General features: G+C 36.5%; 14 protein-coding genes, 2 long non-coding RNA genes and 1 other non-coding gene across 30 annotated transcripts; 11 read left to right on the top strand and 6 right to left on the bottom strand.

Annotated features, from left to right (window-relative positions):
- Positions 1–206: 206 nt before the first annotated feature.
- LOC119996257 (heparanase-like protein 3) lies at positions 207–3,469 on the top strand. The gene is made up of 9 exons (XM_038842824.1): positions 207–691; positions 1,198–1,234; positions 1,332–1,515; positions 1,592–1,740; positions 1,888–2,118; positions 2,218–2,407; positions 2,507–2,632; positions 2,785–2,884; positions 2,976–3,469. Exons 1-9 carry the CDS (start codon positions 434–436, stop codon positions 3,333–3,335), a joined length of 1,635 nt encoding a protein of 544 aa, XP_038698752.1. The 5' UTR covers positions 207–433; the 3' UTR covers positions 3,336–3,469.
- A 443-nt stretch (positions 3,470–3,912) lies between these two features.
- On the bottom strand, positions 3,913–11,144 carry LOC119996066 (probable anion transporter 6, chloroplastic). 2 transcript variants are annotated; one of them, XM_038842570.1, is made up of 15 exons: positions 10,759–11,144; positions 10,350–10,495; positions 9,732–9,831; positions 9,350–9,402; positions 8,611–8,685; positions 8,030–8,110; positions 7,797–7,858; positions 7,387–7,454; positions 6,117–6,232; positions 5,711–5,747; positions 5,536–5,631; positions 5,068–5,209; positions 4,904–4,956; positions 4,487–4,573; positions 3,913–4,387 (listed from the first exon to the last, which is right to left on the bottom strand). In XM_038842570.1, exons 1-15 carry the CDS (start codon positions 11,131–11,133, stop codon positions 4,286–4,288), a joined length of 1,593 nt encoding a protein of 530 aa, XP_038698498.1. In that variant the 5' UTR covers positions 11,134–11,144; the 3' UTR covers positions 3,913–4,285. The 2 variants fall into 2 exon arrangements, with proteins under 2 accessions (XP_038698498.1, XP_038698499.1); XM_038842571.1 differs by lacking the exon at positions 7,797–7,858 and having other exon boundaries at positions 8,030–8,118.
- Positions 11,145–11,761: 617 nt separating this feature from the next.
- LOC119996419 (receptor-like protein 15) lies at positions 11,762–16,135 on the bottom strand. Of its 3 annotated transcripts, none has more exons than XM_038843046.1 (6): positions 15,768–16,135; positions 15,474–15,632; positions 15,054–15,389; positions 14,823–14,969; positions 14,140–14,698; positions 11,762–14,042 (listed from the first exon to the last, which is right to left on the bottom strand). In XM_038843046.1, exons 5-6 carry the CDS (start codon positions 14,300–14,302, stop codon positions 11,890–11,892), a joined length of 2,316 nt encoding a protein of 771 aa, XP_038698974.1. In that variant the 5' UTR covers positions 14,303–14,698; positions 14,823–14,969; positions 15,054–15,389; positions 15,474–15,632; positions 15,768–16,135; the 3' UTR covers positions 11,762–11,889. The 3 variants fall into 3 exon arrangements, with proteins under 3 accessions (XP_038698974.1, XP_038698972.1, XP_038698973.1); XM_038843044.1 differs by having other exon boundaries at positions 15,474–15,688; XM_038843045.1 differs by lacking the exon at positions 15,474–15,632.
- LOC119997039 (receptor-like protein 14) lies at positions 14,374–16,083 on the bottom strand. The gene is made up of 7 exons (XM_038843811.1): positions 15,768–16,083; positions 15,474–15,632; positions 15,234–15,389; positions 15,054–15,128; positions 14,823–14,969; positions 14,624–14,698; positions 14,374–14,540 (listed from the first exon to the last, which is right to left on the bottom strand). Exons 1-7 carry the CDS (start codon positions 16,081–16,083, stop codon positions 14,374–14,376), a joined length of 1,095 nt encoding a protein of 364 aa, XP_038699739.1.
- A 5,461-nt stretch (positions 16,136–21,596) lies between the features above and the next one.
- On the bottom strand, positions 21,597–26,611 carry LOC119997292 (pyrophosphate-energized vacuolar membrane proton pump-like). The gene is made up of 8 exons (XM_038844201.1): positions 26,186–26,611; positions 24,294–24,868; positions 23,731–24,110; positions 23,546–23,632; positions 23,128–23,458; positions 22,546–22,956; positions 22,292–22,351; positions 21,597–22,178 (listed from the first exon to the last, which is right to left on the bottom strand). The coding sequence occupies exons 1-8, from the start codon at positions 26,427–26,429 to the stop codon at positions 21,972–21,974; spliced, it is 2,295 nt and encodes a 764-aa protein (XP_038700129.1). The 5' UTR covers positions 26,430–26,611; the 3' UTR covers positions 21,597–21,971.
- A 2,660-nt stretch (positions 26,612–29,271) lies between these two features.
- Positions 29,272–32,441, top strand: LOC119996191. Its single transcript, XM_038842733.1, has 4 exons — positions 29,272–29,552; positions 30,864–30,907; positions 31,123–31,405; positions 31,827–32,441. The coding sequence occupies exons 1-4, from the start codon at positions 29,480–29,482 to the stop codon at positions 32,147–32,149; spliced, it is 723 nt and encodes a 240-aa protein (XP_038698661.1). The 5' UTR covers positions 29,272–29,479; the 3' UTR covers positions 32,150–32,441.
- A 782-nt stretch (positions 32,442–33,223) lies between these two features.
- LOC119997505 lies at positions 33,224–38,842 on the bottom strand. Its single transcript, XM_038844578.1, has 3 exons — positions 38,717–38,842; positions 36,042–36,400; positions 33,224–35,777 (listed from the first exon to the last, which is right to left on the bottom strand). The coding sequence occupies exons 2-3, from the start codon at positions 36,386–36,388 to the stop codon at positions 33,458–33,460; spliced, it is 2,667 nt and encodes an 888-aa protein (XP_038700506.1). The 5' UTR covers positions 36,389–36,400; positions 38,717–38,842; the 3' UTR covers positions 33,224–33,457.
- Positions 38,843–38,928: 86 nt separating this feature from the next.
- TRNAR-UCG lies at positions 38,929–39,002 on the top strand. Its single transcript has one exon. It is a non-coding gene; the product is annotated as a tRNA-Arg (tRNA).
- Positions 39,003–44,087: 5,085 nt separating this feature from the next.
- LOC119997838 (monogalactosyldiacylglycerol synthase 2, chloroplastic) lies at positions 44,088–47,343 on the top strand. The gene is made up of 8 exons (XM_038845041.1): positions 44,088–44,658; positions 44,956–45,128; positions 45,457–45,618; positions 45,724–45,865; positions 45,972–46,196; positions 46,352–46,414; positions 46,584–46,658; positions 46,750–47,343. Exons 1-8 carry the CDS (start codon positions 44,344–44,346, stop codon positions 47,008–47,010), a joined length of 1,416 nt encoding a protein of 471 aa, XP_038700969.1. The 5' UTR covers positions 44,088–44,343; the 3' UTR covers positions 47,011–47,343.
- Positions 47,344–49,241: 1,898 nt separating this feature from the next.
- On the top strand, positions 49,242–53,402 carry LOC119997283 (ubiquitin C-terminal hydrolase 22-like). The gene is made up of 3 exons (XM_038844188.1): positions 49,242–50,306; positions 50,604–50,728; positions 52,031–53,402. The coding sequence occupies exons 1-3, from the start codon at positions 49,399–49,401 to the stop codon at positions 52,798–52,800; spliced, it is 1,803 nt and encodes a 600-aa protein (XP_038700116.1). The 5' UTR covers positions 49,242–49,398; the 3' UTR covers positions 52,801–53,402.
- A 1,246-nt stretch (positions 53,403–54,648) lies between these two features.
- On the top strand, positions 54,649–59,638 carry LOC119996476 (bifunctional purple acid phosphatase 26). Its single transcript, XM_038843118.1, has 10 exons — positions 54,649–54,910; positions 55,572–55,756; positions 56,058–56,258; positions 56,425–56,536; positions 56,731–56,957; positions 57,621–57,759; positions 58,250–58,470; positions 58,553–58,674; positions 58,829–58,990; positions 59,253–59,638. Exons 2-10 carry the CDS (start codon positions 55,580–55,582, stop codon positions 59,326–59,328), a joined length of 1,437 nt encoding a protein of 478 aa, XP_038699046.1. The 5' UTR covers positions 54,649–54,910; positions 55,572–55,579; the 3' UTR covers positions 59,329–59,638.
- Positions 59,639–59,807: 169 nt separating this feature from the next.
- LOC119996475 (synaptotagmin-5) lies at positions 59,808–66,408 on the bottom strand. Its single transcript, XM_038843117.1, has 13 exons — positions 66,175–66,408; positions 65,985–66,089; positions 65,829–65,879; positions 65,610–65,730; positions 65,077–65,198; positions 63,904–64,005; positions 63,122–63,196; positions 62,417–62,496; positions 62,161–62,311; positions 61,852–62,082; positions 60,826–61,122; positions 60,495–60,608; positions 59,808–60,260 (listed from the first exon to the last, which is right to left on the bottom strand). Exons 1-13 carry the CDS (start codon positions 66,277–66,279, stop codon positions 60,114–60,116), a joined length of 1,701 nt encoding a protein of 566 aa, XP_038699045.1. The 5' UTR covers positions 66,280–66,408; the 3' UTR covers positions 59,808–60,113.
- Positions 66,409–71,121: 4,713 nt separating this feature from the next.
- On the top strand, positions 71,122–79,645 carry LOC119996477. Of its 9 annotated transcripts, none has more exons than XR_005467865.1 (8): positions 71,122–71,168; positions 71,205–71,282; positions 71,373–72,846; positions 73,047–73,134; positions 73,591–73,858; positions 74,608–74,658; positions 76,428–76,518; positions 79,418–79,645. It is a non-coding gene; the product is annotated as an uncharacterized LOC119996477 (long non-coding RNA). The 9 variants fall into 9 exon arrangements; XR_005467870.1 differs by having other exon boundaries at positions 73,591–73,768; positions 74,547–74,658; XR_005467866.1 differs by lacking the exon at positions 79,418–79,645 and adding an exon at positions 76,616–76,795.
- Positions 79,646–80,338: 693 nt separating this feature from the next.
- On the top strand, positions 80,339–86,093 carry LOC119996607. Of its 2 annotated transcripts, none has more exons than XR_005467887.1 (3): positions 80,339–80,444; positions 80,550–80,636; positions 85,634–86,093. It is a non-coding gene; the product is annotated as an uncharacterized LOC119996607 (long non-coding RNA). The 2 variants fall into 2 exon arrangements; XR_005467886.1 differs by lacking the exon at positions 85,634–86,093 and adding an exon at positions 85,500–85,627.
- A 5,477-nt stretch (positions 86,094–91,570) lies between these two features.
- On the top strand, positions 91,571–96,308 carry LOC119997534 (putative chloride channel-like protein CLC-g). Its single transcript, XM_038844631.1, has 8 exons — positions 91,571–91,887; positions 91,992–92,192; positions 92,280–92,457; positions 93,036–93,298; positions 93,781–94,050; positions 94,147–94,769; positions 94,808–95,313; positions 95,945–96,308. Exons 1-8 carry the CDS (start codon positions 91,745–91,747, stop codon positions 96,077–96,079), a joined length of 2,319 nt encoding a protein of 772 aa, XP_038700559.1. The 5' UTR covers positions 91,571–91,744; the 3' UTR covers positions 96,080–96,308.
- Positions 96,309–101,781: 5,473 nt separating this feature from the next.
- LOC119997875 (probable sucrose-phosphate synthase 1) lies at positions 101,782–108,650 on the top strand. The gene is made up of 13 exons (XM_038845104.1): positions 101,782–102,107; positions 102,263–102,352; positions 103,194–103,435; positions 103,644–103,707; positions 103,827–104,525; positions 104,949–105,065; positions 105,177–105,308; positions 105,397–105,573; positions 106,083–106,136; positions 106,291–106,353; positions 106,470–107,408; positions 107,592–107,719; positions 108,018–108,650. The coding sequence occupies exons 1-13, from the start codon at positions 101,925–101,927 to the stop codon at positions 108,295–108,297; spliced, it is 3,168 nt and encodes a 1,055-aa protein (XP_038701032.1). The 5' UTR covers positions 101,782–101,924; the 3' UTR covers positions 108,298–108,650.
- A 2,765-nt stretch (positions 108,651–111,415) lies between these two features.
- LOC119997379 (putative clathrin assembly protein At5g35200) lies at positions 111,416–117,381 on the top strand. 2 transcript variants are annotated; one of them, XM_038844345.1, is made up of 15 exons: positions 111,416–111,587; positions 112,245–112,367; positions 112,455–112,524; positions 112,638–112,735; positions 113,489–113,630; positions 113,780–113,880; positions 114,477–114,560; positions 114,732–114,782; positions 114,907–114,972; positions 115,056–115,121; positions 115,224–115,304; positions 115,416–115,493; positions 116,048–116,206; positions 116,280–116,468; positions 116,569–117,381. In XM_038844345.1, the coding sequence occupies exons 2-15, from the start codon at positions 112,269–112,271 to the stop codon at positions 116,941–116,943; spliced, it is 1,659 nt and encodes a 552-aa protein (XP_038700273.1). In that variant the 5' UTR covers positions 111,416–111,587; positions 112,245–112,268; the 3' UTR covers positions 116,944–117,381. The 2 variants fall into 2 exon arrangements, with proteins under 2 accessions (XP_038700273.1, XP_038700272.1); XM_038844344.1 differs by lacking the exon at positions 111,416–111,587 and adding an exon at positions 111,594–111,790.
- Positions 117,382–121,054: the final 3,673 nt, after the last annotated feature.

Here is a 121,054-nt window from a genome sequence, read left to right on the forward strand (position 1 = left end):
TGTTATTATAATCCAAAATTTGTGTTCGGGTCGGGTTAATGTGATCCGGGTCAAGTGGTTTGCTCTAGATATTATACACATTGAAAAACAAGAAAAATGGCTTCTTGTTTCTTTGCTTGCCATTTCCATGAAGCAAAGCTCTGAGCTTTATGGCCCCCACCCTTCAACAAACTCACCATTATTTCTAAACTGCAAAAGCCCCATTTGCACCAAAAAGTAATAAGCTTTTTTGTTTATGTTTAATCCATTTATTTATCATATTAATGCATAAAAAACCAATTTTTTTAATAAAAAATTCCTTCCTTTTTTCTTTCTTCGAAGTATGCCCGGCTTGTAGCCTTCAAGTGGCAAACTTGTAGTAACACCACCATCTCTTCACTTTTCTTGCGGTTCCTTCCCCATTTATAAAGGAACCCAGATCTTGGCTTTGTGAATGAGTTCAAAGATGGGTTCTGGGGTTTGTGTAATGGGTTTATGCTTCTGGGTTTATATATTCTGCTGCAGCTTCATTTCTGTGAATGCAAACAGTCTGGTTGGAGATGCAAATGTTGAAGGGACTGTTTTCATAGATGGGAATAAAGCCATTGGGAAGATTGATGACGATTTTGTTTGTGCTACCTTAGATTGGTGGCCTCCTGAGAAATGTGACTACGGGACTTGCAGTTGGGGCCTGGCTTCTCTGTTCAATCTGGTATAAATCTTTCCTCTGAAGTTGCCATACTGCAGTAGTCTCCTATTATGTAAGAATGGGTGCTAGAGTGTTAGTTAATTCCAAATGCGTCAAAAAATCTTTTGGTTATTTGTGAGGTTCTTTGTTTTCTTTTTTGGTTCTTGATTGTTAGCAGTTTAATTTGGGGAAACTAATTAATTGCTTTTACATTTTCGAGTTTAAATCTGGAAAGTTTTCTGATGGGATTTAGTGATATTTTCTTGGAATTTATTTATGTCATTCACTCTTTCATATATAAAGTTTGTCAAGTCTTCAAGCAGTATTTGAAAGTTCTTGTGAATTTCTAAGTCTGAAGTTATCTGCGCAATGTCTGAAAGTCTTTGACTTTGTGGTATCTTAGTGGTTAATTTACAAATATTGAGAGAGAAAAAAAGGAGCTGAAATGTGTTGTTATGCTACATAGAATGAAATTAATCTTTCCAACAGGTACTCATTCCAAAATTTGATTGTATCATGCTCTGGTGCAGGACCTTAACAACAATATCTTTCTAAATGCTGTAAAAGGTATGAGCACTTTCCCTTGTTTTATGTAATCCGTGAAAAATGCTGATCGGAATTCGCTGTGGGAATCTAAATGTATATACTTTCAATGATGTTGCAGCTTTTGCTCCCTTGAAGATTAGACTGGGTGGCTCTTTGCAAGATAAGGTCATATATGGCACTGAAGACGATAAGGAACCTTGTGTTCCATTTGTTCATAACACCTCAGAGATGTTTGGTTTCACTCAGGGATGCTTACCCATGCCCAGATGGGATGAACTCAATGCCTTTTTCAAGAAAGCTGGGTAACAATATCTTGCTTCTTTTCTGGTGTCTTCAAATATTGCTTGAACTGCTAATGATTCAGTTAGTTCTTCTCAGGGCCAAGATTATTTTTGGACTCAATGCTCTTACTGGACGGTCCATACACTCTGATGGTTCCGCTGTAGGACCTTGGGACTACAGAAATGCCGAATCTTTAATTCGTTATACTGTCAAAAAGAACTATACTATCCATGGTTGGGAGCTTGGTGAGATTTCTTTTCTGTTGGTAGTTCTGTTTGATTCACAACAGCAACTAAAGGGAAAATGAAGAGAAGAAACCTATATTACTATCTTTGCTAATATGCCAGATGTTAATGTATGGACTGACAACTAGCTTTCTTGTTTCTATTCAGGGAATGAATTATGTGGAAGTGGAGTCGGGACAAGAGTTGCAGCAAATCAGTATGCACTTGACACTATTTCGCTGCAAAACATAGTACACGCTATTTACAACGCAATTGAGCCGAAGCCTCTAATCATAGCACCTGGAGGTTTCTTTGATGCAAATTGGTTCAAAGAATTCTTAGATAAAACAGGCAATTCATTAGATGTTGCCACACATCATATATACAATCTTGGGCCAGGTACGTTTGATTGAACAAATGGATATCATATATGGAGCTTCTTTAATCCTTGGTCATGGAGAGTAGTGGTTAAATATCAGGGTTTTGTTTTTTGTGCAGGGGTTGACCAGCACCTCGTTGAAAAGATCCTTGATCCATCCTATCTTGACGGCGAGGCTACTACTTTCAGTGACCTAAAAAATACCCTCAGGAGTTCTCCAACTTCTGCCGTCGCCTGGGTTGGTGAAGCTGGAGGAGCTTACAACAGTGGTCATAACCTTGTTACAAATGCTTTTGTGTTTAGTTTCTGGTCAGTTAATCATGAATTCATGATTTTCTGCACATATTGTTGTTGGAATCTTGGTTGACTTATTGGTGATTGATTGCTGTCTTGATAATTTTGGTTCAGGTATTTGGATCAGCTCGCGATGTCTTCTGTCTATGACACAAAAACATACTGCAGACAATCATTGATAGGTGGAAATTATGGTTTGCTCAATACTACCACTTTTGTGCCAAATCCAGACTACTACAGGTAAAATGACAATGAGGGTTTGCTTATTTTTTTAACTAAGATTTGAGTATGAAAAGAAAATACAATGTTGTTTGTTCCGGAAAGTCTTGTCTTTCTCGTTGTCTCTTCGAAGGGTTCTAACAAACCTTATTTTTCCTCTATCTGTATTGCAGTGCTCTTCTTTGGCACAGATTAATGGGAAGAAATGTGTTGTCGACAAGTTTTTCCGGGACTAAGAAAATACGTGCTTACGTTCATTGTGCAAAGCAATCTGTAAGCAGTTATTCTGTTAATCCTATCTAAACAGTTTTCAGGCCTGGTTCTATCTTTTTTGATGTTCTGACAAAAATTCATCATCTTGCAGAAAGGAATTACATTGCTCCTAATTAACCTCGACAACAGCACGACTGTTCAGGCAGAAGTAGCCTATAACAGCACCAGATCGTTGCGACATAAACACAAGCATCATCATAAAACAAAGCTCATTAGGCTGCCTAGCGGTCTTGCAGAAGGCAGCATGAGAGAGGAATACCATTTGACAGCAAAAGATGGAAATTTACACAGTCAAACCATGCTACTAAATGGAAACATTTTAACTGTAAATTCTTCTGGAGACATACCTAGATTAGAGCCTCTATACGTAAATTCTTCGAAACCAATATTCGTTCGCCCTTTCTCTATTGTATTTGCTGTTATACCAATTGTTTTCCCTGCTTGCGGATAGAGAGAGCAGTACATGGAACTCAAAATTTGGTTCCATTTAGTGATTGACCAAATAAGAGATAGAATGCAAAGTAAATATTGGATTGTTTTTCTTTCTTGTTTCTCTTGTTGAAGAACACAATGAATTCTCTTTCATTTTTTAATGTAATACCACAAACCTTCATAATTAATTAGTTACATTCCATTTTGTTCCCATTGCAAGCATGGTGAAGATAGTTATGATTCTCTTGTCAATAACCTAGTTGGTTAGTTTTCTCTCTGAACTTAGAAGGTACGGTGTCCAATGTCGGTAGTTTGAACCAACTAGTTGAGATATTTTCTTGTGATGTCCAAGTTTTGTGGGCTCGTTCCACTTTTGGGTTCTTCCCCAATGGGTTTCGACCCAATTTTATCTATTGTCAACGTGGTGCATGTTATTCTTAACAAAAAAAACGAAATAAAATTGAAGATAGTTATGATCCACCAATGGACAAGAATAAAACACAAATTCTCTTTGCCTATCATTGCAATAAATAACAACTTGTGGTAGATATGATGAAAACATTTCTAAGCAGACCACAACCACCAACAAACGATAATAACCCAAAAAGTTGGTAAGATGTTCATAACAAATATCTTGACTTCTAAGAACATGCTGTTGAATGTGGCCCACCATATGATATAACCTATGAACCAGATTGGATACATCATTAGGTGGCCAACCAAACTACCTTGTCAAAATACAGAACTGTAATGTGTATTTCACTAAATTACATTTGCACCCATTACATGACTTTCTTCCATTCTTTTTGTTCTTTCATATAGATATACAAGTAAACAAACAAATTAGAGGTGGAGGAGGTCAATTCCAAACTAGCCTGGTGGATGGAAGTCAAATTAGTGTACATGTAATGCTATAGTCCTCAGTTTTGATGCTTCATGGAATGGAAACAATCCGAAGCAGCGAAACCATCACTCTGTCTGCGAAAAGGTCTGAGGCTTGCTGCTGGCAAACATCAGCCAAACTATTGTGCCAGTCAAGTAGAAAAATATTGATGGTGCAAATAGAGATATCTGCATGATACCAATGCATATTAGAGATGAAACATCAAGGAGAAAGAGCGAGCCAAGATTTCTTAGGTAGATCAAACTTAAGTAAAGGAATTAACTTACGCTCCATGAATGAGTTGAATCAAGAAGATAACCAGTAAGGGCGACACCTACAATTCCAGGTACAGCCCCAACAGTGTTCGTAATTCCCTGGATCAATAGATTTTCAGAAGACAAGTTCTCAGTTTAATATAAATAAAGCAAGGGAAATCCCCAAATAAGGTTGAAAGCTTTTTCTGCCACTGGAAATACGGCTCAATTTATAGAGAGGAAAAAGGGCAATGCAATGCTTCATGAACCATGCACATGGATGCTTAAACATATACCTAAGCTAAAGCATCAGGTAGCAGGAACCTATTTTTACTCGACTGGAAAATGATAGAGCTAAGGAGCTCAGACAAAGTTCAACCAGTATCAGATCCCAGATAGAAACTTCCATCACATGTTATGGAAGGTTACTACGTTCACAAAATTACATACCAAGAGTATACTTGCATATTTGGGTGAAATATCTTGATGTGTACAGTAAAGTCCTGAAGAAAAAAGAAAACGAAAATATCAAATTAGTAGCCCATAATTAACTGAAGCAGTGGAAGACAGTTATCATCCATTATGTCCTTAACACTATCAAAAATATTAAGTACCTGATAAGGCAAAGCTTGAGAGGGCTAAGCCACCAGTGAGAATTCCCACAACCTCCCAAGGCGGCAATCCTAGATCCACAGAGGACAAGGTCATGCAAAATGCAGGAGACAAAAATCCTACTGCTTGGCAAAGCTTCCGCACCTATACATGCAAAATTGAAGTAATTACGAATATTAAAAGTTTCAAAACAAAGTTCAAAAATAAGAATAACTTACACATTGAAAGTCAACGCATTATAAAGAAAAAAGAGTCTTAAGTGACAACAAAATGATGACAGTTATACGCTCCAATAAAATTAAAAAGTTTTATATGAAGTGACAAGTTTTTGAAATAATTCAGCAGCATCATATAAATGTATTAGAACCTGAATAACGAAAAAAATATTTTTTCTGGCTGTAAAACCCACTTCAGCAGTGCAATAGTTTTTCTGGCTGTGATTCTTTTATCAACGAGTGTTATCTCCATACCTTAGTGGTTTCAACTCCACTAGAAATTAAATAGTCTGCAAACTGTGCAGCAATGCTAGTCACCAATATCGAAGCCAATGGTGGAAGGATGGAAACCTGAAATGGTCAATGTATCCCAGATAAGAATACACTTTTTGAATTGAAAAAGATCAATAAATAATTAAGTAGGGCTTACCCATGCAGCTTCCGTCAAATTCAGGTTCAGCTCCTCACTGCACATGTAAATAAAGCTTAAACTTGTTCAGGCACTAAAGTAAAAAGCACGTGAGATGAAGATGTACATGCTGCAAGCAGGTAGTTTTGAAAACAACAACTTGTGAGTTAAACACAGAAAGTTTGACCAAGAATTATCGCAAGAAAATGTATCATTCCAAAAGATTGATAATCTCAATTCCTTGAAACTACCCACCTTGTAATATATGACACATTCTAAATGTGACAGTGAAGAACTGCATTCTTTTGTATTCAAAAAAGAAGTGCATATTTTCAAACAAAAAAATCTAAGATACTATAGCGTGAAAGTGCCAATTCTGACGTGACATGCTGGTAGAAAACTTAATATGGTCCAGTTCCAAAGATACCTAAAATAAGTAGGAAGCCAAGACAAGCAAGTGTAGTGGCCCCAACTTCCACAAAAATGAGCATATATCATTGCCCATACAGCTTCACTCCGGAAAAAAGCTCTCCATGGTACATCCTATCATGAGACAGCAAGTACACTGAAAGTGATTAAAAATATTAATTATAAGTCGGTCATGCATAAATTATGATAAGTAGCATTGTGAAGGAAAATTCCAGCACGCTGGTGATCACACTTTTCTGACCATTTTGTTGCAAGCATTCAATTACTCATGATCAAAGAATTCACTAAGGCTTGTGACAAGGTCACATAATCAAGATGATTTTAAGCAAAGGACTAAGTCCTAACACTTGACAAGGGCTACAATTCAACTTCAATATCCTTGGGCAATTCATTAGTCATCATATAAATTATCAGAAGATATAAAATGTGTCCTAAATCAGTTAACCAACTTGGTTATGGAAGTCTGCATGAATGCAATGTGTCTCACTTATGAAGTCAAGGTCTAAGTCAACCAAACTCAGCAGTTATACTAATTTTAAGCTGAATCAGCAGTCTTAGTTATTTTAAGCTCTACAATCAGTGGTCTAGTTTAGTCAAGGAAATAACAGTGAAATTAACTAGGCAGTGAGTGAGAGCTAGATGAAATTCAAGAAAACTATGATATGAAAATCAGCTAAGACTATTGGAGAGGTAGACGACTCACAGAGTCACAGTTACATCCAAGGCTATGTAGAAGCATTATAAGTTCACATCTTTAATCAGCTTGTCTTGCTTGCCTTCACATGTGCCACTATGCCTATATATTCGGAAAAATGGAATCTGAATGAAAATTTTCCATAAATCTAAGATGTTCATGCATGACAATATATACCATTAAGGCTCCATCTTAATTTTCTAAACTAGGAAAATAGAAAATTCATGGCTTAAAGGTGGGATGTCAGCCAAGATGTGGCTTTTTATGCACGGCATTCAAAGACCAGGCTGCCATAATGCTCAGGCTTGTCATGGGAAATTATGCTAATGGATATCAAAACTTAAATAAACAAAAATTCAAACTGAATTTCCCAATGCAGCGACTTATGTAGCCGGATAAGGGATAACTCCAAAATTTGTAACTTATAAGCACACACCAACACTTCGAAATTTCTAAAACCTTAGCTAAGAAGAAATGGACTCTATTATCTCCCCAAAACAATTTCAAACAATTTTGAATCCCAAATAACACTGGAAGAGAAAAAAGAAAAAGAATGAAAGAAAAAGCACCATACCTTCAATGACCAAACCAACTCCTCCACAGAAGTCTTCCAAGGTTTGTTCATATTGATAGTCTGCGACTCTGTCACAGAAATTGAGAAAAACTTCATCTATGAGCATGATTGTAAAGAATATCTCAAGGAGAAAAAATAGTTTATTTACGATTACTGTTGAAGCATATCAATACACAAAATGGTTTGCAGTTCTGAAAATGGAGTATCAAATCAACTTGAAGTGGTTCACTACTTCACTGGTAAGCACTGTAACAATGACACCATGGGTGGCAGTGAGATCAAGTACGCTCAGAATACTTCCAAGTTCCAACGCATTATCATATGTATTCCCATAAATATTACAAATTAAAGCATTCATAACTATGCTTGTTGGAAATTTCAATAGAGATGAATAGGGATTCGGTGCTCACGTGAAATTTGTTCAGCAGGATAAGAATCTTCAATTTCTTTAAAATACTGAAACCCCAAAAACCTTCAAAATGATTTGGTCATGAAATGAGTTTAACACGAAAAATCAGTAAAAAAATTCTTCCTAGCAATTCAACAAAACTGACAAGAAAATAGTTTAACAAGGATGCAACTGATAGCTATCTTTCATATACAATAGGAACTAATTTCTAAGACTATAGTGATATCGACTTACCAGCCAACGCCCAGCAAACCAAATATGTAGAATACAGATTCCCAACCAAAAGTTTGAATAAGGGGAGGAGCCAGAAGAAGCCTGCAACACTGAACAAAATTAGAAATGCCTACCACGCTTTAGTATAACCCAAGAAAACTCTGCACGAGAAAAGAAAAAAAAACTGCAAATAATCAATGCTTCTTTGTTTGTAGGGTATTAAGTTTGTAATAGGAACCTCAAATAACTTGGTACTTTCAGAAGGTACCTTAAGTGCAATTATGACTAATATATATCTGACGTTCTGGTCAGAGAAAATGCAGAGGATATGAAGTATAAAAGGCTCTAAGGAAGACTAGCAAATTTTAATGGTTTAAGAGGGAGAATTCATGATGATAACAACAATTAACTACTCATTTGCTTTCATATACTTAAGTGACAATATATCTAATCATTTTACTAACTCGTCTATAGGTCGTATAAGTTATAACTCAATGGTTGGGTGTTCAAGATGGTCAAACTTGAGATAGTAGACTTGGAAGAATCAGATAAAGAAACAAGCAACTACATTAACAGTTATACCACAATAAAAAGAAACATACCCAGCAACGCTTCCTACACTCAGCCCACCAAAAACAAATGCTACAGCCCTTGATCGCTCTGCCAGAGGTATGGATCTGTGAAGTTTTGACAAATAATTCTATTCATCAGGATGTTTTCCTTTCATCAAGCAATCTGTATTATAGAACCATGTTATATTGGTTGCCAAAATGAAAACATGACATAGATCAGCTAACAAGATTGAAACAGACTGAAGAAAAGAGAACCGAGAAGGAATGTTCTACCAAACAGCAATAAGTTAATAGTATATAACATTCACACACACACACACACACACACATATATCAGTGAAAGACGTATGTAGTATAAAAAAGACAAGAGAAAGAGCAAAAGTGATATTATGAGTTTACCATCAATGATACTTTAGAATCAAGTAACTCAAATTAATATGTCGAAACTTGCTTTAATTTTTAGTTCTATGCATAATTTAGCCTTTAAAAGTTGTGAAAATAGCAAGATAAACAATAAAATGAAGACATATACAATACAGTTATGTTCCATAAAAAAAAAGAATATTTGATTAGAGACACGTGCCATCATCAGAGCATTGGAAATTCAGTGTGTCAACCTTGCATGGAATAGTTTATATCATCCATGATGATACCACCAATAGAAAGTATAAGGCTTGGCCAAATATGGCAATTACAAAAAAAAAAAAAAAAACACACACATTATGACATGACATTTTTGTTCCTACTACTCTTTAAATAACGAACATACTTGGCAATAAGGTCAGTAGCAGCTGACGGGGAAACGCCTTCTCCAATTCCAACCTAGAATCAAACAGATAAGAAAATGCCCAGTAAATCAAGGGAGTTTGATAAAGATTCCATTTCAATATACTCAACACAGAAAAATTCTTGCATGACATTCATACATGATACAACTCACACACACAATGTAGACTTGTGCTTACATGCAAGCACATACAGCCACCAATCTAGATAGAGTCCAATTAGGAAGCACACAAAAAAAACATTAAAAAAAACTAGTAACAAACTCAAACTCTGTCTTCTTTTTCTCTATCACATGTTTATGCCTCAGAATTCAGAAAACACATCAATCAAAAATTTGGAAAGGAGTTTGAGGAAGATTTATGTACCAAAATCCTTGACAAGACTAGTCCAGGCATAAATCCAGCAACAGAAGGAAGCAGTGCTGTAGCAATAGACCAAATCAATACCCCAATTTCAAGAACTTTTCTGTACCAGCAAGAAAATAACAGTCAACATCTTCATAAAATTACACAATCTTAGAAACCAGGGTACTGTAGTCAACTAAGTTCTGAATATCATGACTGTTATTGAACAAAATATTACCTTTGCAAGGCTCTTCCAATTTCATGTTGAGTTGAAATGTTTTCAAAAGTCAGATATCATATAAAAAGAAACATCTTTGCACACTCCAATAAACTGCTATCATGGGCAAGGATCAACGGCCGTATGAAATTGGCAGTAGCAAAAGGGTTTTATGCTTCATGATAAAGTTCAAAGAATTTTTTTTTTCAAGTTACAGAATTAAATGCAATTTGGCCATAATTTTTTCTTTCTTTTATTTCAGCTGGATTAAATAAAATTGATTGCAGAAAATTAGCTGCCGATTCCCTTAACAATTGTAAGAGCAGTTCTTTTTTTTTTTTTTTTTTTTGAGCAACAAATAAAAACCGCAGCTTATGAGTTAGCCACAACAAACATGACTTGGGTCATTGATTGACACACACCTCCCACCAAATATCTTGGCTAGCCAACCCCCAGGCAACTGACTCAGTGCATATCCCCAAAAGAATGATGCTTGCACCAATCCAGCCACAGACGGACTCCACCCAAACTGGTGCGACATTGGAATTATAGCTATACTCAAATTCACCTGCCAAACGTGATAAATTAAATTAAATGAACTGAATTCAAATACAGAGATTAAGGAAAAACAGATAAAACTGCCATCTTCACTCCATATACCCTTAACATTTGATGAATGTGCATAATTTTTATTTAATTTCACGCCAAACAAGAATAATCATCAATGTAATTAATCTATAATAATTAATCAACGAACACAGAAGCTTCATCAAAAGCAAACTCATATTTCCCAGAGATTAAATGTGAGTAGAAAAGCATCAGAGCAAGTACCTTGTCCATGTTACATATAACAAAAGCCAGCGAAGTAGTGCCGATGAGTTTGTATCTCTGAGGAACATTCTTCCACGGAGGCCAATTCAAATCAAAACCCACTTCTCCAGACCCGCCCTCCGACCCCAAACGACCGGAGTTCGAACCCAATTCGTCTAAGTCATCTACATCCAATCCAGTGAGTGACCCCGGAACCGTTTCATTCTTCTTGAGAATCTCCTTCTCTCTGATATTGCAAAGAACTCTGACTCTCAATCGATTTCTATAGGAAAACAAATGTAAGTTCCGGTGCCTAGGAGCGAGAGAAGTGTGGTTAAAAACGTTGTCTGTGGGTAGACAAAAGCTATCTGCTCTTACAGCGAAAACCTTCGCCATTATTATTATTTTTTAATTTCCTTGCGGGGTTCAAAAGCTAAGAGCCAAAGACATTGTCGTGTGAGCGTGGTGGCTTAAATGAGTGAACAGAGGAGCGAGTTTGAGAGGACTCGAAGATGCCAACGGGGGACTGGGTTTGTGGATCCGATTCAATTAGAATCTTCGAATATTTTGGGAGTCTAGGATTTGTTTTTAGTATTTTAATTAATTATAATACAGAGCTTTAACAATTGACCAGGTCGCAGGTTCGAAACCTGCATGGGCCAAGTTTTTATTCGTTTTCATTTTGTGGGCTTCTTGTGGCCCAAATTAATGGTTTTTGGGCTTTTACGTTATCTGAATATCATGGGCCAGGTTTGCTAACATCATGGCCCACGTTTTCTGGGTTTTCATGGTTTGCTTGCTATGAATATTTAAGAGAGATTGTGGAGAATTGACCAAGTCTAATGAGTGATGGAGTGTTCAAGAGAGTTCCAGTTCACAGGGTTGTGACAAACACATAGAAACTGAGAATTTCCATGGCGATGTTTAACAAGGCTGATATGGGAAAAGAGATTGGACCGGTGGAACAACAATCCAAGATTATATAGAAATGTGAAAAAATATGTTGTCATCAACCATGGATGCTTTCATTATTTGCATAATATGACCAAACTGAGTACTGAGATAACATCCATTACAAACTCAAATATGACAAAGTTACATACAAAAAACCACCAATCTAAGGTATAAGACCATATTCAGAACTTGTACCACTTATTGGAACTTATCCACCACAAAATAGTAACAAGTGTTGAAACATACTTCAATGTTGTAAAACCATGCATGTCGCCAATATGAGTTTATGTACAACACTAATGCTAAACTAAACAGTACCACAATGTAAGTCACCAAAAAAGTCACCCAGAAAAACGTCATGTTCATGAAACCGTCATCCTCGCTTTCTTCTTTGAAGGGATGTGTAGGTAGTGATGCAAAATGAGTCTCCTCGCAACTGTTGTTCAATGGAGATCCACAGAGAAGAGGATTTCCTTCATAACAACTATCATTGAATGTCCCAAATTGAGCTTTGAAATCCGGAAGCGGGCCTGATAAATTATTATGTGCTACACTAAACACTGCCAAAGTGTTTACCTCGATCAATTGAGAGGGAATTTGACCATTCAAGTTGTTATAGGAAAGATCCAAACTTTCTAATTGCTTTAGCTTTGAAAATGATGAAGGGATTAAACCACTCAAACTGTTATTAGATAAATTTAAGGCTCTGAGATTACTCAAATCTCCAAATTGAGAGGGAATTTCTCCAGAGAATCGGTTGCAAGAGAGATCGATTGCATATATGTGATCAAGAATATATCCTGTGTAATTAAGGGAGTTCCACTTTGATGTAAACTTGACCACTCCTTTATATATGGACGTCAAGAAAAGGTCGGCGTGGCCCCACTTTTCCAAATAGTTGCTGGCCGTAGCTCCCCATGGAGGTTGTAACAGATGGAATCCCATGGTAAAGGGGAAATGACTTAGGCAGGGAGGCAAGCTTCCAGAAAGGCTATTTGAAGAGAGATCGAATATGTGCAATTGACTCAAGTTGCATAAATGAATAGGAATATCACCTTGGAATTGATTTCCTCGCAAAATAAGAATCCCCAAGTTTGAGAGGTTTCCGATCCAGTTTGGTATTGTGCCACTGAAATTGTTTTCTCCAAGATCCAAAGTAACCAAATAGGTCATATTAACAAACGACTCTGTCATTGGCCCTCTCAATTTATTTCTTCTCAAAAAGAAATGCTGTAGATTTCTCAATTCACTGAAACAAGATGGTATAGACCCAGATAAATTATTTTCAGAAAGATCCAAGAATTGAAGGTAATAGGGCTTGCAGAATTCTGATGGAATAGGACCCTTGAATTGATTATCGGACAGCAAAACTGCCACCAAATTTGACATATTCCCCATCCATCTTGGAAGATTGCCTGATAGAGAATTATGACTCATATCCAATACTTCCAAACCATTTAATGTTGAGAGATCAGGTATCTCTCCAACAAAGTTGTTGCCATCCAATTGTAAAAATGAAAGCATAGACAGGTGAAAAATGGTAGGAATGCGCCCAGTCAAGTTGTTGTTTGAAAGCTTCAAGAGCCTCATCCAAGCCTTGGCAAATTGATGCTCTTCTAATTCACCAGAAAATTGATTGTTTGAGAGGTCCAAAAATGCTAAAAACTTTAGCTCACCCAAACTTGCAGGGAGGGTACCTTGAAAATAATTTTTCGATAGATTTAAGCTCCGTAGATTTGGAAAAATAAGAGATATATTTGACGGAATGTGACCTCTTAACTTGTTGTGGGATAAATCAATCACAGACATGTTTGGATTGGGATGTGATGGTAATTGAAAAGGGCCCACAAATGAGTTATCCACCAAGTAAATAATTTCTAATCTTGTGTTGTTCTCAAACAACCAATTGGGGAATGCTCCACCAAACGTTCCTCTAGATAGGTGAAGATATCTCAACTCGAATTGGTGGTATAGGAAGTTGAGAAAATTTGAGTTAGAATTTTTCATTATAAAATTTGACACACTCAATGCTTCTAGCTGGAATTTAGGTGTCCAAGATTGAAAAGCAGCTTCATCAATAAACTTGTTGCCATTATCAACCAGGAAAGCTTTTAGACTTGAGTGGTTTGCAAATAACTTGAGGGATACTTGAAAGTGATTATATTTAAGGCAGAGAAATTCAATAGACTTGAGGTTGGGTATGGGAGTGGAACCAATATTTCCTGTGAATTGGTTGTGAGAGATATCCAAAATACGAATAGATGACAGGTTTCCCAAACAAAGCGGTAGTGTCCCTTCAAGTTCATTGTCACTAAGATCAAGCTCCTCCAAGTTTTTTAAGTCACACCAGCCTGCAATTGAATCATCATTTGATAACCATCATGATTTGATAAATAAATTTCATTCTCGTTGTTGATAAATATATATAGTTGATGAGAGATTTTTTACCTCGATCGGGTAAGGTGCCTGTGAGGCCACAACTACTCACACGGAGAACTTTGAGAGAAGTGAAAGATGCAACATGATTTTGTAGAAAATCATTGTGGAGGCTAGAAGAGTCTAGAAACAATTCTTTCAGAGAACTCAAATTAAACAACTCTGCAATAGGCATGTTAATTCAATTACTAGACATCCACAAGCATTTCATAGAAAAGGCTACATCAGAAATCCTATCTATATTATTTACATTTTCATACCTTGAAATGGATTTGTTTCATTCAAAATATTTCCTTCGAGATAAATCGTCTTGAGAGTTGATAGTGCCCCTAATGATTTTAGCACAAGGCCTTTACCATTGGTTTGGAGATATGCAAGACCAAGCACCTTTAATTTGTTCAAGGTTATTTTGTCTGCAATTCAAAAATGAAATTTCCACAAATATAAAATGAATAGAAGATATAATCGAATTCAAGATCACATCCATATAAATCACCTTCAGGCCCCACAATCTCTTCAATGTTGTTGCCGCTTAGTTGTAGTTCCTCCAAGTTTCTCAAACCAGACAACTCTGAATGGGTTTTAAAAATAATAAAGCAATTGAATCAATATATATGGAATAAAAGGAGCTTTAATTTATTAAAAACAAATATGGATTCATAAATGCATGTCTTCCATAAGTTTTTTTAATTTACCTTTAAGGTGTATTGATCCTCTCAGTTGATTGTAAGATAAATTTAGAGACTTCAGATGTGGAAGTCCATTAAGAGAAGCAAAAACATGTGCACTTAAATTGTTACCCCTCAAATCAAGGAACTCCCAATCAAAAACCTCCAGATCACCTGCAAAAGTTTCATTTGTTCTAGAATTGGGTTGTAAATCAAAATGCATGTAATTAATCTCATTGTTAACGATCATGTTGATACCTTTGAAGGATCTGAAGCCTGTAATCTCATTGTAAGACATGTCCAAGTTCTCCAAGTTGACCAGATTTTTAAAATCTGCTCAAAAAAAGTAATTGATTCAAGTACTACATTCGGAGATAATAAGTCAAAAAGCCTCAACTAATTAATTGCTTATTCACAAATGAATACATACATTCATACCTTGCATATTAATTGTTCCACTTAGTTGGTTTCCCCAAAGATATAAATCTTTTAAAGAAGAAAGACCATGTAAGGATGACAAGATGCTGTTGTTGAATTTGTTCCAGCTCAAATCAAGATGTTCTAAATTGCTCAACCGCCATAGACTTTCAAAACCTGTCATATAATTTTTAAATACATTGAATTTGAATATTATAGTAGATATATTTTAAGCAACTCCATCAATATACTCTAGCATACCTCTGGTATCTAAGGTTGTTCCCATTTCATTTTCATATAGATAAAGAGTCTTAAGAGAAGAAAAACCACTTAGAGATGGTATAATGTTGTCAGAGAATTTATTCCCACCTAAGTGAAGGACCTCCAATTTCCTCAACCTCGACCACAATATTTCAAACCCTGCAAATAAGTCCAATAGTGGTCTAGATAACTTTATTTGGAACCCATACATACACCTACAGAGCAAGGTATATTAACTATTTTATAATAAAAATTATTATCTAATTCAATGAATGTGGAAAATAATTGTGGAACCTTGGTTCTCTGCACAACCAACTAACTGATTCCTTGTCAAGTCGAGACTTGTGAGTTGCTCAAAAGGAGAAAGATAAGAGGCGTTGAGATACCACAAATTCGTCTCTGTTGCTCCAGCATAAAGATGGAGCTTGGTTATTCTACCAGTAGTAGCACTACACTCCACCATTTTCCACTCACAACAGTTTGAACTAGTCTCCTCAACCTTCATGGGCCAGTCAAGATACTTGAAGAATGGTTTGAGTTGTAAGAGACTCTCCCTGTCTTGGTCCACACACCCATGACTCCATCCCAACCCATTTAGCAGAACCAACATAATTACCACCACTTTTGTCCAACATTTTATGTGTTCCATATTTGTGTATAGAATTGCTTCTACATGGTTCTATACATACATATATATATGCTTCTTTACCTGCTACAACTTGAAGGTTTTGGGCAAATCTTGACTTGGGGTCAACCAAAACATCAATTGAAAGTCTATTTTAGCCCAACCCCTAATTTCAAATTCATTTAATGTAGTGATGACAATGAAGTTACCAACAGTGACAATTATCATAATGTTTTAAATTCAAATTTTGAAAAGCAAATCAATTAGTTAATCATCATCGTAGTATACACGTCATGAATTTACTTGCCCTTGATAACAACTTGCACGGTTTGGGCACGTCTTGACTTAAGGTCAACCAAATGGGGATAAGTATGAGAATATATATTCAGATCCGAAAATAATCATAAGGTGCCAATAGTTGGTATTTCAACTACCCCAACTGCTGAGTTGGACGCACAAGATCCAAATGAATAAGTAGACTCTACATGTCCCTCACGATAATCATGAAATCATTTGCGTACAACTCAATAACTGGGATGCCAACCATTGAAATCTATATCATAACTGTTTTAGTTCCATTAAATATTGATTAATCAAAGGCAAAACCTCTCTATATTATAAAGAGAGTTTGGTTACTTTGCTTTGGGTGTAAATTATATTACTTTCCTTGTGAAAACAGCACAGTTACCAACTACCATCATCATCATTGTTGACATGAACCCCTTGGGAGGGAAAATTTTGCTGCCAATTATAGTCTTCTTTGTAAGTCTTAACCACCAGCCAGTTAAGTAATGGAAAAACCAATTAGTCCAATATCATCATAGTAATAATCACGCTATGCATTTACTTGCTCTTCCTATCATTTCAATTTTTAGACTTCGGTTAAATATTGATTTGGGAACAAATAAGTATCAATTAATCTATTATTATCATCGTAATAAGTACGTCATGCATTTACTTGATTTTGGTCGTCCTATAATTTTGCTTTTACTTAGTGTAATGGGTCTAAATCTCATTTATATTTCCCTAGACCTCTTGTATACAGACAAAAACTGAATAATTCATAAATCCTATAGGATTTAATGCGTGAAAAATTGTAAACAAGACAACTTCAGGGGGGAAAAACCCCTATTATATTATTTCAACTTTGATTAACAATCCTCACAAGTATTTCTCTGTGTCATTATTAATAAGAGAATTACAAACACTTTATCAAACATTTCATATGTTCCATATTTGTTTGTATTTGTATAGAATTGGTTTTACATGGATTTATATAAACAGATGTTAGAATATCAGGCTTCTTAAACAAGTCATGCATTTATATGGTCTTGGTCTTCTTATCCTTTACCAGCTAGTAAGTCGCATGCTTTGGGCACGTCTTAATTTCCTTGTTAAAAAAGAAAGTAATAGCGTGTTGAATACAATAATTGGACTCAAAATTCCACAGCCAACAAGTCCATTTTTATTAATTGAGTGAGGGTCCACAAAGAAAGGAATTGCTCTCTAAATAAGGTCCCAAATTGATTTTCCACAGGAACTCTACTTGATAAATTATTTTCTGCCACAAGAAAAACTGCCAAAGTGTACAACTCAGTCAACTGAGAGGGCATTTGCACCATTCAAATCGTCTTGTGATATATTGTGCCAGAAAAAAAAAAGGACACTATTGTTCGAGTTTGGGTTGGAAATTTCATCGTACAGTTTCTGAAGTCAGTGGAAATTTCACCAATGAATCGGTTGCAAGAGAGACCAATCTCATATATGCTATCGTACAATGGAAAAGGGATGACCAAGATCTGAAAAGGAGACATACTCGAACCAATATGTATAATTGTATCAAAAGCACAACTGGGAATATTGCCATGGAAATTTATTGGAAAAAGAAAATTAAGATGAATAGTTAGACTCGAGGAAAAAAGAAGAAAAGCACAACTGGGAATATTGCCATGCATTTACTTGGTATTGCTTTGTTAGAGTTTTTGTTACCTCCAGATCCAGAATGCCCAAACCAATGCAATTAATACAAGTTGAAGGTTACTGCTCTTTTACCTTCTTAAACCTGCCATTCATTTACTAGCAATTATCTACCGGCTAACAAATTACGTACAACTTATTTTGAGTCAATTCTCATATATATATTGGTCGATAGAATAAAAAAGTAATATAGCGTGTTGAATACAATGATTGGTCATAAAATCCACATCCCACAGAGGTCCTTTTTTTTTTCACTTGAAAGTCTAAATAAATATTAGGTTTGGGTAAGGCGAGGTCATGTAGGGACGGAGATAGATTTTCTTTGGGACTCCTTATTGCTTGTCTACTGAAATTGCCAAAAACTTTAGTGCTAAACCTAGAGATTTTCGAAATAGGAAAGAAGGTCGATTTACGCTTTAATTTAGTTGAATTATATCCAAAACCAATTATTTTATGGGTTTCCTTTTTTTCTTATTTTGTAAATTAAAGAATATTGTTGTGATTCCATCAAAGGAGATCAAGCAAAAACACAAAACAATTGCAACAACAAATTAATAAAGGATAGGAAAGAAGAACGACACCAAAATTTACCCCAACTCAATATATAATCATTTTCACTATAATCTTTGCAAGAGATTACAATATATATATTTCTCGACATGGCTCAACTTGAAGGTTTTGGACAAAATTGGGTCAACCAAAACATAAATTAAAAGTCTATTTTGGCCAACGCCTAATTTCAAATTCATTTAATGTATTGTTGAAAATGAAGTTACTGACACTGACAATTATCATAATGTTTTAAATTCAAATTTTGAAACAAAAATGAATTAGTCCATTATCATCAACATAATAACCACATCATGCATTTACATGCTCTTGATATTGGTCTCACTATCATCTATAACTTATAGGTTTTGGGCAATTCTTGACTTCAAACAAACAGATATCAATTAGCCCATTATCATCATCGTAGTAAACACTCCCTACATTCACTTGGTCTTCGACTTTTTCTTTCTATCATTTACAACTTCTAGATTTTGGGCAAGTCTTGATTTGAGAAGAAACAAGTATCAATTACTCCATCGTAGTAACCATGCCATGCATTTACATGGTGTTGGTCTTGGTATTCCTATCACTTATAACTTTTAGGCTTTAGACAAGCCTTGACTTGGGACAAATAAGTATCAGTTAGTCCATTATCATCATCATCGTAGTAAACACGTCATGCATTCACTTGGTCTTACTATCATTTATTACTTCTAGGCTTTGGGAAACTCTTGAATTGTGAACAAACAGGTATCAATTAGCTCACTATAATCATCATAGTAAACATGCCATGCATTCACTTAGTCTTGGTCCTTGTCTTCCTATCATTTACAACTTCTAGACTTTTGAAAAGTCTTGACTTGAGAGCTAACAAATATCAGTTAATCCATCGTAGTAAACACGCCATGCATTTACTTGGTTTTCGTCTTGGTGTTCCTATGACTTACAACTTTCAGACTTGGGCAAGCCTTGAGTTGGGACAAATAAGTATCAGTTAATTCATTATTATCATCATCGTAGTAAACACGTCATGCATATACTTGCTCTTTATCTTGGTCTTCTTATCATTTATAACTTCTAGGCTTTGGGTAATTCTTGAATTGGGAACAAACATGTATCAATTAGTCCATCGTAGTAACCACGTCATGCATTTACTTGGTCTTGGTCTTGGTGTTGCTATCACTCATAACTTTTAGGCTTTGGGCAAGCCCTGAGTTGGGACAAAAATGTATCAATTAGTCTATCGTAGTAACCACGCCATTTAGGCTTTGGGCAAGCCCTGAGTTGGGACAAACAAATATCAATTAGTCCATCGTAGTAACCACGCCATGCATCACTTAGTCTTGGTCTTTGCCTTCCTATCATTTTCAACTTCTAGACTTTCGAAAAGTCTTGACTTGAGAACAAGCAAGTATCAATTAATCCATCGTAGTAACCACGCCATGCATTTACTTGGTCTTGGTCTTGGTCTTGGTCTTGGTGTTCCTATCACTTACAACTTTTAGGTTTTGGGCAAGCCTTGAGTTGGGACACACAAGTATCAATTCGTCCATCGTAGTAACCACGTCATGTATTCACTTAGTCTTGGTCTTGGTATTTCTATCACTTACAACTTTCAAGCTTTGGGCAAGTCTTGAGTTGGGACAAATAAGTATCAATTAGTCAATTATCATTATTATCGTAATAAACACGCCATGCTTTTGCTTGGTCTTTATCTTGGTCTTACTATCATTTATAACTTCTAGGCCTTGGAAATTCTTGAATTGGGAACAAATAGTTGTCAATTAGTCCATTATCATCATCCTAGTAAACACGTCACGCATTCACTTAGTCTTGGTCTTTGTCTTCATATCATTTACAACTTCTATACATTGGGCAAATCTTGACTTGAGAATAAACTAATATCAATTAGTCCTTCTTAGTAACCACGCCATGCATTTTCTTGATCTCGATCTTGGTATTCATATCACCTACAACTTTCAGGCTTTGGGCAAGCCTTGAGCTGGGACAAATAAGTTTCAATTAGTCCATTATCATCATCATCGTAATAAACACGTCATGCATTCACTTAGTCTTGGTCTTTGTCTTCATATCATTTATACCTTCTAGACTTTGGACAAGTCTTGACTTGAGAACAAACAAGTATCAATTAGTCCATCCTAATCACCATGCCATGTCATGCATTTATTGTTCTTGGTGTTGGTGTTCCCATCACTTACAACTTTCAAGCTTTGGGCAAGCCTTGAGTTGGGACAAATAAGTATCAATTTGTCCATTATCATCATCATCGTAATAAACACGCCATTCATTTACTAGGTGTTTGTGCTCCTATCACTTACAACTTCTAAGCTTTGGACAAGTCTTGACTTGAGAACAAATAAACTTCAATTAGTCTGTTATCATCATCGTAATAAGCACTCCATACATTTACTTGGTCTTCCTATAATTTACAAACTCCATAGTTTGAACAAGTCTTAACTTGGGAACAAACATTTTCGCCCTCATTTGGTGTAATAGTTGGTTGTCGACTAGTGTACTGAGGCAGCAAATGGAGATACCTATGAGAATATTCAAGTCCATCAAATATAAGTTAATCAAAGCAAAAACTCACTAAATTATCTACTCTTGGCCACGGACCCACACGTATTTGTTTTTCATCAACCATCATCGTTGGTTCTTAAGTCTAGAAAAAACATCTTTATGTTATCAAGAGTTGGGCATTTGTTTATAAAACGCTCGATTGGCAGCCAATCAAATATGAGATATTAGTCTTGACATCATCACCATTGGTATCCTTTCATACTTGATATGCACCCACATCTGCAACAACGGAATCACGTACCCGCCCAAATATTAGAGAGCAAACAATAGCAGTTGTAAAAACTGTGGATGGAAATCACCATAATAATGCTTGTTTAACTCCCCTATGAAATTCAATCAAAAGAACCTATCCGCCAACAAGAAATGATAGGTGACCATCCAAAAAAACCTTGCAAGTTGTTCAATATAATCTTGGTAAAAAACAGAAACAATCAATCTTGGCCAATTAGGTAAGAACCCAGAGATAACAGCAGAACAAAAAGAGAAGGAATGTAAGGGATTCAGAAATTAATTGCTCTACCAATACCCAGAAAAACAGGGATAACAATGAGTTACTAACTCTTCCTAACACTGATCATTATCGTCCTCGTCCTCGTGGCCAACCCCTTGGGAGGGAAAATTTGCTGCCAATTAAGAGTCAACCATGCACTACAAACTACATAATAATTTTTAGCATGTGGAGGGAAGAACAAAGATCCAGCAGAGAGTGACCAGTAGACTGTCTATCCCACATTTGATTCAATGGTTTATAATAACTTGAAGAGGAGGCCACCATGCGTAGCGAAAAATGGTGCAAACACAAGTGATTCAACCGCCATTAGCTTGATGAGGATGTTGAGTGAAGGTCCAGATGTGTCCTTCAAAGGGTCTCCAACGGTGTCTCCAATAACAGCTGCCTTGTGTGGATCTGATCCTTTGGGACCGAGGGTTCGCGCATGCTCAGAAGCACCAGCCTAGATCACATTAAAGAATCCAGACTTAAGCCATAGTCTAAACTCTAAACAATAATTTTTGAAGATGCAAATTATGAATAGAATGTTGATATATAGTCCAATAAAATGCATACCTCAATGTACTTCTTGGCATTGTCCCAAGCACCGCCAGTGTTGGAAGCAGAGATGGCAATCTACAATGAAGTCCAACGAAAAACATGAGTTCAGACCCTAATAAATTTAAAGAATATATATATGTGTGTTATAAATTCCTCGACTATAATATCGCCATAGCACTATAGAAGCACGAAGTGCCCACTACTCTAAAGTTAAATGACATTCGGGTGGTGTGTTATTAAACGGACTTGATTAACAGTATCATCATTACCTGTACACCAGACACGAGAGATCCAGCAAGAACACCAGCCAGAGTTTCTACACCGAAAAGGATCCCAACAATGAGTGGGGTGAGCATAACAAGGGCACCAGGTGGGATCATCTCCTTGATAGAAGCATCAGTGGAGATCTTAACACAGGTAGCATAGTCGGGCTTCGCAGTTCCCTCCATAAGACCAGGGATGGTGTTGAATTGCCTACGGACTTCCTCAACCATCTTCAGAGCTGCACTTCCCACACTCTTCATTGTCATGGCAGAGAACCAGTAAGGAAGCATAGCACCGACAATCAAACCAATAAAAACCTTTGGAGAGAGCACATCAACTGTCGTGATAGATGCACGGCTCACAAAGGCACCAAACAGAGCCAAGGACACCAGAGCAGCAGAACCAATAGCAAAACCCTAGAAAAGATGTCAAAACAAATTATTAGAGAAGCTAAGGTCAGTAAAAGTCACATGTAGGCATGACAATTTCTGGTAAACTATTTATATATTTTGTAAAGTACTTAAATAAACATGATGTATCTTAGGCTAAGGCAAAAAGATGGAAACCAAACAAGCAAATAAACCAACCTTTCCAATAGCAGCAGTTGTGTTTCCAGCGGCATCAAGGGCATCGGTTCTCTCCCGGATTCTATGACTCATGCCTGCCATCTCAGCAATGCCTCCAGCATTATCACTGATGGGACCATATGCATCAATAGCCAACCCAGTGGCAATGGTGCTCAGCATTCCAAGGGCAGCAACCGAAACACCATACATGGCAGCAAAGCTAACACTAACAAATATGCTAACTGCAATAGCAAATATAGGAATAATGACAGATTTGTATCCCAATGCTAGCCCAAATATGACATTAGTAGCCGCTCCAGTTCGGCAGGAATCAGCAACATCTTGCACAGGACTGCAAATCAATATTAATAGTCAAACAACAATGATTAGAGGGGAAAAAAGAAACCAAGGAAACAAGTGAGCTATGGGAACCAGTTACCTGTATGCATTGCTTGTATAATACTCAGTAACAAATCCAATAATGAGTCCAGCCCAAAGACCAACAGCGACACATAAGAAGAGTTGCCTGCCAACAAAATTTAACAATTCCACCCCAACTCAGAAAAGTTTGAAACAAGTTTAATTACAATGTGTTCTTCAACCAAGAAGCAACATAAAGTTTACCAGTTCTTCACTACTTTTTGGGTTCCAAAGTTGAAGATGGTGAATGAAGATGGAACAGATATCCATGTAACAATTCCAACTGCAACAGTCATCAGAACTGTTGAAATAATGAGCTGGTTTTTCAATGCTGGTTCAATCTCATTAACAGCTTTGACCTCGAAGAAATCCGTTGCAAACAAGGTTGTTATCAAACAAACAACAATACCAACTGAGCTGATGATTAGAGGATACAACATTGCAGTCAAATCATGATTAATCCCAAATGAGGAGATGGAAGCAACGACTAGGGCAGCGCATGATGACTCGGCATAAGAGCCAAAGAGATCAGAACCCATCCCAGCTATATCCCCAACATTATCACCAACATTGTCTGCAATCACCTGGAATCAAGGAACAAGAAAAAATATTATCAGTCAGAGATTTATTTTGATTTTATTGGAATAGAAAACTACAAAGAGTCTAAACTAATGGCCAGAGCAACAAAGCTTCAAATAATTAAGCCAGAGATCAAGAAGAGACGGGTTCTATCTCTTGAGAGTCAAGAGAGGAAGATATTTCCTTACAGCTGGATTTCTTGGGTCATCCTCAGGAATGTTCCTTTCAACCTTGCCTACAAGATCAGCACCAACATCAGCAGCTTTTGTGTAGATACCTCCACCGACCCTGCCGAAGAGAGCCATGGAGGAACCCCCAAGACCATAACCAGTTATAGCCTCAAAAAGGCCTTCCCAGTCATCACCATAGTACAGCTTGAAGAGGTTAATGATAATGTAAAGTACCAAAAGTCCACTTGCTGCAAGGAGAAAACCCATGACAGCGCCAGACCTAAACGCAACAATAAAGGCCTTCCCAACCCCTTTTCTTGCCTCCAAGGTGGTTCTAGCATTTGCATATGTGGCAATTTTCATCCCTAGGAAGCCAGAAACCACTGAAGTGAAAGCTCCAAGCAGGAACGATACCGTGCTGAAGGCAGCAGTGGCAAGAGCTGGCTTGCACATTGATTGTGGGTCATATGTGCAAGGCTGGCTCTTTGTGCTGAACCCATTAACTGAGCCAAGGAAAACGAAAATCAAGATTGCAAAAGCAACCATGAAAATCCCGACATACTGATATTCCGTAAAAAGGAACGAGGTTGCCCCTGTAAAATTTACACACCCAAATTAATGAAACCAGCAACAAAGTGGACAAAAGAAAATAATGGCACATACGAAAGTGATAACAACATTCAGAAAAGGACAATACCGAGGATAGGTTGTAACAACTATAATTACTATTACCAAAACAACAGGACAACAAGGACCAATGCATGTCTGTTCTACATCTTACATCATACACAAATTATATATGGCCCGTATTTGATCACATCCTAAACTAGTTCTAATAATGTTATAATATTGCTAGATAGAACTTCTAGCAAAACAAAACAGCGAAACATTTTCAAAGAGCTCTAACAATGCATAATATTCCATATAAAAATATTCAACCTAAACAATTCTCGGTCAAAAACCATATTGATGACGGTTACGATAACAGACCCAGAGTTCCAGACACAATTGCCTTATGTCTCATATTTAATGACTTCAAACAATTGGAACTTGAAATTCAGACCAACAGCAAGTAAGTCCTACAAAGCTTTGTATAATTTTAAATATCAAATAAGGGGGAATATTCGTTAAATAATGTAATGCTAAAGCATCTTATTTTTTCAGCCAACAATACTTCTAGAATAAATCATTTGAGAGTAAGAATATTCCTGATACTGTAAAGCGTAAGCTTGTGCGACCCAAGGGAATATCAAGTGAGCAATTTCACATGACCTGAAAATAGTATATATTGCCTAAGGAGAAATCTATTTATCCTCAGACCTGAACATTAAGATTATATAACAAATTGACCAAAGTTTCAATCTTTCCTCTGTCCACGCAAAAAACTTATAAAGTTAAAAAATTATTCAACAAGAAACAGAGCTATGGCATAGATCTCAATAATATTGCCAACATGTAAACAAGCATGTCATGATAACAATATAAATCCACGGCGAGGACAAAACATTGTGATTTAATATTAGTGGGCCCGATTCCTGAATTAGCCACAAGCTTCCATCAGAAGTAAAAATAATGAAAAACCAGCTGCACACACGCTCAAATAAGTTTCAGGTTCAAAATCCACTTAAAACTTCGAAGAAACTAAGATTCAAATTGAAAAAACAACCTTTAGTTCTCACTTGCAAAACCCCAATCAGATTTCCATGCTCAGAATACAAAAACCTCTTCAACTATCGATTACAATTCACAACAAAATACTAGAAAAACGCACTCACACATTCACCTTAATATCCATAAAGACCGCGCCTTTATCAATCAAAACACAGACAATTCAGCAAACATCTAGCAGAAGCAGCTATTTAATCTACACAAAACCCAAACAGGCTATATAACCACACGCATATTCTTACCTTCAGAGATTGCAGTCTGGATTTCAGCGCATTTGAGTACGACGTTATGGTCATTGAGTCCTTCTTCCTCCTCGATTAAGCAATCAGAGTACCCATTCTTCCCTCTACCATTCGAGCCTCTTCCCGGTGAGAGCTTAACGCGAGAGACAATAACCCACTGAACTAACGCGAAGGCTATGCCTATAACGGCACACACCGGAATCAAGATCTCGGAAGCAAGATCTGGCATGATCCCCGAACCCATAACTTAAAACACAAGAACCAAATCAACGAAAGTGTGGGAGAGATGGTTATGGAGGCGAAGGAAGTAAGCTGACGATGTGGAGCAGTTTATATACAAATGAGGAGGTGGGCGTGTGGTATTGGAGATGATAAGAGGGAGTGTATCAGTGCCAGATCTGTGTGTTGGTTTGGTTGATTGGAATATGTCCAATGATGCTTTCTTTTATTACATATTTACATAAGAAAAAATTATACAGTAACAGTAAATACACCAATTTATAATTCACCAAAAATATTTTTCATATTTATCGACGAAGTGGTCACTCGATTGACAATCAATGAATTAAACATGTTTACCCAATATTCGATTCCAATGAAAAACATATTTCTCATTAATACTTCAAAAAAAATTCATATTTTTATCTTTTATTTTGGATAATTGGGAATTTGTCATTTCAATTTATCCTTTGAGTTGGATAATTGTTAAGACAATCTTAATTAGAGTGTATAAAAACCTTTTTTATGTTTTTTATACTTTTAGGATTAGGGTTATGGCCATATATGAACTTAATTTACATTTTTTTTCACTTTTAACAAATGATACATAAATGGGTCTTAATATTTGTATTATAACATTTTTCTATATAGACACTCTCAGGGAGATGTAAAATTTGTCATGCTCTTTTACTAAGATTTAATTCTCTCTGAAGACGTGAGCTCACACATAAATTTTTCATGGATTTATTTAAGGCAGAATCGGGATTATAAGGTTCCCCAATAGGGGGGGCAAACCCCGTTCATACTTTAAACTTGCGTGTTTGCAAGTTATTTGTGTTGGTATGATGGATCTACTGAGTGCAAATCAGGAGGATAATAATTGGGAAAAAAAACTTGTATTGTGGTAGCAAAAAACATTAGACATGTCCATTTGATGACTTTGGGTATAACAAACAAATGGCATAATTTATATAAATTTCTCATTGACAATTTTTTTGTATAAGCAAATTGCATCATTTTTTTTTTTTGTGCTTTATGTGGTGATGACACTTAACAATGTAAAGATAAGCACATAGTTGTTACTTTGTTTATATTGACTGTAAATATAAAATGGAAAAAAATAGTAAATAAAGGTAATTGTTTAAATGTGGAATATGCTTTGTTTTTCTATAATAATTAAAGATAGTTTTCCTTAATGTGGTAATAGCATAACTACCCACAAAGAAAACAATTTAATATTTTCTAATTATATTAACCAGGGAAAATCACCCAAAATTTGGAAATATTTATAGCAGGAGACAATTTTTTTCTCAGCCAAGGAAATTTCAGGCAGAAAAGAAAAGAAGGTAAAAAACGACGTCGTTGTCACTAACAACCTTAGGGATCTTGTCAACAAACAAAAACACAAGGTTAGGCTCTCTTTTTCCTAAACATGAGAATTCCAAAACTCTTTTATTTATTTATTTTAAATTTTGGTTTCTATTTTCTAAAAATAATTTGATTAGAGAGAGAGCATATTAGACGCCATTTCTCTTTATTTATTTATTTTTTTTACTTTTTAAAATGATTTTTGATTGATGGAATTTCACTTTCAATTGGATACATGATAATTGATATTCACATAAATAATATATTCCATAGGAAGATCAAGACCGTCCACCAAGATTCTACAATAGCCAATCATCCGACAGCACAACAAAATGGACCCACAAGTGGAATCTAATACCCTTCTATGGAACCACAGGATTGGACACAATTTGTTCCTATTGAGTATGGTTAGGGTTGAAAATTGGGTTATAAACCAAAATATATATTTGTATTTATTTTCCTTAACTACCCAATATAATTTAGTTCCTAGGGCGCTATTGGGTTAGATTAGGGCAATAACTATGTTTTTAAGAGCCATAAACTCAATTTTAGTTATTTGATGTTGAATTTTTTAGTGTGATGCAATTGAAATGTATTTGAGAGATTATTAGGAATTTTTGTGTCACGCAAAAAACATAACGATTTTATGGATTCAAATCCTGAGATCTTAGAGTTGAAAAATTGTGTTGCCATTACAGCATGATCCTCATAACGATTTTAGTTCCTAGGGTGCTATTGGTGGTTGGACTAATTTGAATCTGCTGAAGTCTCTTTGAATATGTTGAGGTGACTTGTTTAATAGAAAACGTGAGTCATAGATAGTCACGATTTTGTTCTTTGGAGACCTCTCTGATGCTCAAGCTAGTTCATGATGTTTACAGTAAGGAAGTACTTGGTGCTTGAAACTCTCTCTCAAATTTAGCAATTAGGAGTGGAGGGCTAAAAATTCATAGCTCAAGATCGTTTATCTGGATCTTAGTCCTCTTTTATATGAGTTGGAGAGTTCTAATTTTGATAAGATTAGATTTTATTCCTTTTGTGAATTTTTTTTTGAGAAAATAGAATATTCATTTAATAATAGAAGAACTGCAACAATCCCTCCTAACAAGGGAAATAACATCGTGTAGACAATCCATTAGCCACATATAACACCCGCTAACACGCTGAATCATTCATGCAAGAGAATAGGCCACAACATTGTTAGTGTGAAGGACATATTGACATCCAATAACACCAAGTCTTCCTATAATGGATTTGGCTTCCTTGACAAAATTTCCCATTCTATATCTAAATAGTCATCAGAATATCAGATTCCTTCTGTGAATTTTAAATGAAATCAATAATGAAAAAAAAAATTTATTTGATTTGAAATTGTATTATAGAGCTTATCATAGTCGGGCTTGGTCCGGGCCCATAAAAAAATCGGGCCAGAACTCAGCCCAAATCCATACAGGAGTAAAAAACGCTCGTGTCCTTTGCCTTCTCTTTCGCACGTTTTTTCTTCTCCTTCATCAATGACATCCAAAACTCCTCTCTCTTTCGTTCACTCACTCTCTCTCTATCTCGCAAAGCCACAGACATAGTCCCTCTCTCTCTCTCTATAAGCCCAAAACTAAAATCCTAGAATTGGAATCGGCCACTTCTTGGATTCTTAGCCGTTGAAAAGCCACATAAAGCGTCCCGTAAAGATAATAATTTTACTTAATTATGGGGAAGAGAAAGCGAAGTAATGATCGGACCAACCACAACCTGACCTTCCGCGAACCTCCTTCTGCTTCTGGTACATTTTTTAAAATTTTAATCTTTTGAGCTTCCATTCTTGATTCTGTTCGGATTTCTCTGGCAATTTGAGAAATTGAAAGATCATTGTTTGAAATGGATAAAGAGGGGAATTGAGGGTTCTTGGATTATTAGGTTAGGGGGAGAATGACTGAGAAAAAAATTTACTTGGATACTTGGGTTTGATCCATTTCTTTTGTTTGCTTCAGGGTTTGGTTAATTGAGGTTTGTCTTTTCTCTTTTCAATTTTCAATCTTTCTTTCCTCTGGATTATGGAATTTTTAGGGTTTTACAGTCTTTGATTGCAATTACAATCTTGGGTTGTCTCTGCTTATGGGCCTTCGTTTATGTCTCTCTGTGTGTAATACCCGTGCCTTGATTGAACTTGATCGAGATGGATATTGTTCATCGATAATGGGTGCATAACAGCTTGATATATCTCAGAAGGGAAACTCTTATTGTCAAATGAAATGGCTGTGTTAATTTTTGTAGTGAGCGGGATGTGTATATGGTGCCATTTTTCTTTAAAACTGATTGGAGCGGTGACTGGTCATATTTATGAGATCAACATAACTGGGCTTATAAGATGTAATTCTCCTTCTCACATAAGAAGTATGGAGCTGGGACTTTTGGAAAACCATGGTTGCTCCATTGAAACTTGGCATTAACCAGGGAACAGATTTTTGTACTAGAAAAACCTTCTAGATCTGATCCTCTCCTGTGGTTGGAGCTTTTAGCACTGAGACACACTCTTATTTTGGATAATGTGGTGAGGGCTGAGGAGCTGGCTTCAGTCTCCACTTGTTTTAAATATATTAGGAGTATTTAGGGCTCACCTGTTCTAAGTGCTTGAAAATTTTAACTTCCTCTGGTAATAATTCTCATTTGTTCCCTATGCATACATGTTGGTTAGTTAAGGTGGTTTTATGTGCCGGAGCTGGTCTTTTTCTATTTGAATGTGCTTGTTAAAATGCAAGTGAGGTTTAGAATAATAATCTTTTGGCTGTGCATGAGTGTCAATAATGTGGTTTTAGGCTGTGCGGATTGTCAATAAGGATCTTTTGGCTGTGTCTTGGTGGGTCTTGTCATAATTGATAGAAAAATGTTTAGGATATTGATATGAGGAATCTGAGCTTCTTTGTGATTATATCCAGTTAAAAAGGAAACTAGCTTTCGTTACCATCTCTCTCTCTCTCACGTGCTCGCGCGGACACACATGCACCCTTGTATGTGTAATGTGTCAGTGTGTGCACTGCTGATTTAAGTCATTGAAATGTGAATAATAATTATGATTTGTTTTAACATTTTGCAGACAACATGCCTTGCTCTTCTGGAACTCATTTTTTATACAAGGAGGTTAGATATTCTTTTCCTTCTGAAGTAGTTCATCTTCGGTTTTTCGCACTTTTGTATAATAAGCCAAACATCCCTCTGGTTGATGCGGAGGCTAAATCCTAGACAAGATTTACATCTCTATGAATGGAATTGCTTGAACTCTGGATCTTATAATTTTATTCTTCTCCTTGGCAATGTGCGGACTATAATTGTTGATGTTATCTTTGTCGCTGCAGAAACCTGCACATTTAGTCCAGTCTAGTGGGCTGATGCTGCCTTCACGTGGCTCAGATATTGCAGATGCTTCTGCAAAGCCACTGAACATTCATTCGTCTGTATCAAATCATCATCACAATCTTGGTCGTTCAATATTCCTGAAACGTTCACGTCACCACTATGGCCATCAATACTCTAGGCGTAACACATCAACATCACATGTCAAGGTTTCCCCTTTTCGGGATGAGAGGCTTTCCTTCAAGTTCATTAATCAATGCAACCCTGAGTCAAGCTGCCATACAGGTGACAACATAGATTGTTTCTTTTATTATTAATGGCCTAGTCTGTAAAGTTTCTTATATGGAAGGTCAGACAATGAATTATGTTTTATGATATGTGACATCATCAAAGCCTTTTCCCAAATAGTTCAGAAAAAAATCAATTTGAATTGACTGTGTGGTTATGTGGATTATCTTTTGCCAATGATGTATATGACAATTTGACGCTCAATGAAATTGTAAATGCGTAATATGGACATATCGAGTTCTGCATGATGCATACATATGTGTGATAATTTCCAAGAAATTGATCCTTGTGAAAGCAAATTAAGATATAAGGAGGGACTTGACATTTCTATATTTGTTCTCTTTTTTTCTTCTTCGCTTTGGGGTGCTTGCTTTTCTCTCATATTCCGTTATATTGTTTTGTTATCTCTATATTCCAGACAAGAGGGATAAAGCATTTAGCAGTCAAGAGAGAATTAGGTCCAGCTCCTTGGTAATGGATTCCATCTCATCAGATATCGTGAAGATGGTATGCGGGATCTGTCAGAAGCTGCTGAGAAGAAAACCCTATTTTCTCGGGGATGGAATGTCTTCTGGCGAAAACTCTGTTGTGGCAGTTTTAATCTGTGGCCATGTTTTTCATGCCGACTGTTTGGAGGCAAGAACGGGCCTTGAGGATAGACGTGACCCCGCCTGCCCATTGTGCTTGGGCTTAGAACTCACGGAGGTTGATGCGCCAAGTGGTCAGGAACTACCTGTATAGAAATGGCCCCAACTGCTCAGGAAGTGCATGTATAGATGGTGACTTTACATATCATGCTAATAAAATCTAGAACAGACGGGACATACTTAGATGGATATCTAGGTTGTTTGTTACTTTGTTTAGATTTGAGCATATGTTAATGCAGCTTATAAATTTGACTCAGCCTCCTACTGAGACTCCGGCTGCCGTTTTGAATGCCGAGGAGTTGGAAACTTGATGTATTCAGCTTATATATTTTTTGCTAGTCATATTGTAGAAAGCACTATGCATATGAAAGTGACTATTATGCTGATTCCTTTGTGTTATGCTCTGATTTGCATCCATAGCGGGACTGATCGATGCAATAGCTCATACCTGCAGAGGGCTAGCTAGTTTCGAATGTAACCAAATTTCATGCATTACTAGTTGGGCAGGGGGCTCTCGACCTACCTAATCACGTTAAAGAAAAAAAAAAAGGTGACATACATGGGACGGGTGGATTAGCCCTATACCGCCCATCAATGGGATCCTGAGTTCGATTTGTAAGGTTGAATTTACTATGTATCGAATGGTGCTACCAAGAACCAACAATGACTAGAGGTGGTGTGATAGTCGTGAGAGTCCTAGACACCAGGGTGCCAAGACGAATGGATCTCTCACAGTCAAGTCAGTCACGTACTGGACATGCAGAGAACAAAGGAGACATGGAAATAGAGTGGGAAGAGATCACTTGACCATTGTACTGAGGCGGCGTAGAGTGTTCCGAAGAGCGTAACGTTGAGTGCTTCGGGAGTGCCTCTGTATTGGTTGGTGATAGTCCGGTGGTGGACTTAGATTGAGGATGGAGATTGAGGAGTGTGCGAGAGAACTTGGAGGCTGGAGCTTCTCAAAGCGAGGGTGTGAACCTCATCAGGCAATGTATTTGAGCTGTGGCCTGTGGGTCGTTGAGTTGGTTTACATAGAGCCGTTTAGCTGGATTTGAACCGTGGGTCGTGGGCCTGTTAAGCTGAGCTTAGGAGCTCCAAAAGCTGCTAGCCTGCTACATAGTTATCAGATTGGAGAATCCATTTGATAGAAGATATCCTTCTTGAATCATATTATCAACTCCAACTTTCTTGTGTTAGTCATATAACAAATTAACGTCTATAAGACCAAGAACCATGTCAGAAAATCCAACTACCAAACATGAGTTCAACAGGAGGGAAACCTCGAGATAAAAAGAAAAAAAAAAGTAAAATACTAAGCTTAGTCGCAAATTCTCTAGAACTTCCAACATGAATCCTGAATTATCATGAGAACTGTACAGTGCTAAAAGCATAAAAGAAAATTCTAAAAAACTTCCTTGCATGTAGCCTTATTGTGCCCTTCTCCCTGGCACTTGGAGCAAGAAACTGTTCTTTTGGCTGCTCCCGGCGTTTTACTCTGTCTCTTATTTTCATGGCTTGGTGGCCGAGGGGTCGAAGGAGGAAATACCTGACCACCCTCTGAGGCTGTCTTTTCTTCACTTGAAGAATCAAAAGCGGCTAAAACAGCATTTATGGACTCTGAATATGTCACACGGAAGCTATCAACAGTGAAGTATCGTGAACAATAGTCGTATGTGCACTTACCTGTAGAATTAAAGGCGGCGATAGCATGGCAGCAAGGTAGGCCAGTTACTTTCCATCTCAGACAACTACATTCCCACTTCCCAATATCCACAACATTAATAGAATCATCATGAATCTCAAAGAGAGTACTGGACGAGACAAATACTTTCAAATCACGAGCTTTGAAAACTTCTTCTTGTAATTTTTCTTCCTTCAATGGAGTAAGTTTTGTAGACCATCCACTTGAATCCATTCGACGAGTATTAATCAACTCCATCATCTTACATCCAAGCACTTCTAGCTTCCGTAATATGGGTAGATCCTTCGCTTCCTCTATCCAGTTAAAATACGACTCTGTAACATCTACTAAAACCTGATTATAGTACTCCCCCTTAAATAATGCATTTGTCCAGTACTCTGGCTCAATTTGCATAACCCAATCATAAGCCTTTGGAGAAACCCGCTCAATTTGCTTAGTAGAAATTTTAAAGCCATCAAGTCGGACAGCATGCGCAGCCGCCAAAAAATTCCCAATCAAAGAACCTTTCCCATCTCCATGGAATGGGCCCCTCAAGTTTTTCCTGAAGTTTTCCAAGAGATGGTACATTGAGTACCCATGGTGAGCATCATCAAATACTTCAAGCACAGATTTCATGAGTCCCTTCTCTTTGTCAGAAACAAAAGTTATGGATCGTGTAGTAGTCACTGCAGATCTCAACTGCTCCAAAAACCAATGCCAATTATCGTCATTCTCAATATCCACCATAGCAAATGCAACTGGGAAAGTGTTGTCATTCCCATCTAATGCAGTAGCAGTCAACAACATCTCATGATATTTTGATTTCAGAGAAACAGAGTCAAGATATAAAAGTGGCCGACAACCATGTTGAAATCCATGTTTCGAGGCATGAAAGGACAGAAAAAGTCGCTGGAATTTACCATCACTTATGCAGAGCTTCACCGAACTACCAGGATTTGCCTCCAAAATCTTTCCACAAAACCAAGGCAACTGATTATATGCCTCCTTGCGTGGACCCTGAAGTTGCTTTCGGGCATCTTCAATTCCACGCCATACTTGTGTATAATTCAGCTCGATCCCAAAATCTTTAGAAATGCCAGTGGTAATTTCCTTCGGCTTGAGATGTGGATTTTCATGTAACCTTTCTTTTATAATATTGACCAGCCAATTTTTCGAAGGATGAGCACCCTTCCAAGATTCACCCGCACATGTATGTGATTCATTCATCTTCTTTATCCTAAATACCTGAGCAGAGGGGACCCAAGATGCATGAATCCTCCAAGAACAATTTTCATCTATACATCTGCCGCTTGCACGGTTAGTGTCATTCTTTTTTAACCTGTACACAAAACGATGTGCAATCGCATATTTCTGCAGCGCATCACGAAATTCTTTCACACTTTTGAAATCCTGACCTACACCAGTGATGCCATCTTTCCACGAAGCAACCACTTTTTCCATTGGAGCATCATGAGAATCGGAGATGTTATGGGAATAATTAGGGTTATCTATCCAGGGTAAAGCATTTGGTAGCTGCTCCATGTCAGCAGCTGTTGTGGCAGCATTGGAATTCTTATTGTTTTTCTCATGCAATGAATTTTTTCTCGTGTCCTCCATATTATCAGCCAGAGTAACAATTGTAGGACCATTGGGACCAACTTTCCAGGATGCAGTCCGTCTTCGCTTCTTAACTGTATCAGCTGGTGTAGCACTCATGTCCATCACAATTGTGCTGTTGTTAGGTGCACTGGCAGGTTTAGTTGGAGTAAGACAAGCAGCGGCACCATTATCATCAGTAGCAGTATTGGCAGGAGAAAGTTCCGAGGCAAAGACCATCCTGGAAGGGCTTTGTATGGTTGGACTAATAGCCATCACAGAAACAGTAGGTGCCAATGTTGGAACAGCGGCAGGGGCAACAGCAGCACCAGAAGCAGAAACTGCCTGCATAGTAGCATTAATAGATGTAGCAGTTGCAACAACTCCAGCAGCTGGAGATCCAGAAGTAGCAGTCACAGTTTCAGCCAGTTTTATCCCACATGCTCTGCAAAGTTGTTACTCATGTGAATCAGTGGAAATATAAAATGTGGGATCCGCACATTCACTGCCATATGCAATAACTATTTGTGGCTATCCCTACAATCACCAGCATGTTGCAATTACTATTGCAACTAAAATATTTCTAAAGCTTTTAGCAAAAATTGGTTAAGCAAGGGGCTTCCGTAAGTGGAGTCGGAGATTCCATTAAGGTTAGGCACATGCCATTAGAAATGTAAAGCACCAAAAATAAGGAATATATTATATATACCTGCTACGATGCAAATTTAAAGCTTCCCGATCAAAACCTTCCTTCCCCGTAACAAAAATATCAGCTGTCACAGAGTCCGCATGGATTTCACACATTATTTTGAGATCTCTGTCATTAGATAAAGTGATGAGGGTTCTCCGGTTTCCTGGAATAAAATATTTGAGGGACAGAGATTTATACTCCAAGTTCACCATTTCAGCAAGTTTCAACTTAAGATCATCAAAAACGGTGTCATGATTGATGTTTATGGCATGAGCCTCTCCTCCCTTATATGACAAAGATCCATCATCTTTTGCCAAGAATTCACCACCAGACTGGCAGATTAATATTAATTTACCCCCTGCCATTTCCAATTACTCCTGCATTTCAAATAAACAAATGAAAAAAGGATAAATTTCACAAGAATTCAACTTATATGTATAAATTTCCAGTAAACAGAGTTACAGTAAAACGTTGCACTTACCTAATTTAAAAGAGACAGTTGTTCAATAAAATTTAATTCATAATCGAGAAAAAATGCAGAGGCCGGCAATAGCCATTACAGTGTAAGGGCGTTAAAAAGGCAAGACTAATCAATTATTGTCGGGTGGGAAAGATGTCCCACAGAATTGAACGTGTGAAATGACTTGTAAAACCAGTTTCAGCACAACATATACATAAGCTCACTGTTCACCTAACATTTTTTTTTGAATGGCCAAAAGTTATTAGAGCTTGCCTAAGACATCTGAAATTATCAATTAATTAATGCACCCGAAAATTTATTAGAGCTTCAGTATACTCCTATCTATGCGCCCACAACGAAGGAATGAAATCACTTGGCTTCCACAGGAAAGGAGAGCAAAAAACAAAATATCAATATCAATACCTAAAACACAGAGGACTCATAATGAGAGATACAAATGTGAGCAAAGAAAAAATATCACAAAAAAAAGGGTATGATACAATATCACAAAAAAAAGGGTATGATACAATCAAGATAAAGACAAAAAACTATTGTGTGCTCGAGAAGAGTATTTCAGAAAACATGATCATTCCATTCTCTTTTTAGGTCTAAGCCCTCCATTACTCTTGTTATAGAAGTCTTAAACAAAGTAATAACTAAGATGGCACATAGAGGTCAAAATGTTGAAGCCCAGAGAGGGCTCAAACAATCTCAATGTTTCCCATAGGACATAAATGGAATGCAAGGTTGTTGCAATGCATTTTTTGATCCATGTGCAGCATCGTTTCCCAAAACCCGCACATTCAATTAAGTGAAGAAGCAATTTCAAATTTACAGCATAGGAAACAACATCCTTATTTCCATGTCCAATTTGCAAACAACATCCTTATTTCCTTTTTACCACTATTTCATTTGCAATAAGTGCAGTATCAAGGATCTGTGTCCCATGCATACAAATTTTCTGAAATGGCTCCAACACCTCTTGATTTTAGTCTAGAGCCAATTACCTAACACTATGGAAAGTTCTTTTTTGTTCAAAAGCAAGAGAAATTTCAGTCAGGGGCACCAAGAGAATGCAACCCAGAGAATCCCCACTTTTTTATTTATTATCTTGATCAACAAGAATCCCATAAATTTTGGGCTACCTAATTCCAGAGATTAAAGTGACATTAAGGTGATGGAGGTAGCATTAGCTGGGTTGAGAAATTCTCCAATAAGATAAAAAATCATTGATCGATTAAAAAGTCTCCTCGATGATTTCCCTATGATTTTTTAAAGAACTGCACTCACTTTACATTTGTGAAACCAAATTTCCTTCTCCGAGAAGGAATTCTCAAGAATCTCAACATAATGGCCCACTCCATCCCCGTCGTCACCAAATAAATGCCAACAATGTGAGGTCTCCAAATGTGTTTCTTCAGAGAGATTCTTGTAGTATTTACAAATTCCTTTTCAATATTTTTAGATCAACAATGAGATTAAGATCAACTTCAATCTTCCTAACGTAGTTGTACCTACATGCATGATATCCATTCTACAAAAAAAAAAAAAAAAAAAAACTCATATTTTTAAACGATTCGGTCATTTAAAGAGCTCTCAGTCTTTGCCTTCGATCAACTTTCCCCCACATCTTACTTTCAAACACTTAAATCCCATAACAAAATCATAGAAGAAAATCAAGATTTCAAATGATAAATACTCAACTCAACATCATGGAACCTACAATTGAAAGACACAACTTATGGGGAATAGCAGAGCTCCCCAAATTCTCTAATTTGGTTGTGATATATCATATAATGCCTCCTTTATTAATCAAAACACATGTGTTCATTGTTTTCAAGGGCCACATCAATAACAACGCCATTACCAATCAAAATGACCGCACACAGTCAGTCTTAGACTTTATACTCAGTGCACCAACACAATGAGCCAAAAAGAATTGTACTTTCCAGCTGGTCAAAGTTATGTAGCAGAGTAAAGTCAACCAAACCAAATCTTACAGACCAAAACCAATTAACAACATCCAGCAATCTACAGTTCAAAATATAATTCGGATTACAACCTAAATCACGCTGTTTAAATTATTACGAACAATTTTCGACTGATGAACGAATAAGAGAAAATTTCGATGACGATTGGTACACGAAAGCGTCCTATTCAAGTGACTATACAGATAAAGAGAAGCCAAAATATCAGTTTGTAGTCGAGAAAAGTAGAAAACAGAGTGGCTTACCAGGAGTGGAGGTGCAGGGATTTGAGGATGACGGAAACCCTAGATTTTGGGGCTTCGTAGAATTTGATGGAATTGAGTGAAAGACAAAAGGGTGTGTTGGAAAATAAAATATCGAAGATGGGCCAGATTAGGAAATATAGAAGACCAATTGCTAGTCCTATCCCTAAGAATATACCAATATTAATAATTGCAACGCAAAATCCATCCATCTAGACCGCATAGCGCAGTGGATTAGCGCGTTTGACTTCGGATCAAAAGGTCGTGGGTTCGACTCCCACTGTGGTCGTATTTTTTTATTCATTAACCCAAAGTAATGGGCTGGGTTGAATATAGTGCCCCAAATAAATGGGCTTGGCTTTGATATAATAGCCCATGCTCCTCCAAAACCTTCTCAACCCAACTAAATAGTAAATGGTACTCCGCCCATGTTGTTTATTTTTCCCATTATGTTTTTGCTAAGCTTTGCAATAATTTTTTTTTTTTCTAGAAAATAAACATTATATTCAATGAATTACATGTCCTAGTTCAGATGAAATCCATGGAAAGATTGACAGACCAAGGCTGAAAAGAATCAAGCCAATAACAGAAACAGATATACAAAACAAAACAAGGCTTTTTATAAATCCAAGACCAGCCATTCACGCAGAACGCTGGAGGACTGCCAACCCAGTGAGAGGAAGATCTGCGGAGGGCATGCTTCGCCAGAACATGTGCACATTGATTCAAACAACGACTCACATGATAAACGGACCACCCCTCGTAACCTTGTGCAGATTTGCAGTACATGATTGCGCTTCTATATGTATATATATACATACACGGGTGTCCGTATTTTTGCCTAAGTCAACTTATGACTTAGGCCGGGGTCCCACAAATGTGGGTTACAAAGCGTCGTAAGTTACGGACGTGCATATAAGAGCAAAACCATATGTATATTTATTATTTATTTATTCAATCAAAGAAGTTTTTCTTTTAGATATGATTTTCTTTTATGTACTATGATAATTTAGAAGTGATAGAGATTATAATAAATGGGATCTCAATCATCTCAGTGATTGATATGTCACTTTTTAATTTAATCATCAATTTTTACGGACCCCTACACTTACGTAAATGATTGGAATTTCATTTACTTACGTTTTAAACATTTTTTGATGATAATTATCCAACCCTCCAATCTCCATCACCCCGTCACCTAACTAAATACTAATCATCACAAGTCACAACTTTTTTCTATGTACTATGACAATTATTATTTAGCTCTGGACCCTCCAATACCCAAATGATGACTATTTTTCTTTTTTTTGTTTGTGCCATAATTACCCAAAAAAGTTTATATGTTGTCTATTCTTCCATTATGTTTTTGGTAATTTTTTTTGTGACATGCGTGTAGATGAAATATACATATATACTATTATGGAGTAATATGAACCCAAAGTGTGTATAAATGGACCATCCTTTTGTCATCCATGAACTACACGTGAACTTGATATAGGCTAGGGTTGAGTATTCCATATATTTCAAAAGGACTTTTGAATCAAATTGGGGAAAATATTTCTTTATATATATATATACACATAAATTTTCCGCAGTTAAAGTGTGAACTTAAAATGTAAAAAGTACGAGTTTCATTTTGATAAACTACGAAACTCAAGAGAAAAGAAACCATAAGTTCCAAGTTTTGTTTAACACCCCTCTCAAACTATTATGTGGTAGCACAAAAAACCCGTATGAGTTAACTAAGGAAAACATAAATAGTCATAACAATCTTTACAATTATGAGAAACTAGGTTAACTCTAATGAATTTGAGGTGTTTGAGTATAGACACTAGTGTATATAATTACTTAATAGCATATATAGATAGTCGAATTTACGTTTGATGATGTCTCGATGGACGCTACCATCAACTTACAAAGATTAGAGAGAAGGTGATTGTTGTGAAAGTTCTTAACACCGGTGTGATGCCTAACCGATAAATCTATGACAATCAAGTCAACAATGTAGTTGAGAATCTAGAGCGAGAGTTAGAATTTAAGAGAGAGATATAACTCTAAAGTAAAAAAAAAGTACTTCCTCCATGGGAACCCCTCAAAGTGGATCTCAAAAGGCCCACATAATGATGCGTGCTATGTCAGAGGCACGTGCGATGTTGCAAGCCATATTAGAAGAAAGTTAGATATTGTGACTCGATGTTAGGGACAAGACGAGTGGGTAGTTTGAGCCCATGTCAAGAATAAGATGGGTGAGAAGCTTGAGGTACTTTTTGTCATCTCAATTGGGATATCAGGTGACAACTTGAGGTCCTTTTTGGACCCGTAAGGCCCACTGAGGCTTGTGAACCTGTATGTACTTTGGTTTTAGAGCCACTGGGTTGTACCCATGCCACGAGCCGTGGTTGCTTGCCGTTGAGTCCATGAACCAGTTTGCCTAAGTCGTGGGCATGTTAGGCTTACAATTAGTGATGGACATGTTAAGATGATGTTTAGGCCGTGGGTCTGTTTATATTTTTAAGCCAAATACCTATTTAATCCCGAGTCATCTAGGCCGTGGGCTTGTAGATACTTAGTTGCGAGCCTATTAAGCTTATGTTTGCTTGGGTCATGGGCCGTCTAGGCTGACTCTAAACTGGTACCCATTTTGACCCCTTATAGTATATGATTACTAGGGTGCAACTTATTTTATATAAACATTAGATAAATTGTAAGATACTATCAATATACATAATGTGTGGGGTTTGATCCTTAATTGTGAGTTTACGTCACAATAAACTCAACCACCAACTTGACCATCCTCGTAATTACTCAATTTTAACTCACAAATGTAAAAGAAAATTTAATTAATTAAAATTGCTAATGTACGTGTAGGGCACCAATTGTGGGTTGTCCACACGCTAGCATTGCCCCTTTTAGTAAGTCAGCCACAGGCTGGACTTGATTATTCTGCCAGCTCAACTTGCAATAAAACGTCCAATCACCTCCAAAACAAAAGGTCCCACTATTTTATAGTATTTTCATATATTCGTTAATTAAATTGCGATATTGCATACATGCCCTTGTACTCCTCTATTAATTTCGCTTAAAGCCATGTCAAAGTCGTCGTCGTCTTCTTCTTCTGGTCATTTTCATGGCACTCCTTCCTAATAAGGCCATTACTTACACGATAACTTGATTGTTGGTCATGGTCATTGACTGAGTTACATAACTTTACCTTGTAGTTTGATCATGATAATGATAACTTTATAGTTGGCATTATATAAATTTCAAAATAAATTCAAGTTTGACATTTCTTCCCAAAAATAAAGTTTTGATTAGCCTGTGAACTAAAAATTTAGAACGAAATTAAGAAATATATAATAATTGCAGGACGAAATAAATAATTTTCGGTACAAAATTTCGATCATGGTGGACATAAACATTATTGTTTTCGGATCTTTTAATCTCACCATTGATTCTGATCAACTATTGAGATTAGACAACATTTTCACTTCTCTCCTACCCGTCTCTCTCCCCTTCTTGTCTTTCTCTGTCTTCGTTTTTGGCAGCTTCTCCGACCGGCCAAGAGGTGGGTTAGGTCGAGCACACCTCGAGAAACACTTCGGTGTTGGTTACCAGTGGCAACGGCTTAGGTGGCCGGATTGAGGTCGTTCTTCCTCGCATTGGTCGGCACCTTTTGAGCTTGATTCTGGTTGAAATACGAAATATCAGTTGTCAAGGCTTATAGGGTTTTGTCGAAAACTATGGCCGACCAAAACAAGAGAGACAGGAATGAGAGAAAACAATGTCGTATGTGTGATCCGTAAATATTTTCCTATATGGTCGTGCATATAGGAGGAAAACTATCTCTACCTATATATATATATGAAAAATTAGGGGAAATGACAATATGGTAGTTATATATTCAAGCAATGACAAAGTGGGAAAAACATTATAAAAAAATACATTTGTATTAGATTGACAAAAATACCCTAAAGATATCTCTAAAATCCATCTAGAGTCACACACGTGATGTCATTATTCTTCCTCCTCCTTTTTTTTCTCTCTCTCTTCTTCTTCCTTCATGTCGACCACCGGAAATTGATCGTCCGGTCATCGTTTTCGAAGAACAAACTACAGAAATAAAGCTCTAGGTTAGCTAGATCAAAGTCTAATCATCACTGGCCATCAATTATCACTTGATTCGTCAAAAAAGCTTCTTGAAATCACGATCACCATTTGAAAAAGAGTTAGATCTTGCTAATATGGACAACTCCGATGACCATCAACTCCACGGATCAAGGCGCACCACCTTTGAGGTTTTATTGCTTTTTCAAACTCTTTTTTTCCTTCTGAAATTGGATCTGAATCTGCAGATAATATATCTGTTTCAGATATGTTATTATATGTTATCTGTTTTGAACTTCAAACAGATAACATTTCATTAAAGACAAATAACATTTCAATAAGACAGATAACATTATGACATATATCAAATTAATCGAAACAGATAACATATCATCTGCATTTTGCAATAGGAATCAGAACAAAAAAAAATACTAAAAATCACCATAGAAACTTTCGATTGATGACAGATCAAAGGAAAACTATAAGTCCTGTGATAAGTATGATTAGATCTAGAAATTCAAACACTGAGAATTCCCAAAATCAACAAGATCGCAAGGTGAATCATTATAGAAATTCAAAATTGATGCAAGATTCATATTAAAAAATCAATTTCACTAAGAAAATTGGAAAGGAAAATATTCCCTGTAGCTATAGTAGTGAAAAAGGAGCTTTCGTAAGTGAGAGAGAAATTTTTATAAACTTTATGATTAATTTTTAAAATTTAAATAATTAAACTGAGGTTATTTTAGGCATTTAAAAAAATTAGGATACAAGTTTGTCCTTTTTAGAATATTAGTTTAAAGTACATGGACTTTATAGAATAAGACTTTTAAAGAATGTCCCTATTGAAACAAAGCTCTCTCATGAAGGACTTATATTTAATTTTTCCATATATATATATATGTAAATTAAACTTAGGGGATTTAATTGTAGCTTGGGCAAGCCTTGCCATTTAAGTTCCCTAACTAAATTAACTGACATCACCGCCTAGTCGCCTACATTCTTGTCTTTGACACTTTTTTCAGTTTTTTTCCATCCCGAAGTACTTATTAGCAATTATGTATTCTCGTGTTGCCAACGCTGGCAAATAACATGAAAATAAAGGAAACAAATTTAAAAACCCGAAATTGACAGCAACAGAGACACAGCCAATCGTGGGATTCACACATTTCACTGTTGTCGAAGACATCGTTAGTGGGAAGATTCGGATCTTTCTCTCCGAACATTCCAAACTAAAATGCGGATCTGACGGCTTTAAAATCATTCGCAACGCCCCAATAACAAACAACCCCCCTCTCAATCTTCTTATACCATAACATTGCCAACTCCGAACCTCTCAGAGACCTCAGACACACAACCAACGACCACCCAGAAGTTTCCCTCAACCTGTCTCCTTCTCTTCCTCTGCCGGAAAACCAATTTTCCGGTGGTGGGTAGGGAATTTGACGGCAAATTCCATCTGGGTTTTCTTACTTTTTTGATTCTGTTGTTGGTACATCTGTTATTGGGTTTCTTGTTTTACAAGGATGGTGATGAAAGTTGCGACTCCAAGAAGGACAGCGTCTCTAACAGAGAAGGTGTTGCAGAGAGTGTATGGGAATTTCAATAACATCAATAGTAATCATCATCATGGGAATCACCAATTGATGCACAGAAGGTGTTTGATTGAAAGCGAGGATTTTGATTATGAGGAGGACGATGGGAATATGGAGTTGATGCAGATTGGTGCTGAGAGGACCAAGAATGTCTTGATATTGATGAGTGATACGGGTGGTGGTCACCGTGCCTCCGCCGAAGCCATCCGTGACGCGTTCAAGTTGGAGTTTGGGGATGAATACAGGGTAAGGATTTCATTTTTCTGCTTTTGTGGGTTTCTCAATTCATTTTTTTGTTTTTGTTTTGTGTTTGGGTTTCAATGATTTTGGATCTCTCTGTTTTTTTCAAGTTTATGAAACATCCATAATCTCTAGAATCTGGTACTCTTCTTGGATTTATTTGTTTTTCTCTTCAATCTCTCCTTTTCCAACTTAAGCAAATATTTCCATAAGAAGAAATCCTTTCAACATGAATCATACTGTATGATGATGGAAGGGATTGATTATTGTGGTTCTCAAGGATGGATCTTCTGATTGTTTCAGATATTTGTTAAGGATGTTTGGAAGGAGTACACAGGCTGGCCTTTGAACAATATGGAAAGGAGTTACAAGTTCATGGTTAAACATGTCCAGCTATGGAAAGTAGCGTTTCACGGTACCTCCCCAAGATGGATTCATAGCTGCTATTTAGCCGCCATTGCTGCCTATTATGCCAAGTAAATAACTTTCACCATCTTTACCTTTTTTTCCCCATTTTCACTTTTATTGCTGGCATGAATAATATATGTCTGAAGTGGGTTTCTAAAATAATCTATCAACTTCTTATTCTATGCCTTGATTCTTTGGTTGGGCCACGTGAATGTAATTTAATTTGAATTGAATATTGCTGATTATGATGTATTACGATTCTTAATTTACTTCCGTTGATGCGTACACGTTACAATTCAAGAAACTTTGAATCATCTCTGTTGCTAAAAGCTTGATTATTAGATTAATACCATGTCTATAGTGCTTGTAATTATAATTAAGATTTTCAATTTGAAGAGAGGTGGAGGCTGGTCTAATGGAGTACAAGCCAGACATTATCATCAGTGTCCATCCTTTGATGCAACATATTCCTTTATGGGTTCTTAAGTGGCAAGGTCTTCAAAAGAAAGTGATATTTGTTACAGTCATTACAGACCTTAATACCTGCCATCCGACATGGTCAGTTGATTAAAATCTTTTCGAGTTTTATGTGTTGTTTATTCTTTTAGTAAAGAAGCTGACATAGTGACATATATATATTGTTGGATAAAACTGTATATCCAGGTTCCATCCTGGGGTTAACAGATGCTACTGCCCGTCAAATGAAGTAGCCAAAAGGGCTTTAGAAGATGGCTTAGAAGAGTCTCAAATTCAGGTTTTCGGTTTACCTATTCGACCTACTTTTGCTCGTGCAGTTCTTTCCAAGGTAAAGTAATTGTGTGACCAGACACAAATACCCATTCAAGACTAGTCCAATGATATGAAGGAATTGTCATTTCAGTGTGCTTATTTTCTTTCTTTTTCGTTTTCAGGACCTGTTGAGGGAAGAGCTTGAAATGGATCCTAACTTACCTGCAGTTTTACTAATGGGAGGAGGTGAAGGCATGGGCCCTGTCAAGAAAACTGCAAGGGCTCTTGGAGAATCATTATTCAATAAAGAATTTGGGAAACCAATCGGGCAATTAGTTATCATATGTGGCCGCAACAAGGCCCTTTTGTCCTCACTGGAATCCGAGGAATGGAAGATCCCAGTTAAGGTAATTGATTTTGCAGCAGAATTCAATAAGAGACGCCAACGTTGCATCAGATATACGATGAATGATTTTGCACTGTAAATAAAAGATTTGGGTCAATGTCATCAATGATGATTATTCACTGACATGAATCTTTGTTTTTTCTTTACTAACTATAGGTTAGAGGATTCGAAACCCAGATGGAGAAATGGATGGGAGCTTGTGACTGTATCATTACTAAAGTAAGTTTTTTCATCCTTATATTTGAACTTTGCCCCTTAATAATGTTGCTTCCTCGCAACAACTCTGCATCAGAATTTCAAATGCGGAAACAATCTCTTCCCAGAATGCGCATGAACTTATTGTTTTTTTCATGGCCTGGAAATTTAAGCTACTTTCTCGAATTCACAGGCTGGTCCTGGTACAATAGCAGAGGCATTGATCAGAGGGCTTCCAATCATTCTCAATGACTACATTCCTGGACAAGTGAGTTTGTTTCCATTTTGTTTATGATAATGCAGTAATGCACTTTCCTTATACCGAAGTTCGCTGACGGAAAGCTTTTGGCTTATTCCAGGAGAAGGGCAATGTGCCTTATGTGGTGGACAATGGTGCTGGTGTATTCACCAGAAGTCCTAAAGAGACGGCAAGAATTGTCACGGAATGGTTCAGCACCAAAACAGACGAGCTTAAGAGATTATCAGAGAATGCACGTAAACTGGCACAGCCGGAAGCCGTGTTCAACATTGTAAAGGACATCAATGAGCTTGCTAGCCAACGTGGTCCGCTAGCTAATGTCCCTTACGTATTGACTTCCTCATTCACAAGCCTAATATAATCTTCATAGCTATCTCGAATTTGAAAAGTCGAAAAAAAAAGAGGTTAGGATGCTTGTACAGCTAGCTCTATTATCATCATTCTTTGCTTCTAAAAGGCTTTGGTCCCCATAGCAGTAGTTAAAGTTCTGCTAAATAAGCACTGATGTTTGGAAGGGTTGTGTTCATTTTTCTTCTGGTTGGGCGGTATTTTAGGGTCAAGTTAGTATTGTGTTGTATGTAAGATGTCATTGTTGGAAAAATAAAATATATCCATATGGGCTTAGTTGCTCTCAAGTGAAGAAACTAAACCTTACAAGGCTTGAGAAATGTCAAAAAATTAAGCTTTATAAGCAGATAAGGCTATTGACTTCTCTCTTGGTACTCATTTATAATCTGAAAAGCCATTGTCAATAGTTATCTGTTATTTCTGCTTGAATCTGGCAAACCTGCTCAGGTCATAATCTTATCTTGGAGGTGATCTAGGAGATCACGAAACTGTATTTGGGAGGAATGGTAGTTACTGTTTTTATAGGTAGGAATGGTAGTTACTCAATTGTTGACTTAAAACATGGTCAATATTCATAACAGAGAACTGTCAGGATTAAGAAATACCCTGATAGGTTGTGACTGGAATTTCTCCAAGACTTTTCAATCCAAATTGGTGTGTGAACAAATAACTTTGTAGAGAGAGAATAAGAATCTAGACTGTTTATGATCTGATATATATATAGATAAACAGCTGTTACAAGCTAGATAATGGAGAGAGAATCCAGACATGAACCTATAAAAGCTAAAAGGCTTTTCTGGGTATATATACATATATAATAAAATACAGGTTAGCAAGGGCAGCAAGCCAGACTGTTGATGAATGATGAATCAACAGAGATTAGTGGTGTAATGTTGGAACAAGCTGGGAAGGCAAGTGGCAGTGCAAAAGATCCAAATGAGTCTCTTTCAGTCCTTCTTTAACAACAGATAGTCAAGCAGCACTTCATTAATTAATGAACAAATATAGTGCCAAAAATCTAAACTATCAGCCAAGTGGTTTTATGGTATCCATCTGTGTCTTACACATGTATGTATGTGATCTGTCAATGAGAAACTGTCTCCCCAAATACTAGAGATCAAAAGAGAAGAGACAAACAAAGACATCCTGGTGTTCTCCAATAAGATTGGAGTATGACAGGGTATCCTCAGAAGTAATGTAATAAATTAATAATGTCAATTGGGCCTTAGAGCATTATGGGCTAAGATTGGGTTTTGAATTTCCCAGTTGATGAACGGAGTAGGCCCAAGATCGAACGATGAGAAACAGAGGACAAGTCGTCTCGCTCGAGCAGCAAGAGCAAGGAAATGCTCCTTCTCCTCCAAGAGTAGTTACTCACCAAAATTAACGTAGAGGCCATCGCCCTTTCAACTTTTGACTTCCAATTTCATTGATCTGGTTCGATGATTTTTTCCTGGGAATGTCATGTGATGACCAGATAGGATGTTGTATCATGCTGTTCTTCCTCCGTCAAAATAGAGAGTAGCACAATTTACCAATTTATCTTGTGTAGGGGATCATGTTAAATAAAGTAGCTCATGTTAGAAGAAATTACTTTACATTTGAGAAGTCTAGAAAAAAAAAAGTTGGGGGAGAGGAGAGCGTATGATACCGTATTAATGATAGTGTTGGCTACGTTTAGTATGGAGATATAATTTATATATTTGAGTAACTGTTAACATAAATATATATAATTTTAATTCATAACCATCTACATTGCGTTTTCTTAAAAGAGTTTATCATGTTAATAAGTTCGTAATTAAGCGTGATTTTGCGAGAGCACTATTGAAATGGATGACTTCTTGAGAATGTAAAATCATGCGGGTTCGATATATCCATGGAAACCAGACAACCTAAATCAGACAATATTATTATTGTGTATGAGCTGAAAATTCTAATAATACCTAAATAACCGTCTATAAAAGGAAAAACCCTAACTCAATTGTGTGATTGATTTTGTGTGGACGTAAACACTCTTGTCGAATCAAGTAAATCTCGTGGTTGTTTTTCTCTTTATTTTCGATTGCTTTCATTATTTTGCTCTATTATATGTTGTCTGTGTGTCTAATCATGATGTTCTTGGTGATGATTTTTTCATTTTCTAAATAATCCTTTTTCTTTTTCTTTTTGGATAAAAACTCATTTTCGTAATTTCCATTATAGTATCTACAAAGACTTACCAAGTCGTCGAAGATATCTACGCGCCATAATACCAGATTATTCTCGTAAGTCGTAACACTCCCCATAGTCACTGACTCCCATACTTTCAATCTCAGCCGTTGATTCCCCCGATCATCTATGATCCTTGTGTTATTCAAATCTAGGGTTTCTACCATCGGCCACCGCCATTCACTTCCCCTCCATGTCATCAGCGGAGATCAGTCACCGAATCAACGGCCAGATTTCACCGTCGAACTGTCCCCACTTGACCGATTTCCGCTCCTGCCATGGATCCAAGCCTTTCCGTGCCCTCCAGGATTGCCTCCGCATCAAGCCACCTGGAGGCCGCGCATCGATCCGCCGGGACCCTGCCGAGGTCCCACGGTGCGCCACATGCGGTGATTGCTCCGCGTCCCGTCTCTATGCTTGCTTGGCGTGCGCCCTCGTTTCCTGCCACGTGGAGTCCGGATCCTCCCACGCTACCGCCCATGCCTCATCCATGCCTCCGGGACATGAGATTGCCGTCGACGTGGATCGCGCTGAGCTCTTTTGCTGCGCGTGCTGCGACCAGGTCTATGACCGTGATTTCGATGCCGCTGTGGTACTGGCGCAGACATCGTCCTTTACCACTCTCACTTCCAATACAGCAGTAATCGATTTAAAGCCGGAAAATTTGCGCAAGCGTCGTCGTGTGGACTACCGCCCCTGGTCACCAGACATGCGCGAGCAATATTTGATCGGGAACGGCTCCATTCCGTTATCCGCTTGTAGCAACAACAGAGGGAAGTGTTTGGATTTGGATCTGCCGTGGGGATTGCGGGGATTGAACAATTTGGGAAACACATGTTTTATGAACTCAGTGTTGCAGGCATTTCTGCACACACCTCCGCTTAGAAACTATTTCTTGAGCGATCGGCACAATTGGTTTCATTGCCAGCAGAAGAACGGCTCTAGCAATCATAATATTGACTCTGGTGGTAAGATAAATGTGGGGGAAAGTAATGGCAGTAGGGCCGCTAGTATCTGTTTGGCTTGTGATATGGATGCGATGTTCTCAGCTGTGTATTCGGGGGATCGGACTCCTTATAGTCCTGCAAAGTTCTTGTACAGGTTTGGTTTGATGTCAAGAGTGTATATAATTTTTAGTCAAGTTATACTGTAATGCCTTGGGGTATTGGAGAGCATTAAGATTTATAAGCCTATAAAGAATAGCAGATGAGTTTTCTGTACAGTATAGGGCTAATGTCTATCTCATGCCAGTGAATGTGATATTGTAATTTATCCTGTCCTTTTTATTAGGGAGTCTCTTGAGAATTTGGTTAATGGGTATTCCATGGTGTTCTGTCTTTGAGTAGATAAAGTTGTTTGCAGTTTCTTGAACTTGTGATTGTTGTGGTTTTGTTGCAGTTGGTGGCAACATGCAGCTAACTTGGCGAGCTATGAACAGCAGGATGCACATGAATTTTTCATTTCAATTCTTGATGGGATCCATGAAAAAGTAGACAAGAATCGGAGCAAGCCCCACAATCAATGTACAATTTCTCCATTGTCGAAAATACTACTTGTGTGATTTTATCCCCTTGTCCACTCCAGTTTTATGATTTCATCACTTGAATGAATCTTGTTTGACTATCTAATATTATAAGGGACCAATCCATTTGCCTGGCATATTGAGTAATGATATTTATTTAACGGTAGCTGACAGCATATGCGACTGAATGTAGCTAATTGTCAGCTCAGCTCAGTGTCAATTGTTTGAATAGTATTCAATGTGTTGCGCATCCTAGGATGTGATCAATGATAGTCATAACAGTACTTTGTTAACCAAGAATGAGAACTCTTATATGGGTGGCGATAGTATCCTGTAATTCAAGTAAAATTAAGTTACCAGAGAGATGAGTAAACTGGCTATCAGTGTGAAAACTGCAAGATGATACTTAGAGATCTCTTATGGAGCAGCTATACTCAACCTCAACCTGCGGGCTTGATTGTGTTGTTTGCTTCGCTCCAGCAAGTCAGCTTTCCCTTAGCCAATTTTGGTTTCACCGTAGCCCATAGGGTTATGTCACCTGTCATAATTCTTAGTTTTCCTCCTTTGCTGATCCTTGGGTCTTATCTTGCCACAAAGCTTATCCCAATCCCTGAGAAGAGAAGGATGGCTGCCTTAGGCTCACAGCCAGCACAAAATTGTTTGTCAGTCATTTGAAACCATTGATTCTCATCCTGTTTTCTCCATTGAAGTTTTCTTTGGTAGCATTATTTTTTGTGATATAATTAAATATTCTTTGAATTCAATAAAGGCACTGCCTGCCAGTTGGCTTTTTCGGAAAGTCAAAGAACATTGCCATGTAAAATCATTTGTTTAGCTTTATGGTTTTTAGTTTCTGGACTGTGATGATTTTCTTACTAAAACTGGATTTGAAACTGGTGAATTTCAATTACAGCTACTAGTAAGTTGGTATAGATACAAGTCCAACCATTACTTTTATTGGATGCAGAAAGAAGTTCAGTATGAATCTTTAGTTCTTCTCAGGCAAGTTTAGTGTGTTCAGAAGTGAATTATGCTGAATTTTCAAGTGTTCTTTTGCCTGTCCATACACTTGGATTGCAGGACTTGTATTTTTTATCCTTCATGTCTGCAACAGTTTGATCTGATTTTTCATAGGACATTAGGAGATAGGCTGCCTCATCTTTCATTTTTTGATCATCTGACTATTCTGAATTGGCAGAAAGTTTATACTTTAAATTATCATGGAAGAAAAGTTTTTGTAATTGGCTTTAGCGGTATGCTTTATCATATTGAATATTAAGAGTTGATTCTTTTGTTACCGCAGGCAATGGAGACTGTTGTATTGCTCACAGAGTATTTTCTGGGATTTTGCGATCTGATGTCATGTGTATGGTTTGTGGTTTCACATCCACAACATATGACCCTTGTGTGGATATTTCGCTTGGCTTGGAACCCAGCCAAGGTTCTGCAAAGCTATTGTCTGTGAAGGCCTTTAATTCTCTCAATAGTGAGGCTGATTGCATGAATTCCAGCCATAGCTGTGGAGTATCTACTCTGACGGGGTGTTTGGAACGATTTACAAGGCCTGAAAAATTGGGCTCTGACCAGAAATTCTTTTGCCAAAAGTGTCAGGTAAGGCAGGAGTCTCTCAAGCAGATGTCAATAAGAAAGCTTCCGTTGGTTTCTTGCTTCCACATCAAAAGATTTGAGCATTCTTCGATTAGAAAGATGTCGAGGAAGGTGGACCGATACCTGCAGTTTCCATTTTCACTGAACATGGCACCTTATCTTTCGTCTTCAATATTGAGAAGTCGATTTGGCAACAGAATTTTCCCTTTCGACGGGGACGAGCCTGATATGGCCAATGAAATATCGGCAGAGTTTGAGTTGTTTGCTGTTGTCACGCACACAGGAAAACTTGATGCCGGTCATTATGTGACTTATCTGCGATTAAGTAATCAGTGGTACAAGTGTGACGATGCCTGGATTACTCAAGTCAACGAAAACATCGTCAGGGCTGCACAAGGATACATGATGTTTTATGTGCAGAAGATGTTTTATTACAAGGTGAGTGAGAAACAGGATGTTCTGTAATATGTGGAGTGAAGCGATGAACTACTGGTTATATCAAGCAAACATGTGGGCTGGAGATGAAGAATCGGACAGTTACATCAATCTTCCAGGAAAGATGCTGGACCAAGTATTGGAAGTCATGGTTGGATTGGATTGCGTGTAGACGCAGTGCCATGGCTAGTTTTGTATACCTTGAAAACAAGTCTCTCATGCAATCACTAAAGAGCAAGTACTCCGCTTGTCGTAATTCGAAATACATGGTTGGACCATAAAACTGAGCCTGAATTTTTTTTGAGGCACTCCCAACATTCAGGAACATTGATTTGATAAAGGTATGATTCCTTGGAAAGAAAAAAAGTTGATTTAAATGTTACCAGATTCTGCTTATTGAAGTGTTGTTGGGTTGTCATAGCTTCCCCTCAGTAGTTGTGACTCCATGTTTCATGTTGTTGAAGGTTTTGATGTTCTTGAAGGTTTTGTGTTTGTGGCTTGGGCCTATCATACAAGAGGTCAGTATCTTCAATATGGTTTCTGACTGTCCATTTGGATTCAGCTATGGTTGATTATCAGGGCATTTTGAGTTCAAGTGATTATATGTGTGGCATGAAGCTCAATTGCTTGCTTGTTTGGTGTGGTTCTGGGATCCAAATTGCTTGTTAAATTCCTTTACAAAAAAAAAACAAAAAGAATTTCTCAAAAAAAAAATAAATTGAAGAAGGAACAAGGACTTGTTAAACGGTACCGTTTGACAGAAAAAGCTCATTCCTGATTGATGATTTTAAAATTGTCTTACTCGACGATCCACGACGAGTAATTCTCCACTTCTATTTTAATTCTGAATTTAACCACTAATCAAGCACCACGTGGAATTACATAATGCCAGGTACGCTAGTCTCGTACACGTGATTTTTTCCACTCATACGGTATTACGGTGTCGAGTGTGTTCTTTTCTTGTGTCTTCAGATATAATGATCTTCTTCCTCCTCAGCCTAATCTTTGCATTTCCTCTCGATTTCTCCGAATACCGGACACTGATTGTACGGGTCATCATTTTCACACCTTTTTGTTCCTTTTCGAATTCGGATTTTGATTGTGTTTTCGTCGGATTCGAGGGTTTTATGTGACGTCGTTGATTTTCAGCGTTGTTTCTCTCTTCAGAGGTTGGTCTCAGCTTGAGAAGGTTTGGTTCTGTGGCTAAGTCAGCTTGAAAAGATTTGAAAGCTGAATTTCTTGAAGCAGGTAGGTGTTACTGCTGATACATTTGTAAATGATATTTCGTCGTCAATTCTTTGTTAGTGGCACTTAGTGCTATCAGCGTAATTAGTGGACATACCTATGCAATTGCAAGCTCTGAAAATTGACAGAAATGATTATAAACAAGTCTGGAGATGGCCGTTTTGAATTTTGTTGTTCAAACTGATGACCGTTTTACGACACTTTTTGGCCGCAATGATTGATTGGCATGCAATGATGGAGTATTGTGTTCAACATCCTTTCACAACTCATTCAAAATATAAAGAGCGCCAACATTAAATTTTCCAAAGGTGTGAGACAAGAGTTCGGAGATTTTTTTGTCAAAGACTCAGGGTAGATTCAAAGGGTTTTTGTCTTGAAGAGGTTCTCACGACGAAGAAGAAAAAAAAAAAAAAAAGCGTCAAGATTGGTATAATGGATTTGTATTGCTGCATATTTGGTGGTCTCCTGGCAAGCCTGCTCAATGAATCAAGAGCCCATAACTACTGGGCCTAATTACTATCCATATTCTTGAACCTTAATGGGTCTACAAGAATCTCAAAAGGAGATCTCGATTAAAAGCTTGAAGCCCATAATATTGTCATAAAACTGCCATCAACATTTGTCAGCATCCCATGACAGGCACGTGGTCCACATACTGTGATTACCAATCAGATCGCGCCCCATGCGCTGATACCTGGTCTTCACGTTAACCAACGATTTTGAGGGTTCTCTCTAACGTACGCATGACATAGTTCGTTATCCCTTGGCTTTGCCGCTTTGCTAAACCCACCCCACCCACTCACACCGAAAACCAACACTTTAACAAATCATTGTGGCTGTCTGTTCATCATAAACGTTCACTCCGTTTTCTGTCTCATCTGCAAATGTTATAGAGGTACTCTTATCTCCCTCTCCCTCTCCCTCTAGATTGGTCTGTTTATCTATGGTAATGTGATTGGGTTTTTATTACTATAGGCAAATCATATCTTGTAGACCAAAGATTTGTATTCTTTTTACTGTTAGGTTGCTGGGTACTTTTATCTTGAAAGATACAAGTTATGGGCTTTGTTGGGATGGTTGATTTTGATCATATATGGATGTAATGGTTTGCAGTTTTGAGTTATTTGTTAATTGGAGAATGCATATACTTGAAACGGGTACCGCGGAGGAGGTTTCTATGATTTTTGGTGAACTTTTTAAATCTCAATCATGGAAATTTTGAAACTTTGTGAGGTTGTGTGTACTGTGCGAATTGATGATTGGATTGATACAGTGCTTAAGTTTACGGTAATTATAGCATACAATGGGAGCATTGAGATTGGAGAGAGATGAATAGGGGTGGGTTTAGTGGATGATTTGAATAGAATGTTCCAGTCTTCATTCTAAAGATTATATGTCGCGACTTAAATTATCTTGCAAGACTTGCAAACTCTTAAAGAGTGTTTACTGACATTTGTGACTATGTATTTTTTTTGTCCTAATTGTTGAGATATTCTTAGCTATCTTTGATGAAATTCATTATATTGCTTAAGCTGATTAATTGACAATAATTTCAGTGGTTGTCATGATGACGTCCTTGTTGCCTCAACTGTTATACACATGCTTTGTCCTCTTGGGCGTTTTGAATAATGGGTATGCCGGGATCACAAGTACTTTCATTCGTTCAGAGTGGCCGTCTGTTGACATGCCTCTCGAGAATGAAGCATTTGCAGTGCCAAAGGGGAATAATGCACCACAACAGGTAATCATTTTTAAATTCGAATGTTGGTGTCATGGACGGCTTTATAGTATTATAAAGTGGATAGTTTAATTATCTAGTTTTACTTGTCAATTCAAATGCTATTTGATGACATTGTTTATACATCATTTAATTACATAAACATAAGCATGAAACGATAAAGAACAAACATCGTATTACTTATTAGATTGTAGCTTACTCTTAGTTTTTTGATTTACGCTTAGTTGAATTGGGTCAAGTTAATGGATTGCCATCTACTTAGTTAAATGTTTTTCCTCGGCTTCCTCCATTACTTTGACCGCAGGTGCATATTACCCAAGGTGACTATGATGGAAAGGCTGTCATCATCTCATGGGTGACACCTGATGAACCAGGGTCCAGCATAGTGCAGTATGGCACATTGGAGGGGAAGTATGATTTTACTGCAGAGGGAACAATAACTAATTACAGCTTTTACAAATACAAGTCTGGCTACATCCATCAATGTCTCATCGAAGGCCTTGAGGTAATGTAAACTGTATAATCTGTGAGGATTTCACCCATAGTGTTGATCTTTCTATTCAAAGTGATGGTTCATCATGTTGCATGTTGCCAAGCAGCTTCCCAGTTTCCTTGTTTTCTTTCATTCTTCATGCTAATCTAGTTAATTGATTTATCTCTGTTGGTTTCAGTTCGACAGCAAGTACTATTACAAGCTTGGCAGTGGTGATTCTTCTCGTGAATTTTGGTTTCAAACACCTCCAAGGATCAACCCGGATGCTTCGTACAAGTTTGGAATCATTGGTGAGTTGTTTAAGGGGAGAGTCTTCGAGTATCAGTATTGTAATGCTTATCCTAAAAACTTAGTTATTCTGGCTTTCTTTTTCCTTCTAGCATCTTGAACTTGGTTCAGCTTAAGTTATGTGCTTATCCCTTAACTATGTTCATATGGCTGGCTTCTACTACGGAAATAAGCCGATTGTCATTGTATGATTCAGGTGACTTGGGACAGACATATAATTCCCTATCTACCCTTGAGCATTACATGCAGAGTGGAGCCCAGGCTGTCTTATTTGTTGGAGATCTTTCTTATGCTGATAGATATCAGTATAATGATGTTGGTTTACGGTGGGATACCTGGGCCCGTTTTGTCGAGCGAAGTACTGCTTATCAGCCTTGGTTGTGGTGTGCTGGGAATCACGAAATCGATTACATGCCTTACATGGTAAATTGTTACAACTTCAATTGGAATTTAACTGTTTTTTTTTCTTTCTATTTTATCAGAAACTATCTCGATTTCATTATGGTGCTGAGAGCCTTACACAATGATGCATGTCAATTCTGTTTGTGCCCCTTCCATATAAATATACATTGTGAAGTGCTGAATATCCCAGGATTTTTTACTGGGGTGTCACTGTGGTGATGGTTTTACCATTACTATAAGCACAAAACTTCCTTGAGGATGTTCTAGAATATTTTTTTTCCATTTCTTCTTTGCCAGTGTGCTTTGCGGCTTGACTTTCTTTTAGTGGAAAGTTTCAGATATTTTCTTTGCTCACCAACAACATGCTTTCTACTGTCATTGCAATTTTTAGGTTACACAGGGAAAAATGGGTCCTTAAAGTAAACTAATGATCAGTTGCTACATGCAGAGTCATCTTGTTTGTGCTTCTTTTTTCCTTAAAAGAATTGTTATTTGCATTTACCTTGAATGATTAGACTTGTAATCATTGACAGCTGTGCAGTCTCATATTTTCTTTACAGCCCCCATTGGACACTTATTGTTAATTATAGTTCATGGAAGTCTTATTTTATGTTAGCATTACTGCCAAGAAAGAAGCAATTTTTTTTCTCTCCATTTCATCTTTGAAGATTTACATGTGTATAGGGGGAGGTTACACCTTTTAAATCCTACATTCATCGGTACCCTACGCCCTATCTAGCCTCCAGTAGCAGCAGTCCTATGTGGTATGCCGTGAGACGTGCTTCAGCTCACATAATTGTGCTGTCGAGCTATTCACCATTCGGTAAACTTTTGTTCCTTCTGAACTCTATGCATCTGACTTTAATATTTTTATCTGGGCATTAAATTTGAAATTGCTGAAATTCTATCTTTTATTGGTTAGTATGATATGCAACTTCACAACTAGAAAACTTAATTAAAGGCTGCAGTGGCACCAATAATGTGTTCAGTAATGGTATGACGAATGAGATTGCGTGGTTTTAAATGAATTTGGACACAAAGGTGAATGCTATGCTATGTTAAATGCCACAAAACCTTGTTTTTCTCCAACTCTCCTTGTAAATGGAAAAATTACTTATATATGTCTGGAAGATGAAGATATAGACCCTACTGCTGGGGATTTGTACAAAACGAAGTTATACATTCTGAGTAATTGTTAATTGTTATCAACTTATAACGTTATCTTTTGCCAGAGTAACTGATATTTATATCTTTGAAAGGCTGTGAATTGGGGCTCTGTATCTAATGACACATTCATTTCACTTTTTCGACAGTGAAATACACTCCCCAATGGGTATGGCTTCAGAAGGAACTTAAGAGTGTAGATAGAAAGAAGACACCATGGCTCATTGTTCTCATGCATGTCCCACTCTACAACAGTAATGAGGCGCACTTCATGGAGGGTGAAAGTATGCGAGCTGTCTTTGAGGAATGGTTTGTACATCACAAAGTTGATGTAATCTTTGCTGGCCATGTCCATGCTTATGAAAGATCAGTAAGATTCTTTGAACGCTCATCAAAATTTTATGACAGATAAATCTTGGATGCTTAAATGTGGTTTCTCTTTGCCAATTCAGTATCGAATCTCGAATATACACTGGAATGTATCAAGCGGTGATCGTTATCCTACACCAGACAAATCTGCCCCTGTTTACATAACTGTTGGAGATGGAGGAAATCAAGAAGGTCTAGCTGGACGGTGAGCTAAGCTGTAGATCAAATAACTTCACTGTGATAAATTTTACTTTTTCAACTTCCAGATTATAATGAAGTTCCACATTGAAAGTGTGAAGTTTTTTATATTTAAGTATACATAATGGTATTGTTAAACTGTCATTCCATTGGCTATGTAGGTTTAGAGATCCTCAACCAGACTATTCTGCTTTCCGAGAAGCCAGTTATGGACATTCCACATTAGAGATAAAAAACAGGACGCATGCAATCTACCACTGGAACCGCAACGACGATGGAAAAAAAGTGGCGACTGACTCATTCCTACTGCACAATCAGTACTGGTGAGTGTGACATTTAGCATTTGTCGAATTTGAATTTGTGTTAGCTGACCTATCAGTCTGCTGGTCTGTCCATATCTAAAGCCCATATTAAGAAATGCAAGATATAAATATCCGTAAGATTGGAATTGTTTCTTCTGCCACAAACATACAACTATGCATTGCAAAGTAATGTGCTTGCGAACTTCTTCGGAATTCTGAATTGATGTTCGCTTTCACTCCTTTTTCCATAAGATAATTTCAGTGGTTCCACTAATTCTTACAGGGCACGCAATCCTAGGAGGAGGAAACTGAAGAAGCATTATCTGAAGGCTGTCGTTGGCTGGGTTGCAAGTCAATGAGAAAAGATACATATGAGTATGATGGATCGGTATTATTTCCGCAAAGGGGAATGAAACTGCTGAGAAATCTTGAAATGCTAAAGTGACATTTAACCTTCCTCTACAAGACATCCCCGGATCCCCCTGATTCTGGAATTTGTAATGGTTATTTCTCTCCTGGAATAAGTGTGTGCAACTCTCTTTGGTTTAATCCAGTAGTCTATCGTCAAATTTAGGAATAATTAGAGCTCTTGTGGAGCAGGAATAGCTATGGATGATGGTTGCCTATCGAATTAGCATGTAAATGATCCAGGAATGTTATCTTGTATTAGAACAGTCCGTTCACCAACTCAACCATGTAAACAAAATTGGACTTCAGAAATCCATTCATAAACCTACCTTCATAACATCTATCTTCTTTACGCAGCAATCCGCGCGCAAGCAGCTTCAGGTATGTTTTCAGAATATAACAAAGCTTCACAGATGCAAAACAAACTTAATTCTCAGGTAAAGAACAAAATTACAGTATTGATAACTGTCGAAGTATGAGCATTGTACAAATAAAGTACAAGAACCTTTTCCCTCCCCAACCCCACTCTCAGTCCCAGTCTTCTTCATCCTTTACGAACCTACTATCGCTAGAAAATCATGTACATTCAAGTGCTTGATATCACAAACTCATGTGAGGTTTATTTATTATCTAATTTACATGCAGGTGTTGGTGATGACCTAGTGTATGAATTTATGGAGTCACAGTGAAACATCCCCTGTAATCTTACATCCAGCGGCAGCTTTGGAAATATAACTCAGGTGTCGCGATAAATTGGTTGGGGCATCCACTTGAGGTTCAGCCATAATTTTCCGGATTTAGCCTCATCTAACTGAAAGCAATCTTTGTATTCCCCTTCCATTATGACCCTTGTCAATGTCAAAATGCATCTCCCCATATAGTCCTGCACGTTTAAAAATAATGATGTTAGTATTCCAGGAAAAAAAAATCCAGCAGAGGCATCTTGGGATCAATCTTCTACACTTAAATAAAAATTAAGTTCCGTAGAAAACTTATATGCTGTATAAATTCTATCGTATGTATTTGATCCACATGATAATACATCAATTTCTATTGATCAAATACGGCATGTAAAGGAAATTGCTTGATCTAATAGAAACAAAGAAAATGATTTTACCTTCCCAAATGTGTCGTGGTCCCAAACTTCAATAATTAACATATCATGTAAACCATCCTCAACAACGAAGTCAAAAGTCTGATTCCAAACGGGATTCAAGCTGTCGTTCACAACCTGGAAAACAAAACAAATTTACGGATCAACTTTTGAGATATGTGCAATAGATTACACAAAGTGTAATGACATAATTTAGGAGCAAAAAGGGTGAAAAGACTGGTATGAATCTTCTGTCGACTGTCTGACAAAAAAGAGGGGAGGCAAAGAATTCAGACAGACAGTATCATTAGAACAGAATTAATAGAGTAGGGGAGGGAAGCAATCAAATTCTCACCCTAGTTTTCTTTCTTGCCTCTGATTTTTTCATTGTGACTATAACGTAAGGATCAGCCTTTCCCATCAGATCTACCACAGGCAAATCTTCAGCAGATATCACAGTTATCGAGAGTACACCTCTAATAATAACCTCCCTTTTTTTCTGTGAGATTGAATTTCCATTTTCAATAGCACCCTTCCCATTCACCCCATCTTTAAGCACCTTTTCCAAAGAGGTCATCGTATAGTTGTCAGTAAAAGGGTTTTTAAATCCATTCTCCATATTGAAAGGACAGTACAAAAGCTCCAATTGCACCTACATAAATGATAAAAAATTCATGCCAAGAAAAATTAGTGAGCAGAAAACATCCAGAAATGGGTATAATTAAACTCCGAGATGCTCTGGTTCTAAACCAGGTTCTGGTGAAGAACAAGTTTCAGTTAACTGAAACAAATAAGAAGAATGTAAACAAGGAAAATAGGCGGAAAGAAGGGGTGTTAGGATAGATTATCTCAATATACCAAAGCATAGCAAAAATAATTGATAGCTCAGGAATTCATACTTCTGGTTTGAGAAGGAGGAAATTAGCCATCATTCACCCTGTTCTGATAGAATATTTATAAACCAGAAGAAAAATCCTTAGACAGAAGAAACAGCATGACCAAAAGTTAACTGACGAGACATCACAGTTTTCACTAGCTTCAAGCGAAAAGCATTTACGAGACTATCCTTCAAAATAAAAATGTCGACTATCCTACCCAAGAAAACCCATTGAAAATGTTAAGTCTGTTTCCAATGAACAAGAAAATGTAGTTTTCCATATTTTTACGTCATTATGGCGGTTTTGTAAAATTTCAGAAGTCAAAGAGTCACCTAATCCGAAGGTACTACTGCTGTCCCTGATCAGAGAATACCTATCAGCTCATTGGATAATAGGTTTGACATGAGGGAGCTACTTATAGCAGCATTTATCAACCCTCAGGGTTAAAGGATAGCTTGCATATCACATATGTAGGCCCACAAGAGAGTTCTCAGCTTCCTTACCTGCCCTCGGTATTTATTATCTCTCTGAATATCCAGATCCTTAACCAGATTCAACCACACATCCTTTACTTTGCCAGGCTCAAGTTCATTCAGTCGTACTTGAGCCATTCCAATGAGCTCTGATGCCTGAAGTCCTTCATCATCATAAACTTTTACCACCACGTGCTGGGTGGATGCATCTTCAACAGTAAATTCATAGTGCTCATTCCAAATGGGGTTCAAGTCATTGTTCTGGAAGAAAGAACAAAAATTCACATAAAAATGTTAAGGGAAAAGAAAAATGTAAATATGAGAAGGTAAATGGCTTACAATTGTTCTACTTTTCTTCATTCTATCTGGTAAAGGACGAATATACAATACAGCATAAGGATCTGATTTCCCAATGAGGTCTTTATTAGTTAACTCCTTAGCTTGCACAAGCTTTACTTCTAATGTTCCCACAGGCTTCAACTCCAGATCACTGAATAAAAAATTAAATCACATATCAGTAACTGTTCTCTCTTCTCAACCCATATTATCCAAGCCTCTTTGCTGCACTTTCCAGATGGGCCATATGTAGCCATACCTGTAATCCCCAGGCAATATGGGAATAACTTTTCGAACAGGCCATGTAATAGAATCTTCAATAGCATCACGTATTGTCTCCTGTAAAATCAAATCAGCGATTCATTAGATGCAGAAAAGAATGCTAGTAAGGGTTGTAAAGAGTTCATTTTAAGAACGTTGAAGGACTTTCAGTATTTTAACCTTTCTTTTATATTTTTTAATGAAGGATCAATTACACTCAACGCCACTATGGGGATGGTGCTTCAGTAAAAGGGGTTAGTTGTTTAGTCAACCTGTAGACAAATGGTCCAGCTATTTTCCACAATTATCTTATCAAATTTACAGGAGAAAATACGTCACAGTGGTAGAGTTGTAGGAGTGCATCCTAAAGGTCACAGGTTCAATTCCACAACCTCTCCATATATTATGTGGGGGTAAAGTTTGCGTACATCTTGCATGTCCCCAACCCTACCCACTGCGGGAGCCTAGTGCACGAGTATTGTTTACTTACCTATCTTATCAAATTTCAATGTTGACAATACAATGTTTACATTGACCAGTTGTGACCTAATATAAAAGCACTGAAAGGCTTTGAAAAAAGAAAATTGAAACTTTATCAAAAGAAAATGTTTTCGGATTACAATGTTAATACATCAATTAATGTAATCTTGGGAATATTCATGCACAAGAAGAAGAAAATTCTAACAACTGAAGTTGCACAAACCTCAATAGCATCAGAAACTCCTGGAATTGCTGATATGTCGCCACCAATAACTTTAAGTTTAAAATCCAACTTTTTCTGCAAGCCACAAGTTGGATGTTTGTCAGATCGCATATACAGTTGGGTAGGTGCTATAGAGAGAGATTAGCATCTTACAAATCTTTCTCCAAAACTTTGTCTCTTTTTCAAAATTTAGATCTTTATCTAAAAATTATGTGGGAGTAAGATCTATGCACATATTGCTTATCCCGACCCCGACAACTGTGGGAGCTCTATGCAAGGGAGTAGTTTACCTACCAAATCTTTATCTAAGAATAGCTTAGAGTTTTGCGTAAAATCTGATGGAGTTTTAGAACTTCATGATGTTACAACTGCCTATTGTAAGCAAAATCTAAGAATCTACTCTCATTTCAACCCCGCCCCCCACGTCATCGAAGAATGGTAAGCATTTAACAACAAAGCAAAGTGGACATTTTGCATGTATTTATATGTGAGTGAGCCTCGATAGAAAGGTGCCATACAGAAATTAAGTCCCTCCAAATTTAGCAACTGGCCAGAATACTCGGATGCTTGATGGATAACAAAAAATTTTATTAATACTATTTTCAATATAGAAAGCAAGCGCCAAGAAATTGAGCCAATAACTGCTTCCTTACACTTTAATTAAATTGAGCCCATATATATGTATCTACACTTCTCTCAAATTCTTTTCCTTAATATATGGAAACTTGTGCACAAAAGAATATTACGATGGTGAATTCCAAATTTTGAAGGAGGTACTACACCTTTTGTCTGAGAGAGTAACAAACAGCTCCGAAGCAAGGAAACTCATCGACTAGTGGCTTAAACATCAACCTGAAAACCCCGGTGAATCCAATATTTTTCACCTGAAAATAATTTGCATGAACTGAACATTAATGACTATCATTTTAATTTTAAGCTATTCCACAATAGTTGACATAACAGGTAAAGTGATTTGTAAGCATACCAAAACCCGATGGCACAGGCACAAAGAGCCGGAAAACACTGAGAGAAGATTAAATATAGCAGATAAACATATGACTCTTCAATTGGCCAGCATTTTGGTGCAAGAAAAACAAGGAACTTGGCTACTTTCCAACAAAGAATGAGGAGAAAGATGCAGAAAAGGATATACAAACCTAAAGGCATATTTCCATAAGATGAATGTCTCTGTTGATTTCTCTCTCTCCCGCAGTTTTCTCACTTCTAGTCACCAATTATTGTTCAACATAATTCTCTACAGGTTTAGAGCTTGTTTAAACGAATTCCAGGAGAATTCTTCATAGGGTTTGGTTCATAATTCATTAAGAAGCAATGCATTCGCATGAGCGAGGGATCCAGAGAATCAAGCATGATTTCCCGGAGATTCGCACTCTTTGAATTAGGATTGGACATCCGGAAAAATAGTCAAGAGAGGTAGGGTTAATCAAGCCTATGGTTTAAACCAAGGCTGGCCTACCTCTACGAATAACCAAACCATTGCAAACAGCTCTCTTATAAAGTTAAGCCGAATAAGCATGGAGGTTGCGCAGCCTTTAGAAGATGAGTCAAACTGAATAAGTTGGATATAGACAAAAGATGCATGATTACACATAAAGCTGTCAAGCTCGAAAAATGTCGATGAAGGCAGAGCCAATAGACGGAGTACTTTACCTTTCTATGTAACTAAATAGTCAAAATTCAAAGAGTAACAAAGCCACTATAATAATATATATATATATATATATCACTTGTAGATTTCAATGCCGGGATGAAGCAGTCAAAAACATCATATTAGACCACAGAAGAAGGATCTGGCATTTGGATGTGGATATGAATTCTCATGCACATAAGCTGCAAGCATGTGGTGTTTTGATGTACCAAATACGAAGGCCAATAAAAGAAAACCTAATACATTTTCTGAACAGAAATATAAGACCAAATGGGTGTGGTTTTACCTGAACCGGTAGTGCCACACCAAACCTCGTCTTAATATCAAGTATTATACTAGGATTCCCATCCCATTGCATTTCCAACTCCATTGTAATACCATCGCCTCCATCTTCAATAATGGCAACTCCTAAACAAATTGGTGAATAATAAGAGCTTGGAGGAGCTCAAAGAGGTTCAATTATTGAAGAAAATTCTTTTTGGAATCACATTTACCTGGCTTAAAAACTTTAAAAAAGAAAGAAAGAGAATAGGTGGAAAAATCCTCATATTGCATATAATTGCAATCAACAGATCATGTTCAATACGTCTTCATCAACAGGAAAATAACAAATAAATGATATTTTAGATTTTTAAGCTCATGTGGAGTGGATCAATTAAACAGAACAAAATTCAATGTCGACTTCCTACATGTACGGATATGCATCTCCATCGACAAACACATTTTATCTAACCACATCTGGCAAACATAGCTATCGACAGCTGCAATTCAGCAGTAACTATTACATTCCAAGCTGAAACTTTAATACAACAAACTCACCAGTAAATTGAGGCGCAACAGTCCCAAGAGTGAACTTAGAAAACTTTAGAGATGATAGTATGAAGGGCCTGTATTGTTCCAATACTGGCTCAACAGAAGCCTTTATGAGCTCAGAAGCAGCCTATGTACAACAGTATTACATAAACCAATTCACGCTGGCAACCACATTTGCAGGAGAAAAAAAGATCGCAAAATAAATCAATAAGAGATCGAAGCTACCTCATTCACATAGGGCCAGATCTTGGTAAGGTGAAGATTAAGCCATTTCAACTGAAGAAAATCAACAAATCAAATCAGTTTCTCACAGTCATGACACATTTTAACATATCCAGAAGTACAAATGCCTGTAGAGAAAACTGAAGTGACAGAGCTTAACTTCTGGCTCTGAGAGAAGACGACCCAAGAAGGATAATACTCGGCCGGCAATAACTTCCTGGAATCCTCCACAGTCATCCTCGCAAAAGCAGCAATAGTCGTTGCCTAACACATACAGAAATAACACCAAATGTTAAAATAGAGACCAAGAATGACTGATCGAATCGAGAAAGCACAAAACAGTACTAACGAGTTCAGAACGGAGCTTGGATCGCGAGTTCTCTGACCGGACGAAGCCGACGATGATTGCGAGGCCGACTGCGAGACCGATGACGAGACCGAGTACGAACGACATCGTTTTCGGTATAACCAGAGCTGAGAGAGAGAGGGGGGGGGGTGAGGGAGGAGTTACAGAGGTTTTGGGAGGGTGAGGGGAGTTGGAGGGAATATGAGGATTTGTTTGGGGGCTAAAGTGAGCAGCGACGTGACATTTGGTGGCTGGCTTAGCTATTGTGAATTGATTTCAATTTGAACGGACAAGCCCACCCCATTGGTTGCGGCAACACGGCTGCAGGAAAGTTAGTGAAAGGTCGGTTACCGACAGAAAGGCGCTCTTTTTCGTCTTCTTGCGATTATGTCACAACTATCTAGTGGTATTTTATTTGTTTTAAGAATTACGTATTTGTTATTGTTTTTTTAAAATCATTCTTGTTCCAACCTACAGGCTACAGATTAAGGGGTGACAAAATTTTGTTCAATCCGAAACTGAATTTGTGCGATTTAAATTAAATCAAATTGTTTGAATATAAGCTATATGTCAAAAATTTTCAAATACAAAATTATTGTCCAATGTAAAATTGAATTTGGGTTCAAACACAAAAATATTATTTGATTTATTTGTCTGAACCCTAACCTGTATTAAATTATTGTCTAGTTTATTTGTTCAAATTTAAAAATCAATTCGGACTTAATCAATTCAACACGTTCGAAATTCAATTCGGGTTGTTATTTGACCAAACCCCATTTTTTTTACCAACTCTACTACATATTAATGGATTTTTTTGATAAGACAGATTAATGGATTTGACCTGATTATCAATAATTATCGCCTGCAGTTGAATTTTCAAAAATTATTCTATTCAATAGATATCCATTTCGAAAATGTTGGATTTCTTTTCTTGAGATGTAAGTGTAACTATTTAGTGGGCCTTGATGCTTAAATGTTTCTTATGGGATTTAGCCAATTACAATTAGGACTCCGGTATCTGGAAATGCCTTATATCCATGAACTAATGGACCATGATATTGAACTGGGCCTACCGCAATCCTTTGCGTGTGGTAGGCCAAAATCATAGAAAGATCATAGAAATCACGAGCCCATAAAAAAGCCCAAGAGGGAGATTGAAAAGGGAAAATAAAAAAGCGTGAAAAAGTTATTCTGCCGGCGCCGCATAAAAAGTAAAACGGCTATTTTTTGCTTATTAAAAAAGCTAAAACTTAAAACTACTTCCCAAACCTTCCCTAAACCCGATAACGTTAAAACGGTGCCGCGTGAAACCTGACCGCCTCAAATCTCACAGTCTCACAGTCTCACAAGACAGAAGAAACGGGAGAACAAAAATAGGAAAACTCTTTGGGGAGGAAGACGATTGAAGAGGGATGGTCATCATCCGATCTCTGAGTCCAGGTATGGGAGCTTGTTTTCTTTCAACTATTTTCTTTGTTCTTTCAGTTTCAGCCCTAGTCTGATCCGGATTCCAAGTTTTTGTGGTTTGTCTCTCTGTTTTTGTAATTTTGATTAATCTGTTTTATTAGGGGGTTTCTTGGTTTAGGCTAGGCTTCCTTGCATGAGTAATTTTGAGGATATCGTGCTGCCAGAAACATGCAACGGGCGTTGTCACGTGTAAAGATGCTTGGGGTTTTTGTGTTTTCTCGCTTGTTTTTTGGGTTTTATTAGGGTTTGCCTTTTCTATACGTTCGTGAGTTTTGGATTTCTTTTCGCTTTTCAATCTCTCTCTGTTTTTTTTTGGTTCCGGCTATCTGTTTATGCTATCGAAGGTGGTTAAGTTGGAGGATTTGTGGCTTTCTTGGTTTACTTCAGTGTGGCTTGGTTTAGACATGGGTGGTTCTTGCACGAATCAAACTGACAATTCAAGTCCGAAAGTTTGATAATTGAGTTTTATTGATTTTTTTTAATACTTTTGTGTTTGTCTTCTTTTATTTGATTTTTATTTCTCTAATTCTCTTCCTTTTTCTAAAAAAATCTGAAAATTTGATACTGTCAAGGTGGTTAAGTTGAAGTTTTTGTTTCAAGATTCGCTTGGCTTTGCTTGGTTTAGACAATGCTGTTTCCTTTATGAATCAAACTGAGAATTACATTCTCCTGAAGATACAGATGCTGGAGTTTTGGTAATTGGGTTTTTTTAGGTTTTGGATATTTTATACCTTTGTTTTTGTTTCAAGATTTGCTTAGCTTTTCTTGTCTCTGCTTCTGTAGGGGTTCCTTGCATAAATAAAGTGAGAATTTCATTCTTCAAAAACGCAAAAGCCAAAATTTTGAATATTAGTTTTAAATAGGATTTGGTTTTTAAAACAAATTTATACTTTCAATTTTTTTTTTAAAATTTTTTTTCCTGTTAATGCTGAGTTCTTGACAATCAGTTTTTGATATTGAAGGCAGTTAATTGAACTTTTTTGATATTAAAATTGTTTCGGTTTTTGTGTTTTTTCTCTTTGTATTCGATATTTTCATAATCGGGTTTATTTTGTATTTTGGCTTTTTTTTTTCCCTCTCTCTTATCCCAACAACCAGTTTATGATATTGAAGGTGCTTAAGTTGGTGTTTTTGGTTTTGAGATTGGTTTTTGGCTTTGCTTGGTTTGGTTTGGTGTGGCTTGGCTTTGTTTAGGCAACGGGTGATTCCTTGCATGAACAAAACTGAGAATTTCATTGTGTCAAAAACATGTAAAGCCGCTGTCACAAAACCAATAATTTTTTTTTTTTTGCACTTTTATATTTTTTTCTTTTTGTATTTGGAATTTTGATAATCAGGTCTTTTGCTTCTTTTTTTAATTTTTGTTTTCTTTTTTATTTGTATTTTATCTCTCGGGCTTTTTGATATTGAATGTGCGTAAGTTGGAGTTTCTGTTTCAAGATTGGCTTGGCTTGGCTTTGCTTTATTTTGTTTTTGTGTGGCTTGGTTTGGTTTGGTTTGGTTTGGGCAAGGGTGGTTCCTTGCATGAATAAAACTGAGTATTTCATTCTGCAAAAAACATGCAAAGCCGTTGTCGCGGAACCAATAAAATTGTTTGGGTTTATTTCTCTTTGTATTCGGAATTTTGATAAAAATGGTTTTTATAGTGTTCGGCTTTTTTTTTTCAATACATTTTGAGTTTTAGCTTTCTCTTTGATTTTTATTCTCTCAGTTTTTCTTCTAATTCCGACAATAAGTTTATGATATTGAATTTTGCTTAAGGTGGAGTTTTTGTTTTGAGATTGGCTTTGCTTGGTTTGGTTTGGTGTAGCTTGGCTTCATTTAGGCAACAGGTGATTCCTTGCATGAACGAAACTGAGAATTTCATTGTGCCAAAAACATGTAAAGCCGCTGACACAAAACCAATGAATTTTTTTGGGTTTTTGTATTTTTTCTCTTTGTATTTGGAATTTTGATAATCAGGTATTTTGCTGCTTCTTTTTTTAGTTTTTGGTTTCTTTTTTATTTGTATTTTATCTCTCTGGTTTTTTAATATTGAATGTGCGTAAGTTGGAGTTCTGTTTCGAGATTGGCTTGGCTTTGCTTTATTTTGTTACGTGTGGCTTGGTTTGGTTTAGGCAAGGGTGGTTCCTTGCACGAACAAAACTGAGAATTTCATTCTGCAAAAGGCATGCAAAGCTGTTGTCACGCAACCAATAAAATTGTTTGGGTTTTTGGGGTTGTTTTCCCTTGTATTCGGAATTTTGGTAAACAGGATTTTTAGTATTAAGACTTTTTTTTTTCAATACGTTTTGAGTTTTAGCTCTCTTTGATTTTTATTCTCTCTGTTTTTCTTTTAATTCCAATATTCAGTTTATAATATTGAATTTGCTTAAGCTGGAGATTTTGTTTTGAGATTGGCTTTGCTTGTTTTGGTTTGGTGTGGCTTGGCTTTGTTTAGGCAACGGGTGATTCCTTGTATGAACAAAACATTGAATTTTATTGTGCCAAAAAATGTAAAGCCGCTGTCACAAAACCAATAATTTTTTTTTGGGTTTTTGTAGTTTTTTCTCTTTGTATTTGGAATTTTGATAATCAGGTCTTTTGCTTCTTCTATTTTTAATCTTTGGTTTCTTTTTTATTTGTATTTTATCTCTCTTTTGTTTTTTAATATTGAATTTGTGTAAGTTGGAGTTTCTGTTTCAAGATTGGCTTGGCTTTGCTTTATTTTGTTAGGTGTGGCTTGGTTTGATTTAGGCAAGGGTGGTTCCTTGCATGAATAAAACTAAGAATTTCATTCTGCAAAAAAAATGCAAAGCCAGCCATTGTCACGAAATCAATAAAATTGTTTGGGTTTTTGTGTTTATTTCAATTTGTATTTGGAATTTTGATAAAAAGGTTGTTTAATTTGTATTCGGAATTTTTGGTGGCGAGTTGGGGGCGTATTTCCGTACTCTCGCGTCTGTCTGTTTATTGTGCATTCTAGGACCTCCGATTTGTTTCGCTAATTTTCCATCGTCGGTCTTTTGTGGTGAGTGAAATTCGTTTTCTTACCTGCTCATGTGGCATTCTTATATATTTTGTCTTCTTCCTTATTTTTGCTTTTGACATCTCACTTTTGTCATTTGTCTCTCATCTCTCACACATGGTTTCCAACAATTTTGACAACGACGACCATCTTGACTGCACAGTACGAAATGAGCAGAGGAAAACGTGGAAGATCGTGCAGTGCATGAACCCAGAAACAGTGCATGAGATGTATAATATCTGTGTTCTTGCTTGGCAATTGTTCAATCGTGGGTTCACAGAAAAGATTTTCTTCTTTTGAAGATCATTGAAAAGTTTTGTTTGGTGAGTGTTATGGCCTCTACTTTTATAGTGCCATAGAATCAGTTGTTTTGTTCCTCCTTCGATGTATCTTTTTGGCATAGCTTTGACTTGCTCTGTTGTTTATCGAGTTTAACGCCGTGGTGGACAGATTTTTCCATGGGTTTAGGATTCCTCCACCGATTGTCAACCGCCTGCTTCATCTCGCGCTTCTTTATTTCTAGGTATAGCAAGAGCTGATTTTGTGTTGGGTTCTTCAGGTTGTACCTAGAAAACAAATAAACCAATACTTGTGGTGGGGATTTGAAGCAATTTCTCTGGCCTTGAAGCATCTTAAGGTCTATATTATGAATGTTGTCACTCTCTTCAAGTGTGTTAATTGAAATGTTGCTTACTTTCTTCTATATGCATCTTTGTCCTGGTTTTAGGAAAAAGGTTTGAGAGAGAACTTTGGAGCTTCAGGTTGCTAACTCTTCACAGGTAATACTCATTTGGTAAAAGAAACAGTAAGTTAAACTATCTATTTTTATGTAAACAGCTTGCATTTTAGTTGATTGAACTCAACTTAAATGGTAGTTTAGTTGACTAATAGACTGGCAAGTGATATCAAAAAATATTTTTCATTTTTAATGATGTGACAAATATAATTAAAACTTGCGGTGATCATGTGACATATATAAGGCTGCTGATGTAACTATGGAAGAGATACAATGGAAGCTGAGAAAATAGAAGAAGATGCATGTTTTGTTATGTAAGTTGAGAGATATGCTCATTTCTATAGATCGTCAAGGCCACCCCTGTAACCCATCTCCTCTCTTTGTATGTGCGTGCGCATTTATGCGAGATTCCTGACAATCTTAGGATATTGTACTTTAAATGCAGGAAGCTTTTCTGAGGAACTCCCTAAGGAATAAAGTGCTCTTCTGATAATTCACGTGAAAGATTTCAAATTGATTTTTGTTTGATCTATTTTGAGAATTTTGTGTTGATTAGCCTATTTTTGATGATTTCCCATATAATTTGTTGTTCTTAGGGTTGGACTTTTAAGTTTTGAAGCTATTCATTTCAAGTTCGAGATCACCATTTCAGATTTCTAAGCTCAAGTATTCTGCACATTTTGTGTGAAGTATGGTTGGATTAAGAATTAGTAAGTCGGTTCTAAGTTTTGCTATATGGACTGATTTTCGACTGTGGAGTATATGAATTTGTCTTTCCTCCTTTGATAGGTTTAGGAACCTGTCTTTCCTGTTAGGATTTTGGTTCACAGTATATGAATTTGTCTACAACATATAATCAGCCAAAAAAAGTTACCATAATTTTTTTTGTTTAATTTTCCTTGCAAATTATTGTGCCCCTCTTCTTGGGTCCTAAAAATGCTTTCATTGGACATGGGATTAATTTGTTCTATTTGTGGCTGATTTCCAGGTCTATATATTTGATGTGGGGCTTTCATCTTTGATATGGGCTAAAATTCTCTTGATATGACTTGTGTGAATTTTTTTTTCCCCTATTCTACATAGTGTTTTATTGTTATTTATGAGCTGCTTACCCGAAATTTTGTTGCTCTATATCATTCTCCTCAGGTTTAACATATATTTTTAGGATTGATTAATTTCTGCAAATCAGTTCTTACACAACTTTCATCTCATTATTGTATGATACTCCATTTAGATCTAAGTGCATATCAGTTTTTAGGCAAGTGTGTTTACATTTTTCAGTTTTCACTATACCAATAGCAGCCCAGCTAACAAACCAAAGCCAAGAACAAAACGTGAACAAAGAATTAAACCCATGGCAACACGGGGATTACTGCCTAGTAATCCTTTGTAAAAGGAGAGCAGCAGAGGATATCAGATAATTGCTAAACGAGTAATTGGAGAAAGTGGCCTATGGAATAATGAGGTAAGATAAAAGGAAGCAAGTTGAATAAATCTAGAAAGCTCCTTGTTTGTATATGGTGTAGTTTCTAATTCTGATAATTGGATTTTCTCAAAATCTATTCATGGATATGACACAGCCCTTGAATTTTAAAATCATTGCGAGTGTAGCCATTTAGTAAGAATTGGTAAAAATCTCTAAAATCTAAAGTTGTGCTTTAATAGGGTGCTTTGACTTCTTTTAGAGAAAATGGAGGGGTCAACAGCAGATGTTGGTAGGGAGCTGACAAATATTTTCAGGTGATCACAAAAGGTATATTGTAATGGTTGTCATGTTGTTCTACTTTGTTTTGGACCTTGGTATGAATTTCTTCAATCTCTTTCTTGTGTTGCGTGGACATAATCAGCTGCTCATGGTGGGATTATTCTGGTTTCAAAGGGACACTATTAGTGTTCTGTCACCAAGTTTCTCTGTAAATTGTCTTGCATCGCCTATGTGATGCCCATTATGTTGGGTTGACTTGGGTTGTTATATGTCAGCCAAGTTTCTAACTCATGGCTTTTCATGGTTCCCTGATATAGAAAAATACAAGGTTTTATAAAAGTACCATTATATTAATTTCTCTCTCTCTCTCTCTCTTTGTGTGCTCTGATGTCTCTTGCTTATTCTTTAATTATCTGATGCTTCATTCGCATCGTTTCTGATTTTCCGCATTTTCTCCCATTTATATGTTTCGATGGTTCTATTAATCAATTTTTTTATTTGCAGCATGTTTCTTTACTCTTTAGGCATGCTTGGTATATGAGAGGTTATGCAAATGGTTCTTTGGGGGACTACAAAGATGTCGTCAGTGACTTGAACATGGCTGAGGATGTAGAGGTCACATTTGGAGGAAATAGCAGTAAAACAGTTCCACATAGCCAACTTGGCGTTGTTGCCATTTGTGGTTTGTGATATGAACTTTCCCATCAGTGTGTTTTTTTTTTCAAGCAAAGGGAGATGTTACTTGGTCAATTCGCTAGTATTTTCTCTTCAGGTTACCTTTTGTTTAATGGACAATCGTAATGCTCGTTTGCTTCAATGAACAGTTCAAATATTTTTAGCTTGAAAACCTTTGGACCAGTAGTTCCTTCACTTTGCACTTGAGTGTTCTCTATTCTCGTCTTTGAATTGCCTTGTAAAGTTCAGATTTGCTTCAAAAGAATGCCTTGTCCTAGATTTGTGGCTCTTTCTGTGGTCATGCTATGCTGATGGGTTTAAAGAGTAACATCTGCTATTGTTACTTCTCTTGTTTTGTTTGAGCTATGGCAAGGTGCCCTGAACTTCCTCACTAGAGTGGGGCATGTCGAACTACTGATTCTTTAGTTTAACACGTAAATGGTCTTTAATTTCTACTTTTCTAGCTATGATTTCTGCCCCTAATATTGGTACTGCTCTTTTTAATTGGCAGGTCTCATTCCCATGTGATTTCATATTTTGCTAATTGATCTTCAGCGTCATAGTTTGTGTTTGCATTAATTTCTTTGGAAAGCATTTGTTACACATACTAACTACACTTTTTTCCTTCCGAACTCGAGTGTTCTTGCTCAGATTTTAAATTGTTTGTATTTGTATCCAAAGCCATGGCTTACAAAATTTAGTGCAGATTTGAGTGTCAGACCTACATGTTTTACATTATAGAGTTCATTATTTAACTAAGATGTGGTGGTTTATAAATCTAGCAGGTGGATACTGAATATTGAATTCTCGAATATTAAGCTGATAAAGTGAGTGCTATGGTTTCAGATTGTGAAATTCCTCAAGATTTCTTGGTCCAAGAGGAAGAACCTTGCCATGGTATGAACTGTCATATGATATTTTTTACAATGTTATAAACTTTTTTATGAATTCTGCTGAAGAGATACAAAATCCAGAACTTTGATAATTGACTTTTGCAAGGGTTTGGCTTTTTCATACTTTTGTTTTTCGTTTCGGGATTGACTCGGCTTTGTTTAGGCAAGAGTGGTTCCTTACATGACAATTTCATTCTTTCGAGAAGATACAAATGCCGGAATTTTGATAGTCAGGTTTAGTTTAGGGTTTGGCTTTTTTTATACTTCTGTGAGTTTTGGGTTTCTTTCTTATTTTTATTCTCTTTTTTTGGATTTTTTTTCCCTATCCTGTTGCTCCGTTTATAATATTGAATGTGGTTGAGTTGGAGTTTTCAGAATTGGGTTCTATTAGGGTTTGGCTTTTTTATACTTCTGTGAGTTTTGAGTTTCTTCTATAATACTTCTGTTAGTTTTGGGTTTCTTTTTATTTTTATTCTCTTTTTTATTTTTTTTTTCTTTCTGATAAGTATTTCTGATATGGAAGGTGGTTCACTTGCATTTTTTATGTCTGAGATTGGCTCGGCTTTGTTTTGTTTTGGATCTGTATTGCCTGACTTGGTTTAGGTAAAGGGTGTTTCCTTTTACAGTTAAAACTGGGTATTTCATTCTGTCAAAAATAAACAAAACCGTTGTCACAAAAGGAAGAAAGCTGTTTTGGTTTTTATGTTTTTTATCTTCTTTTTTCTTGTGTTTGGGCTAGTTTTGGTTGGCTTGTTGTAGGATAGTCTTGCGTACCTGATTAACACTGGGAATTTCGTCCTGCCAAAATCATGTACATACTGTGATTGATTGCATCTATGCTTTTTTTATTTTCTGCAGCACTTTATGGTAAATATTACTGGAATTATGATCTCTGTATGCTTTGGAACTGCCATTAGAATAAATGAAACACAATAAACACGGTTAACAACTGTGAGAAATACGATGCTGCTTTAAAGGTGGTTGAGGGAGCAACCATTCTTGATAGGGTGAGGTTCAGATGGAATTTTGTAAAAGAAAGTGGGTCATAATACAAAATTCAGAAGTTACTTACTGGGCCTTGAGGTACAACAGTACAAGTGAGAAGTTGAGGAAGAAATTGGAAGCAAAAGGGAATTATTTGGAGTGATCTAAATACATCATGGTTCTTAAATGGTTGGCCTTCCAAGGGTTTTAGAGTCTTCCCTGTTAGGTCATGTTTTATAATTTGATGGATGGAAGCAGATAGCCTTTAATTCTCTTTGATATCTTTTACTGTTTTTAAAAGTATCATTGTGTTACATTTCAAAGGACCTGATTTTGCTTTACATTTTTATAATCATTCTTTTCCTCAACAAAATAATATCATAGTGATCTTGTATTTTGTATCAACTGATTTATTTTATTTTGTAATTTATTAGTTGGTTAATTTTGTTAATTCTTTGCATGATTGATGAGAAGTTATTATATATTTACTCCTTCTCTGAGGGGGGAAAACAGCTAAATAGCCTAGTAAGGTTGCACGATTCGATTTCCGTCAGTGTTTCAGTCTCATTGTTCCAGACAATGTGATGCTGACGGTGGTAGCTAGCTAGTGGTCCTAATGATCTTCCTTCCACTCTGTCTTAACATCATGAATTCTTTAGTCACTTGTCCCAATTCCCCCGAGTGAGTCTTTTTTTTTTTGTTGTAAAATCTTCACTCTTGATTTTTCAGTGAATTGTGTTGCTTGAATGATTAGATACTTGTCTGATCCGTAGAGTGCCCTCTGTGCAGAAAATATAGATATTGCTTTAGCATCAAAGCAAATTGGCAACCAGTACTATCTCAGGAAGATCACACCAAAGCTCTGTGCTGTTAATCCCAGGTATGATAAAGTCATTCTCAACACTCACTTAGGACAATGGTGTATTTCTTACAAAGTGTGACATGATTTTCACGCTTTCTTCACATCATAATAATAGCCACTGTGCCTTGCTCCAATAAATGTTGATGACATGAGCAGACATCTGGTTACAAGTGTTTACATAAACTGATTTCTTTGTTTCAGGTGAGTTTTGTACATAATCTTTTTTTCCACAAAAACTATTTTTCTTTTTGAAAGTGTGATAAGAGATGTTCAAAACATGGATTTTTGTTGGTCAGTATGGCAATTATCTAATTGAAAAATAGATTAGTTATGTTCCTTGAATTATCATTTTAATGTCATCGTTTACGATATAAATTGAGAGATTCTATTTTAAGTTGGTAATATTTTTCTACTAAAGAATCACAGACAGATTTTTCAAATGCATATAATTATCTTTTCAGGATTTCAATGCTGATTATCTAGATCTGACATATTTTAGAACATCCCCTCTTCATAATAATCTACCATTTTTAATTATTTCAATGCAACATAGTTTATGTTACAATTAAGGTTCCCAAGTGTGTGTGATACCTTGGAAATCATCCTACTTGCAACTTACATAATCTGTTTTAAACGAGCAGAGAAGAGTCAGAAGACTGATAATTGTTAAAAAAAAAGGAAATCATAGAAAGTGGCTGTTAGACCTGTTACTCAAATATACAAGAGGAGGGATAGTAAGCTAAGAAGTGGGACAGGTGTCTCAGATGTAATGGAACACTTCTTGTGTTCCTATTGGTTCAAACTATTGTTCTAGCAATTTCTGTTGCTTAAGGGATTGTGGAGTTAGTTTTTGACAGAGTAGTGGAAAGTGTAAGGGTACTAATTCCTCAAAAACTAGAGCTGCATATTTTTAGTTCATAGTCTGTATTCCCGGTTCCAATTAGTAAAATCATTTCAATTATCTTGAAATCTTCTGTGTGTTCATTCAGTGGCCTTATGGAAGAATGTGGTCTTCAAATTTCTATTTGCTAACCAAGAAAGCATCTCTTTTGTATATGCTGTACTTTGTAATTGTGAACATGGTTCCTTATTTTGTTTGCACACGCCAGTGTTGTATGTTCTTGCTATACCAGTAAATGGGTCTTCTGATGCTTAATTTGAATTTCTGCACAAGAATGTGTGATTTGTAGTACATATTGATTTTCATGGGTTGATTCCCGTGATTCATCAGATAATTTATTTTTAGAAACCTTATCCAGGCTATTCTGGTATACAATTCTCAAGCTATGAAACCAATAACTCATTATGAGTGTAGTAGCCATTGAGTAATAGACTAAGAGTTGGTAAAATTTTCTCTATAATCTAAAGAAGCGTTTCATCGGGGTGTTTTGACTGCTTTTTAAGAAGAGGGAGGGGGTCAACAGACAACAGTGGATGTTAGCTTAGATGTCATTAGGGGGCTGACAATTGTTTTCAGTTTATCAAGAAAAGTAAGTTTCTAGTGATTGTCTTGTTGTTTACTCTGTTTTTGGTGTGAATCTCCAGTCTCTTTCATGTTGTGTGAACAGAATCACCTACTCAGAGTAGGGCAAATTTGATTTGTAGGGCGAATAGTTATCTGATACTTACTTTGGATTTCGGCGCATGTATGATTTGTGGTAGATGTTGATTTTGTCTGTTGTTGATTATTGTGATTTGTCAGTTAAGTTTTCAGAAACTCTATCCGGGATAATCTGGTATATGACACTCAACCCATGAATCCAAAGACTCTTTATGAGTGTAGCCATTGAGTAAGAGTTGGTAAAAGTTACTTTAAAATTAATAGGGTGTTTTCACTGCTTTTAAAGAAAAGGGAGAGAAGTCAACTGCACAAGGAAGCTTTAGATGTTATTAGGGGTCTGACAAATAATTTTCAGTTGATCAGAAAACCTATGGTTGTAATGATTGTTGTGTTGTTTTACTGTGTTTTTGGTGGATTTCTTCAGTGACTTTCTTATGTTGTTTGTACAGAATCACCCACTGAGAGGAGCGATTCTGGTTACAAATAGACACTCTTTAATATCGCATCGTGAAGTTTCTCAGTGAATACTCTTCCACCACCTATGTGAGGCCAATTAATTACCTTGGGCTGGCTTGGCAAGGCTTTATATAAGTACCATGTCTCTTTTCTCTGTCTGTGTTTTGATGCCTGCTACTTAATCCTTTAATTACCTGATACTTCATTCTCTTCTTTTCCGATTTTACACCTTTTTTTTTTTTTTCCGGAGTCATTTGTTTTGAGGGTCGTACCTATCAAAAATCTTTATTCGTAAAGTTTCTTTATACAGATAAAGGTATGGTATAGGAGAGGTAAAGCTAATGTTTGTTTTGGGAACTGCATAGATGTCAACAATGACTTGAATATTGCTAAGGATGACAAAAATTCGTTATAAGACAGCTCCACATAACTTGGTATTTATTGGTTAGATAGTTATTTGGCATTTACTTATGTTCTTTGGAGAAATTGATCCTTGTTGCCATCGTCTTGCCATTTAATTATTTAGCATTTGCTGCTGCCTGCTTTTTTCAGACCAGTTGTAGTTTTTCTTTACACTCAGTGTTCTCTATTATAGCTAAATGGTCTTAAAAGAGTAATCTTTGATGTTTTTACAGCACTGTTGCTACTTCGTTTTGTTTGAGTTATGGTAGAGTGCCCAGAACTTCCTAGTATAACACTTATATGGGCTTCCAAGTTCTAACTTCTAGCTTATGATTTGTGCCCCGTGCTGTCCACTTTTTACCTTTACTAATTGCATTTGTAGACGACCGAATTCTTCTCGAGTTCTCTTGCTCAGAAATTGAAACTGTTTATAATTGCATCTAAAAAAGCCTTGTGGGTCTGTGGTTTAGCTGACACTGTTTATAATTGGTAATGCAGCGCCGCACAATTTTGTGATGGCTGTGCAGCTGCTTTCCCTCCCGCCGCGACTGCAGTTTATGAATCTGAGGCCCATTTAATTTTTTTATATCAATAATTTTGAATCTAATATTTAATTTTTATTGATTAAAAAATTAAGTTAATTAAAAAAAATGAAAAACCTAAGTGATTTTAAATTGCTAAATAGAAAGTGTATCATTTTTTTTAATTTAATATTTGAATACGTGATCGACAGTCAAAATTCTACATGTTATCTATCTATCATTTTTAAAAATCTTTTATTTAAAAAATTAAGGACAACAGCGACATGCTCAATCCATTGTGATAATTTATAGGATCATTGGAAACTCACCTTTTTTTATAATTTTTAGGTGCCAGATTAATTTGGACAGTTATTGATGGTTATTTAATTAATTAAGTTATTTTAGTCGGTTCTAATTAAATTTTATTAAAAAAAAAATCTACCAATCAATCGGGTTAGCAGCCAATTCAGTTTCTATTGTTTTTTAACACCCTTAATCAATCAGTTAAGCCGCCTATTCAATGTATAGATTAATGGATTTGTAACTGAATTTTAAAAATTATTATATTCAATAGATATTCATTTCAAGAAGTTGGATTTCTTTTTCTTGAGATGTTTGAACTATTTAGTGGGCCTGGACACTTTTATGTTTCTTGTGGATTTAGCAAATAAGCACTCCCAGTATCCATGAACGCAAAAAAAAGCCCAAGAAGGAGCGATTGACAAAAAGCCCAAAATAAGATTGAAAAAGTTATTGTGAAACGGCGCCGCATAAAAAGTAAAACGGCTATTTTTTTAAAACGCTTATTAGAAGTACTTCCCAAAACTTCCCTACACTCGATAGCGTTAAAACGGTGCCGCATGAAACCCGAACCGCCTCAAGAGGTAATAAATATCAGTCTCACTCTCTCACAAGAAAAACAAACGGGAGAACCTGATTAGGAAAACAGTTTGGGAAGGAAGACGATGGAAGAGCGATAGTCATCATCAGATCTCTGAGTCGAGGTAAGGGACTTGTCTTCCTTCAACTATTTTCTTTGCTCTTTCAGTTTCAGCCCTTCTATTGAATTGAGTGATTCTCTTCTTTCCTTTGCATGCGTCTTTGGGAAGCGTCCCCTTCTTCACATGTTCTCCGTCGCCGAACGCATATTACCTGACACAAACCAATCTTTCGGGGGCTTTTCGTGTTGATGTAAGGTACTACTTGCATAGGCTCTACGATTTGGCCGTCTCTCTGTTCTTCTAATTTTGATTAATATTGTTTTATCAGGGTTTTTCTTGGTTTAGGCTAGGCTTCCTTGCATGAGTAATAGTGAGAATATCGTGCTACGGGCGTTGTCACGTATCTCGATTTGTTTTTTGAATTTTGATTACTGTGTTTTATTCGGGTTTTCCTTTTCGATACGTTCGTGAGTCTAGGATTTATTTTCGCCTTTCAATCTCTCTCTGTTTTTTGTTCCGACTATCTGTTTACGCTATTGAAGGTGGTTAAGTTTGGAGGATTTGTGGCTTTCTTGGTTTGCTTCAGTGTGGCTTAATTTAGGCATTTGTGATTCTTGCACTAATCAAACTGACAATTCAAGTCCGAAAGTTTAATGATTTGAGTTTTATTGGGGTTTTTTTTTTTTTTTAAATACTTCTGTGCGTTTTAGTTTTCTTCTTTTTTTTTTAAAAAAAAATTCTCTTCCTTCTTCCAAATAAATCTGTTTATGTTTATGATATTGTGAAGGTGGTTGAGTTGGAGTGTTTGTTTCAAGATACAGAAGCTGGAGTTTTGGTAATTGGGTTTTTTTGTAGGTTTTGGATATTTTATCCCTTTGCTTTTGTTTCAAGATTTGCTCTACTTTTCTTGTCTCTGTTTCTGCAGGGGCTTTTTCAAAAACGTACAAAAGCCAAAAAATTTAATATTAGGTTTAAATAGGATTTAGCTTTTTAAAAAAAAATTATTCTTTCAAAAATTTTAGTTTTCCTTTTATTTTTATGATCTTATTTCGTTCTTTTTTTCCCCCCTACTAATCCTGACAATCAGTTTAGTTTTCGATATTGAAGGCGGTTAAGTATGGGAAATGTGAAACCACTTTTCATTATAAATATCAACACATGCACTCCAACAACTAATTAATTACTAATATCTTATTTCGAGCAAAAGGAGAATGAAAATCGGGAGTATAATCCATATCCATTGCATCTTTTTCATTCTCTTGTCCATATGTTGAGTCCACCAAGCTTTTATTTATAATCTGACTATAAAAATTCCAATTCTTGTATGTCATGATTATTGCCGGTTGCCCAAATGGATGTTGTCGTATATAGTGTTGGACATATGGAGCATTGGTTAAATGTCTTAAATACATCCGATGATCACCATTATCGTCTGTATTTAACCATAGTTGACATTACATTAGTATAATAATAAATAAAGGAATGGAAACCTGTATCTTTAGTTAAGCTATAACTTACCTAACGAAAAATCGTTATCATCCATATGATTGTACGACTCTGGAAATATAGTTATATGTGCCTAAACCAGAGATCAAGAGTATAGAATAAATGTTAATCTAGAAATGGTTGTATGACTCTGGAAATCAATGCCTGTAATAGGCTCCCCATTTCTGGAATAACATTTGTTTTATACTCTTGATCTGGTTTGGGCACATATAGCCATATTTCCAGAGTCGTACAATCATATGGACGATAACGATTTTTTGTTAGGTAAGTTATAGGTTAACTAAAATACATGTTTCCATTCATTTATGAAGTACAGGTGATAATGGTGATCTTCAGATGTATTTAAAAGATTTAGCCAATGCTCCAAATGTCCAAGACTGTACGACAACATTCATTTGGCCAACAGACAATAACCATGACAGGCAATAATTGGAATTTTTATAGTTAGATTATAAATAAAAGTTTGATGGACTCAATATTTGGACAAGACAGGAGAATGAAAAAGATGCAATGCATACGGATTACTCTCCCAATTTTCATTCTCCTTTTGCTCCTGAGAAATAAGATATTAGTTGTTAAAGTGCATGTGTTGATATTTATAATGAAACGTGGTTTCACATTTCCCATATTATTTCTTAATGTTCCATGAGCTGTATATTAGAGGGATTGAATATATTTTTTGTTGAATACCTACACAACGCACGGATGGTTTTACAAAAATATTAATGATTAATTGCATTCATATAGGCAAGGGTGATTCCTTGCATGAACAAAACTGAGAATTTCATTGTGCCAAAGCCGCTGTCACAAAACCAATATTTTCTCTTTGTATTTGGAATTTTGATAATCAGGTCTTTTGCTTCTTCTTTTTTTAGTTTTGGAGTTTCTGTTTCACGTTTGGCTTTGCTTTTTTTTGTTACGTGGCTTGGTTTTGTTTAGTCAAGGGTGGTTCCTTGCATGAACAAAACTGAGAATTTCATTCTGCAAAAATCATGCAAAGCCAGCCATTGTCACGAAACCAATATAATTGTTTGGGTTTATTTCTCTTTGTATTTGGAATTTTGATAAACAAGTTGTTTTGGTGTTCGGTTTTTTTTTTCTTTTCAATACGTTTTGAGTTTTAGAATCTCTTTTGATTTTTATTCTCTCTGTTTTTCTTCTAATTCTGACAATCAGTTTATGATATTGAATTTGCTTAAGCTGGAGTTTTTGTTTTGAGATTGGCTTGCTTGGTTTGGTTTGATGTGGCTTGGCTTTGTTGAGGCAACGGGTGATTCCTTGCATGAACAAAACTGAGAATTTCATTGTGCCAAAAACATGTAAAGCCTGCTGCCACAAAACCAAAATTTGTTTTTTGCATTTGTATTTTTTTTCATTGTATTTGGAATTTTGATAATCAAGTCTTTTGCTTCTTCTTTTTTTAATTTTTTGTCTTTTTTATCTCTATCTGGTTTTTTAATATTGAATGTGTGTAAGTTGGAGTGTCTGTTTCAAGAGTGGCTTGGCTTTGTTTTATTTTGTTTGGTGTAGCTTGGTTTGGTTTAGGCAAGGGTGTTCCTTGCATGAATAAAATTGAGAATTTCATTATGCAAAAAACATGCAAAGCAGTTGTGTCACGATACCAATAAAAATGTTTGGGTTTTTGGGTTTTTTTCCCTTGTATTTGGAATTTTCATAATCATGTTTTTCTAGTGTTTGGTTTTTTTTTTTTTCAATACCTTTTGAGTTTTAACTCTCTCTTTGATTTTTATTCTCTCTGGCTTTTTTCAATACCTTGTTCATAGAAAAGTTTTGTTTGGTGATGTTCGGGCCTCTACTTTTATAGCACCATAGAATTGGTTGTTTTGTTCCTCCTCGATTTATCTTTTTGGCGCGGCTTTGACTTGCTCTGTCGTTCATCGAGTTTAACGCAGTGGTAGACAGTTCCGGTATTGATTTTTCCATGGGTTTTGGGTTCCTCCACCGATTGTCAACTGCCTGCTACATCTCACGCTTCTTTATTTTGTGTTGATTAACCTGTTTCGATGGTTGTTCCAATCAAAATTTTTATTAATAAAGTTTCTTTATACAGGCTTGTTATAGGAGAGGTAAGGCACTAAGGCTAATGTTTGTTTGGGAAACAGGAAACTACATAGATGTCATCAATGACTTGAATATTGCTAAGGATGATAAATTATTTATGAGACAGTTCCACATAACTTGGCATTTCTTGGTTCGATAGTTATTTGGCATTTACTTATGTTCTTGGAAGAAAATTGATCCTTGTTGCCGCCCGTCATCATCGTCTTTCCATTGAATTATTTAGCATTTTCGTTTTTTTCATACCAGTAGTTATTTCTCTTTACACTCAATGATCTTTATTCTTTTCTTTGAAAATGAGATTGGATACTGGGGATGATCCAAACTTTGCACTTCTCTTATAAAGGTCATATTTGCTTCAAAAGAATGGTTCAACCTAGACTTATGGCTCTTTCTGTGATCAAGCCATGCTAAATGGTTTTAAAGAGTAATTTTTGGTATTTTTACTGAACTGTTCTGTTGCTACTTCTCTGGTTTTGTTTGAGGTGTGGTAAATTGCCCAGAACTTCATAGTATAACACTTAAATGGGCTTCTAAGTTCTAACTTCTTGCTATGATTTCTGGCCCCATGTTGGTGCTGTCCACTCTTTATTTGTTAATGCTCATTCTCATATGATTACATGTTTTGCCAACTGATCTTTATATATTTACATTAAGTTAAATGGGCTTCTAAGTTCTAACTTCTTGCTATGATTTCTGGCCCCATATTGGTGCTGTCTACTTTTTAATTGTTAATGCTCATTCTCATATGATTACATGTTTTGCCAACTGATCTTTATGTATTTACATTAAGTTCTTGGAAAGCATTTGTTACATTTACTAACTGCATTTGTTGACCAAACTCTTCTGAGTTTTCTTGCTCAGAAGTTGGGACTGTTTATCTAAAAAGCCTTTATGGATCTGTGATTTAGTTGAAAATCCATTGTTAGGGTCTGTGGTGACCCTGGATGCTCTCCAAATCTGGAAGTAAGATATCAAATCTAGTGCTTGGGCCTTAAGGTTTCCTGATTTAGTGATGGAAACCTTGGAAAGAATGGGTGTTTGTTTAATGGGAAAGGATACAGGTAACAAACTAACTGGGGAAAATATGAAGGTTAGGGGAAACAACCTTTCTTAGCAGAGAATGGCAGTTTTTTTCCCTTCCCTCCCTTCCTATATGTATACTCTCTTTGGGGACGTCATATGCAATCAATTTATGCTATGGTACATATGAAACCAAATGAAGAGAGTTGGTCATTTGACCTAGAAATTCTTGCAGAAATGGGTTCTGCAATGTGCCATTTGGCCTAAGAGAAGTTGCAAATCCAGTTTGAAGTTTTTCTTTTATTGACAGAAGATTGATGAGGTTATTATAAAGGCACAATAAATTGATTATTGTGTTAAGAGAAAAAGAATGTTGCTTAAACAATTGGTCTCGCACCAGTAAGCTTTAGTTACTTACCTTGCCTAAGGTATATTTCCATTGCTTAATGGAGCCGTGAGTTTCCCAATCTCCTCCTTGTACCTCAACATGGTGTATTTTGTCGGAGGCAGCTTTTGGAACATCATGGTTTTGACTTCTCACACTGGCTTGTTTGGCCCTGTGTTGAATGCCCACAAAATGCACAGTGTCATGCATTAGCCCACCAAATCCTGCAAAAAAAAACTGTTTTTGTTATGCATTGCAGTGAGGTAGCACCCTACCATTTTGTGCACTCTGTGCTAAAGCCAAGTTTTCAAAGAATGCACTCTGTGCAAAGAATATAGATATTGCTTTAGCATCAAAGCAAATTGGCAACCGGTACTATCTCGGGAAGATTACATCAAAGCTCAGTGCTGACGTGCTGCTACTCCCAGGTATGATAAGGTCATTCTCAATACTCACTTAGGACATTAGTGTCTTTCTTACAAAATGTGACATGATTTTCACGCTCTCTACATCGTAATAATAGCCACTATGCCTTGCTCCAATAAATGTTGATGACATGGGCAGAAATCTGATCACAAGTTTGTACATAAACTGACTTCTTCGTTTCAGGTGAGTTTTGTACATAATCCTTTTTTCAACAAAAACTATTTTTTTTAAAGTGTAACAGAGATGTTCAAAAACATGGATTTTTGTTGGTCAATATGTCAATTACCTAATTGAAAAATAGATTGCTTATGTTCCTTCAATTATCATTTTAATGTCATCGTTTATGATATAAATTGAGAGATTCTATTTTAAGTTGATAATATTTTTTTTTACTAAAGAATTACAGACAGATTTATGGCATCATTGATATACCTGGCATTTGCAAATGCCTATAATTATCAGTAATTTCTCTTTTCAGGATTTCAATGCTGATTATCTAGATCTGACATATTTTAGATCAACCACTCTTTATAATCTACCATTTTAAAATATTTCAATGCAAAGTAGTTTATGTTAAGATTAAGGGTTCCAAGTGTTTGTGTGATACCTTGGAAATCATCCTTCTTGCAACTTATATAATCAGGGATAGTTAAGCTAAAAAGTGGGACAAGTTTCTGAGATGTAATGGAATGCTTTTGTTCCTATTGGTTCAAACTATTATTCTCGTAATTTCCGTTGCTTAAGGGATCCTGGGGTAGAGGAGGAAAGTTAGTTTTTGGCAGAGTAGTGGAAAGTGGGAGGGTACTGGTTCCTCGAAAACCAGAGCTGCATATTTTTATTTCATAGTGTGTTCCTAGTTTCAATTAGTAAAATCAGTTCAATTATCTTGAAATCTTGTGTGTTCTTTCAGTGGCCTTATGGAAGAATGTGGTCTTCAAATTTATATTTGCTAACCAAGAAATCATCTTGTTTGTATATGTTGGTACTTCGTGATTCTGATCATGGTTCCTTATTTGTTTGCACATTGTGTGTTGTATGTTCTTGCTATACAGGAAAATGGATCTTTTGATGCTTAATTTGGATTTCTGCACAAGAATGTGTGATTTGTAGTAGATATTGATTTCGTGTGTTGATTCGCATGATTCATCATATAATCGATTTTCAAAAACCCTATTCAGCCTACTCTGGTATACGATTCTCAACGTGTGAAACCAATAACTCATTATGAGTGTGGCCATTGAGTAAGAGACTAAGAGTTGGTAAAAGTTTCTCTATAATCTAAAGAAGCATGTCATTAGGGTGTTTTGACTGCTTTTTAAGAAGAGGGAGGGGGTCAACAGACAACAGCTGATGTTAGCTTAGATGTCATTAGGGGGCTGACAAATGTTTTCAGTTTATCATGAAAAGTAAGGTTCTAGTGATTGTCTTCTTGTTTACTTTGTTTTTGGTGTGAATCTCCAGTCTCTTTCGTGTTGTGTGGACGGAATCACGTACTCAAGAGTAGGGCGAATCTGCTTGGTAGGGCAAATAGTTATGTGATGCTTACTTCGGTGCATGTATTATTTGTGGTAGATAATGATTTCATGTGTTGTTGATTCCTGTGATTTATCATATAAGTTTTCATGGTATATGACACTCAACCCGTGAATCCAAAGACTCTTTATGAGTGTAGCCATTGAGTAAGAGTTGGTAAAAGTTACTTTAAAATTAATAGGATGTTTTGACTTCTTTTTAAGAAAAGGGAGGGGGTAAACAACAGATGGAAGCTTTAGATGTGATTAGGGGTCTGACAAATAATTTTCAGTTGATCAGAAAACATATGGTTGTAATGATTGTCATGTTGTTATATTGTGTTTTTGCTGTGGATTTCTGCAGTGACTTTCTTATGTTGTTTGGACAGAATCACCCACTCAGAGTAGGGCGATTCTGGTTACAAATAGACACTCTTTGGTATCTCATCACTAAGTTTCTCTGTGAATTCTCTTCCACCATCTATGTGAGGCCAATTATCTTGGGCTGACTTGGCAAGGCTTTATATAAGTACCATTATGTTAGTCTCTCTCTTTTTTTTCCGTCTCTGTTTTGATTCTTTAATTACCTGATGCTTCATTCTCTTCTTTTTCGAGTTTACACGTTTTTTCCCCCCAAGTAATTTGTTTTGAGGGTTGTACCAGTCGAAATCTTTTATTCATAAAGTTTCTTTATACAGGTAAGGTATAGGAGAGGTAAGGCTAATGTTTGTTTCGGTGGAACTACATAGATGTCAACAATGACTTGAATATTTGATAAGGATGACAAAAAATTAGTTATAAGACAGTTCCACATAATTTGGCATTTCTTGGTTAGATAGTTATTTGGCATTTACTTATGTTCTTCGAAAAAATTGATCCTTGGTGACATCGTCTTGCCATTTAATTATTTAGCATTTGCTGCTGCTTTTTTCAAGACCGGTAGCAATTTTTTTTTACACTCTGTGTTCTCTATTATAGCTAAATGGTTTTAAACAGTAACCTTTGGTATTTTTACTGCACTGTTGCTACTTCTCTGGTTTTGTTTGAGTTATGGTGAAGTTGACAGAACTTCCTAGTGTAACACACTTAAATGGGCTTCTAAGTTCTAAGTTCTAGCAATGATTTGTTGTCCACTTTTTTACTGTTAATCCTGAATTCTCATATGATTAGATGTTTCGCCAACTGATCTTTTTTTATTGACATTAAAAAAGTGGACAACAAATCATTGCTAATGCTGAATTCTCATATGATTAGATGTTTCGCCAACTGATCTTTTTTTATTGACATTAATTTCTTGGAAAGCAATTGTTACATTTACTAACTGCATGTCTGCATTTGTTGACCGAACTACTCTTGAGTTTTCTTGGTGAGAAATTGAACTGTTTGCAATTGCATCTAAAAAGCCTTACGGATTTGTGGTTTAGTTGAAAATCCGTTGTTAGGGTCTGTAGTGACCCCGGATGCTCTCCAAATCTGGGAGTTAGAAACCATATCTAGGGCTTGGGCCTTGAGGTTTTTCCTGATTTAGTGATGGAATCCTTGGAAGGTATGGTAGAATGGGTGCTTGTTTAATGGGAAAGGATTCTGGTAAACGAACTAACTGGGAAAAGTATGAAAGGGTAGGGGAAACAACGTTTCTTAGCAGAGAATGGTAGGCCTCGGGAATGGATGGCATTTAATACGTCTCTCTCTCTCTGTCTGTGTTTTGATGCCTCCTGCTTATTCTTTAATTCCCTGATGCTTCATTCTCTTCTTTTCTGATTTTACACTTTTTTTTCTGAGTCATTTGTTTCGATGGTCATACCAATCAAAAAATTTAGTCGTAAAAGTTATGCAGGCTTGGTATAGGAGAGGTAAGGCTAATGTTTGTTCGAGGAACTACATAGATGTCATCAATGACTTGAATATTGCTAAGGATGACAAAAATTAGTTATAATATAGTTCCACATAACTTGGCATTTCTTGAAAAGATGGTTATTTGACATTTACTTATGTTCTTTGAAAAGTTGATCATTGTTGCCATTTAATTATTTAGCATTGGGTCGAAATCCAATGCGGAAGTAACGTTAAATTGCACCATAGTGGGTGTAGAACATGTGACATCCCACGCACGTGTGTGAAGAGGTTCAAAAAACTAACTTAATCATTTGAACCAACGATTTTTTTAATCAAGCTATGCTAAATGGTTTTAAAGACTAACCTTTGGTATTTTTACTACGCTGTTGCTATTTCCCTGGTTTGATTTGGTTTGGTTTGGTTTGGTTTTGTTTTGTTTATGGTAAAGTGCTGGCCTAGTATAACACTTAAATGGACTTCTGAGATCTGACGTCTAGCTATATTTTCTGCCCCCATATTGGTGCTGTCCAAATCTGGAAGCAATAAATCAAATAGAGGGCTTCAGGTTTCCTGATTTAGTGATGGGAGGCTTGGAAGGTAGGGTAGAATGGGTGTTTGTTTAATGGGAAAGGATGCAGGTAACGAACTAACTGGGAAAAGTATGAAGGATGGGGGAAACAACGTTTCCTTAGCAGAGAATGTAGGCCATGGGAACGAGGGCACAGCGTCACCCCTTATCCCACCACCGCAACCTGCAAAAAATCGTTTGGTAACGCAGTGAGGTGAGGTACCACCGCACCATTATGTGATACCTATGTAATAGCTTTCATTTTCGTCGCGACATGACGATTGTAGTTTCGGCCCATTTATCTTTTGGGTCAGACATTGAAAACAGCCCATAAAAACATAGGAAGAGGCCCAAGGAATGCAATCATAATATAATTTGTGTACCCCAAGACATTATTGTTAACTTTACAAAAACACCTGCATGAAACACGTGCTAAGTATGGGCTGTATCTTTCTTTAAAATAAGTGCAATATTATATATAATAGGACCACATGTGTTTGGCTCTTATCACAAATAATAGATTGAAGAAGATGCCCCATGCCATCCCTTTTCAGAGCTGTTAATTTTGGTCCACACACTGGGAAGAACATGCATTAAAAAAACACAAAAAAAAAAAATCAAAAAAGAATCAATCAAGATGGTCTTTAAATAACTTCAATTAGGTGGGGCATCAAGTTGGTAGTAGTTGGTAGTAAATATTGTTTTTTGGTTTTTAATTTATTGAATGCCACGTTGAGTCTAGATTGTGGTTGGATTGACCGATTGAGATAAGTTGGTATTGTAAGAAGAAAAAAAAAAAAGAAAAGAAAAAAAGAGGAGTACAAAAGTGGTTCGGAGTCGTTGGGACACAAAGTGCATAAATTGCTATTTTTTTTATAAGATTAAGTAGTTGAATACAAGATCCAACGATCAAAATCTTACATATTCATCATGGTAATTTATTAAATTCATAGGAAGATCATTTTTTTTTTAATATTTTTCACTTACAAGATGATTTTACGCATAGTCAAAACTAGACTGTTAATTTGTTAAAAAGAAATACAGATAATATAATTAGAAAGAAAAAAATTAATAATTGTGTAATCACGTGGTTGTCATGCTCCATTATTTATTGAATTTGGCACACAGAGTGTGATGATTTGGATAAAACCTTCGTAAGCCTAAAATAAAAAAGAAAGTTACGGTCCATGCTACGTGATGCATAATGATTGGTTCACATAAACAATTGAAAGGCAACTTCCTGTTTCGGGCTTCCACGCAAAGGTCCGAAGCTTCCTATGTGCAGACAATCCCGAGCCAATTATCGAGGAATGGAATCACCCTATCTAGCATCTCCTTTCGAGAAGTGGAGTGGACGTAAATCATCTTCGTATACAAGTTGGAGTTCACGCAGATAGTGGCTCGGAAGGGACAATCCCACTGAACCAAGATTTTATAAAAAAATTGATTCGTTCACATTTTCGATCTTTGACACCGTAACCTTAAGTTCGAAATAATAACTAACTAGATTATCATTAAGTGTTTATAAAAGTACTATCTTTAAAAGTTACATATTAGATTTTAAATTAATTTATTCTTTAGATAAAAAGTTAGGTGCACATGGATTTGACAAATCAAGTTCACGTCCATATAAAATATCAAAAGAATAAATTTGTATGATGTCAAAAAACTAATTATAGAATCATGAGTAATTCAAATAATATTATTGTGTGTGATATTTAATAGATGTTTCGAGTTCGAGTATCCAATCCCTTTCCGATAAAAGAAATTAATTAAAAAAATCCCATTCAAAAAAAAAAAATCCCATTCAATTATTGATCAAACAAGTGAGATAAAATCAGTTACTCGACAGAACGGTAACAAAGCACAACTTGGATACGACAATCATGTCAAGATTCAATCTTTATTCGTCCGATTCCACTCCGTCACAGACACTTCCTGCACTCGCTATTCAACGCAGGATTCCCTTGTCTCTCCATATCTCTCGCGATATGCCTGGTAATTGAAGAGTCCAGACTCAACGGTCACCATGTCTACCGACAACCTCAATTCGGCGGGAGACGAAGAGTCACTCACCACTCCCTTAATTTTACAGAGATCCGTCATCAACTCCTCTTCACAAGTCGCCATCGTCGGCGCGAATGTTTGCCCTATCGAGAGTCTTGATTACGAGTTAGTTACTTGTTCTTAGCATTTGTTATTCATCGGTTACCACTACGGTGTAATTTTTTTTCACTTCTGTTACTTTCGATTCTTGTTTTGCCCTAAATTTGCAGGATTGCAGAGAATGACTTCTTCAAGCAGGACTGGAGGACTCGCGGAAGGTCCCAGATATTTCAGTATCAGTTCATGAAGTGGTCGCTCTGCTTTTTGGTTGGCTCGATTGTTAGTCTTATCGGATTCTTCAACAATCTGGCGGTCGAAAATATTGCCGGCATGAAGTTTGTTGTCACCTCCAACATGATGCTCGCTAGGAGGTAAGCTTTCTTGTTGAACTGCCTAGTGTTTTTGATTGAATTCGGGGAAGGAAACTGATGAAGTTTTTGTGAAACTAATTGATTCAGGTATGGAATGGCCTTCACAGTGTTTTCAGTCTCTAATTTGGTTCTCACTCTGTTCGCATCCATAATCACTGCTTTTGTTGCGCCTGCTGCTGCTGGTTCCGGAATACCAGAAGTGAAAGCTTACTTGAATGGGGTTGATGCGCCTGGAATATTTTCATTGCGAACTTTGTTTGTTAAGGTTAGACTCCTCTATGGAGCCTTTTTGAGCTCTCTTTGATGTTTTGCTATTTGGTTGACACTATTGAGCTAGACTCCTTAAGAATTACATTGCATAGAATATAACAAATTAAGCTTTTGTTTCTGTTTTTTAACCCCAATTCAGGATAAAAGTTGTATAAATTAATAATGTTGATTTCTTCTTATTTCTAGATCTTAACGGGTATGTTATGATTCTTGAAAGTATTCAATGGTCCTTCTTATTGTGGACGGATATGTTTTCTAAATGCAACTTCACCCTAGCTCTTAAGGTGATTTAGAATAGAAACTATCCTATTCCCAACATGAAATCAGTTTTTTGTCCTTCAAATTCATGTTAATTGTTCAAATTCATGTTAATTGTCGTACATGGATAAATTGTTTTTCTACTGCAAAATATTTGTTTCTCAAAACTCATTTGATAATTCGACTGAGTTTGGTTTGTGAGTGTTTCAGAAACCCTAGAATTTCCAATTTCATATACCTCATATTGTTCCCAAATAATTTTACCAATTACATAAACGGGGGAAATTTTGATAATTATATCTTTTCAAACTGCAGATCGTAGGAAGCATTTCTGCTGTTTCATCATCCCTTCTTGTTGGGAAGGCAGGGCCAATGGTGCACACTGGTGCTTGTATTGCTTCATTACTAGGCCAGGGTGGATCTAAGAAATATGGTTTAACATGGAGATGGCTACACTATTTCAAAAATGACCGAGACAGGCGAGATCTTGTTACAATAGGATCAGCTGCAGGTATTGCTGCAGCATTCCGTGCTCCAGTTGGTGGCGTTCTGTTTGCTCTTGAAGAATTGTCATCTTGGTACACTAACATATATTACTCCTTTTTTTTTAATGTTAGCGATGGCCTGTAATTGTTTATAAGTTGTCTATTGTGATGGTTTGGTGTACGTGAAACTCTAAAATTTCAACTTCTGGTACTTTTTCGGTGACTCATGGTTTGGCTTGTTTTCTTTGTGGTTCAGCACCTACATGGTGCCTTTTCTTTCTTTTGTTTACTCACAAGCGCCAACAGGGTAAAGGAGGGAAGGTAGTTGTTTGCATTTATGATGGACATTTTGTCTTCTGTTCATATCCACCTTTAGATCAGCTTTAGTTCTGTAATAGGTTGACATGGGTATTAGGTACCTAGACTGCAACTTCAAGATCTTCTTGCAGGGAGTTTATGTATGTCTTCCAGGGTGCTGAATGTAACTTCTTATTTGCTATAGTTTGTGAGAGTTTATGTGCTGAAGAGTTCATGAAGTTGTCATTGACTGTTTACATCAAATTTTTGTTCTGCAGGTGGAGAAGTGCCCTTCTGTGGAGAGCTTTCTTTACAACAGCTGTAGTTGCAATTGTGCTGAGGGCATTCATTGATCTTTGTTGGCGCGGCAAATGTGGGCTGTTTGGCACAGGAGGGTTGATAATGTTTGATGTTTATTCAGCAAGTATGTCATATCATCTTGTGGATGTGCCCCCGGTGCTTCTTCTGGGAGTTATAGGGGGTATATTGGGAAGTCTTTATAATTTTCTTTTGGAAAAGGTTCTCCGGATTTACAATCTTATTAATGAGTAAGCGCTCATTTTACCTTTGTGATGTTTCCACGTGTCTTCAATGTGCAGATTTAATGTCTAAGTTTGTTCTCTTTGATGAATTTGCTTTTTCAGGAAAGGCATTGCTCACAAAATTCTTATTGCCTGCTCAATTTCAATCTTCACATCCTGTCTCCTTTTTGGATTACCATGGGTTGCATCTTGCACTCCTTGCCCATCTGGTTCCGCAGAAGCCTGCCCAACTATAGGCCGGTCTGGTAACTACAAGAAATTCCAATGCCCTCCTGGTCACTATAATGATCTTGCAAGTCTTATTTTTAATACGAATGATGATGCAGTCAGAAATCTTTTCAGCAAGGACACTGATGAAGAATTTAGATACTCTTCGGTCTTCATATTCTTTGTGACCTGCTTTTTCCTCAGTATCTTTAGCTATGGTATTGTTGCTCCCGTGGGTCTCTTCGTGCCTGTTATTGTGACAGGTGCATCTTATGGACGTTTTGTTGGAATGTTAATTGGATCACATTCAAATCTTAACCATGGACTCTATGCGGTGCTGGGTGCTGCTTCATTTCTCGGTGGTTCTATGAGAATGACGGTGTCTTTGTGCGTTGTTATTCTGGAATTAACCAATAATCTACTGTTACTTCCATTGATAATGCTGGTTCTGCTTATTTCCAAAACTGTTGCTGATGCATTTAACGGCAATATATATGACCTTATTATGAAAGCAAAAGGTTTCCCTTACCTTATGACCTTATTATGAAAGCAAAAGGTTTCCCTTACCTGGAAACCCACGCAGAGCCTTACATGAGGCAGTTGACAGTTGGTGATGTTGTTACAGGTCCACTTCAGTATTTTCATGGTATTGAGAAAGTTGAAAATATAGTGCATGTCCTCAAAACTACAGGGCATAATGGGTTCCCTGTGATAGATGAGCCTCCACTTTCCGAATCACCGGTTCTCTATGGTTTAATCCTCCGTGCCCATCTTATTACTTTGTTAAAGAAGAAATCTTTCTTGTCAACTCCGGTGTCAGCTGCTGGTGATGCATTAAGACGATTTTCAGCAGGTGATTTTGCAAAGAGAGGCTCAAGCAATGGAGACAAGATAGAAGATCTAGAATTTACTGGCGAGGAGATGGAGATGTTCTTAGATTTGCATCCATTTACTAATGCATCCCCTTATACAGTTGTGGAGACAATGTCATTAGCTAAGGCTCTAATTCTATTTCGAGAAGTTGGTTTGAGGCACCTGCTGGTGATACCCAAGATATCCAGGGTAAGAACATTTATCTAATCTGTTGCTTAATTTTATAAATTTTGCCTTCCAGAGTGCTTGATAGAGATAATTGAATGGCGACTTATTTCCTGGATATTCCTAATATTTAATCTCATTTCCTACTGATGCAAAACCTCACCTTCTCTTTCATGCCTGGTTTTAAGGCTGTCTTTACCTCAACCAGTCTTTATGACGCTTTTGATGTGCTTTACCTTTAGCAATTTTACCACCACTTAAGTAGCGAATCACTAGCTTTAGTAACATGAATTCGCCCTTCCTTGTCGACAAATAAAAAAGAAGAGAATTCGCCCTCCCTTATGTAGTTCATTACCATCCAATTCCCTTTGAAATTATGTTTCATGCCATTAAGATTTCACAATGTCCTGTTTAAATTTAACATTCGTTGTCCAGTTTCTAGTTTTGGCTGCTGGTCTCAGACTCTCAGCGACATGAAGTGGTTATCTTTTGGTAGCCTATTTTAGACCTTAATTTGTACTTCACTAGCCTCTCCTTTTTTCCTTTTTTTTTTTTTTTATGTGCTTTGCTCGAGGGACAATGCTCTTTATTTTAGCATTTATTTTACCTCTTAATCCCTGTAATCACTGACATCTGTTGTGTTCCTAAATTTCAGGGCTCACCTGTGGTGGGAATATTAACGAGGCACGATTTCATGCCGGAACATATACTGGGTCTACATCCTTTGCTGATACGAAGCAGGTGGAAAAGGCTAAGAATCCGGTTTCCTGGTTTGTTCAAACCATTTTAGAGAATCATGAAAGGATCAGGTATTTATTTATACCCTACAGCTACAAGGTGGAAAAGGTTGAGAAACCTTTTGAGTATTGAACCTCAAAATAAGTTTGTACATAGTTTTATACTTCTATTTATAATGTACAAGGTTATGGAATCTCATGTATCATTTTTCCCACTCCATAGAGCTAAACATGACCCAAAGAGGTGATAATGGTATTTAATCAGTATCTGTTCATCATGAAGTAAGTGATTCTCTCCATCTTTCATTACTGGTAAAAAATTTATACCACATGGTACCTATAGTTGGATTCCCGTTGATTTTCCTTTAGACTTATATAGCCGATCCTAATTTTTTGTCAAAGTTCACAGCTTGCATTACAGAGGATCCACCAACACCACTACACTTCATTATACTTTCTGAAGGCCTGCAAAATATTGTAGTTGGGCTTTGTTACTTTGATTTCACCATAGAGCCCATTGATCTAAAAGAACTGGGCCTAGCCTGTACCTGGCCCTGTTTAGACCCGCTCAGGCCTAGTTCTGTGGCCCAAAATGTGGGAGTCTTCTAAATGTTGAGCTGATTTTTTTAATATAAAAAAGGGCAAATTTTATGTACACACTACTAATCTACTATCTCTACACTACTCTTTACACATGATAAGTTTACATCATAAATTTATAAGTCTACACGTAAATTTATAATGAAAAGACCAAATTACCCTTGTTTTATACAATATTGGAAATATTAGTGTTAAGTTACACACATTAAAACTTCAAGTTTCTTATCGATTTCCCTATGTTCGGACTCCAACTGCCACCAATTTTCCACACTTGAATCGACGTCCAAAACCGTGCAAATAGACGATAAAAAATTTATCATTATCAACATTAAAAAGCTTTAGAGGAGAGGTAAGGTCTTGTGAATTCTCTCTTAAATATTTTTATATCTAAAGAAATCTCTCAAATTGAACATGTGGGTTTGCCAATTTCTGTATATGGCATGAGTGAGTGTCTGTAGTTTTTAAACGTTGGGTGATTTTTGGTTAGAGTATGGCTGAAATAAAAATCGACACACCAGGTCCATTGCTAGGATTATAAACCGGTAACATCGTGTTGTTTATCTGTTAAAAAAATGACATCATCCGTCGTGTTTCTTCAGGAAAAATGACTACTTTTGTCGATTTGTAATCTCTCCAGAAATCGGTAGGGTTGTATTATTTTTCTTCCAGAAAAAGGACAGGATCGCTTGGCTTTTGTTAACGATCATATTTTGTGGAAGGACAACACTGTCCTTCCATTGTGCTTCCAGCTTCCAATCTTAGGGATGTAAACCGTTGATAATCATTTCTTGGTATCGGTAATTGTTTCTTGGTGTCAATAAATGTCATATGTGGAATCGATGTTGATAACCATTTCCTACTATCGGTAATCGTTTCTTGATGTCGATAAACGTCATATGTGAAACTAATTATTTATTTATAGAAATGTTTATTTACCAATGCCGATAATCATTTTTCAGTGTCGATAATCATTTTTTGGTGTCAATAATCATTTGATGGTCTCAATAATCATTTTTTGGTGTCAACAAACGTCATATATGGAATCAATTATTATTTATAAAATTGTCTATTTATTGGTGTCAATAATCATTTCTTGGTACCGGTAATTGTTTCTTGGTGCCAATACACGTTATATGTAGAATAGGTGTCGATAACCACTTCATCATATCAGTAATCGTTTCTTGGTGCCGATAAAAGTCATATGTGGAACTAATTATTATTTATAGAAATGTCTATTTAGCGATGCCGATAATCATTTTTCGATGTCGATAATCATTTCTTGGTGCCAATAATCATTTCTTGGTGCCAACAAACGTCATATGTGGAACCAATTATTATTTATAGAATTGTTTATTTATTGGTGTCGATAGTCATTTCTTGGTATTGGTAATTGTTTCTTGGTGTCAATAAATGTCATAAGTGGAATCAGTGTCGATAACCATTTCTTGGAATCAGTAATCGTTTATTGGTGTCGATAAAAATCATATGTGGGTGTCAACAAACGTAATATGTGGAACCAATTATTATTTATAGAATTGTCTATTTATCGGTGTCGATAATCATTTCTTGGTACCGATAATTATTTCTTGGTGCCAATAAGCGTCATATGTGGAATTGGTGTCGATAACCATTTCTTGGTATCGGTAATCATTTCTTGGTGTCGATAAATGTCATATGTGAAACTAATTATTATTTATAGAAATGTTTATTTACTGATGCCAATAATCATTTTTTGGTGTCTATAATCATTTATTGGTACCAGCAATTTTTTCTTGGTGCCAATAAACGTCATATGTGGAATCAGTGTCGATAACCATTTATTGGTATCGATAATCGTTTCTTGGTGCTGATAAATGGCATATGTGGAACTAATTATTATTTATAGAAATGTTTATTTACATGCCGAGAATCGTTTTTCAGTGCCAACAAACGTCATATGTGGAACTAATTATTATTTATAGAATTGTCTATTTATTGATATCGATAATCATTTCTTGGTACCAGTAATTGTTTCTTGGTGCCAATAAACCTCATATGTGGAATCGATGTCAATAACCATTTCTTGGTACCGATAATTGTTTCTTGATGCCCATAAATGTCATATGTGAAACTAATTATTATTTATAGAAGGTTTATTTACTGATGTCGAGAATCGTTTTTTGGTGTCTATAATAATTTTTTGATGCCAATAATCATTTATTGGTGCCAACAAACATCATATATGGAACGAAATATTATTTATAGAATTGTCTATTTATCGGTGTCGATAATCATTTCTTAGTACCGATAATTGTTTCTTGGTGCTGATAAACGTCATATGTGGAATCAATATTTATAGAAATGTCTATTTATCAATGTCAATAATTGTTTCTTGGTACCAATAAACGTCATATGTGAAACCAATTATTATTTATAGAAACGTCTATTATTAAAACTCTAATTTTCCTTTTCGAAGTTCGACTTGCAGCTAGCCATCTTTTACCCACTATCATTTGGAAGGGGATGCCATTGAGATTGTGTCGATTTTTCTTCACAAAAAATTGCAAAAAAACGAAGCCATCCGTCGTTTTTCTTTGCAAAAAAATGACAGCTTCTATCGATTTATAATCTCTCCATAAATCGACAGGGTCGTGTTATTTTTCTTTCAAAAAAATGATAAGGCATGTTGTTTTTTGGAAGAAAAATGACAGGATCGTGTTGTTTTTCTTTCGGAAAAACAATATTTTTTTGTTGTTTTTCCCCTTTTAAAAATTATATTGTAAACTTAATAGTCTTTAATTAAATATGTAAAATTATTTATTTCAAATTTTTAGTTTAAGGGTTAATATGTTATTATATATAAGGATATTTATGTAAATTATAAAAAATTAAAAAGTGGTGTAAAGATAGTAGATTAATGGTGTGGTGATAAAATTTCCATAAAAAAAATGAGAATTTCAACGATAATGACTTCAAAAAATTCAAAGATACAAGAAAGGTACAAAAAAAAAATATTGTTGGATAATTGAAGAATATTCTCTTCAAGATGCATGCATTGCTGGCGGGACACGTGGTGTTTTTACATGTAATTAACCTAGAACAAATCTAAGCCAAAATCACACCCAATAATGGATACCCAAATCTAAAAAATATATAAGTGAATCTTATACATCCCTTTGACTAGTAATTTTTCTTAAGAAAATATTTTTTTTAGGTATAATCTAGTGGCTCGTATTTTAATAGATAAAAATTTTATTACATAAGAAATTAGATATTAAATCAATTATGAGTTAAATCGTGAAATATTATATATTTGTATCTTCAAACACAATTAACGAAAGATACCTCAAGTGAGGATTCTAAAAGATAAACAATATTCGTGCACAAAATTCTCATAATCAGTGGGATAAAGACAATTAAAATATATAGAGATGTTATTCCCAAGTAATATATGGAGATGTATATAAAAAACCTAATGGAAAAGATAATTACAAAATAGGAAAAACGAGAACAATTGGTGGATAAGTTGTTTAATCGACAAATATATTAAGGTATTTTGTGGACGACCAATTATTTAGTACAATGTAGGTAAGACCGACCAAATTATTGGCATGAAAGGGTTTCAAGATCAAAAGGCGGCACATGCAACATGTAAGTATTCTTTTTGTCCGTCAACTTTGGAAGAAGAAACCAACAAATAATTTCCATGCATGTTCATATTTCACACCTTTTTAATGTTATTATACAAAATGACAATGACTCATTCATGCATACATATTTCACATGCATTGCTCAATGCTCATATAAAATATTTATATACATATATATTTATTTATATATACATGACTACTTGTCACATCATTTTAACTAAAATTGCAAAATTATTGACATTTTTCATATTTTATTAAAATTTTAAAATTGCCCTTTGGTTTTCCAAAAACATTGATGAACATAAAAGCGAAATGCACTTTAGAGACTTGTTTGTGAAGCAAATTGGTAATTATACCAATAAAAGCATATTACAAGAATGATTCCAAAGCTTGCTTATTTAATCATTAAATCCCATTTAATTACTTGCTCACAAAAGAAAATAAGAGACAATTAATTGCTTTGGATCAATTTACAATTAATTTTTAAATCCCTTTGACACACTTTTTTGATACACCGATAATCACATCATAAAATGTTTGTCTTTTAAACACTTGATATGCGTTTAAACTCGGGTCATCAAACCCGTTCGTACATAAATTTTTCACCTAATAACATGGTAAGTTGAAACAAACTCATCACGTGATCACATGAGTATTGATCTTAGTAGGAATCGAACTAAAAACCTTTTGATTTCAAATTTGTTGTCGCTTTTGCATTTTTGCTTGCATTCATTTATTTATTTGAAAAATAGAGGAATTGGTTCCTTTTCCTTTAATAGGGTTTTAGCGTAAGCATCTAATAGGACTAGTAGATAGGAGAATCTATTCCCAACGTTAAAATAATGACCCCAATTTTTCAATAATTAAATAAATTATCAAGGTGGATTAATGATTTTGGTGTTTGATCCTCAAAAAAAGAAAACCTAAAATTTAATTTAATAAATTCGATTGCAAGTTGTCACATTCAATTAAATTGAATTAAATTATTTATTGAAATAAAAAAAAGGAAAGCATGCACATCAGCACATGTACCTCTATATTTGATCTGAGAAATTATTTCAAATTTAAGGACTCATTTTCATTATAATTTTTGCTATTAAATGAGCAACAAATATATGCCATGCCCACAATATCTTAATCATTAAATAACAATCAAAATAATAAATAATACTGTATAATATAATATAATTTTGTGAATTTACTATGTCTAAGCTAAATAATGCATAAAAAATCCGAAATTGATAAAGATTGCAACAGTTGGGATAATCTCAATTATCCGAGTTGTTGAGTTGAACATACATGATTCAAGTGAATTCGTGGGCTCCACACATTCCACATGATGCATTTGAAATATTGTGCGTATAATTCGATAACTGGGATGACTGTAATAACAATTGTTGGGATCGTTATTAGTATTGAAAAAAATTAATAATCAAATTTAATAAAACTAAATGAAAAGGAAATAAATAAAACAAAATTATGGGGTTCATTTTTCAATTTGCTAAAACCCCACACTGACCTTCACTGCCGGTTATTCTTATTCTCCACACCATTTCAAGTGCTCTCACCTCTGTCCGAATTCAGTCCAAAACTTCGTCCTTTTATTACAACACAACGTGATTGCCGAGAAAACACCAGAACCAGAAGAAGAGCAAGAAGGAGGAGGTGAATGGCGGGGAATGATTGGATAAACAGCTACTTGGAAGCAATTCTTGACGTGGGTCCTCCGCTTGATGAAGCAAAATCGTCTCTTTTGCTAAGAGAGAGAGGCAGGTTCAGCCCCACCCGTTACTTCGTCGAGGAAGTTATCACCGGCTTTGATGAGACCGATCTCCACCGCTCGTGGGTTCGGGTGGGATTCTTGTTCTGCTACTTTTATTCACATTTCTGTATACGATCTCTGTTTCGGGTTTTGTCTCTCTTTCTCTATCAATTGGCTATCTATATGCATTTCTGCATATACATCTGTCTCTATATGTGTTTTTATGCGCATGTTTGTATTGGCAGGCCCAGGCAACGAGGAGTCCCCAGGAGAGGAATACGAGGCTGGAGAACTTGTGTTGGAGGATTTGGAACCTTGCTCGTCAAAAGAAGCAGGTTCCTTCTCTCTTTATATTGTTTCCTTTTCATTCTGAAAAGATTTGATTTGTGCTATGGTTTTAATTGTATCTGTTGTTTCGTTCTATATTTGAGTTTCTCTGATTGGTACACTAATCAGGTGTGGTGCTGTTTGCAAGCTGATATGTTATTGATTTGCTTTTTTTCCTTTCCCGGTGATATGCATGGTCAGTTATTGAATCGTGTTTGGTGTAAAGGATGCAATATTTGATGATTAATGTAGAGTTATAAAAGGTCTTAATCTGCATTTGCTATTTTGCTTATGCATGAAATTGATCTTCATGTGATTGCAAATTATCATTTGAGTTTGAGTGCAGGGCATCGTCCTCTAAGATTTCAAAAAATGCAGGCTTGAAGGCGCACGCGGGCTAAATTTAGTGTCTTTTAACAACTTTGCATGCTTTTTTACAATTTACATTTTTGGAGGGATAAAAATCGTCGGAATATAATTTTGTCATAATTGATGTTTCTATATTACTACCTTATTGTCGGAATATAAGTTTGTAAGTGTGAACACGTGGCTTAGTGGTAAAGTAGCTTCACTGCAACATAGGAGCTTCTATTGTGAGAGCCTTGTGCATGTGAGTTATTGAAACTTGTAATGATCTAAATTTGTATTTTCGCATTTAATATATTGTCACTGATCTTATTTCCGGCTGTACCATCACATACTTGTTTGTAAATAACAGTTCTGTCTGCTGTACCGTGTCTTTACTTTCTAATCAACCAAGCCTCATAACGTTGTTTTCCTACTTAAATTTCATAACGTTTGGCTACTTTATATGATTTTTTAGTAACATAATTTGAGGTTCTTGTGTAGCTTGAGGGAGATCTGGCCCAAAGGAATGCTAAACGTCGTATTGAACGTGAAAAAGGCCGCAGAGAAGCTACTGCAGATATGTCTGAAGACTTATCAGAGGGCGAGAAAGGAGATCTAATCAGTGATGTATCTGCTCATGGTGAGAGCAACAGAGGCAAATTGCCTCGTCTTAATTCTGTTGAAGCGATGGAGATGTGGGCTAGTCAGCAGAAGGGGAAAAAACTGTACATTGTACTAATAAGGCATGAACTGAACTTTATTGCTCTAGCTTTTAACTGTGATCATGAAGAGAACTTTAAGGTGATTAGATAGTGTTGTATGGAAATATTTACAAATAAAACATGTTCATATAATCATTGATGTGTATCTATCGCTCAGTGTTAGGCTGAATAAACTTCTCTCTCTTGCGTGATTTTCTTTATTTATTTTTGACATTTAGTATCCATGCAGCATCCATGGCCTTATTCGCGGTGAAAATATGGAGCTTGGTCGTGATTCTGATACGGGAGGTCAGGTAATATTTGGTAGTAGCTCATTTATTTAATGTTTATAGATACTCCCTCTCAATTTTTGTTATGTGATTTGTTTTGGTTATTCATAACTGAGTAGTCCTAAAAATTTCATAATTCTTAGGTGAAATATGTTGTCGAACTTGCAAGGGCATTGGGGTCAACACCAGGGGTGTATCGGGTTGATTTGCTAACCAGGCAAGTATCATCACCGGAAGTGGATTGGAGCTATGGGGAACCAACAGAGATGCTGACCTTAAGAAATTCAGAAGATTTTAATGAGGAGATGGGGGAGAGTAGTGGTGCTTATATTGTTCGTATACCATTTGGGCCAAGAGATAAGTATATTGCTAAGGAACACCTCTGGCCTCACATCCCTGAGTTCGTAGATGGTGCACTTAACCACATCATACAGATGTCCAAAGTTCTGGGGGAGCAAATTGCTTGTGGGAAACCAGTGTGGCCTGTTGCTATCCATGGGCATTATGCAGATGCAGGCGACTCTGCTGCTCTTCTTTCTGGTGCCTTGAATGTGCCTATGCTTTTCACTGGCCACTCTCTTGGCCGAGATAAATTGGAACAACTTCTGAAACAAGGTCGATTGTCGAGGGATGAAATAAACAAAACATACAAAATAATGCGCAGAATAGAGGCTGAAGAGTTATCCCTTGACTCTTCTGAAATAGTCATAACTAGCACCAGACAGGAGATAGAGGAGCAATGGAGACTGTATGATGCTTTTGATCCAGTACTGGAGCGTAAACTACGAGCGAGAATCAGGCGCAATGTGAGCTCTTATGGAAGGTTCATGCCTCGCATGGCTGTAAGTAGTTTCTTTTTCTTTTCTTTTTTTTCCTGTTTGATGTTGTTGTTGCTTTTCTTGGTGTTTGAAAAACAGTGTTCTGATGTCTTGAATAAATTACCCTGTCCTCACCATCCATTGATAAAAGAATATCTTGTTTTTCTACATGTTTTTGTGGTTGATGAACCAATTAGGATGGATTGGGGTTTGCATCGATCTTGGTTGATTGATAGTTCCTGTCTAAAACTGGTTGCTGTGGTAGGGAAATTTGACATTCTGGCATTGTAACAAAATGGCCTGCAACATTGATCTTATGATTTGTAACAGGGTTTGAGTTACCTTTTATACTTTATCGAACTTTGTGCCCTGTCAATATGGAGACGTCATACTAAGAAAATTCCTTTGTAGTTCAGAGGCCCTATTTTACTAATTAGTTCATTTCAGGTTATTCCTCCTGGAATGGAGTTTCATCATATTATTCCACAAGAAGCTGGTATGGATGGTGACACCGAATGGAACGAAGACCACCCTACTTCTCCAGATCCCCTCATCTGGACTGAGGTTTTAGTTTTCCCTTATGCATCAAGCCTGCTGGTCTTAGTTTTCTGTTTAGAAACCACGTCTTTTTCAGCCACTATACTGATGCCAATTTTCAATTTTTTCTTTCTGCAGATAATGCGATTCTTTACCAATCCTCGCAAGCCAATGATACTTGCCCTTGCTAGGCCAGATCCCAAAAAGAACATCATGACTTTGGTCAAGGCATTTGGAGAATGCCGCCCTTTAAGAGATCTTGCCAACCTTGTATGTTCAATCTCGTAATATTCAATTGAAGTACCTTCAAATAATCAGTGTTGTTGACATAGTGTTTTGCTTATATATTTTGTTGTAGACACTCATCATGGGTAATCGTGACGGAATTGATGAAATGTCTAGCACAAATGCTTCTGTGCTTCTTTCAGTACTAAAGCTTATTGACAAATATGATCTGTATGGCCAAGTGGCGTACCCTAAACATCACAAACAATCTGATGTTCCTGATATCTATCGCCTAGCAGCAAAGACAAAGGTACGTTGTTTGTGTCAGGTTGGACTGAGATGATTTCCTTGATAAAGATTCACATAGGAAAAAGTGGTAAAATATTAAAGAATCATAACTATTCATTCCCTTTTAAAATTTGGATTTAGCTGCCTTCATTTTCTTCTTTTAATTTTGTTTCCTTTTTATCATCTTAGATTCTTAGTGCCAGCTTCTACTGTTAACTGCTCTATACTTGTAACACCTTTTTGTAATAAAATTGTCCGTACTGTTTGTTATTGGTACAACGATCCAGTTTGTGAAAACAGAAGTTTGATACGTGGCTGTGTGCTACTGAAAACTGTTAAGAGTCACTTGTTGCCCTTAATCTTGGTGTCTATTGTGAATTCAACATTTGACTGGAACATCTAGTTATAGTAGTAAACAATTTATTGTATTGTTCCTCCTCATCCGTTAAGCCATATATATATATATATGCTCGCGCTTGCAGATTCAGGTTTTCTTGTTAGTTCTCTCACTCTTGACCTACCTTTGTGCAGGGTGTTTTCATTAACCCAGCTTTCATCGAGCCGTTTGGGCTCACCTTAATCGAGGTGAACCTTATATACTAATGAACTCTACTACTTGTCCAGCTTACTTGATTTATGTTGTTAAATTTTGTCTTGTTATTAGTAAAATTCCAAAACTTGATGTAAAGTACTTCTTTTATTAGTATCTAAGGTACCTTTTTTTTTTTTTATTGAATAGGCAGCTGCTCATGGTTTGCCCATTGTTGCTACAAAAAACGGAGGTCCTGTTGATATACATCGGGTACGCTTCCTTGGTGTAACATATTGATTAGGGAGTAGAAATGTAGAATCTATTACGGTTATAGTTGGAATAAGTTCTACTATGATTTTCTTAGTTGATTAGAGATGTTCTTGCAGGTACTTGACAATGGGCTTCTCATTGATCCTCATGATCAGCAATCCATAGCTGATGCTCTCCTAAAGCTTGTTGCGGATAAGCAGCTTTGGGCAAGATGTAGGCATAATGGTTTGAAGAATATTCACCTGTTTTCATGGCCAGAGCACTGCAAAACTTACTTATCTCGAATTGCCAGTTGTAAACCTAGGTATCCGCAATGGCAAAGAAGTGACGACAGAGAAGAAAATTCAGAATCAGATTCACCTGGTGATTCATTGAGAGATATACAGGATATGTCTTTGAATTTGAACTTTTCATTGGATGGTGACAAAAGTGGAGCTAGTGGAAATGATAATTTTGAATCTGAAGGAAATTCTACTGATAAAAAGACTAAATTGGAGAATGCTGTTTTGGCATGGTCAAAGGGCATTCAAAAGGATACCCGGAAGGCTGGGTCCCCAGATAAAGCTGATTCAAATACCAACAGTGGCAAGTTTCCAGCTTTGAGGAGGAGGAAAAATCTATTTGTCATTGCTGCGGATTGTGATTCCATTGAAGGCCTTATTGAAGCCACTAAAAAGATTTTTGAGGCGGTAGAAAAGGAAAGGACAGAAGGCTCTATAGGGTTCATATTATCAACGTCCTTGACCATGTCTGAGATACAATCATTTCTTGTCTCCGGGGGTTTCACCCCTTGTGACTTTGATGCTTTTATTTGCAATAGTGGTAGCGATCTCTATTATCCAACTAATCCAGAGGATGGTCGCATTGTTATTGACTTCTATTACCACTCACATATTGATTACCGATGGGGTGGAGAAGGTTTGAGGAAGACTTTGGTTCGGTGGGCAGCTTCAGTGAATGATAAAAGGGCTGTGAATGACGAGAAGGTTATTACTGCTACTGAACAACTTTCAGCTAATTACTGTTATGCTTTCAAAGTGCATAAACCGGAACTGGTAAACTTCCTTTTACTTCGTTCTACTACTTCTGTATGACTTCCTCTCGAAAATTGACATATATTTGGCTATGATATTGAGGGCAAGTTTTTGAGGCAGACTTTATAATATTTAGCAGTCTGAACTCTGAACTGTCTTCCCCAGGAAGGTGTAATGATGCAGCCTCGTCTATTTTCCTTTCAGGTTCCTACGGTTAAAGAACTCCGCAAGGTTCTGAGAATTCAAGCTCTGCGTTGCCATGTAATCTATTGCCAAAATGGGACAAGGCTGAATGTGATTCCTGCATTATCATCTCGCTCCCAAGCTCTCAGGTATATTATTTTTCCACCAGGTTTCTTTATTTATTTAAGTTATTAGCTTAAATGTTGTGCTCAATTTTCGCAATAACTATCTATCTTTCTATAATCGAGCATCATAACTTAGTACTCGTTTCATCTAAAGGAAGAGCCAGTCAGGTAAATCGTTTCTTAATTTCATGGTTCAGTATTATCTCTTGATGTTGTAATTCCTAAAAAACATGAATTATGAACCTTTCACTTGAACAGTCGAACCTTTTAAGGTCAATGAATCCATGTTTATGTCAGATGATGAAAATTGATGTTTTTTCAGGTACCTATATGTTCGATGGGGTGTGGAGTTGGCAAAGATGGTGGTTTTTGTCGGAGAATGCGGAGACACAGATTACGAAGGGTTACTTGGTGGGATGCACAAAAGCATTATCTTGAAGGGAGTTTGTAGCAATGCTAGTAAGGAATTCCATGCTAACAGAAGCTACCCTTTGTCGGATGTGATCTCACTCGATACCCCCAACGTTGTTCAGACACCTGAAGAGTGGAGCAGTTCTGATATTCGTGACGCCGTGGAGTCATTTGGACTCCTCAAGGGCTGAATATCACAACCATGGCCGTCCCCCTACATTCAAATCCATTCAAGATCTTCTTGTCCATTTCGCTATCATTAATAAGCATCTCGATCTTCTGGAAGAAACCCAGAAAGCATTTTTCATTTTTAAAATTTTTTTCGGATTGTTTTCCCTTTGTAGAAATGGCTCCTCTTGGCCGTTCTCAATGAAAACCAAAGTATAGACTATATTTTACATGGCTGCTGTACATCTTTTATGCGGTTCTGGCATATGGTCCTGTAGACATAAACCAGCGGAAGAGATTATTTTTTTTTCTCTTGAAACTCTTCTTGTACAGACAGTATCAGGACCTTGCAAATTTAAGACAAGGCCATGTTATATTTCCTTCTCTTGCTTCCTCTCTTTGTGAGAGAGAAGATTATATCTGGTATGATAATAATGTTATTCAGCAGATGAAACAATCAACTGCCTTTTTTGTCATATGATGTTCAGTACATTTGTATGTATATATGTATGTATCTTTGAGGGTTGAGCTGTCAGATTATGATTGGTGAGTCACTCTTGACACCCACCATGTGTTTGTTGGGTGGCTCTGATTGATGTCCCATAAATTCTCAAAACTGAAATCTAGTTAATGAGTATTACTACTCATCGCTTTTTTTTAAACAAAGAACACCACACAACCTTACTTGTGTAGATCCTATATGAGTTAAGACTCTCGCGTACATACATTTTCCACTTTGACGACGGAATAAATTGGACAAAATTTGAGCTCATGGCACAATGGCATAAAAAGTCAGATCTTCTAACAAGGGTATAAATTATAAATTATTCGTTAATACTCGTAAAATATTGTCCTGAGCAAAAAAATAATAACAAGAAGTAGATTTGTGTGGCATTTTTTCCTGTCCCCTTCATTTTGCCTTCATTCCTTCTTGACCCCCTTCTAATGGTGTGGTGATTAGGGGTGGCAAGATTATGTCCACTCCGAATGACCGAATTTATCCGACTCAGATTAAATTAAGTTTGAATATAAGTTATATATTCGAAATTTGGGTCCAAATATAAAATTTTTGTCCGATTTTAAAATGAGTCAAGGTCCAAACACAGAAACATTGTCTGATTTACTTATTCGGACCCTAATCAAGATTAGGTTATTGTCCGATTTACTTGCTCGGATTTAAACCAATCCGAATTAGGGTCCAGACATGTAAATATTTCGTAAACACGAGTACTTGTCCAATCCAAAACCGATTTGACATCTCAACTACACCAATTGAGTTAGTAGATTCTTCTCTTAAAGTTTAGAACACAAAAATGTTTCCAGATGGTTGGCTCTTACATGAGTTCTTCATTGGATCCAACTTGGAAAGGTGGATGCCCAAAACAAGATTCATACTTGAAAGGAAGCAACACAGGATCCTTCAAAACGACAAAAGCTGCACCTTGAGTTGAGTGGGAATTCTCACAGTACAGATGTGGCTGTTCCATGGATTCTTTTGTTCTTTTCTCAATTTTTAATATGAAGGGTACGATCGTCTTTTTACTGGTGGAAAATGCTTCAATTAGATGTCGTTGCTGGATGTTGAGCTGTCTTCCACCTGGCACCTACCATTGACATGAGCACTTATTACAAAACAAAAAATACCCCTGGATCTCCATCTTATTTACCATACTCTCCATTTTCAATTTATTTTTGCCATATATTTATTTTACCTCTTTCCCCTCTCTTTTAGGTCTATTTTTAAACTTATATTCCATATCTAAATTGTAATATATCATATAAGGATTAATAGAATTTGTGATCACTGAAATATTGTACGTATTCCAATTTAGTCATTGAAAATCAAAATATGTCAATTTAATCACCTAAAGTTTTGTTTGTATCAATTTTGTTCATTTAGAAAGAATTTGTTAATTTTGGACGTATTAATAGGAGAATTCTTCTAACCTCATCCCAAAAAGATGGGATGGGATCCCACCCTACCCTCGTCTCTACAAGAGTATTAATATATTAACATCTCAATGATCAGTGTTAAAATTGACAATTATGCAGGGAGTGAGATGGAAATCGAACGGGATGGGAATGAGACCTAAAACGGTGCCGTGCTAATTGAAGTATGTGAATGTCTATCCATTTATCTCTTTTAAAATAAATTAAAATTCTAAAAAATAGTAAGGACCGTACCCGTAATAAAATACAAAACTAAGGGCAGGCAAGTAGGTTAATGTGTTCAAAAATTGACAACTTATTATAAAAAAAATGACCTTTGACTTTTCCAAGAAGAAGCAATTAGTAACTGTGAACTGTGAAGTTGTCATAAATCAAAATTACCCAATCTAGCAAAAAAATGAATTGTAGGGATAAAAAGGTAAATGATCACCTACAAACAGACCTAGCCTAAGCTTACATCCCTATCCTTGAATCAACGGATAATATTTGTTTTTTTACTCCATCATGTCCTTCTAACTGGGCAAAAAGAAAAAGTCAACTACTTTGCCTATTTTGGCGCCTTTTCTAGTTATTCTTTTCTCTCTTTTTTTCCCCTTAATTAAAATGGAAGGTATTATAATTTGTAATATTAGTTTTCTCATCAAATAGATACATGATTTATTTGGAGCATTAATCAAATTATATTTTTTTAGGATAACATGTGAATCCAGTGATAGAATTATTGGGGTGCAACTTAAAGTTTACAAGTTCAATTCTTAAAAATAATATCTCTACATATTATGTGGGGATAAATTATTGCACATCTTTCATGTCTTCAACACCAACCACACTGAGAACTTTATGCATGGGACGTTGTTTATCTATGTATATGGGGATCCGCCTGCAGGCTACAGCAGCTACTACCCTTTTATTGTGAAATTAAATTTTTTATGATAATTTGATTTATACAATAGTAATATTAACGCTATTTCTGTAAAATAGTAATGGGATTTAGTCAACAGACAAGAATGACAACGTGTCAAAACCTCATTGGTAGACCGAAAGAAAAACATGATACGCACCGCAGAGGAGTGTTTCTCAGATTTAACCTTTTAGGGTGCAGCAGTATGTACATGTTCTTATTACAATGCCGTATTCTGACACCACAGACTGACAGGGAGACAGGAGAGAGAGTATGTATTTGTATGTATAATTGGAACCATATTTAATTAACGCAGTAATTGTCTACGACGCCGACGACCCAACCAAACCGAGCTCCATCCACAGCTCAATTCTTCTGGTTCTACTTTTCTTCTTTTGTGTGCTCGTTCTGAGACCCGACCATTCACCCCTCTCTCTCTCTCTCTGGGATTCTCTGCTTCAGGTTTACCCACCTCTCTGATCTCGCTCTTTATCTATATATACACACATATATGTGGACATACATGCATGTATCTGCGTGTATGCTGTTGGGTTGTTTTCAAAATCTCGAATTTCGACGGTAAAGGTGCTCGTTTGATTAAGAGGGATTTGGGATCCTCTGTTTTCATTTGGGGGAGAGATCTTTTAATCGTTCAAGTCAAAAGTGTATGTCTTTCTTTTTATTGGTTTTTGGTTTTAATCACCGTACGTTATATAACATCCGATTCTGAGACGATTTGCTTGAGTTATTTTCATTCTATTTCTTTTGTATCTTTGTCTTGATTGATAGAATTAAGAGATTCTGTATTGATTGGCATATGATCTTTCAGTTATTTCTGTTTAGTTTGATTGCTGATTCAGAGTATTGAGAATTGATGATGCTCTGTGTGTAGTAATTGGATGCCCAAACAACTGGATCTTAATTTGTATACACTTGTATTATTAAAAGATATCAACTGTTGATATATATAGCAATTCCAGCTCATCTGAAATGGGTTTAGATTGTATTCATTAATGGGATTTTGTTGTGTTATGTATGGTTGAAATAGAAGGACTGTATTGGGTAGTTTGTGGATATACGAACTCGGGAATAACATCATTTGTTGATGTGTAATTCTAGACTTTTGTGACTGAGGGAGAGAGAATGTCTGGAGGTGGTACTCAGAAGAGTATTCGGAAGGCACTTGGTGCGCTCAAAGACACGACCACTGTTTCTTTAGCCAAAGTCAATAGTGATTACAAGGTATAAGCAGCTTAAATGTAATTCGTTTGATGTTACTTCCACCGTGGAAATGTTTGACTCTTTTTGCTGGAGTATTTAACTTTGCAGGAATTGGACATTGCCATAGTTAAGGCTACTAATCACTATGAGCGCCCTGCAAGGGAAAAACACATTAGAGGTGGGTGGTCTATGACAGTATTCAATTATATAATTGTAATTAATGTGGTATTCCCATAGAAGTTGACAGTGAATAAGGGAAGCTTATGACATTGTGTCTATTTCTCTTTTCAGCTATTTTTGCTGCTGTTTCGGCTACCAGACCTCGTGCTGATGTGGCATATTGCATCCATGTACTTGCCAGACGGTTAAAAAAGACACATAACTGGGCGGTATGTATTTGGCACAAAGAATGTACTTAACTGGATAATTATTAAAATCGTCCTTACATTTATAGAAATACCTTTGTTAACTAAATGAATATCAATGAGGGACTCCCCTTTCCTTTACTTCATTAAAGATCTGATATAAAAATAAGTAAGAAAAACTATTGAGCTACATAGACAGGAAAGGAGATTCTGGAAGTAAAATATTCACTACCTTCTTCATCATCAATGCATTGGCCAGTTAGAAAACAAGACGTTATTGAGTGGATTTTGTGGCGAAGATGTATTCTCATCAGAGATTTTAAGAAATTTCTCATTGTAGCAGTTCATGCGACACCTTTGACATGTTATGTGTGTTTGTTGCCTTTAATTTGTTATCCATTTTTGACTATTTGCAAGAACAACATGGGCAAGGAGAGGCCAATCAAGTATCTGTTACTATTTACCGCAGAGTTCATTTGGGTGGCTTTTCTTTTGAATATAAGCTATTCTTACCCTCACACATGATATTAATATTCACAATGGTGATAACCTGGTTTCTATTCCTTTCTGAATAAATAGGGCAGTTGGCTTGATGGCCGTGCGCAGGATTCATGATTAATTGTTGGCCAGTTAGTAGTTTAAGAAATTGATGCTTTGAGAGGTTTCATATGCATATAAGATGTGTTTGTTGGTGTGTGTTTATGTGTGTAGCGATGTGCAAGTGTTGCTTTGCTAGGAGTTGTTTGACACTTTAATTGACTATTCGTTTGTTTTTAGGTTGCATTGAAAACAATGATTGTAATTCATCGCGCACTGAGGGAAGTGGACCCCACATTCCATGAAGAGATCATTAATTACGGAAGAAGCAGAAATCACATGCTCAATATGGCTCATTTCAAGGATGATTCTAGCGCTAACGGTACATAAATTCTTTAGGAGGAACCTTTTTTATGGGGATGAATATTGGTCAAGCTGGAATGACGTCTTATGTTCTCTTTGGCTAAACAAAGTTTTTCGTCAGAATGAAGCATTATATTTTAACAAAATTTATATTCTTATGCTGTTCAGCATGGGATTATTCTGCCTGGGTTCGTACATATGCCCTATTTTTGGAGGAAAGGCTGGAATGCTTTCGTGTGTTGAAGTTTGATGTTGAGATGGACCGGCCAGTAAGTAATTTTATCTTTTAGTCTCATGCATCATTTGGCTTTTGAATTTGAAATGTTGATACTACTTTCAATCTATGGTGGCAATTTTTTGGGCATATTTGGCATCAATTATGCGTTGGATTCCAATCAAGTAGGTTGAGTTCCGATGCAGCCAAGAAAGGAAAAGGCTAAGAGAAACAAGATACATCTTGAAATTAGTGATGCTGAGTCAAATTTGCTTTGGGTAGCCCTTATATGGAAAGGTGTCTTGTATATCAATTTATTCTCTTTGTCGAAACGGCAGCTTATCTTGGCATGCTATGGATATATTTAACGTATTCGTATCATATGGATTACTCTTTAGAAGTTCTGATGACTCTCTAGCTCTATCATAACCGTTCCTTTGCTAGATTTGTGAAATTTTAGACTCTCGTCCTCTATCTTCTTAATTCTTTAATCGATTAAACACTCTCACAATTCCCAATTGTGTCAGTGAAGTGTTGATGACAAGCCTTAGTTGGTCTTTATCTACGTCCAGTAGCATAAGTGATCACAGTACCATTATAGTTTAAAAAGCCTAATATTACAGAGAAGTGATTGGTGAAAGCTTGATGCAGAGAACCAAAGATCTGGATACCACGGAACTTCTCGAGCATTTACCATCTTTGCAACAGCTCCTTTTCCGTGTACTTGGCTGTCAGGTAAGTTTTTTTGTCAAACTTTATTAGAGAGACCTTTTGTCTCAGCATTGTTGCCTGATTGTTTGTACTTGACAATAAGCACGTTAATATCAATTAATAGCAAATTTTTAGTGATTTTTCCCCTGCGTATTTCTTTTCTTATGTGGGAAACACTCATGATTTTGTGTGCAGCCGCAAGGAGCAGCAGTCAATAACATTGTTATTCAGTTAGCACTGACAATGGTGAGTTTATTTTTTTTTACTACATCATGTTTTTCCACAATATCAGCTGAATGGATGTGGAGATGGTGTTCACTTCTTACTGACTGTATTCTGTTATTTCTTGGTCAATTATTAATGCACATAGGTTGCTTCTGAAAGCATGAAAATCTATCAAGCCATAAGTGATGGTACAGTTAATTTGGTTGACAAGGTAACCACCTATCTTTGTTTATGTAATTAGAAGCTTGGCTATTCTACTGATCAAATACGTATGATAACTATTGATAATGACAGTTCTTTGAGATGCAACGCAATGATGCTATGAGGGCACTGGATATATACAGGAGGGCTGGACAGCAGGTAATTCCATTTTGGCCTAATCGTCTGGTGACTACTTATGTTCCATTTGATGAATATAATTTATATATAATGGGCAACTCTTATGATTGTTTCAACTTTCAGGCCGAGAGACTGTCAGAATTTTATGAAATATGTAAGAATCTTGATGTTGGACGTGGGGAAAGATTTATCAAGATTGAGCAGGTCTGAGTTAGCACACATGTTTTCATTGGGAACCAATTTTACTTTCTTTTTTCAAGTTTTTAATATGATTCTCTTCAATGTTCTCCTTGGCTAATTGTGTCAATAATGTAGCCTCCTCCATCATTCTTACAAGCCATGGAAGAGTATGTGAGTGAAGCCCCACGGATGTCAACTGCTCGTAAGGGTCAGGTATGCTCGTTGACTCTATTAAAACTGCTTGTTGAGTGGCGCATAATGAAAATTAGGGACATCTTAGGAATTTAGTTTGTTGGTAAAACAAGAATGCTTTATTAAATTGATTAATTGTGAATGAGCCGGGGCATAATATTCCTAAGTTCACGAGCATTGTACCACTCTTATGAATAAAGTTGGAGATGATCAGGCAGGAGTATGCACATCTAAATCTCTTTTTGGCCAGTCAAAGTTGCTAATGTAGATTTCGTTAAGAGTTGCATGCAGCTGTTGCAGCATGTTATGTTTTGGATCAAACTCTGCATAGTGCTCCATATTAATTCCTTTTGTGGAGTTTCACGTTTAATGTCGTTTTGAAGTATGCAACTCTTTGCAGTGATACTCCGCCGTTCTTTTTTGTAGTTCTCTGCAATGATCTTTGCAGTTTCCTTTTTTAAGAATATAGTGTCCAGTTTTATTTTAAATATCTACTTGGTTGCTTATTTCTACCCGGTTGCGATGGAGACTACCAGCAACAATTATCACCTGATTGATCACTTTTAACTTACCAGGTCGTCGACAATAAAATTTCTTCACCCAAAGAAGTCTTGGCTATAGAATACAAAAAGCCTGCTGAGGTGCAGGAGGAACGTCCACCATCACCACCTCCTCCTCCTGAGCCGGTGAAAGTAGCAGCACCTGCTCCTGTTGCTGAACCAACCGATTTGTTGGTTAGTCTTTGTCTCGTGTTTTCGAGAACTCATAGATTATTTCCTATTTTAACTTAACTTCATGGTTTTGCAGACTTTGGATGATCCAGCTCCTGCAGCTGCATCAGAATTAGAACAGAAAAATGCCTGGGCTCTGGCTATTGTTCCAGCTGATCAACCAACCAACACTGCTCCAGTACAAGCAAATGGAACTACGGGCTGGGAATTGGCACTGGTTACTGCTCCAAGCTCCAATGATGGTGCTGCTGCTGCCAGCAAATTGGTACTTGTACTATTTCCCTAGTCATCTCATATCTCTTACACACAAAATGTACTTTTCCCCTTTTTTATTGACGTTGTCAACTGGTGTTGAATTAAAAAAGGCTGGAGGCTTAGACAAGCTTACGCTGGATAGCCTCTACGACGATGCAATTAGACGAAGCCACCAACAGACCACGAGCTACAATCCCTGGGAGGCAGCACCAATGGCCGGTCTACCAATGCAACAAACAGCACACGATCCTTTCTATGCCTCCAACACAGTAGCTATGCCACCATCTGTTCAGATGGCAATGATGTCCAACCAGCAACAGGGTTACATGTTGCAACAACAGCAACAGATGATGATGATGGGTCCACAACAACAGCAGCCCCTAAATCCATTTGGTAATCCATATGGACCCGGTATGTACCCTCACAGTTCAGGTATGCCCGTTCCAGCCTACAACCCATATACTGGACAGTCTGGACTTATGTAGATGCTTTTCGCGATGAACACGTTCTTTATCCGATAAAAATACGTCAAGGTTGAAAATGTAATGGAAGAATCATCACGACTTTGCGGATTTGAAGACTAGACAATTGTGTATGATATCTTTGTGTATGAGCAGTATACAGCTAGAAAAGGAGATTCATTATTAAATAATCAGCAAAGTAGGAAGGGATTGTTGATTTTTTTTAGGTTCATGAAGGCCGGTAATAATGATTTTGGACTCGATCCTTATGTTTTGTTTTTCGAACCTGCTTGTTTATTGATGATGGTTAAGCAGGAGCTTCATATGTTGCCAACTTTTCTGATTTCAATTCTTTTACACCCCTCCTGTATTCTTATAGGTAAATAGAAAGTATTTGTAATCTTCTGTGATTTTGCATTTATAGAATGAACTGAGCTCTGTCTCTTGTCTCTGGTTGTCTCAGTGAGTTTCAGGTTTGAAGTTTAAGCTTATGGAAGATATATCTATGGTCTTTTTTGTGGTGCCTTCAATGAAAGCATATCATTAAATTCCATGATTCCTAAAGTAATCATGATCAATTTTATTATCATCAAATTTCTTTAGTTACAATCTATTCAACCAATGTTCACATTTTTTAGTTAGGAATGGAAAATAACAGTTGGGTCCAATTTTTATCCACAAATTAGGGTCTAATACTCTAATTTACTAAGTGGGTAGCATTACAAAATTTGAGTGAAATTTGGCTGATGTGGAGTAAACATCGAGAGTAAACATTGAGAGAATATTCAGTGATCTTGGTACGTCAAGATGTGGTGTACGTTGATCGAGAGAATAATTTCAAATTTGGATTATATACTAATTAGTTGCATCCTAACTACCTATGATTATTGATTTGGCCTCACATCCCATGAATTGAATTATTGTGATCCTTTTGATCCTGCTATGGTACAGCACAATTGTATATGACATGGCAGAGCAGGACTACTGAATATTTTCTCAGATACACCCACAACAGCCCAAACCCATGGGAGGATGGGTCATAGCCACAGCCCAAGAAGGCAGTAACTGGAGAAGGTCAAGAAAATGCAGGCTGGTAATACAGGGCAACAACAAACAGGACAAAGAGCCCGTTGTAGTCCATTGGGCTCACTCGCTTAGCCAATGATGGGCCTCAAAAGATGTGAGCGTAATGGTTTTCTTTTTCTATACCTAATTTGGGCTCGAGCCCAGTTCGTACGTACGTACGTACATACATACATACATAGAGATTCGCTGATGATAATGAAGGCAGAAGAAAATGACCAAGAAAATATGGTTGGTATTATCTGGGGATGGGGATGTAGTTTATCTGCTCCGAGATATGGAAGCAAACCAGAGCCACCGCATCAAAATCCACATAAATCTCTAAAAGCCTATGAGAGGGTTCCAGTCAACTCTTCATGGCCACTCATTTCCAGGACAAAAATCCAAGCCATTGGATTCATCTATCATCTACACATTACTGTGTGGAGACACCCCACACGACAAAAACCAATTAATACGCCCCTTGGCTCTCTCTCTCTCTCTTTGCACCAACCTGGAATTTAGTGACTCAACATTGTGTGGTTTTTCTTTTCTTCGTTTGGTTCTTTACACAACTCATTCAGTAGTTGATAAGTTCTTATTTCTTCCCCCTTTGTTTTTAAACCGAGAACGAGACTCTACACGCTCACACGTACATAAATTTCTCATTTAACAACGGGATAAATGGATCAAAATCCTACGCGTGATCATAAGAATATTGTTTCTTGTGGGAATCGAATTCAAAACCTTTTGAGTGTACATGGTTTGTATTGATCGGTTGAACTGTAAAATTGATTAACCGGCCAACAAGTTGGCATGGTTTAGCTAAAACGTTGAACCGTGTCGAAAAAACTGGATGGTTTTTTCTAAATATTTTAAAATATTTTTTGAATTATTTGTTATATATTGTTAATTTTTGATGTGAAACTTGATTTGTATATGTATTGGGTGTATTGTTCAATATTAGATATGTGATATGAACTTAATTTTTTAATTTCTTAGATCTTTTTATTGACGATCATATGCTATTATTATTGTTTTTTAGCATTATTTTTCATATTAATATATTTTCACTTGTTAAATTAAACTCGTGGTTGACCGACGACCCACTTGTTATACCAATCCCTCAACTGTATCAATGTCCAGCACAGTTTTTATAATATTAGTTTTGCCCCACCACTAGGCCCCAGAGAGATTCTTATTTCTCCTCGATTAAAAGAGATGTACTATTGCACCATACCTACAAACAAATTATACTCGAGCTGTTATTTAGAGTTGTAAAAATGATGTGCATCACCTTGATGACTAGGATTCGAATCCTTATCTCCCGTTTAAAAAAAAAATAGAAGCAAATTGAAATTTTGTTATCAAAATATTTATAATTATATACATAATTATGGTAATTGAACTTTATTGATCAAACTTGTATGTTTAAGAAATAATGGTAATGGAAATTGGATAGAGTTGGAGGAGCCGACCAATCACATCATGAATGAGAAAAGCAAAATCACGGATCTCACAACATTACAAAAACAATTAATCATATGACTAGTCATTCATGCATTCACGGATTCACAATCTCTCTCTCTCTCTCTAACCACCATGTTGATGTCGAAGTGTACCCCCTTTCTCTGCATCGCTGTAGTGATCCTTTCATGTTTCTGATAAGAACTAACAATCATGCATGTACTCTTAATCATTTACAAATTTCACCCGTTAAAATAACTAACAAATCATGTACATGTAACATTCGTTTTTATATATATATATATATATATAACTATATCCGTTCTAATAATACTGAAAATACCCTCCAATGGTGAGTCAACACGTGGTGCCAAGATCCCGAACAAACATATTGGCGAGGTGTCGAACAAGCCCTCACCAAACTGCAGATCAAGGCATAGCAAACGTGCCGAGTAGTACAAACCGTAATCAAGGAGCACCATTTCGGAAACCCTCAAGAGACTAACACCATAGGGAACTGAAAGCTCTTAGTAAATCAGACTCCTATTAAAAAATGAAGAGAGAGGATCCACTCTTGAAAAACTTTTTTAAGAATAAGGGAGGAAAAAAATTTTCCAAACTATAATTGGACTACTCGGGACAATATAAAAATGGGCATCGACACCAAGAAATTTTAAGTATCGGAACTCGTAACTTTTGATTACTAATAAAGGGAGAGTTCCGAGTACAAGAGCACTCTCAATTTCTAAATAACCCTGGATTGACTTGAACATCGAAGAGTCTCCCGAGAATCAACTCGGTGACTCTATAGCTTTCTCTTCTCCATTGCATGTCATCGAAGATCAACCGAACAATCTCCAACATGACAGATAGTTCGACCATCCTGATACATCGGACACCCAAGCAAGTTTTGGCATCATAAGATTCAATTATTAATCTCAATGCATATGCAGGGATAGCCCACACAATGGGATCCCAAGGATCATTATTTGAGCATATATGTAATATTGATCCGGTTGAAGATGGATATGCACATAAGAATGCCTAGCCATTATATATATATATACGAATACCCACTCCATACACACGGGATTGTATAGGGAGACAACTTCCATATATGTCATACCCATTTCCAATTCGATTGATTGGTCTCCTTTCTTGTGCAAAAATTATTAAGCATGGAATTCCATGTAGATGCATGCTTTTATGTAAATAGACCAAATTTAAGGCCTAGCTAGCGAGTTAGCTATGATTGTTGGTTTTTTCTTGTCTTCCTAAAGATACCAATAGACCCTAATTGAGGCCATAGTGGTGGCACCAACACCAAATATTTGTTGAATTGGAGATAATTTATGCAAAAAATAAATGAGAAAATTAACTTGCTACTTGCTAGTAATATGAGTACTACTCAAGTGCAAAATTATTCAAGTACATGTCTCAAGATGTGAAGACTAATATTCACACCGGATTGATATTACCCAACCAAATAGTATATAAGTAAAGATGCTACACCTCTCACACAAGAACACGTATGAATAAAGTCTCGAGCTCACAGATTGGGTAATCCATTGAGAAGTCGGCCATATATACCAACCGAATGGTATAT

The sequence above is a fragment of the Tripterygium wilfordii genome, chromosome 4 (assembly GCF_013401445.1).
Source record: "Tripterygium wilfordii isolate XIE 37 chromosome 4, ASM1340144v1, whole genome shotgun sequence".
In the NCBI taxonomy this organism is placed as follows: Eukaryota; Viridiplantae; Streptophyta; class Magnoliopsida; order Celastrales; family Celastraceae; genus Tripterygium; species Tripterygium wilfordii.

Bases quoted from the DNA above. Each gene is read 5' to 3' on its own strand.
- LOC119997875 (XM_038845104.1), top strand. From the start codon at position 101,925: ATGGCGGGGAATGATTGGATAAACAGCTACTTGGAAGCAATTCTTGAC. The intron at 103,436-103,643 runs GCATGAACTGAA...GTATCCATGCAG, and splicing joins CTGTACATTGTACTAATAAG to CATCCATGGCCTTATTCGCG. The intron at 106,137-106,290 runs GTGAACCTTATA...TTTATTGAATAG, and splicing joins TTGGGCTCACCTTAATCGAG to GCAGCTGCTCATGGTTTGCC.
- LOC119997039 (XM_038843811.1), bottom strand. From the start codon at position 16,083: ATGTTGGTTCTGCTAAATGGGTTGGGATGGAGTCATGGGTGTGTGGAC. The intron at 15,633-15,767 runs GTTCCACAATTA...ACTTATTTGCAG, and splicing joins TGGTTGTGCAGAGAACCAAG to GGTTTGAAATATTGTGGTCG. The intron at 14,699-14,822 runs GTAAATTAAAAA...AAACCCATTCAG, and splicing joins AGGATCAATACACCTTAAAG to AGTTGTCTGGTTTGAGAAAC.
- LOC119996257 (XM_038842824.1), top strand. From the start codon at position 434: ATGAGTTCAAAGATGGGTTCTGGGGTTTGTGTAATGGGTTTATGCTTC. The intron at 1,516-1,591 runs GTAACAATATCT...AGTTCTTCTCAG, and splicing joins GCCTTTTTCAAGAAAGCTGG to GGCCAAGATTATTTTTGGAC. The intron at 2,885-2,975 runs GTAAGCAGTTAT...ATCATCTTGCAG, and splicing joins TTCATTGTGCAAAGCAATCT to AAAGGAATTACATTGCTCCT.
- LOC119997379 (XM_038844344.1), top strand. From the start codon at position 111,653: ATGTATCTGCGTGTATGCTGTTGGGTTGTTTTCAAAATCTCGAATTTC. The intron at 112,525-112,637 runs GTGGGTGGTCTA...TTCTCTTTTCAG, and splicing joins AAGGGAAAAACACATTAGAG to CTATTTTTGCTGCTGTTTCG. The intron at 115,494-116,047 runs GTATGCTCGTTG...TTAACTTACCAG, and splicing joins CAACTGCTCGTAAGGGTCAG to GTCGTCGACAATAAAATTTC.
- LOC119996066 (XM_038842570.1), bottom strand. From the start codon at position 11,133: ATGGCGAAGGTTTTCGCTGTAAGAGCAGATAGCTTTTGTCTACCCACA. The intron at 9,403-9,731 runs GTACATAAATCT...GTTTGATTCTAG, and splicing joins TAGTCTTGTCAAGGATTTTG to GTTGGAATTGGAGAAGGCGT. The intron at 6,233-7,386 runs GTATGGTGCTTT...GTCTCATGATAG, and splicing joins AGTTGGTTTGGTCATTGAAG to GATGTACCATGGAGAGCTTT.
- LOC119997505 (XM_038844578.1), bottom strand. From the start codon at position 36,388: ATGGCAGGGGGTAAATTAATATTAATCTGCCAGTCTGGTGGTGAATTC. The intron at 35,778-36,041 runs GTATATATAATA...ACAACTTTGCAG, and splicing joins TTAAATTTGCATCGTAGCAG to AGCATGTGGGATAAAACTGG.
- LOC119997838 (XM_038845041.1), top strand. From the start codon at position 44,344: ATGGTGATGAAAGTTGCGACTCCAAGAAGGACAGCGTCTCTAACAGAG. The intron at 46,197-46,351 runs GTAATTGATTTT...TACTAACTATAG, and splicing joins AATGGAAGATCCCAGTTAAG to GTTAGAGGATTCGAAACCCA. The intron at 46,659-46,749 runs GTGAGTTTGTTT...GGCTTATTCCAG, and splicing joins ATGACTACATTCCTGGACAA to GAGAAGGGCAATGTGCCTTA.
- LOC119997292 (XM_038844201.1), bottom strand. From the start codon at position 26,429: ATGGGTTCGGGGATCATGCCAGATCTTGCTTCCGAGATCTTGATTCCG. The intron at 24,869-26,185 runs GTAAGAATATGC...TAAATTTTACAG, and splicing joins CCAGACTGCAATCTCTGAAG to GGGCAACCTCGTTCCTTTTT. The intron at 22,957-23,127 runs GTTGGTTTATTT...CATCTTTTCTAG, and splicing joins CAACTGCTGCTATTGGAAAG to GGTTTTGCTATTGGTTCTGC.
- LOC119997283 (XM_038844188.1), top strand. From the start codon at position 49,399: ATGTCATCAGCGGAGATCAGTCACCGAATCAACGGCCAGATTTCACCG. The intron at 50,307-50,603 runs GTTTGGTTTGAT...GTTTTGTTGCAG, and splicing joins CCTGCAAAGTTCTTGTACAG to TTGGTGGCAACATGCAGCTA. The intron at 50,729-52,030 runs GTACAATTTCTC...TTGTTACCGCAG, and splicing joins GAGCAAGCCCCACAATCAAT to GCAATGGAGACTGTTGTATT.
- LOC119997534 (XM_038844631.1), top strand. From the start codon at position 91,745: ATGTCTACCGACAACCTCAATTCGGCGGGAGACGAAGAGTCACTCACC. The intron at 92,458-93,035 runs GTTAGACTCCTC...TTCAAACTGCAG, and splicing joins TGCGAACTTTGTTTGTTAAG to ATCGTAGGAAGCATTTCTGC. The intron at 94,051-94,146 runs GTAAGCGCTCAT...TTGCTTTTTCAG, and splicing joins ATTTACAATCTTATTAATGA to GAAAGGCATTGCTCACAAAA.
- LOC119996475 (XM_038843117.1), bottom strand. From the start codon at position 66,279: ATGTCGTTCGTACTCGGTCTCGTCATCGGTCTCGCAGTCGGCCTCGCA. The intron at 66,090-66,174 runs GTTAGTACTGTT...TGTATGTGTTAG, and splicing joins CCAAGCTCCGTTCTGAACTC to GCAACGACTATTGCTGCTTT. The intron at 62,497-63,121 runs GTTTGTGCAACT...TTGATTTTACAG, and splicing joins GAGTTTCTGATGCTATTGAG to GAGACAATACGTGATGCTAT.
- LOC119996476 (XM_038843118.1), top strand. From the start codon at position 55,580: ATGATGACGTCCTTGTTGCCTCAACTGTTATACACATGCTTTGTCCTC. The intron at 55,757-56,057 runs GTAATCATTTTT...CTTTGACCGCAG, and splicing joins GGAATAATGCACCACAACAG to GTGCATATTACCCAAGGTGA. The intron at 58,471-58,552 runs GTAAGATTCTTT...TTGCCAATTCAG, and splicing joins TCCATGCTTATGAAAGATCA to TATCGAATCTCGAATATACA.
- LOC119996419 (XM_038843045.1), bottom strand. From the start codon at position 14,302: ATGCCTATTGCAGAGTTGTTTAATTTGAGTTCTCTGAAAGAATTGTTT. The intron at 14,043-14,139 runs GTAAAAAATCTC...ATTCAATTGCAG, and splicing joins AGGCACCTTACCCGATCGAG to GCTGGTGTGACTTAAAAAAC.
- LOC119996191 (XM_038842733.1), top strand. From the start codon at position 29,480: ATGGGGAAGAGAAAGCGAAGTAATGATCGGACCAACCACAACCTGACC. The intron at 29,553-30,863 runs GTACATTTTTTA...AACATTTTGCAG, and splicing joins CGAACCTCCTTCTGCTTCTG to ACAACATGCCTTGCTCTTCT. The intron at 30,908-31,122 runs GTTAGATATTCT...TTGTCGCTGCAG, and splicing joins CTCATTTTTTATACAAGGAG to AAACCTGCACATTTAGTCCA.